This window comes from Notolepis coatsorum, assembly GCF_963971535.1.
Source record: "Notolepis coatsorum genome assembly, chromosome: 4".
Lineage (NCBI taxonomy): Eukaryota > Metazoa > Chordata > Actinopteri > Aulopiformes > Paralepididae > Notolepis > Notolepis coatsorum.
Genome location: NC_140168.1, coordinates 161,733,583 through 161,877,761, shown reverse-complemented (window position 1 = coordinate 161,877,761; position 144,179 = coordinate 161,733,583).

Below are 144,179 nucleotides of genomic sequence, written 5' to 3'. Positions count from 1 at the left end.
CTGTGGTAACCCCGCCTGGATCAGTGGACTGGAAAATGTGGAGTACCGGATTTTTTTCCTCATCCATTTTCATTGAGTCCATTCCAAAATCCCTTATGTCATCTGAAAGACGATAGGGGGAGCTTTTTTCCACATAGAATCTCCGGCGGTGCTCGTGTATACTCGGGTAGGCTCGCGTGATGCAATGATGATGATTTCAGATCGCTAAAAAAAAAAAAAAAATAATAATTCCGAGAAATCTCGTGAGTGGCTTTCAACCACATAAAAATAAACCCGAGATATCTCGTGTGTGGCAGTTAAAGAAATATCAGTTTAGGAATTGTATTCAATAGCTAGCAAATTTAGAGCGGCCATCATGTTGTAGTCATTATGATGAAGGAAAGACAGGGCTTTCAATGAGCATCGGAATTTTTAAAAACTACCCTACCCAGCTCAAGCTAGCTATACTGTACAGCAAATTACTTGTGGAAGACATTGAGAGCGTGCTGAAAATTAATGGTGTTTTGAGTAAACCTTTTAAAGCAACTCGGGGTATAAGACAGGGTTGCTCTATGTCTGGTATGCTGTATGCTTTTTCCATTGAACCTATGTTGCACAATGTTCGTGCTAACATAAATGGCCTGTTTTTACCTGATTTTAATACACATTTTATTTGATCTGCATATGCAGATGATATTGTTGTGATCATTAAAAATCAACAAGATGTGACGGTTTTGGGCAACATTGTTGAACATTTTGGAAAGATGTCAGCTGTGAAAGTGAACTGGGAAAAGAGTGAGACTGTAGCAGTTGGGAGGTGGGCGACAGGTCTTCCTCAGTTGCTAGGAGGTTTAAGCTGGAAGAGGGGGGGATTAAAGAACCTGGGGGTTTACTTAGGTGATGATCAGACGGTACAGAAAAACTGGGAAGGAGTGGTAGAAAAGGTAGAGGGGAAGTTGAACAAGTGGAGGTGGCTGTTACCCCAAATGTCTTACAGAGGGAGGGCTCTGATCATCAATAACTTGGTTGCATCAACTCTCTGGCACAAGCTAAAATGTCTGGAGCCCCCTGCTGGATTACTAGGAAAAGCGCAGTCTGTAATGGTTCCTTTTTGTCTGCAATAATTTGCATTGGGTGCCACAGAGTGTACTTTATCTGCCGAAGGAGGAGGGGGATCAGGGTTTAGTGCACCTGGAGAGTAGAAAGGCAGCTTTTAGATTGCAGCATATCCAGCGGTTTTTAATAGGAGGTGACAATGTTGTCTGGAAACATGTAATGAGTGCCATTTTAAAGAGAGTGGAAGGGGTGGGTTTGGATGCATCTCTGTTTTTAACTAACTGTAATTTTGCACATTGGTGTGGAATGCCTCCTTTTTATCAGTCTTTTTAGAGCATGGTTTTTATTTAAATGGAACAGACTGGAGCTGGAAACATCACTGTTCTGGCTGCTAGAAGAACCTTTGATTTATGGGGCCCGGCTAGACATTCAAGACAATAGTAGGCCTGGGCTTGTCCAGCGTTTGTGCTCAGTGGGGGCAGTAAAACTGAGGCATGTAGTGGATGTAGCTGGGCCAGGACTTCACAACACAGTGGCAGTGGCTTCTCTACTGGGTCTGAGGTCATCCCGTCATATCAGAGACATTTTAAATGCATGGAATGGAAAACTGAGCACAGAGGAACAAGGCATGTTACGAGAATACTCCAATGGAACAGAAAGTCCTGACGAGGGAGATCCGTTCCCTGAGTTGGGTATTGAAATTGACCAAACAGCACTGATGGGACCCATGTTGGGTTGCTTATTTGTTTTACCTACGAACCTGTATATGTTAAATGGGAAACATTTGTATAAATATTGTGTCAAAGCGTTGCATAAATCTCAATTGAGTGGAAGAACTGACACTGTGTGGAGAGAGAGACTGAGGGTACAAGATACATGGACACCAGTGTGGAGAGTGTTGTATAAGCCACCGCTAAACAAAAGGACAGGTGAAAGGGGCAGTAGCAGTTAATTGTTTTGTTGCTAAATTAAACCCCACTGTAACAATTTGTTGTCCTTTTTGTCAGGAGCCAGAAACAATCTTTCATTGTTTTTTAGAATGCAAAAGACTTGAAGGTCTGTTCGAAACATTGAATAATGTGTTTTTGAAATGTGGTGAGAGTTGGAGTGAAATAGCTTTTGTGTTTGGGGCTGGTTACAAAAAAAACAATGTAATGAAGTGGCAAATGTTGAATTTTGTTGTGGGTCAAGCCAAAATGGCCATCTATAAGACCTGAAAGATACAAATCGAGAATGGCTTAGGTGGTGAGCTGATGCCAATGTTTAAAGCATTGGTAAGAGCCAGGGTCAGAGTGGATTTTAGGTTTTATTCCCTAATGAATAATATTGATGAATTTGTGTTTCGGTGGAGTTTCAAGGAAGTTATTTGTTGTGTTGTAGATGGGCAGCTGTGTTTTAACACTGTTTTTATGTGAAATCTCATGTGGTTTTTGAGTGATAAGAACACATGTATGATGTGAGATACAATGTGTATGTATGTAACTGTATTGAGACACACCTTGTAGTGATTTTATGTAAATAAATGTTTTTCTAAAATAAAATAAAATCTCTCTCTTTCTCTCTCTCTCTGAGTATAAAGACCACAGTAGTGTGTCTGCAAGAGACTGCAATTCGAAACTGGACCCTGTAAATGTCCAAACCCAACCCCCTCCAAAGTACAGTTTCCCACCCCCCTACCCCCCCCCCACCCCACCTACCCAACCTCCTCCAATGTACAGTTTCTTCCCCCTCAAATGTATATACTCTCTTTTTGTACTCATAAACAGTACTGTATATTTGTAGATCTGGTATGTCATAAATGTCTAGATGTAACAGTACTGTCTATGTCAGACCTGGGCATTGTATGGCTCGGGCCCCCCCCCCCCCCCCCCCCCCCCCGGCCCGCGGGATGATTCTGACCGGCCCGCGAAAGATTACATGATAATATATATATATATATTTTTTTATTATTATTATTATTTTTTTTTTATATATATTTTTAATTTTTTTTTCTTTTCATGTCAACGTTCACACGCACAATATACGCTTACCTAGGATTTGACTTGATTCAACAACAAAGCAGTTGGGGCAAGCCAAAAACGGTCGAAAGTGTGGTTATTTGAAGTTTTGATTTTTTTTTTCATAACTGAGGTAGGTAGATTACATTTTTAGAGACTAAAGTACAGAAAAAAGGTACCGTTGGGTACCGGTATCGATTCACAGGTACCGGTACCGTATCGGTTCAAATGTGAACGGTACCCATCCCTACTGAACACACAACTGCAGGGCAAGGGCATTTTTGCTCATGAAATGCATAGCCATGTGAAAGCCTTCATGAAAAAGTTGCAATTAATTTCAAGGCAACTAGGCAGCAACAATCTCAAACACATGAAAACCCTGAAAGAAGTCAAACCATCAGCTCATCACCGGCACAGGTACTCATCCATGTTGGGAGCACTGCATGATGAATTTTCAAGGCGTTTTCAAGATTTCAAAAAGGTTGAGGATGAAATGCAGCTGGTTTCCTCTCCCTTTACCTGCAGTGTTGATAGTTGTTCAGCTTGAACTCATTGACCTGCAGTCTGATTCACTACTGAAAGAGCACTTTAAGTCAGCATCAATGCTAGAGTTCTACTCTGCTCTCAAGGAGGAGAACTTTCCAAACATGAGGAGACATGCTCAGAAGATGTTGGTTCTCTTTGGATCCACCTACATATGTGAACAGACATTCTCAGTCATGACGTTTACCAAGTCCAGGTACAGATCCTCTCTCACTGATGAACATCTGGCAGCTGTGCTTCGCATCTCCACCTCAGACATGCAACCTGACTTTGATGGACTTGTTAAAGCTCAACAGAGACTGGATTTCTCACACTGAATGAAAAAAAAAGAACTGAAGAACACTAAAATGTGGAAATATAACAAATGAAATGGGACACTTGATATTTTCTTTCTTTTTTCTGCACAGTTCTGAAAACATTAAATGTTTAATATAGGCATGTAAAGTAAAAAAGGCTACAAACTGGGACACTTTTCTTTACACAGTTCAGTGACATGTCTTGTTTATTTTTGCTATAAGATGATGTGATGTCTTTAGAAAGCTAAGAAAATCCTTGTTTCAATAGTATATGAAACTCAAAATGCCCTTTGTTATTAATGTTTCACATTTTGTTTATCATTTTGGAAATAAATTCTATTTGAATAAATGATATTTTTGAAAGCTAACCTCACCTTTTAATTGCCAAATAATAACATACACTCTTACCAGGGGTCAAAACGATGCCATTTACTGCTTTTTATATAGAAATAAAATGTATATTATGCATAATTGAGTTTGGAATTTTGGCCCGGCCCTCCAACATATTTTCAGTTGCTCATTCGGCCCCCTGGGAAAAATAATTGCCCACCCCTGGTCTATCTGTATGTCATATAAGTTATGATGAATTGAAAATGGGGGACCCTGATGTAAACAAGACGAAAGTGTTAGCAGGTCAGTGGTAAACAGTGTTACATAACTAACTAACTTTATTTCCAGGCAATATGATTGGATGCCAGCCATGCAGTCAGGACTCGAAGATACCGACAGTCAGCCGGAGCTGGAGCAACCCAGGCCACAAGGCCGAGGGAGAGGCAGAGGTTTGGGGAGAGTGGAAGGGAGAAGCAAGTATGTACAGCAGAATGCAGTAGGCTAATTTTGTTCAGTGTTATTGATGCAAGTGTTATGACATCTCCTTCATGGGAATGAACAAAATAAGGAAACTAACTAACTAACTGTGGAGAGTCACAGCCACGTGACCCCGCAATTGCCATCTCGTCCCCCCGTACAGACGCTATTAAGACAGTGGAAAGTGACCGACCAGGATGACAGAGGCGGTGTTGAAGTGCCACAAACAACTAGTGACACTTTTTATTATGACATCCTGTTCTCCCTGTCACTTGTAAGATATAAAGGATTAAGCATATGTTTATTATATATATCTGTTTTCAATCTAAGCATATGTTAAGAGATGACTTAAGTGTCAGTAATTATGAAGAATGTATTTGTATTCGTCCTCCTACTTGTGTAAAACTGTAAGAACTATAACTATAGACTCTAAAAACAGTAACTTGTGTAAGACTACAATATATTGTGTAGTCCTGGAGAATGGAAAGAGAAGAGGCCTCTTCTCTTACTGTTCTGTGAAGCCAGGAATGTGACCTTGACAGAGAATCGCTGCCTGCAGAGTTAACTGCAGTCCTGAGGCAGAGGGAGAACACATGTATGATGTGTATACATCTGTATTGGGTATATGTCTGTATTGTACATGTATATATATATATATATATATATATATATATATATATATATATATATATATATATATATATATATATATATATATATATATTAGAGATGGGCATAGATTAATTTTTTTAATCTAGATTAATCTATCTGCAATCCTGGATTTAATCTAGATTAATCTAGATTAAAATGACTAAAAAAAAAATAAAAAAAAATAACTGCCGAAGGCATTCAAAATATGTGTGTTCTACCCAAATAATGACCAGAAGTAAGTCCTTACTTTTTCTTTCCTCCTTATGTTTCTCAGGCAGGTGGCCCATTACACCATGAGCCCATCTCCCGTTTCCAAAATGCATTACAGACTGTTTGAAAAAGCTATTTTGCTATGATAATTGGTAATGAAATATCAAAATAATGTTCAATAAGATGTACTTGTGTTTAATAAGTTGTTTTATTCAGAAGTTAACACAAATAAATAATATTACCAGTACAGTACAGTATCTAGCACTCAATGTACAGTCCCCCCCCACCCCCACCTACCCAATCCAATGTACAGTTTCTACGTCAAATTTATATACTCTTTTTTTCTGGACTCTTTTTGTATCACAAACAGTACTGTAATTGCAAATCTGGTATGTCATAAATGTATAGATGTAGCAGTACTGTCTATCTGTATGTCATGTATGTCATATATGTTACGATGAATTGAAAATGGGGGACCCTGATGTAAACAAGACGAAAGTCTTTCTCTGGTCTGCATCCCCTTAACAATTGTATGTATTGAGCTGTACTGTACTGTACCCATTCTGCAATCTGTTAATAAAGTTTTCAATCAATCAATCAATCAATCAATCAATCAATTCAATCAATCAATTCAATCTCTCAGGAGCAAAACAGAAAGAATCATTTCAAACTTGAACTATGTGACATGGCTTGAATCAACTGCTCCAGTGGAGTTGCTCAGTGGCCAATGGTGTCAACTGTGGTTGTACTGGGCAGCTCCCAGGTGTGAATGGAACTGTGTGAATGTGAAGCAGGGCGTTCCTGAAAAAGATCATCTGTGCTCAGCGAACCTACCCTGGGTAAATAAAGGTAAAAAAAAAAAAAAAAAAAATGATTAATGCGTTAATTATATTATCGCGCGATACTAGTATATATACTAGTATGTATATATATATATATATATATATATATATATAAGTGCTGTCAAACGATTAAAATATTTAACTCAATTAATCGCATGATTGTCCATAGTTAACTCGCGATTAATCGCAAATTAATTGCATTTTTTTTTTTTTTATACCTTAAACAGATCTTTTTCAAGTTCCAAGTTTTAATACTCTTATCAACATGCGAGTCAACAAATGCTTGCTTTGTGCAGCCATTTAACACAAAAGGATGACCCTCATGCATTGCAAATTTGCATCAAATTCAAAACAGAGTGATGCACAAAATAACTTAAAAGAAAATAATAATTTAAAACAATGAATAAAGTGTGCATGAAATAATAGGGGAAAGAAAACGTTAGGAACTTGTTACATTCACACACACAAGGGCTGATTAATCACACACACCCCTCTCTCCCTCACACACACACTCTCCCAGCTCTTTTTCTCTTTTGCCCCTTCCTCATCTCTCTCACCCCCCTCTCTCTCTATATCACACACACACACACACACACACACACACACACACACACACACACACACACACACACACACACACACACACACACACACACACACACACACACACACACACACACACACACACACACACACACACACACACACACACACACACACACACTTCAGAAACAAACATAGTATCAATGAGAGCATCAATAATACACCTTTTTTTTTTAGTTAATCTTGAGTTAAAAAAATTAGTGGCATTAATAGAATCGGGAGTTAACGCGATATTAACGCGATATATTTGACAGCCTTAATATATATATATAGGCGTACAGGCTACTCCAATTGAAAGGCCGGGACCCGTGCTGAGGCAGATGGAATCCTAGGGACTTTCCCCAGCCATAAGAAATCTATTACTTTCTCAAGTTACAGTAACGGCTGGAAAAGGGAGGAGTGGTAATTTCTATGTGTTATGTGTTGATTGGCTGGTAGAATGACATCACTATGACATCACTGTATTTAGACCAATAGTAAGAGGTCTTGATATGATGCAGAACCTGTATATAAAGGCCAGCTCGCTTGATCCCAGTCAGATTTTAGACTTTTCCACTTTGAAGAGTTTTTATAGAGCCAGGCAATGTCGAGCGGTGTATGGGGCATGGCCTGGCAATTTTTCAGAGTGGAGTCCCTATGACAAAGCTCTGTTTTTTTAGATGCTCTAAATCTTTTAAAATGATAGCGACAAAGATAGTTTTTGCTATGCTAAGAGAGAGATGTTTTGTTTTATACTTATTTGAACTGGATTGGACATTTTCAAGACAGAATCTTTGTAACTTACTTTTTCTAATTAAAACAACTTTGTTGAAATACTTATTGAATTCGTGGACTGCTTTCTATCACAATGTGCGACGGCGCTGGCCTCGCCCTGCTCTCGTCTGAGGTAAATCGGTATAGCTATATTCTGGAAGCCATGCAGATTGAATCAATTGCTGGTTACTGCTTTTCAGCTAAAGTTATATAAAGGATGCGCCAGACAAGGGATATTGATCTGTATGGCCCTCAGTGGAAAGCAGTGGCAAATTAAAAGGCATCTGCGTTTTTGTGGGCATTGCTGGTGGAGCGGTTGAGGCCGCAAAATTGGATTAAGGAAAAAGAAAGTAAAGAAAACCCCCGCTCTAAATGTCTGGCAGTTTAGAGAGACATCAGCGCAGCCATACAGACTGGCATTGTCGGCTACCAAGCCAGAGCTAACAGAAGCTAACAGCCGGCTACCAAGCCAGAGCTAACTGGAAGCTAACTAGCCGGAGACTACAGGAGGCTACCTAGCCGGAGACTACAGGAGGCTACATAGCCCGAGACTACAGGAGGATACCTAGCCGGAGACTACAGGATGCTACATAGCCCGAGACTACAGGAGGCTACATAGCCCGAGTCTACAGGAGGCTACCTAGCCCGAGACTACAGGAGGCTACATAGCCGGAGTCTACAGGAGGCTACATAGCCGGAGTCTACAGGAGGCTACATAGCCAATTGGGAGCTAACAGCCGGCTAACAAGCCAGAGCTAACAAGAGCTCACAACCGGCTAACAAGCCAGAGCTAACAGAAGCTAACAACCGGCTACCAAGCCAGAGCTAACAGAAGCTAACAGCCGGCTACCAAGCCAGAGCTAACTGGAAGTGAACTGGCCCTAGCCAGACATGAGCTAACAGCCAGCTACCAAGCCAGAGCTAATAGAAGCTAACAGCCGGCTACCAAGCCAGAGCTAACTGGAAGTGAACTGGCCCTAGCCAGACAGGAGCTAACAGCCGGCTACCAAGCCAGAGCTAACTGGAAGTGAACTGGCCCTAGCCAGACAGGAGCTAAAAGCCGGCTACCAAGCCAGAGCTAACAGAAGCTAACAGCCGGCTACCAAGCCAGAGCTAACAGAAGCTAACAACCGGCTACCAAGCCAGAGCTAACAGAAGCTAACAGCCGGCTACCAAGCCAGAGCTAACTGGAAGTGAACTGGCCCTAGCCAGACATGAGCTAACAGCCAGCTACCAAGCCAGAGCTAATAGAAGCTAACAGCCGGCTACCAAGCCAGAGCTAACTGGAAGTGAACTGGCCCTAGCCAGACAGGAGCTAACAGCCGGCTACCAAGCCAGAGCTAACTGGAAGTGAACTGGCCCTAGCCAGACAGGAGCTAAAAGCCGGCTACCAAGCCAGAGCTAACAGAAGCTAACAGCCGGCTACCAAGCCAGAGCTAACAGAAGCTAACAACCGGCTACCAAGCCAGAGCTAACAGAAGCTAACAGCCGGCTACCAAGCCAGAGCTAACTGGAAGTGAACTGGCCCTAGCCAGACATGAGCTAACAGCCAGCTACCAAGCCAGAGCTAATAGAAGCTAACAGCCGGCTACCAAGCCAGAGCTAACTGGAAGTGAACTGGCCCTAGCCAGACAGGAGCTAATAGCCGGCTACCAAGCCAGAGCTAACTGGAAGTGAACTGGCCCTAGCCAGACAGGAGCTAACAACCGGCTACCAAGCCAGAGCTAACAGAAGCTAACAGCCGGCTACCAAGCCAGAGCTAACAGAAGCTAACAACCGGCTACCAAGCCAGAGCTAACAGAAGCTAACAGCCGGCTACCAAGCCAGAGCTAACTGGACGTGAACTGGCCCTAGCCAGACAGGAGCTAACAGCCGGCTACCAAGCCAGAGCTAATAGAAGCTAACAGCTGGCTACCAAGCCAGAGCTAACTGGAAGTGAACTGGCCCTAGCCAGACAGGAGCTAACAGCTGGCTACCAAGCCAGAGCTAACAGAAGCTAACAGCCGGCTACCAAACCGGAGCTAACAGCAGACGCTAGCTCATGAGAAGCTAGCCCATGAGACGCTAGCTCAACAGATGCTAGCTCAAGAGAAGCTAGCACAGAAGATGCTAGCTCAAGAGGAGCTGGCACATGAGACGCTAGCTCAAATCACTGGTTTATAGGTCTGTCAAAACGGATCGGAGGTTCTGGGGCTTAGAACATCCGTGAGTTGGGCTTTATACTAATTGAATAGGTATCAACAGCCGAAAGAATATGAACCGAAATGACTGCTGTCAGGTGCCTCTGGAGTAAAATAATGCTTACTTAGAGTTTAGAAGGCCTAGGGAGCCTTAAAGTCAAAGGCCTAGGGAGCCTTAAAGTCAAAGGCCTAGGGAGCCTTAAAGTCACTTGAACTTGAAGTAACATAATGCTTACTTAGAGTCAAAACGTACTACTTGCGACTAACAAGCCTAGGGAGCCTTAAAGTACAAGGCCTAGGGAGCCTTAAAGTCACTTAAACTTGAAGTAACATAATGCATACTTAGAGTTTAGCAGGCCTAGGGAGCCTTACAGTCACTTGAACTTGAAGTAACATAATGCTTACTTGGAGTCAAAACTGAAAACTACTTGGGACTAGCAGGCCTAGGGAGCCTTAAAGTCCAAGGCCTAGGGAGCCTTAAAGTCACTTGAACTTGAAGTAACATAATTGTTGTGAAGGGCCAGATTAAACCGAATATATATATTTATTTATATATATATATTTAATTGTATTTGTATATTCTCTAATATTCCCTGATATCCCTTGTATATTCCTTGTACAATATGCATTGAATATCCATTCTAGCCTACTGAACATCCCATAATAGTCTCCATTCTACTATTGGTCGAGACCTTGGTGCCAGGCTGCCATACCCCTCAGACCCAGTTCAAACGTACCGCTCCACATGTACGAACAAGTCCTAGTTCCGCGTAGGAATCTGGCTACCGCACCACTAATGGGACTATTTGTTCATAGTGCGTATATATACTGCGCTACTAAAGTAGGACTTTCTTTTCAGTCCAGTTTCTTACCCTCCAATAGAGTCACAGACGTAAAGCCTCCCCGCGACGCCACGTGTGGGAGTAAGGCCAAGTTCGCCTACCATCGGTATTGAGACATCGTGTATATTAATATTTGAATAGTCATATTTGGCACTATATCGTCGAGTTGGACGTAGTCTATTAAGCTAATAATAGTCTGTTAATATATAGTGCTTCGTGCAGTGAGAATACTACCGTAGTCAGTACCCCATCGTTTCGGGCAGAGAACTGGCTGCTTACCCAGGGTGGTTGACCCCACGTGAAGCTGTACCCGAGGAGCCCCAGAGCCGACGAGCGAGTGGACCTGTATACCGGATTATTCTACCGACGACAGCCCGCCTTCCCAGGCACGGATTATGCTTTGTATACTTTGATTATTCCATGGATAAAGACCCCCGACACTGCCGTGTGTTGGAACCCCCCCCCCCTGGAGAGGACGCAAGGTGAGGAGACGCTCTGCAAGACGAGGTCGCTTCACGTCTCTCCCCCGTGGACCGGAGAGAGCCGGCCCACAAAGAGTCCACCTGCTTTCATCTGTGGTCCAAGGATCGCCGGCGCATTGAACGGCACTACAGTGGGTTCACCTGGGATACCCTTGGCCGGACGAGGCAGCCGGATTCTACCCCCCCCCCCCCTCCTACTCCTGTCGGCTTACAAGCGACCGGATTAACCCCCCCTTAGTGTATCTAGTATATAATCATTAAAGTATCATTGCTGTTATTCCTTAACTATTCCAGGTCGTATATTTACCACCTGCGCCATCAGAGATTGGACATTCTCTATTGATATACCGACGAATACTCTTTGCCATAAAAGTGCATACTATTTCAATTCATAAATGTAATTAAGTGATTAAGTGCTTGCTCTACACACCATTGCTGTGTAGTAATAAACGCATACTTCGACTTCGTACATTTGTGTTGGATCCGTTTCATCTACGTGAGAGTGTTTATGATAATATATTTATGCCGTGTACTGGGTGGCCGAATATTAAGTACAAAGGTAGTGGTAGTAAGTATCATATCTAGTAATACAGTCAGGGAATTGTACCCCTCAGTTACAATTGGTCCTTCGAGCCGGAGGGTAATCAGTGTAATATTAATATAGTGTTATTAATATTGAAATGGCCTATGATGAACACTCCACGAAACGATCCTCCTAACCAACGCCCGCAGCGCGAACGACGGCTCCCTCAGTACTTAGAGGCTTACGCTGTCAGTCAACAACCTAGTCTTCTACTAACAGTAAACGCGGTAAAACTAGAAAGTAAAAGTATGTCTAACCCCAACGCCCAGACTACCCCGACCATAGAGGCCCCTACGGGCTCTAATGTAACTGACCAAGTTCACGGTGGGGACCAGTGGGAACCAGACATGACTTCACACCCCGCCAGTACTGAAGAAGTAGTCCCCGATGAGTCCCGGGAGGAATACAACGCTACCGAGAGAGAACTCGGCACGGAAGAAGACGGGGAGAGCACCGTGGAGATAGAGCTCCAAGGCTCCGCAAGGAGTACCCCGAGGGAAGGCTCCCCTATACAACCGCCTTCTCCCAGCGAGGCAGAGAGGACCCTACAGCAGGCCTTCCTCATCAGCCTGAACGCCGCTGCTGAACGCGACCGACTGCAGATCCAGCAGCGAAGCGAACACGAGCAGAGACGTCTAGAAATAAGACGCATTCAGATGGAAGAGAATGTGGCCCGAGAACGAGCCGGTGCTCAACGGGACGCAGCGCGCGACAGACAGCAGTCGCAACTAATAGAACAGCTGATCAGATGGACAACACCCTCTCCCTCCGCCAGAGGCTCCAGGAACTCGTCTAGACACACCTCCAGGGCGGCATCCCCTAGCCGAGTAAACAACCCTGAACTTGACCAACAGACGAGGTCTATACCCCCCACAGACCACCTCCCCCCACCGGTCCAAGCGAGACCTAGCAACCGGGAAGGAGCAGCATATCCTGTGGAGAGGCTAAACCAGAGACTACAAGCACTGGATGACCTAACTGAAGACGAAGAGGAAGAGGAGGAGAACCACGCCCGAAGACAGCACAGTACTCTACCGGACCAGGAGGTCCGGTACAGCCCAGGCTATACTCCCGCGGAGCTGCGCTACAGACCCCCGACTCTATACACGGGTGAGCACGACGCACGACCCGCACCGAGGAACAGCACCTGGACAAGCGGGCCATGGTACACTGCCGGTACCAGCCCATACCAAGGAGCGGGAGGAGACTCGCCTAGGAGGCCTCTCCCCCAACGCTCGCCGATGTATCCACAGTCAGCGTCATACATTGGCACGCCTATGGTACCCGACTTCACCCAAGAGAACCGGGCCCAGTATACAGAACTCCGCATGTGTCTGGAGACCATGTTGGTGGATGTATTGGATGAACGCCACAAATACGCCATCCTACTGAAGCACTTAAAGGTACCCCGCGCACATAATATAGCGCTCGCCTACGCGACTTCCACCACCCCATACACAGCAGCGCTGGTAGCATTGGACCAGAGGTATGGGCGCATATGGGATTACGTGATCCAGGAGATCCGACACATCGACCGCTTACCCCCAGCAATAGACAATCGAGCACTGGACGACCTGTCCATCAGAGTGCAGTCCCTGGTAGGGATGTTGGGAGCGCAAAGAGAGAAGGGGAGGCATGAACTTTACGCCAACTCAAATGTGGAAAGGATTCTGGAGAAGCTGCCGCCCGCTCGTCAGGAGCGCTTTAGGCGGCAGAGGGACCACAGAGACCCGAATGGCCCCGAACCGAACCTCCTCGATCTAGCAGACTTCCTGGCGAGAGAAGTCAGCAGCCTACGGCTAGATACATTCGGACGGAGCACCCCTGGCTCCAGAGAAGGAACCAGACGACTAAATGATGGAAGAAGATCGGTGACTGTGATGCACCAATCGTAGTCAGTACCGAGCAGCAGGAGCCACAGTACCCCCTCCAGAACGGAGAAGTGGAAGATAGTGTGCCCCTACTGTGAGAAAGAACACTGGCTAGCGCAATGTGACTCCTTCCCCAAGCTGAACGCGGAGGAAGCAGGTCAATGGATAAAGTCCAACAAGCGCTGTTTTCGCAGTGCGCGCTCACACATGGCAGCCGAATGCCGCCTAAAGAAAAGGTGCACCAAGTGCGATGGAGCCCATCTGGACATACTTCACGACAGTAACAGACGGCGCCCTTCACCTGCACCATCCAGCCGCAAAGCGAGCGTCATGTACATCGATCCCGCCAGCAGCAGTGGAGCCCGAGTACTCCTAAAAGTAGTGCGTGTGACACTAAGCTACCAGAATAAAGTCCTGGACACTTACGCCGTCCTCGATGACGGGTCAGAGAAGACCCTGCTACTCGCCTCCGCTGCGGCCCAGCTAGGGCTGCGGGGAAGCGAAACCCAAATGACAATTCGGACAATAAGACGAGATTTGAAGACGATAAAGGGCGAGAATGTCTCATTCTCTATCGCAGCAAGCGGCCAGCCTGAGCGACGGTACCAGATTACAGACGCTTTCACCAGCCAAGAAATAGGACTGTCGCGGTACACATACCCCGTCGCCAAGCTGATGGAGAAATATGCACATCTGCGCAAGTTACCGATCCCGCTCATAGACAATGCTATGCCGACCCTGTTGATAGGCTCCGACCATGCAGACCTCATTGTCCCGATTGACCGGGTTCATACCGGACCCCGAGGCTGTCCTGCAGCAGTCGAGACCCGTTTGGGATGGACTCTCCAAGGCCCGCTCGCCAAATCTCTCAACCGAAGTACAGCCACTAGATGTCTCCACTCCCGAGTCACAGAGGGAGAAACCGCACTCCTGCAACACGTAGAGCGGCTATGGACCTTGGAACAAATGCCCTTTAAGAACGGAAAGAAAGACATTCGCTCTAAAGATGACATTTACGCCATTCACCTCCTCGAGACAGGGACCAAGAGAGTCCCGGTCAACGGCGTGTTGAGATACGCCACGCCACTCCTGCGGCGAGAAGGAATGCCTACTTTCCACGCCAAGACAGACGCCACAGAACGGTACCTGCTGAACACGGAGCGGCGCTTAGCCAAGAAATCCGCCCAAGAGAGTGTATACCGCGCTGAGATTGAGAAGCTCATCACAGCGGGACACGTCACAAAGATGGACATCAAAGAGGCTGACCAGACCACTGAATCGTGGTACGTGCCCCACCACAAGGTCCATCACAACGGTAAAGACCGCATAGTATTTAACTGCAGCTACCAGATCGGATCCCAAAATCTAAATAAAGAGTTACTGCCCGGTCCCACACTCGGCCCCTCCCTACTCGGCGTTCTACTCCGCTTCCGCCAGGAAAAGGTGGCCATCAGCGGGGACATTAAAGGAATGTTCCTGCAGGTGAGATTAGTAGAGGCGGACAAGCCCCTGTTACGGTTCCTATGGAGAGAGAAGCCAGGAGATGAGCACCCAGCCATCTACCAATGGGAAGTCCTCCCCTTCGGAACGACGTGCAGCCCCTGCTGTGCTACATTTGCACTACAGAAACATGTAGCAGAGGACCCAGCAGCGGACGAAGAGGTCCGACACAGCGTAAAGAACAGCTTCTACGTAGACAACTGTCTACAAAGCCTTTCAACCCAAGAAGAAGCCGAGGCTCTCCTGATTAAACTCCGCGCCTCATTGATCAAAGGCGGCTTTGATCTCAGGCAGTGGGCCAGCAGCGATCCGCAAGTACTGCGCAGCCTCTCCTCCGAGGACAAGGCAGCCAGCAGCGAGACCTGGATGGCTACAATCCCGGGAGAAGCCCAGGAGATGACCCTGGGATTGGTGTGGCGATTCAAAACAGATTCGCTTCACTACAGACACAAGCCCCTGACTACGGAGCAGGGAAGGCCGGCGGCGGCGCCGACCACCAGACGGAGTGTGTACACAACACTCGCCCGACAATATGACCCGCTAGGATGTATTCTACCATACACCACCAGGGCAAAAATGATTGTACGAGCATTGTGGGACAAGGACCAGGGCTGGGACGACCCCATTCCCGCACACCTTGCATCCACCTGGAGAGAGTGGGAGATGGAGCTCCACTCACTCCCAGGCGTTAATATGCGCCGAAGCTACTTCCCACCCACGGTGAGGCCAGAGACATGTAAAATGGACTTACACGTCTTCAGTGACGCCTCAGAGGTCGCATACGGATCAGTAGCCTACTTGCGGGCCCAAGACCAGGGGGGAGAGATCTACACAGCATTTGTCCTCGCCCGCTCGAGAATAGCCCCAAGCAAGCAACAATCTATCCCACGTCTAGAGCTCTGCGCAGCCCTAGCCGGAGCGCACCTAGCCACGCTCATCCAACGTGAGCTCACCATACCGGTGTCTAGAACAATCCTGTGGTCAGATTCCACGACGGTACTCGCCTGGATCAAATCGGACTCATGCAAGTACAAAGTCTTCGTGGGAGTCAGAGTCACCGAGATTCAAGACTTAACCGAAGAGTTAACCGGAGAAACAGAGTGGCGCTACGTTGATACAAAACAGAACCCAGCTGACGTCATCACCCGGGGGATGCCCCTGGATGACCTCACCCGTCGCAATGTCTACAGTGACGGCCCCGCATTCCTAAGACTCCCGGAAGGACAGTGGCCCATGCCTATCCCGAGGGAAGCAAGTCCAGAGGAGGTGGAAAATAAGAAGTCTGTGTTCTGTGGATTGAGCACCGTAGCCTCCACCGACCCTAACATAGACGATTGCACGTCCATAGAGAGTGCACAACAAAGAACATTCCTGCGGTACCACCCAGAGTGCAAGTCCCCCGCTGATATGTCAGCAGCTAACTACGAGGAAGCAGAGTTGCTTCTACTGCAGCAAGCCCAGAGAGACTCGTTCCCCGATGAATTGGCCTGTCTACAGGGAGGAAAGCCCGTCCCATCCGACAGCAGATTAATTCACCTGGCCCCCGAGAGCGACGCTCATACCCTCATCAGAGTGGGTGGTCGCCTACGCAGAGCCCCCAATCTACCGGATGACATTAAATACCCGATCGTATTGAACAGCCGACACAAGGTCACAGAGCTGATTATAAAGAAATACGATGAGGATGTACATCACGCAGGAGCAGAAAGAGTCTTCGCGGAAATCAGACGTCGTTACTGGATCCTACAAGGAAGAGAGGCGGTACGACGCTTCCAGCGAACATGTCTAGACTGCCGCAAGTGGCGCGCGCAGCCCAGCATACCAAGGATGGCTGACCTTCCTCCATGTCGCCTCCGAATCGGTGACAAGCCATTCCACTCAACGGGTATGGACTGCTTAGGCCCGCTGCACATAAAGAAAGGAAGAGGAACCGAGAAGCGGTGGGGTATTGTATTCAAATGCATGACCACCAGAGCGATACACATCGAGCTTCTCCCGACCATGAGCACAGACTCATTCCTTATGGCCTTCCGAAGATTCACATCACGGAAAGGAAGACCGTCTACCCTATTGTCCGATCATGGGACAAACTTCAAAGGCGGCGAAAGAGAGCTGAGAGAGAGCTTCCAAGCTATGGGCCCAGAACTTAAGACCCACCTCGCTCCAGCACAGGTTGATTTCCAATTCAACCCCCCAAACGCACCCCACTTCGGTGGCACTTGGGAACGAGAAGTGCGCTCCATAAAGACAGCCCTGTACGCAGTACTTGGGGCCCAGACTGTGGCGGAAGAAGTCCTAATGACAGTCCTCACGGAGATTGAGGGAGTACTTAACTCGAAGCCCCTCGGATATGTCTCCAGTGATGTGGCGGATATCGACCCAGTTACCCCCAACACACTCCTGATGGGGCGGCTAGATCCTGCATTACCCCAGAAAATGTACCGGCCTGAAGAAGCGAACGGCCGACGAATGTGGCGGTACAGCCAAGTATTAGCCGACAAGTTTTGGAACAGTTTCCTACTGCACTACCTACCGTCTCTACAGACCCGCCAGAAGTGGGTAAAGGAGAGAAACAATTTGACAGAAGGAACAGTCGTCATGATTATTGATCAATCACTGCCCAGAGCTATGTGGCCGGCCGGCCGCGTAAGCAAAGTGATCACCGGTGCCGACGGCAAGGTCCGAGCAGCTGAAGTGCTCGTCCAGGGTCGCACTTACACCCGTCCCGTGGCGAGGCGCATAGAACTGCCTCGACTCCCAGACACAATCGATGATGACCATGACCCTACAACCCTATGACTTTGTGAAGTTGACTGACCCCTACAGCAAACCCTTATGTGTAAATAGACAACGCGATTAATCTGTCTCTGTTTAACTGATTAGGTCTGGGACCAATCAGGGGGTGGCTGTTGTGAAGGGCCAGATTAAACCGAATATATATATTTATTTATATATATATATTTAATTGTATTTGTATATTCTCTAATATTCCCTGATATCCCTTGTATATTCCTTGTACAATATGCATTGAATATCCATTCTAGCCTACTGAACATCCCATAATAGTCTCCATTCTACTATTGGTCGAGACCTTGGTGCCAGGCTGCCATACCCCTCAGACCCAGTTCAAACGTACCGCTCCACATGTACGAACAAGTCCTAGTTCCGCGTAGGAATCTGGCTACCGCACCACTAATGGGACTATTTGTTCATAGTGCGTATATATACTGCGCTACTAAAGTAGGACTTTCTTTTCAGTCCAGTTTCTTACCCTCCAATAGAGTCACAGACGTAAAGCCTCCCCACGACGCCACGTGTGGGAGTAAGGCCAAGTTCGCCTACCATCGGTATTGAGACATCGTGTATATTAATATTTGAATAGTCATATTTGGCACTATATCGTCGAGTTGGACGTAGTCTATTAAGCTAATAATAGTCTGTTAATATATAGTGCTTCGTGCGGTGAGAATACTACCGTAGTCAGTACCCCATCGTTTCGGGCAGAGAACTGGCTGCTTACCCAGGGTGGTTGACCCCACGTGAAGCTGTACCCGAGGAGCCCCAGAGCCGACGAGCGAGTGGACCTGTATACCGGATTATTCTACCGACGACAGCCCGCCTTCCCAGGCACGGATTATGCTTTGTATACTTTGATTATTCCATGGATAAAGACCCCCGACACTGCCGTGTGTTGGAACCCCCCCCCCTGGAGAGGACGCAAGGTGAGGAGACGCTCTGCAAGACGAGGTCGCTTCACGTCTCTCCCCCGTGGACCGGAGAGAGCCGGCCCACAAAGAGTCCACCTGCTTTCATCTGTGGTCCAAGGATCGCCGGCGCATTGAACGGCACTACAGTGGGTTCACCTGGGATACCCTTGGCCGGACGAGGCAGCCGGATTCTACCCCCCCCCCCCTCCTACTCCTGTCGGCTTACAAGCGACCGGATTAACCCCCCCTTAGTGTATCTAGTATATAATCATTAAAGTATCATTGCTGTTATTCCTTAACTATTCCAGGTCGTATATTTACCACCTGCGCCATCAGAGATTGGACATTCTCTATTGATATACCGACGAATACTCTTTGCCATAAATTTGCATACTATTTCAATTCATAAATGTAATTAAGTGATTAAGTGCTTGCTCTACACACCATTGCTGTGTAGTAATAAACGCATACTTCGACTTCGTACATTTGTGTTGGATCCGTTTCATCTACGTGAGAGTGTTTATGATAATATATTTATGCCGTGTACTGGGTGGCCGAATATTAAGTACAAAGGTAGTGGTAGTAAGTATCATATCTAGTAATACAGTCAGGGAATTGTACCCCTCAGTTACAATAATGCTTACTTAGTCAAAACTTAAGTAGAAAACGACTTGCGACTAGGAGGCCTAGGGAGCCTTAAAGTCCAAGGCCTAGGGAGCCTTAAAGTCCAAGGCCTAGGGAGCCTTAAAGTCAAAGGCCTAGGGAGCCTTAAAGTCACTTAAACTTGAAGTAACATAATGCTTACTGTAACTGAGGGGTACAATTCCCTGACTGTATTAAATAAGTATGGTATCATTAAACCACTACTGTCTTATGTACATTACTACTGGCCATACAGTACACAGGTATATGATATGAACACCTCCACAATGACACGGTTCCACACAAATCTTGGTTATAATAATATTTATTAGCAGCAATGATAGTATATTACAATACTTTACGTAGAGTCGCGCTTATAAGGCGAAGAATGTGCGTGAGTAAATCAATAACGTAAGTCCATTATCATATTACGCAGGAGATAATGAATACCACCTGTATCTTAGGAATTATATCTATGGTACACTAGTAGGGCAGCGGGAGATACTAGTAGGGTCCCTCCGGTTGTAGGCCAGCAGGGGGAGGAAATGTTCGAATGCAAACTCTGGATCAACGGGGAATCAATAAGCTCCAGCTACGGGAGTCGGTACATTACTCCCTTGATCGGCAGACGAAAGCAGCAGCTGTAATCCAAGTATGCGTGCAGCATAGGTGAAAGCCGGCCAGCCTCTCCCAGAGACGGGCTCGAGTGATGTTCCTCACGGGTAAATCCCACACAGTAGTGGGTGTAGACGATTCTCCTCCGCTCCAACAGCCACAGGACCAAAGCAATATAATAATAATCCAGCCGGAAAAGGGCTCTGCATTCACCGGTGTAGATTCTCCGGTGCGCGGTACTTCACATTAACTAGGTCGAACTTGACGTTATTCCACTAAGCTCTGACACTTTACTATCCTATTCGCACGCGGTCATAAGTGCTCTATTTAGACGCACGGTTGCTCACTTCACTTGGTCGTTGACTCGTGATGAAGGCTTTTACGTTTGAGGGTAACACGTTTCTAGGTTAACTTGACTTTAGGCTAAGTGCTGCTGTATCCACCTGCGACGTATTTATATGTACGGTGAATAATCTAGTACCAGCCTTATTCCTGTCTCGTATTCTTGCGCAGAACCGGGCATGTTCAGGCAAGCCTCGGCGGTGACTTTGAACTAGACATTGGGGGTATGGCAGTGGCGCCTAGTGGATTGCTATCCAATAGGAGAACGAAATATTATGGTCTGTACTAGGTAAAAGGGATATTCCGTGTATATGTACAAAGAATACACAAGGGATATCAGACGATATACAAATACTATGCAATATATATCAAGTAATAAATATATATATTCGGTTTAATCTGATCCTTCGTAACACTTACTTAGAGTCAAAACTTAAGTAGAAAATTCTACGAGTCTACAGTAGGCTAACTAGCCAGTGCTAACAGATGATAACAGCAGGCTAACGAGCCAGTGCTAACAGATGATAACGGCAAGCTAACTAGTCAGTGCTAACAGATGATGACAGCAGGCTAACGAGCCAGTGCTAACAGATGATGACAGCAGGCTAACGAGCCAGTGCTAACAGATGATGACAGCAGGCTAACGAGCCAGTGCTAACAGATGATGAAAGCAGGCTAACGAGCCAGTGCTAACAGATGATAACGGCAGGCTAACTAGCCAGTGCTAACAGATGATGACAGCAGGCTAACTAGCCATTGCTAACAGGAGCTAAATAGCAGGCTAACTAGCCATTGCTAACAGGAGCTAATAGCAGGCTAACTAGCCATTGCTAACAGGAGCTAATAGCAGGCTAACTAGCCAGTGCTAACAGGAGCATTCTTAAACGGGGGGCTGTCCCCCGGAGTCGGTGGACGATGCAGCAAGTAGCAAACAGGAGTATACTGATCCAGATCAGAACTCAGAAATGGAGGAAGACCGGGATATGTCAATCTCCAGAGCATCCTCAAGGTCCTCATCTAGGTCAAGATCTAGGGAGAGAGTTCAGTACCCAAGGGGCGAACCTCCTAGACCTCGGAACGAGAGAGCTTAAGGAGGGGGTAGGCACCCCGAACCTTAGGCTCTAACAGGCGGCGGTGGGACTGCGAAGTTCCGAGGGCACGTTAAAATATGTTCTATAGTGCTGGGGAGATACTGTATGGCCCTCGTGTCTGATGAGGTATGAATCAACATACCACCGTGGTACCGTCTAGTCGGCGTGTGTGTCGCACGTAAGTGTGGGGGCAACACGTGGTACGTGGATGACAGTCCACACCTAGCAGAGGTGCACGGGCACCTCTGTGAACAGGCAAGGCGGGTGAAAACGGTCAAAGTTTCCATACCCAAAGCAAAGTGGGGTGGGGATCAGACCGTCGGTTCTTACCTGGGTGGCCAACAACCATCGACTGGGTCACCTGCCGGTCGGATCGCATATGGCAGTAAGACCATGGTAATGGCCACCGCGTTCGGCTCAATGTACAGTCAGGCCACTATAAGCTGAAACCGAATGAGTTAGTAAGCGAGTAGTGTTTCTGTGATCAGTGTTTTTGAAAAGAAAATGGCGGGAAGCAGAAAGCTAAGGCTTGTCGGTCCAGAGGAGTCTGGATGGTAAAGCCTAGGGGTGGAAAGGGACCTAGCCTGGAACTGGGCCCTGGTAAGGGAGGTTCAAAGGGTCTAAGTGAAACTGGCCAAACAGAGACTTATCAGCAAGGGGCTTTCTCTGAAAGGCAACACCTTGGAGTCACTCTCGGGCTCGACCTGGAGCTCAGGATTGGAGGACGGCTCCGACGAAGGTGAAGGAGAATGGGCAGGCGATGAAACAGGGGATATTATGCCCGCATATCCTGTGACATGGAGACAGGGAGACATCGGCCTGGACCCAAGATACAGGGCGACGAGAGCCCAGAATGGGCCTGAAAGATAGAAAAGAAATTAGTCCTCTGTGGACTGTATCTGTGATGTCCTGCGTGACCTACGGACAGGGTCACATGACCAGGCCAACCACGCTTCAATAGAGGACTGCTGCTACAATTCTCGGGGATCCGTGGTCGCCCGAGAAGTGACAATTGAACCTACCTCAAACTACGGCAGAGATCCAAGAGGTCAGAGGGGGTGACCATAGAACTATGACATTGTGTTCTTCAGACGACAACAACTGGGTGCATTGGCCGGGAACAACAGATGCAAGTCTTCCCGCCGGATACCAAGTGGCGACGTGGCCCCTATCCTGTCGGGCCGTCCAGCCAGGGAACAACAGATGCAAGTCTTCCCGCCGGCTACCAAGCAACGACGTGGCCCCTATCCTGTCGGGCCGTCCAGCCAGGGTACCAGGGAACCAAGATGACAAAGGGGGTGTGGAGAGTCACAGCCACATGACCCCGCAATTGCCATCTCGTCCCCCCGTACAGACGCTATTAAGACAGTGGAAAGTGACCGACCAGGATGACAGAGGCGGTGTTGAAGTGCCACAAACAACTAGTGACACTTTTTATTATGACATCCTGTTCTCCCTGTCACTTGTAAGATATAAAGGATTAAGCATATGTTTATTATATATATCTGTTTTAAATCTAAGCATATGTTAAGAGATGACATAAGCGTCAGTAATTATGAAGAATGTCTTTGTATTCTTCCTCCTACTTGTGTAAAACTATAACTATAGACTCTAAAAACAATAACTTGTGTAAGACTACAATATATTGTGTAGTCCTGGAGAATGGAAAGAGAAGAGGCCTCTTCTCTTACTGTTCTGTGAAGCCAGGAATGTGACCTTGACAGAGAATCGCTGCCTGCAGAGTTAACCCTTTGCAGTCCTGCGGCAGAGGGAGAACACATGTATGATGTGTAAAAACATATCAACCAATGCTTAAATATATGTATATGGTATATGTCTGTATTGTACATGTATATATATATATATATATATCTGTATATATCTGTATATATACAGATATATATATATATATATATATATATATATATATAGGCGTACAGGCTACTCCAATTGAAAGGCCGGGACCCGTGCTGAGGCAGATGGAATCCTAGGGACTTTCCCCAGCCATAAGAAATCTATTACTTTCTCAAGTTACAGTAACGGCTGGAAAAGGGAGGAGTGGTCATTTTTATGTGTTATGTGTTGATTGGCTGGTAGAATGACATCACTATGACATCACTGTATTTAGACCAATAGTAAGAGGTCTTGATATGATGCAGAACCTGTATATAAAGGCCAGCTCGCTTGATCCCAGTCAGATTTTAGACTTTTCCACTTTGAAGAGTTTTTATAGAGCCAGGCAATGTCGAGCGGTGTATGGGGCATGGCCTGGCAATTTTTCAGATTGGAGTCCCTATGACAAAGCTCTGTTTTTTTAGATGCTCTAAATCTTTTAAAATGATAGCGACAAAGAGAGTTTTTGCTATGCTAAGAGAGAGATGTTTTGTTTTATACTTATTTTAACTGGATTGGAAATTTTCAAGACAGAATCTTTGTAACTTACTTTTTCTAATTAAAAAAACGTTGTTGAAATACTTATTGAATTCGTGGACTGCTTTCTATCACAATGTACCACAACGCTGGCCTCGCCCTGCTCTCATCTGAGGTAAATCGGTATAGCTCTATTCTGGAAGCCATGCAGATTGAATCAATTGCTGGTTACTGCTTTTCAGCTAAAGTTATATAAAGGATATAAAGTTATATAAAGGATATTGTATATATATATAATAACAGTGCCATATATATATATATATATATATATATATATATATATATATATGGCACTGTTTGTTGTTTGCGGGCACCGGTATCTCTGTGTTCGACGGGCTCCATTGGATTTGTGGGAAACTGAGAGTCTAGCCACTGCAGGGCCGGACGATCGGGCCACGGATTGATGGACCTGTCGAATAAGAGGTACTGGGGCTTGCAAATGATTATTAAGTGTTATTGCGCTAATATTACACTATTGGCAGTAGTAATACTTATTAAAAGAGTAGTAATATCATCAGGCTTTCAAATAATTAGCATTACAGGCCTTTCCTAAAAAATTATGATAATGGTGGTGACGGTGATGGTGATAATATAATTACTATTGTTGTAGGCAAAGTAATATCATCAGGCTTTCAAATGATTAGCATTAGAGGCCTTTCCTAAAAAATTATGATAATGGTGGTGACGGTGATGGTGATAATATAATTACTATTATTATAGGCAATGAGTAATATCATCAGGCTTACAAATGATTAGCATTACAGGCATTTCCTAAAAAATGATGATAATGGCGGTGATGGTGACGGTGATAATATAAATATTATTATTATAGGCAAAAGAGTTCTCCCAGACATACATTCGGTTTATTACACTTATATTTCATATCAACTGGATATAACTAACTAGTGACTATGAAGTAAGCGTGATTAGGAATAGTAATTGACCCGAGAACTTAGCGAGTTTAGCACCTCGCTGGGGGATATCGGGCAGCCACAGGGTTCTATCTCGAGTAGGTGATCTGAGATAGATAAGAGACAACCCGTCGGCTCTCAACACTAACTAACTTTATTTCCAGGCAAGATGACTTGATGCTAGCCATGCAGCCAGGACTGGAAGAGCCAGACACTGAGCCGGTGCTGGAGCAACCCAGGCCACGAGGCCGAGGGAGAAGTTCAGCAAGAGGCAGAGGTTTGGGGAGAGCGAGGGAGCCAAGACTGGAAGAGCCAGACAGTGAGCGGGAGCTGGAACAACCCAGGCCACGAGGCAGAAGGAGAGGCAGAGGTTTGGGGAGAGCGGAAGGGAGAAGCAGATATGTACAGCAGAATGCAGTAGGCAAATTTTGTTCAGTGTTATTGATGCAAGTGTTATGACATCTCCTTCATGGGAATGAACAAAATAAGGAAACTAACTAACTAATTTTATTTCCAGGCAAGATGATTTGATGCCAGCCATGCAGCCAGGACTCGAAGACACTGACAGTGAGCAGGAGCTGGAACAACCCAGGCCACGAGGCCGAGGGAGAGGTTCAGCGAGAGGCAGAGGTTTGGGGAGAGCGGAAGGGAGAACCAGGTATGTACAGCAGAATGCAGTAGGCTAATTTTGTTCAGTGTTATTGATGCAAGTGTTATGACATATCCTTCATGGGAATGAACAAAATAAGGAAACTAACTAACTTACTAACTTTATTTCCAGGCAAGATGATTTGATGCCAGCCATGCAGTCAGGACTCAAAGACACTGACAGTGAGCCGGAGCTGGAGCAACCCAGGCCACAAGGCCGAGGGAGAGGTTCAGCGAGAGGCAGAGGTTTGGGGAGAGCGAGGCAGCCCAGGCCACGAGGCCGAGGGAGAGGCAGAGGTTTGGTGAGAGCGAGAGGCCAGGTACCAGGTACGTCAACTGACGTGCCTGGAGGGAGGTGGAATGATGTCTGTGATCCAGACATCATTGCACCACAGCCGACCTTCAGACCTGCCAATCCACCAGGACCCGGGTCATACGTACAGCTGCGTACATGGCCCTGCAGCTCTTTCAGCTCTTTTTTACTGACTCCATTTTGAAGACAATACTTCAAAATACAAATGCATATGGTTCCACACACCACTCAACACCCTCTAAACCCTGGGCTGACATAAGTTTGGAGGACATGTATTCGTTCTTGTCAATGTTAATTTACATGGGTATGGTGAAGTGCTTTTCACTCACTGATTACTGGCGAGGCGGCAAGCTGTACCGCTTGCCGTTCCCCGCGACGGTAAGATCAGGTAGAAAGTTCCGCAAGATATGCAGGGCCCTTCATCTCAATAGTTTGGCAGACGATGCTGCAAACGTGCAGGCCAGAGGCACACCGGCCTTCGATCGTCTGTCCAAAATAAAACCACTATATGTTGAGATGAGGGATGCATGTAGGCGGAACTTTCACCCTGACCAGGAAATTGCCATTGAGGAGCGAATGGTAGCCTCCAGAGCCCAGATATCACTCAAACAATATATGAAGAACAAACCCGTCAAATGGGGGTATAAGTTGTTTGTGCTGGCAGACTCCACGAATGGTTATACCTGGGACTTCTTTGTATATGAGGGAAAGTTGCATGGAGGGACTGGGATGGGGCTCAGCTATGACTCGGTGATGGATCTAATCGACACACGATTGCTTGGCACCGGTTATAAGCTGTCCCACTCTGTTCCGGGACCTCCTTGCGATGATAATCTGGGCGTGTGGAACCATACGCACAACTAGGATTGGTTTCCCCAAAACCACAACAAATAGACTGGAGAAGAAGAACAAGGATCCCCGTGGCACCATTCGTTGGATCCGCAAGGACTCCCTTCTGTTTGTCCAGTGGAAGGACACAAGGGTTGTCAACATGTGCTCCACACGGCCCATGCTGGTGAGACGATCCAGAGGAAGATCCAAGGTCCAGATGGGCAGTGGGAGAGGAAGGACATCCCAGCTCCACCAGCAGTGAAGGAGTACAACCGGTACGTACTATATATTCAAGTTATATATGTGAATGCACGTTTTTAGAACTGTATATAGTCATCTTTATTTTTAGTCATATTTTATCTTATTTTATTCTTAGTCTATGCTAATAAATATAATTTCACTCTTTCTTTGCTGTAAGGTACTGAAAATACGTGACAATAATGAATCTGAATGTAATCATTTGTATGTTTGATATATTTATGTTTTGGTATACCTTTCTCAACGGTGTGTTTTTTCTGTCCACACAGGTGTATGGGTGGAGTCGACCTTTCAGATGCCCTCATCGTGTATTATAAGGTCCTCCACAAGACCCGAAAGTGGTACAAGACCTTTTTTTTTCACTTCATGGATATTGCCATAGTGAACGCCTTCCTCCTCCACAATAACCTGGAAATAGGTCGAGGAGTTGTGCCGATGCACCAGAAGGCGTTCAGGGAGACACTCGCCATGTAGCTGGCAGAGGTGGGGTCTCTTGCCACCCCCATGCCTGGGCCTGCTGTACCTGCTAAAACCGGCGATCACTGGTCGATCTACATCTCTGAGAGCACAACAACAGGGCGACTGAGGTGCAGGCACTGTCATGGCAAGACAGCTCAAAAGTGTGAATCATGTAATTTGCCTTTGTGCTACGTGCTAAAGCGCAACTGCCATCGTGCCTGGCATATTGCGCGACGCGAGGAATAGACCAAAGTTCACTGATATATATATATTTTTTTTTACATTTAGTAATTTAGCTGATGCTTTTATCCAAAGCGACATACCCGTTTTGTACAACAAGACAGCAGGAAGGGTACAACTCTATCAGCCGAGTAACAATATTCATCAAAGTGTTGAGTGCTACAATGTAGGTTAGTATATTAGGACAAGAAAGTAAGGTTAGTTAGGGTTAGATTTTTATTAAATCTTTTTATTTCAGATAATGATTGAAGAAGTGTGTCTTTAGCTCGGATAGGATTAGGTTACCTCAAGCTGTAGTAGCTGATGAAGTATATTCCCAAGCTAAAACGGTTCTGCTCTGTACCAGAACCCGGCGCTGATCTGCTCTGCGTTGTGTTTCAAAACTTTACAGCCCTGGGATATACTTATTACGCTCGGCGGTGCAGGCAGGAGAAATCAGGAGGAGAAGAGGGTTATTTCAAACGGAGTGGTTTATTAAATCCACAAAGTTATACAAAAAAGTATCTGTTTCAATTAAAAGTAAAGAATGCTATAATATTGAGGTACCGAAAGCCCTATGCCGCTTGCCCTCAATATTAGACTAATAAAGTAGATTAAAGAATGATAGTTGTTGATGTGTCTTTGTTCTCTGCTGATAACAAAGAGGATTCTGTTTTTCCCTCCAAAAGTTCTTTTGTCCTTTGTTGTCCTGCTGCCGCTCCTCTGTGTAGATGGGTGGGTTCCTCCTGGTGAGTTGGGTTCAGAGTGTCCCCCTCTCGTCACCACACCCAGATCTTATAGCCAAGGCCTAGCTTCCCTGTGTGATGACATCATCAGCTGTGGTTGTCCAATCACAGCCTCTCTATGTTTGAATGCAAACAGGGGCTGTCCTTACACAGACAACTATATACTTTCATTTGTTTAAGTCAAGGAGCACCCACCATCTAACAACCTACCTAATACATTGCATTTATTCATTTCATAATATCTATATTTGAATTACCATTCATTACATGAACCCAGAGATATCATACTTAAAACACATTTCTTATCATCAAGCCTATTTTCACTTTAAGTGAAAACTAATCTTATTCTGTAGGGGACTTAAGTTTATACTCTAGTGTTCATTTAATAATATGCTTTTATACAGTTTCATTAATCATATGATTTTACACAGTTTAATATGACTTCAGAATTATTATCCCAATGTAAACAGGCCTAATTATATTTCATATCAAACTAATCTAAATGGGTTACCAGACCTTTGAAGATGTACTTAGTTTTTAGCAGACCAGGTGGCCACATATGTGTCTCCTACTAGGAGACACATGTGTTTAGCTAGGGCTTCCTGTCCTTTGTTCTTACAACCCCCTAAGGGGAAGTAGGTTACCTTCCTGATTAGCCACCGAACCCGTTTAACAACCGCTATATTGTTACTTCAGCTGCCACTATATGCAAATGACCTAGCACAAGGTCTCGGTAAACACACACACTCTATGAACTATATTTGATTGCCAATTGTTCCACTTTGACTGTTTCTATAAGACTATTACACATTAGTTTGATTTGAACTCCCGTTATGATGATCTATGTTCAAAATATACCACAGTTTCCACACTCGGATAGTTTATCTATCCTTAATTATGTCAAACATAGATCCTAACTTCTACACACTACTATCTGGATAATACTTAAGACATTTTAAATCATACTTGGATAAAATACATATGGTTTGCCATACTCAGATCCTAAAATTCAACCGTACATAATTTTTTCTAAATCTCCTTCTTATGTATATTTATACAATATAACACCTTTATTAGCAGTCCATTTTGGTTATTTGTGCCCCGTGTACAGTCTTTAACAAGCTGTTTCGTACCAAGATCAATTTCCATTGGTTTCAACTGTGATTTGTCAAATTCTGACTTAGAACAATGAGGAGGGGGGTCAATGATTTCTAAATCGACCTGGCCTCCTCCTTATTTCTCAGAGCTGGTGCAGTTCACGACTGCTGAATGCTACCACCCACTCTGGGAGGTGGAATTAGAAAGCAAATTGCCTTTCTATCACACCCCGTCTTCTGTCGAGACCGCATGTCTCGTGTTGAACTCTATAGGGGTAGGACCCCCTGCTGTATTTCTCTGTTGCTGTCACAGCTGTGAGGAGGTCGTCGCTGGCTGCTCAACCCCCGTTGACCCTCGGATTTGTGGAAGAGGTTTGCTTCTCTCCCCCTCCGCCTGGTCGTTGATAGGGGCGATAGCAGCTCCCCCCTTTCGCTTGTTGACCCCCTGGTCAATGGTTAAGGCCTTGCAGCCCATCTGTTGACAGCCGGAGTTGTTGCTGAGGCCTAGCCGCCTGTCTCCTCGTTGATTGCCTGTCGTTTGGTTCCTCTCGTTCCCCTCTGAAGCCTCAAGACCCGGTCACTGCGTTGGCCGGAACTCTCCAGGCCTGAGAGGTAGGCTTCTCCTGGTTCTTCTCTGTGGCCTGCAGTATTGTGATTCCCCATGGACCTCTGGGTAGACACTAGCCAGTGTCTGGTTCCCCAGTACTGATGGAATCCTTGGGTCTGCTTCGTACCACACTCTGATGCATGTCGGTTCCCCAATCTCCCATTTGTATCCTGTAGTGAATATAGATATCGCTTCGGGACAGTGCAGGTCACTTCTACCACAACAATTGATTGAGAATCCATACTTTTCCTCCCTCAGACTCTCTTTACTGGTCTGAGTTTTGACAACTTTCTTTTCCAAATCATATTTCTATATATTTTATGGCTTCTTGATCGTTTAATATTCAAAATTCAGAAAAATTCACATGGCTCTCTTTATATCAAAACAGTATAACCCCACCACCCTTCGATGCGGAATGACATTCAAACATCGTTACCTTCGTCCCTGGACAGCTGCACCCCGGCCCGGACAGTCAGCACTGACACATCCACTCTCCCAGTAGTCCTAGGTGTATGGCAACAAATCACAGTCCGCCTTAAACACACACCTTCCACACTTTCCGCCAGCCTTCACCAAGCCAACGGAGTCCCCCACAAGCCAATCATCAATTTCACATGTTCACACCCTACACAAAGACTAATTTGGCCAATAGCGACCAAACCTATTGAGCTTATCAAAGTACAGAGAATCATGCTTCCCAACACTTTCACCAATCACGACACCCCCAGCTCCTAGAACCGGGTGTTTAATGGGCGGAGAACAAAAATCCATGAACCAGCTCATGTCCATTCACTTTGTTCCCAGTCCATTTTATAGACATATACTACCCCGTCCTGATGTGTCGAGATCACTCCCAGCTTGCCAGGTACCCTAAGAAAAAATATATAGAAAGAAAAGAAACAGAAAACAAAACATACAAAGAAAAACCATACCAAACCAATAAATGAAAAAATTAACTAAACTTGTGAGCTTTTCTTTTTTCTTTTTAACTCATTTTTAACCTATTACCTAGAGGCTTATGCACCCCCGTATTAACTAAGAAACAAAAAAGGGAAAATCAAATGAATAAACAAAATGAACGCTCCCGGCCTAAGTCAGGAATTGCCCGTAACACACAAGAAGAGAATTTCTACAAAAAATAAAAATAAACACCTATACCGATTACTCATCTGTTAATATCCGTCTATCAATACTATAAAAAAAAACTAGAAACAACTATGGGTCTTTTTAATTTCTTAATCATGCAGTCCACCCTTTGACCAATCTGAATATTGACCAAGCATGGATAATTTACCGACCACTAGCTTCCGCAGTGTCACATCATCACACTGTCTAATATTGAATACCTAATATTAACTGTTTAACATAATTAGATTTTCTTGTTAGTCTGATTAGTTCATGCATTTGTCAGTTAATTATACATCCATTTTTAGTAACTTCCATTCATAATCTAATCACCTAACCCCTCTATTTATTTTTTATTCTATTTTTATTCTAATCTAATCCGGAGCATATTTTATTATTCAATCTATTCCATCTTTACCCTAATCAGTTGCATATATTCTTATTCTGCCGGTGGCCTCTGCAGACATGACCTTTGAAAATGACCTTCCAGTCCACAGATCCAGCAAACCTGTCTGTGTCCCCTGGGTTGTGGGACCCGGTGGGTCGCCCGCCTGTGATCGGATGGCCCTGGGGACATCGGGCCCAGAGCATGTCCTTGCTGTCCGCCATGGTTCCCTTGAGCCTGTCCTGGGGAGAAAGCCACGTACCTATTTGGTTCAGTCACAGTTCCTTGAGCCTGGTGTTGAGAGGGGCCCGCTACCTGTCCAGACGACGAAGCACACGGCATTGCTCGGTCACGGTTGCCTAACACCGACGCCCGAAACATGATCTCAATAGCTGTCGCTTCTAGTAGCGCAGTCTTTCTTGCCAGTTCTTGTTCCAATCTCTGAGTCTCGTGTGCGGCTAATTCCGACGCCCGAAGCAAGACCCCAATCGCTGTATTATCTATCAGTACATACTTTCTCGCCCATTCTTGCTCCACTCTCCGCGTCTCGTGTGCGGCTTGACCGATCTCCAGCTGTGTCTTCATCAGATCGCGATGAACTGCCTCGTGTTGAAAGAATGCTGTTACAAACGCCCTCTTTTGTCTATAGGACAACGCCTCTTCCCCCAACTCAGCGCTGGCGGTCTGACTTCCCAATACTGGGTCCCGCCTCTCATCTTGGCTCTGGTGCTGAGGGGGTCCTAGACAGGGGGAGCTTACTGGCTGTGGGCCCCGTACTTGATACCGACCTTGGTTTTTCCCACGCCCACTTCCTCTGTTCTCCCCTCGAGGGCCTCCTGTCGTGGATAGATAGCTCTACTCACATTCCCGAGAAATGTGTCCGAGCTTCCCGCAGGTCCAACACACAACCCAGATAGCAAAAGGTGTTAATTCAATGTTAATTTATGGTCAAAATGCTTGATTTTTGGTTAAGGTCGACGATTGATGGTGAATCACCCATTAACCGATGAAGCAATTGACTAATGTTGAAAACATGTCATTGAATCAATATTGTTTTGTGGTTGCATTTTAATGATTGAAATGCCAATATCTAATAAATGTTCAATCAACGTATGCTGCTCAACGTATGCTGTCGTCATTGTCTCATCACCCAGACTGCACTGCACTTGTGCCCCGCCTCCCAGAATGCACCTGTGCGGCAGCTTCCTGGCAGCTAGCTACCTCATGTCTCTCTGCATAGTTAAGACTGGTGAGTACTGCATGGCAATAATGTCGATTATGTTGTATGTTGTATGTTGTATGTATGCTTTCGATTGCAAACGCCAGTGGAGTAGTGCCGTGTTCGTTTTTACATGGTAGAGAATATTATATTAACCGTTATGCATGCCTGCTAGCTGAAGCTAATTTAGCTAGTAGCGTTAGCAGTTAGCTATAATGTTTCTTGATTTTGGTGTTTAGTGATATCCACCTGTTGCATATAAGAATATAAGAGGCCAGGTATCAACGTTAGCTCCCGGAACGATAGCCAGTTAGTTAGCACCAGCCAGGTATCAACGTTAGCTCCCGGAACGATAGCCAGTTAGCCAGCACCAGCCAGGTATCAACGTTAGCTCCCGGCTAACTGGCTATCGTTCCGGGAGCTAACGTTGATACCTGGCTGGTGGTAACTAACTGGCTATCGTTCCGGGAGCTAACGTTGATACCTGGCTGGTGCTGGCTAACTGGCTATCGTTCCGGGAGCTAACGTTGATACCTGGCTGGTGCTGGCTAACTGGCTATCGTTCCGGGAGCTAACGTTGATACCTGGCTGGTGCTGGCTAACTGGCTATCGTTCTGAGAGCTAACGTTGATACCTGGCTGGTGCTAACTAACTGGAGCCTGCGCCGGTCTGTCTGTCGAAGACCGAGGGAACCGCATCAGGCTTCAGCTGATTAGTGGTCTTCTGGACAAACCTTCCACCCCCAACAACATAATCCGAGGCAATGAAGTGTTCGCTGGAGATCTTCATTCCCTGTCCAACAGGCTGATCGCACCGCCTGAGTGCAGCTAACAGTAGCTACTGTCTGTAACTGTGATGCATTTTCTGTTGCAGTCCAATGTTCACCAAAACACACACCCACACACTTATAATTTGTTCCTCAACGTTATATAGACAGGTCATGTTTTGTAAACTAACGTTATGTTTAGAATGGAATGAATACATGGGTCGGGAAAGATAGTTAGCTCAAAGCTAATCCGGCCTGTTTAACCACTAGCTTCTGTTAGCTAATGCTGGCTGAGCAAGGAAACTAACAGTAAACGTTTTTACATGAAATACAGCCCAAAAACCCTGCTGACAAACGTTTGCTTATTAAATACATTCTATACTATAATAATACAAACGTTTCATTGCCTCTCTGTGACGACAAAGTTGTTTAAATAAGGGGAGAAAAGTAGCTAAAACCAATGTATTTGGATGGGACAGGAAGTGCCATTGGCAACCGGAAGTCAGCCGGAAATGGCTACTTTGAGATTGTGCAAGTGGAGAATTATACCTTTTTTTGTAGGCTAACGTCAGTAACGTTTCAAAATGTGGCTTATGCTGTATTCTTTAACAGGATACACTGGCACAATCAGTTAGCTTAGCATTGCTGCTACCATTATGCTTGCTTGCTAAAAAGTCATGGTAAACCAACAACATGGCAGGGTGCAGGCATACAGGCCGGGCCTGTCTCTCTCCCTCCCTCCCTCATGTGTTTGTGCTTAAAACAGTGAATGATGGGGGAGCTCCAGTAGCTCACCACGTACCGCGAGTGCTATTTCAGCGCCGTGGACAACCGTGCTCGTCACGGATCTGGGGCTGAGCGTGTTCGAATCCCGGACGGCAGCCGTGCCTTTCCCAGAGTGTCTTCCCCCCCATCTGAACCCTTTCAGCCTGCTTCTGTCGGTCGAACTTGACCAAGTATGAATGCGATGAAAAAGCGATAAACGCTAAAAGAACCAGCTGACTGGTCAAAGTTTAAAAAAAAAAACAGTGAATGATGACCGCATGTTCTCAGAGCATTTTCAGAGCACTGTTAAACTGTTAAATGGTCATTTTAAAACTAATATAAGAAATTAATGTATAGTGGTATATTTATGAGGGGAAAGCATATTTGCAACAACTTTTAACATTTATACAGGTAGGTTATTGATAACTAATTCTGTTATGAGTGTCATATTACAGTGACATTCATACAGTATCCTTTGATTTCACATAATTTAATTATTATTTCACAATAAAATGCTGTAATCAAAATCCTCTGTAATATCACATCAGATTTTGTAATCTCACAATAACATAGCAATATTTCACATTTAATTATTATTTCACAATAATAGTAATCAAAATCGAAAGACCATTTGCATATTATTGGTATCTAGGGACATCTATGGACCTCAGGGAATGTATTCACATTGTCAGAAATATTGTGTCTATTGCTTATTTTTATAATGTGATTTTTTCTGTGGCTTATCTAAATACTAATTTGATGCTATGACTATGTTTATATCGCTATATGCTTCATCTCCCCTTTAAGCTTAGGCACTCTTTAGAAGTTGGTTAAGGTTAGAGTTTGTCTTAGAGCATGGCGATAGAACGCCAGGTAGTTTGCAGGCTGTTTGGCGTGCCACTGGTCCTGCTAATGTTGAATGAATGAATGAAAACTTTATTTAACAGATTGCAGAAGGGAAGGGGTACAATACAGTATGGCTCAATACACACAATTGTTAAGGGGATGCAGACCAGAGAAAGACGTTTTTGTCTCGTTTACATCAGGGTCCCCCTTTTTCAATTCATAGTGACATTTATGACATACACATGATGACATTTATGGCATAGGGAGGGACATACATGACATACAGATAGTATATAGTTAGACGTTTGGTTATATGCATGGTATTTTCTAATGAACAATATAACAATAATATAATAATGAACTCTCTTGATATTGATCAAAATGTAGAATTATGCAAGTGTTTCACCCTGCACATTGCAATGCAGCACATTAATCAGGACCCTCCCCCCTTTTTTCTTTCTTTTTCCAGAATCACGTACCAGTTTCAAGAAGCCGCACGTTGCAGCAATTGAAGCAAAGACCTGTTCTAGCCAAGTAAATACCACAATTTATGTACCATTACATTGACTATATAGTTAGACGTTTGGTTATATGCATGGTATTTTCTAATGAACAATATAACAATAATATAATAATGGACTCTCTTGATATTGATCAAAATGTAGAATTATGCAAGTGTTTCACCCTGCACATTGCAATGCAGCACATTAATCAGGACCCTCCCCCCTTTTTTCTTTCTTTTTCCAGAATCACGTACCAGTTTCAAGAAGCCGCACGTTGCAGCAATTGAAGCAAAGACCTGTTCTAGCCAAGTAAATACCACAATTTATGTACCATTACATTGACTATATAGTTAGACGTTTGGTTATATGCATGGTATTTTCTAATGAACAATATAACAATAATATAATAATGGACTCTCTTGATATTGATCAAAATGTAGAATTATGCAAGCGTTTCACCCTGCACATTGCAATGCAGCACATTAATCAGGACCCTCCCCCCTTTTTTCTTTCTTTTTCCAGAATCACGTACCAGTTTCAAGAAGCCGCACGTTGCAGCAATTGAAGCAAAGACCTGTTCTAGCCAAGTAAATACCACAATTTATGTACCATTACATTGACTATATAGTTAGACGTTTGGTTATATGCATGGTATTTTCTAATGAACAATATAACAATAATATAATAATGGACTCTCTTGATATTGATCAAAATGTAGAATTATGCAAGTGTTTCACCCTGCACATTGCAATGCAGCACATTAATCAGGACCCTCCCCCCTTTTTTCTTTCTTTTTCCAGAATCACGTACCAGTTTCAAGAAGCCGCACGTTGCAGCAATTGAAGCAAAGACCTGTTCTAGCCAAGTAAATACCACAATTTATGTACCATTACATTGACTATATAGTTAGACGTTTGGTTATATGCATGGTATTTTCTAATGAACAATATAACAATAATATAATAATGGACTCTCTTGATATTGATCAAAATGTAGAATTATGCAAGCGTTTCACCCTGCACATTGCAATGCAGCACATTAATCAGGACCTCCCCCCTTTTTTCTTTCTTTTTCCAGAATCACGTACCAGTTTCAAGAAGCCGCACGTTGCAGCAATTGAAGCAAAGACCTGTTCTAGCCAAGTAAATACCACAATTTATGTACCATTACATTGACTACAGCACCTCATCACTATGTCATCTTATTCTCGGGCTAAAAGACGTAGAGTCAACAAATTACTGAGAGAGACAGAGCAGGCTATCCTCACTGATTATAAGTTAATTGTTGCTGCTAATTCAAGGACAAACCATCACTCTTTAGAGAACTACAACACCCCATCTGGTGTTTCACAGCGTAGACAGATGGCCGGCGATGACGGGCAGCTTATGAAAGGCAAGTCTATTGGACATGGTGTAATTCCTCGTGTGATTTGCTGCTTATTTTTATTTCTCACTTAATGATTTTAACTCTTCTTCTGAAGACCTTACCATCCAGAAGATGAATTCAATGCTTGCTGAATTACTTGTCGTGGTGAAGGATCTATCCAGAGATGTGCAGTTCATCAAGACCGAGTTGGCTGAGGGCAACATATCTGGTGGGACCAGGGGACACGGGGTGGCCACCACAACCACTATGCTCCCCTTCCAGCTGCCAATCGCCAGTGAACAAGACTTCAATGAGGCAGAATCATTACTGATGGAGCAATCAGTCGGTCAAAAGATGGTAATTTATTGAACTGCATTCATTTATCAAATGTAGATCGTTTCAGTGTGGTCTTGTTCAGGGGAAAAATGTGTTTAGCACTTTCTAGTTCAAAACGTGTTAGAGCTTGTATATCTGCTATTTATGAAACGTTTTGAAATTGTTCAAATATACCGTTTACATATGGACAGGAGGGTTAATGTGGTTAAACCTAATGACTGGCATGGGCTGGAATATCAGTGCATGCATAAAGTGTGTGTATAAACAAGTTGGTTGCTCTGTGTTCATAAAATAAACGTTATGCTGTTTCTAACGCAGGGCCTTCATTTTCTTCTCTCTGATTTAGATTTCTCGCCTGGCTTTGGTAGGAGGCACCAATTCAGAGAACCTGATCAGACTGATGTTGAAAACTGCTATGACCAATGCCCTGGCCAGTGGGTTCAACTGGGCTGGAAAGAAAGACAAGCGTTGTTCAGAAAGCAAGAAGCCATTCAAGCACACCACACTACAAGCCTGCATGTTTGGTGAGCTTCCTCCCCTGCAAACTACTTCATATGTTAAGTTTAGGTAGTGAGGTGGTGATGCTGGTGATGCTGGTGATTCAGAATATAATTATGCTGTTGCAAAAACTTTAAAAAAAAGTGTTATGTTGGAATAAAGTGATGAAAGTGCAACCTATAAGAAATGGACAACGTAATTGGTGAGCTTTAGAGGTGCATGGATACACATTGTATTGCCTAGATGGTGTCAGGCTAGGCGATTGCTTAATTCTCTTTCCTGTCCAGTCTAACTGGATGCTGACTGTAGCTTGTTACTGTAGACCTACAGAGTGAGTAATTGAGTGATTAAAAAAAATCACACTCGTGTGAAGTGAGGGGTGCTCTTATCATCGTACATCATCTCACCCACCTGTCTTCCTCACTTTTTTATTTTTGTGTCTATCAGCTGCTGCTCGACAGTTTGACCCCAAGCTGACCGACCAGGACTACAGCGAAACTGTCAAGAAGTGGCTTCGTTATGCGCCAGACCGGGAGGGAGGCATCTCAAGGAACCGAAGTGACCCAAACTTAAGTCAAGCGAACCAGAGTCAAACTTAGGGTACCCCAGCACAGCACACACTGTTTCCCTGGTTCATACAGTACAAGGAATTACCCTCATGGACACTGTTCTTCCATGGACGGCATCTACTTGAATGACTTGCTGCTTCAGCCTGTTCTTGGAACCGAAGTGACCCAAACTTAATTGTCAAGCGAACCAGAGTCAAACTTGGGGTACCCCAGCACACTGTTTCCCTGGTTAATACAGTACAAGGAATTACCCTCATGGACACTGTTCTTCCATGGACGGCATCTACTTGAATGACTTGCTGCTTCAGCCTGTTCTTGCAGTGTTTATTTTTTCTATTTTTTATTTTAACCTTTATTTACCCAGGGTAGGTTCGCTGAGCACGGATGCTCTTTTTCAGCTACGCCCTGCTTCACATTCACAGAGTTCCATTCACACCTGGGAGCTGCCCAGGCCTAACAAAATTAATAGTTGGTTTCAGGTTGCCGACCGACCCTGCCGATTTAGGTGCGACCCAATATATTTTATGAGTTTTTAGAAAAAATTATAAAAAAAAAAGAAAATAATTTTTTTTTTTTTTTTAATAAAGTTTCATCGAAATCTTAGTCAAACATTTAGTATTATGGATATTAAACATGCTGGCAGAGTACATGCATCCATGTTGTTGTGAACATTTTAATTAAATAAAGAAATTCCCTATCCATAGTCGCCGTGGGAAAGAATAAAATAAAAAAATAAAATAAAATAAATTCCCTACCTACCCATGGCCAAACTGACAACCAACCTGAAACCAACTATTAATTTTGTTAGGCCCCAGTACAACCACAGTCTGACACTGTTGGCCACTGAGCAACTCCACTGGAGCAGTTCGGGGTTTAGTGCCTTGCTCAAGGGCACTTCAGCGGTTGGTGTTAAGGGTATGGGAGAGAGTTATATGGGAGAGAGTTATAGAAACATTAGGGGTGTAACGGTACACAAAATCCACGGTTCGGTACGTACCTCGGTTTTGAAGACACGGTTCGGTATTATTTTCGGTACAGTGGGGGGGGGGGGGGGGAATCCAAAAAAAATTGCTTTTCATTTATCTATTTATTTAACTGTATTAAACAATATAAAACGAATTGGCCATAATTGACTGAGCAAACTAATGCTTACTGCTGTAACCTACTAATAACACTTAAGTAAATCTGAAGATTATTATATAGCAGATGCCTTGGAGGATAAGTCGTGGACAACTGTAGATCATCTAAGCTCCACTGTGTTTAAATTCAAATCCTCTGCCATTGTTATTTAACCCTTGTGTCTGAAAACTAAAGTATTATACTCTTATTAGGGGACTAAATTGAAAAACTCCATAAAAAGATTATGTTGAAATAATTTCCCACTTTCTTTTCCATAAATATTTTATTCAACTTCAGCCCTGATCATAACCATTTTTTATATTATTTTTGTAATGAAATACTCCCACTTTTCTGAAAAGAGTTGTTAAATATGACAAAAAAAAGAATATGTGGTGGTTATGATCGGGCTGAAGTGGAATAAACAATTTATGAAGAGTAAAAAAAAAATACAAGATAATTAAAAGATTATGCCACATATTATGTTGGCTACAAACATAATCACTGCAAAGTTATCAAACAAATACGAATCTGATCAGACACAAGGGTTAAGTTGTTGTTCCCTTTCTAATTTCCTCAAACATCTAGTCTAGTTAATGTGATCAATATTATTTGACAATTGATGCTTTTTGTTGGACATTTCAGTCAGTGAGCTCATACTTTGAGCTCATAAATTTATAGTTAAAATGATTGAGACAACGCAATCTTGTCTTCGTTGTGCATGAATGCGTGTGCTCACCACACACAATATGTGTGTCACTATTCTGGCAGTGGCTATATATGTATTGTTAATGAAAGCCTGTTATAAGGTCTGTTTTTTTTTGTGTAAAAGGTATGGTCACTGGAAGTATGATATGAGACCCTAGAAAAAAATAAATTTTCATATTAAAGCCATGTTGTCATTTTTGTTCACACATTTTTGGAAATATGGTCATATAAGAATTTTATTATTATTTATTTAACAATAGTGTGTTTAACAGCAGGAAAAAAACATGTAATGTTATGATGTATACATATCAGCAGCAATATTTTAATGTAAAATGTACATTAATCAGTATTGATTCCTTAACTTTACAAGTTACAAGTAGATGTACAAGTTACAAATGTACAAGTAGAGTACCATTTAGATTATGGTTGAATAAACATTGATGTTTAACATTGATTCAATATAAAATCAACTAAAATGTGCATGTAGATTACCATTTAGATTATGGTTGAATAAACATTGATGTCTAACATTGATTCAATATAAAATCAACTAAAATGTGCATGTAGATTACCATTTAGATGATGGTTGAATCAACATTGATATAGTATCAGATATGGTTGACACCTAACGTTGATTCAACATGTAAGTCATAGACAACGATCTGTATAATTTCGATGTCAGGCTTCAACATAGATTCAATATTTCTGCCGAACCCTATTTCAACGTTGATTCACTCATTTTTTGCTATCTGGGAAGTGACTGTGCTCTGGATCTCTTCGCACTCCCTCTTTTGTACTGATAGGGGGGGTGGAGGAAATCTGGGCACGGGACACAGGTGGGCTGTAGAAACTGTTCATGTACTATCCCATACCTGTTGTCGGTCTCTATTCTCGCCGCACGGCCAGCATCAACTCCCTGGGACTGCTGTAACAACAACGCTCTCCTCAGTTGCTTTCGTTGCCCCTTGGTTAACTGGCAGTCTCCCGCAACGGACACTTCAGCGTGGATCGGCTCAGGTAATCCAGTTGTCTCTGGGTCGCTTGCTGCAACGACTCCCTGTGGCGGAGTTAAAGACATTATTTCCAGTCCCTCCGTCACACTGGACTCCGGAGGGGAGTCGATCACATTCAAGTCAATCAGGTTAACATCACTGTTCAATTCGGTCAATGTAATGTCTGCAGAGGTTATCGGCATTATCCCACTACTGGCCGGACTGTTGGCCATTTTTATATTGCTTCTATTTATTACACTATGGCTTAACTGCCCTAGACTATATGTCCAGTTTTGGTTACCCTATTTTTGCTCCTAATTGCTCCTATCAGAGTTAGTGAATCCGCTCTATATTACTCATTCACACGTACCTCTCATACACTCAAATTCCACCGTTTAGAAAGCAAGTTTCTCTGTATTCAAACTATTTTGACCAAACTTGAGTTAATTTCACTCACACTGGTATATTGGTGCAAACAGGAATTGATAACTCGCTGTGTGATACTATACCCCCGACTTTCAACAGTCCCTTTGATTTCCCTGTCTGGAGTTCGAAATTTGTCAGCACTGGCCGTCCGTCCTGGAGCAGCTGTGAAGAGAGAAGAAAAAGCATATACTTAATTATCAGTGACATTTCCCGTTCACAATCCATCATTTATCTTTAAGCATGGAATGTCGGGCATCTCCTATACTAAAATCACTTGAGAGCATTTGTGCAATTTTCGTTTTGAATTATCAATGACATAGCCTTAATCGTTTTTCAGTTGTCTCCATTGGAAAACTAGATCTCTCAATCCCGTTGTCATGATCCTTCTTCACACAACTCTGGGGAACCTTATTTTGCATCAGCCTTTTCCCTTCTGTTGGTCAATCAGAAATTTGTTATTTACAGCCTATCATTTCTAAACATCTGTGCTGGACATGGTAATTTAGGTGAATAAACTCACTTTAACTCTAATAATTTAGGTGACTAAAAGCACTTTAACTCCTATTGTTCTTTGCAAATGACTATGTGTATATTTAATCCTTATCTTCACTTTGTGTAACTATATTTACTTCTGTCCGTGAAAGCCTAAAAATTTATTCCGCTCATATTACATTTTACATATCAGTAACATACATATTTCACACACAATTCTGCACACAATTACTACATACCCCCGTAACACCTAACCACTTAGGTGTTAAAACGCGCTTCTCACGAGAATAGAAATCAATTTCCAGTGCCTTATGCCACTGAAGTCCCGCGCATTTGGAACAGCGTCATACAACCTGTTCAATAAATCACAGGTGCCGACACCACCCCCACATCGAAATCTCCGCAGACCAACGACATCATCACTGGTCAACCTAACTTGTAGCCCACGGTGTCCCCCTCCAGCTTGCAAGACCTGGAGCGCGACACCCCGGGCTCCTCACTCAAGGATATCCAAAGTTCATATCACCCTCAACCACTGCTGCTCACACACACCACCTCCGACACCAATCAACCACCGTAACCACCGTCACCCAAATACCCACACACAATATAACCCAATGCGCGCAGTGTGGCAGCAAGCCTTTGACGAGTGCACGCATAGCGCATCCCCGCCAACGCGCGGTGGCAGGCAACGAGCCCACCCCCGCCAGCCAATACCACCACCAGCACCAGAAATTACCCTAACAATAACAACAAAACTGAATATTGAACAACAACAAGGCCTCAAACAAGCCCATATCCTACAGTAAACAGCAATAAACCATAAATCTAGCACCACACCGCGTTTGAAACCTACTACAGAACAACCATAAACAATATACAAGACTAAACCATGAGAGAAAGAGAGAGCGTTTCGGGGGGGCCGAGGGGGGAAGAAAAAATGGAAGAGAGGGGGTGTGGGAACGAGAGCCCTCGTTCATATAACACCACCATCACAATATAGCCTGTGCCCATAACCATGCGGGGAGGGAGCGAGAGGGAGAGAGCGAGAGAGAGAGAGAGAGAGGGGGGGGGGTAAGAGAGAGAGAAAGAGAGGGGGGGGGTAAGAGAGAGAGGGGGGGGGTGAGAGAAGGAAGGAGAGAGAGGGAGCGAGAGAGAAGGGGGGGGGGTGAGAGAGAGAGAGGGGGGGTGAGAAAGGGAAGGAGAGAGAGGGAGCGAAAGAGAAGGGGGGGTGAGAGAGGGAAGGAGAGAGAGGGAGCGAAAGAGAAGGGGGGGGGGGGGTGAGAGAGAGAGAGGGGGGGGGTGAGAGAGGGAAGGAGAGAGAGAAAGCAAGAGAGAGGGAGAGAGAGGGGGGGGGGTAAGAGAGAGAGAGAGAGGGGGGGAGGTGAGAGGGAGAGGGAGAGGGAGGGAGGAGAGAGAGAGAGAGAGAAAGAGGGGGGGGAGAGGGAATGGACGAGGGGGAGGGGGGCCAAGGCCCCACAATCCACCACCAGATTAAAGCAAATCTAACCTTTTTATTACACTAACCTCTAAATGAAAACGTTCTGTGTGCAGAACTCAAAAACAGTTTCAAAAGGAAACCCACCATGTCCCCTGCTGCCCCCTACCATATTCCTAAATAAACTCCACCTTCCCCTCAACAATGGATGCCCCGGCGCCCCTACCAAGATGGCCGCCTCAACGCGAGACATCCCGAGAGTCCCGTCATGCTATGACGTCAGCACAGTTAGCTTAGCATATTAGCTTCGTTAGCTTCAACCCAGCGTGCGCAGGTCGCCAGTCCGCGCACTCCTATGACGTCACAACCGGCGACCGCTTTAGCCGTTAGCGCGGCTAGGTAGCATTAGCTTAGCTTCTCCCATGATACCATAAAAACGTTCCCCAACGACCCATCGTCCCGTTTCGCCGCACGGGCCGAAACCTCGCAATGTTAACACAACACCACATTCCCCACAACAGAACCCTAATCCCCTCAAAACGCCAGTGTAGTGATTTAAACAAAAATATAATAACATAACAACCTATAGGCCCTCACAAAACCCTAGCTTGACCCCGCCGCCTTCACTACCGGTGTGCTCAGAACGACTTCCGGGTCCCCGCTACATACTATCCCGTTCACCTAAAACATTAAACAACTACTTTATCCGCGTCGAATATGAAAATTTTAAAGTGCTTAACACATCCCCGTAATCCCAAGACACTATCGATCGACCTTATACATTCGAACCTACGCCTATTTGTCACCAGCATCCTCCAGTCGCCCCCCGGCTAATACAGTAGCCAACCGCCGCTGCGTTCCACCGGCCCTCGAAAAACCGGCGTTATCATCACATATCCCCACGGCTATCTGGTGACTTAAATTACATAATAATACAACAATAACCTCATACGTACCATCAATCACACCTAACCATAGCCATTCTCCAAACATTCAATCATACTGCCACTCCTAACCACAAAATCAAAATACAAACATCCATTCAGACATACATACTATTGTCCCTCGAACGTTGCGCGGCAGTTCTCACATTCCGTTTCACTTTATTCAATAACTTCCGCGCGACTATTAAAAACGAGACCAAGTGTAATTGTACACATTACTATACTGAATGTTTAAGTTTACAACAGCTTTGTAATCGAATCCCCACTAAGTACCTAATCAGTCTCTCAACCGAAATGTTTCTAAGCACATCGTTCGCCTCTTATCACAGCGCACGTAATCAATTAATATGCCGGCGTGTTTAATATATTAAATAGGAACGCCTCAGGCAAATCGGGTTTCTTTAATTCGCAGACTCACCCTGCAAACAACCCTACGCCTCGATCTGCTCGAATACGTCCTAAAAACGAACATATTTCTTCATTTAATTCGGCCGATAGCCTCCGCAGATACCATGTCCCGTCTTCACGCTCAGCCAGAAAACCATATTACTGCAGCCCCCTAAACACACCAGCCCCGCTTACATTAATCTTTCCGTGATATTCCTGTAACCGCACAACAAGTTCCCTGATTCATGCTGATCCCCTTCGTCTTTACTATACCTGATTTACATGATCCAAATAGCGACAGAGCCACCGTACGCCCGCCTCTGTGAAACACACTCGCCCCGGCCGATTTGAGTACGCGGCTATCGAGATCAGAACAGTATCACGTCCTCGGCGTACACACATGGCTCTCCCACTGCTCAGACACGCAAAAATTACCAACATCATAGCGCCCGTCTCCTGAGAAAATGTTCTAGGGTTCCCATAACTCAGGACGCGCTCCTGTCGAACGCCAAATCAGATTTACCGAGCCTTATGATCAGTAAAGCCTTTCATCTGTCGCCATCCGACGCTTTGACCACCCCATAAATCAGATAGTTGTGCCTCCACTATACGTCTTCATATTACAGTAACATGAGGCTTTATCTTTACTTCATATACTCCTATATGAGGCATTAACTTTTCCCACCCCTCGTTGTTTGAACTGAGCTGCCAATCCTCCGTCATCACTCACCCTTCTTGATCCGCTGATGAGGTCGATGGTTGAGGGGAAAAAAATTCTCTTTCCTACGGCAGCCGCTTGTTCACGAGTCCAGGCACCAAAATGAAGTATATTCCCAAGCTAAAACGGTTCTGCTCTGTACCAGAACCCGGCGCTGATCTGCTCTGCGTTGTGTTTCAAAACTTTACAGCCCTGGGATATACTTATTACGCTCGGCGGTGCAGGCAGGAGAAATCAGGAGGAGAAGAGGGTTATTTCAAACGGAGTGGTTTATTAAATCCACAAAGTTATACAAAAAATTATCTGTTTCAATTAAAAGTAAAGAATGCTATAATATTGAGGTACCGAAAGCCCTATGCCGCTTCCCCTCAATATTAGACTAATAAAGTAGATTAAAGAATGATAGTTGTTGATGTGTCTTTGTTCTCTGCTGATAACAAAGAGGAGTCTGTTTTTCCCTCCAAAAGTTCTTTTGTCCTTTGTTGTCCTGCTGCCGCTCCTCTGTGTAGATGGGTGGGTTCCTCCTGGTGAGTTGGGTTCAGAGTGTCCCCCTCTCGTCACCACACCCAGATCTTATAGCCAAGGCCTAGCGTCCCTGTGTGATGACATCATCAGCTGTGGTTGTCCAATCACAGCCTCTCTACGTTTGAATGCAAACAGGGGCTGTCCTTACACAGACAACTATATACTTTCATTTGTTTAAGTCAAGGAGCACCCACCATCTAACAACCTACCTAATACATTGCATTTATTCATTTCATAATATCTATATTTGAATTACCATTCATTACATGAACCCAGAGATATCATACTTAAAACACATTTCTTATCATCAAGCCTATTTTCACTTTAAGTGAAAACTAATCTTATTCTGTAGGGGACTTAAGTTTATACTCTAGTGTTCATTTAATAATATGCTTTTATACAGTTTCATTAATCATATGATTTTACACAGTTTAATATGACTTCAGAATTATTATCCCAATGTAAACAGGCCTAATTATATTTCATATCAAACTAATCTAAATGGGTTACCAGACCTTTGAAGATGTACTTAGTTTTTAGCAGACCAGGTGGCCACATATGTGTCTCCTACTAGGAGACACATGTGTTTAGCTAGGGCTTCCTGTCCTTTGTTCTTACAACCCCCTAAGGGGAAGTAGGTTACCTTCCTGATTAGCCACCGAACCCGTTTAACAACCGCTATATTGTTACTTCAGCTGCCACTATATGCAAATGACCTAGCACAAGGTCTCGGTAAACACACACACTCTATGAACTATATTTGATTGCCAATTGTTCCACTTTGACTGTTTCTATAAGACTATTACACATTAGTTTGATTTGAACTCCCGTTATGATGATCTATGTTCAAAATATACCACACTGACTCCCATTTAGCATTTTTTTATTCGATTTAGATTATTGGACTATTATATTATATATTGCATATATTTAGCATTTTAGCATTTCATTTTTTTTAGATTATATGTTATATGGGAAAATATAACTGATAGGGCATACATTTTCTTATCTTACACATGTTTTTCTAATTTTGTAATTTTGTAATTGTACATATTGTATGCTATGTTCAATAAAAAACTCTTTCTCTCAAGTTCAAGTTCAAGTTTTGTTTTATTTGCCATACAAGGTACAGTGAAATGATTGGTTCTGTATGAGCCTCCTGAGATTGTGCTTCATTTACACAAAAAAAAAATTTAAAACATTAAATAAATATTTTGTGTATTATCATTTTTTTAATTTGTGTAACCTTTCATTAAAGCCTGATATTTTGACTGTACGTTGAAGCGTTCAAGAGTTATAGCGTTTGGAGACATAGAGTGCGGGGGACCTTGACCTCTGAGCCACACACCTGTTTTTACACCTTTTTTTATTCACGGTTTTTCATACACCTGTTTTTTACACACTTGTTTTATACACCTACTTTTATCGCATCACACTCTTATTGATATTGATATATATGATTTAATTGAATTTTATCATGTGCTTATTTTTAATTCATGATGCAGACATAACGTGAAACAACTGAATGAGAACTGTCAATGTCTGTATACTGTGTGAGCTACGAGATACCCTGAATTTCCCCAAGGGGATTAATAAAGTATCCATCCATCCATCCATCCATCCATCCATCCATCCATCCATCCATCCATCCATCCATCCATCCATCCATCCATCCATCCATCCATCCATCCATCCATCCATCCATCCATCCATCCATCCATCCATCCATCCATCCATCCATCCATCCATCCATCTACGTGGCCATTTGGAGTCTCCAAGCGGCCATTTGGAGTGTCCAAGCGGCCATTTTGGAAAAACGCATAGACATACCATTATAAAAGGTTTAATAAAACACTAATTTCCTGTGGTATTGTTATCAACTTTGGACCTGTACTGGATAAGGCTTTAGGCTATGGACCCATTGTGGTTTCCATGTCATACCTATCAGCTGGAACCTGTAAGAGGCCTCTGTTTGCAAGATAATTCAAATGGGAGTCAAATAAAACGTAAAAACTTAACTCAACTTAACTTAATTTTAAAATTTTTAAATCACTCAGAGTGATTATTCCTGTTGTGGATGAAAATTCAGAATGTTTCCTTTCAAAAGAAACATGCATGTGCTATAAGTATGAAGTATAATAAATTGCAGATTACTTTGGGTATGCAATTTTCAGGCGTTTTCTGAAAAATGTGCCCATCAATTAAGTGGTTAATGCTAACGACAGGTTATGTATATAACCTAGTTATATGAGTACTGGCTAAGCGTCCCGCTCTTAAGCCATTCCGAGATATACCTCATCTCATGTACCTACTGTACACCATCAACGAAAAACAAATACACCCATCACCTGCCGGGCTCCGCCCCTATAGAGGCGTACTCTATAAGACATTAGGCATGGTCACCAAACACTCTTCCTCGCAAAAAACCTGTTTCCAGGAAAAGATTCCTCAAGGGAACTCAGGGCCGCTTAAGAGCGGGACCATTAGCCAGTACTCATATAACTAGGTTATATACATAACCTGTTGTTATATAGCGTACTTGGCCATCGCGTCCCGCTCTTAAGCCATTCCGAGATATGGGGTAGAGCGGATGCGAGGCCCGACAGATGCACCCCCTGAGGACCCGTAAGCCCACATCAAGGGGTTGGGGAGTCCCGTCACCCCATCCTTCCTAATGAAGGGGGGGTGCAGTCAACTCCACCCGAGTGCGAGCAATAGGGAACTAGAACCCCTTGAACACACAGCACAGGCAGAACCACGTGTGACCCAACACACTGTGGCCCATACCCAAACACCCCTGCTACCCTACCAAGGACGGGAAGCAGGAGAGGCCACAGACCCCAGAACCGCCTGGGAGACAGAACCCCCGGTCATGTCCATGAGGTAAAACCTTACAAAGGGGCCCGGGGAGGACCACGAAGCTGCAGCACAGATGTCCTCCACCGAGGCCCCACCCAGCAGAGCGGCAGAGGCTGCCACCCCCCAGGGGGATCCAGCCCGGCCAACGTGTAGCAGAGGGCAATGCCCTCGCACAACCAATGGGACAGGCGCTGTTTCGATAGTGCCTTACCGGCACGAGGTCCTGAGTACGGCTGAGGTAAATTCCCAAAGCACGGACCGGACATGACAGCGTGAGGAGGCGGATGAAACGCCTGAACCACAATATCCCTGGAGCGGAAGGAACTCCGGATATTTTTAGGCACAAAGGCAGCATTAGGCCGCAGAGTGGCACCGCAATCGGAATGAAAAGACAGGCACTCTGGACGTACCGAAAGAGCACAGAGCTCACCCACGCGTTTAGCGGAGGTGACGGCCAGCAAGAACGCGGTCTTGAACGACAGTCGTCCCAACGGCGCTTGCTCAAGAGGCTCAAACGGGGCCAAGGACAACCGACCGAGGACCAATTGAAGATCCCAACTCGGAGCCAAAGAGCGTTGCACCGGCTTAACGCGTCGAGCGCCAAGCAGGAAACGCTTCACAAGAGGGTGGCTGAACAAGACATCCCCCTCAAATCCCTCATGATAGGAGGATATAGCTGCTGCATATACCCTCACCGTCGAAGCCGACAGTCTAGCAAAGAGAGACTGGAGGTAACCAAGGACAGCATCCAGGGGGCAGGAGACTGGGTCCCGGCCCCACGCCTTACACCACTCTTGGAACATAAGCCATCTGCCCGCGTAAAGCACGACAGTGGAGGGAGCATGCGCACACCGGATGGTATCAACCACAGAAGGGTCCATCTTCTCCAGACTTACCCTCCCACCAGCCACACCATCAGACGTTGGCCCAACACCGGGTACTGAAACAGCGACCCGTGTTGCTGAGAGAGGGCCGTCGCCGACCAAGGAATAACCCAAGGTGGAGCGACCAGTAGCTGGATCAAGACCGGGAACCACACTGCCGTGCCCTGGTCCGGCGCGACCAGGATCACCGTCCTGCGCTCCCTCCGTATCCGCTCCAACAGCTGACTCAACAGCTGTACAGGAGGAAAGGCGTACAGAAGACCGGGCGGCCATGGAAAGATCGAGAAGGCATCCACCCCCAAGGGGGGACGATCTGCCCGACTGACCGAGAACCACAAGGGGCACTTGCGAGAACGTCGGCTCGCAAACAGATCCACGAGGCCTCCCCGAAGCAATCCCAGATATGTCTGACTATATCGTGGCGGAGTTCCCACTCGTCGTAACGAGGACCGCCCCGAGACATCATATCTGCGCCCACATTCTCTACACCAGGGATGTGGAGTGCCCTCACACTGCGCAGCCTGCGGGATGCCCATAGCCAAAGTTCGACCGCCACCCGGTGCAGGCGGATGGAACGAGTCCCACCCTGCCTGTTGATATACGCCGCTGCCGTCATGCTGTCCGTTCTGACCAGAACGTGCTCGCCTACCACCAAGTGGTCGAACCGTTTGAGGACCAGGAGGACCGCCTTCAATTCCAACACATTGATGTGCGGGGTAGACGGGCCAGCATGGACCTTCGTCCAGCTGCCCCCCACTGCGTTGGTTCGACACGTCCCTCCCCAACCCGTGAGAGAGGCGTCGGTAAAGACCGTGATGTGTGAGCGCCTGCTGCCCATGGGGACCCCAATGGTGAGGATACACAGCCTCCTCCAATGGGCGAGATCTCCCCATATTGACAACGGAACCGTCAACCGTTTCCATTTGTCCCTCACCGGATCTATTCCCATAGAGAAGAACCACCTCTGTATCCTCCTCATAAAGAGGAGGTTCAAGAGGAACCACCGTGTGAGCAGATGCCATCATACCGAGCAGGCGCATCACTTGCAGCGCCGTCACTGTCCCTCCGAGAGGGTTACAATCATGGGCCTTGACCTCAGTGTCAAGCCCAAGTACTCCACCTGTTGACTGGGAAGAGGTGTACTGTACTCTTCTTCCAGTTCACAGCAAAACCCAGCCTGGTGAGAAATTCCACCACCAGCCTGGTATGAGACCTGGCAACCTCCTCCGACCGGCTGAGGAGCAGAATGTCGTCGAGATAGAACAGAACCCGTATTCCCCGACGACGTAGAGGCTCCAGCACAGTCGCTACGCACTTGGTGAATGTGCGGGGAGCCAGAGAATAGCCGAACGGCAACCTCTGGTACTCGTACGCTACGCCCTGAAACAGGCACCGCAGGAACTTTCTGTGAGGAGGGAAAATCGGGATGTGAAAATACGCATCCTTCAGGTCTATGGAGGTGAACCAGTCTCCCCTTCTGACAGCAAGCAGCAGGAGTTTGACGGTCAACATCCTGAACGGTCTCGCTACAATCATACGATTGAACGCGTACAGATCCAGTATAGGTCTGACCCCCCCCTTTTTCTTGGGCACCAGAAAATAACGGGAGTAGACGCCTGACATCGCGTCCTCTCTCGGGACCACGACTACGGCCTGCTTCGCCAACAGAGATTGGATCTCGTCGGCCTGGGCTGTCACTGCTTCCGACCCTGACAATAGGGTCGGCACCAAACCTGAGAACGGAGGGTGGGGTTGTGCGAACTGCAAAACAAGCCCCCGCCTCAACGTTCTCTCTATCCACCCCTCCAAACGGCATTCTTGTCGCCATACGTGAATAATCCCACAGCGCACCCGCTGTCAACTGACGCTGGGCCGCAAGGAACAGTAGATAGTTGGCCCGGTCCCTCCCGCTGTGCGATGCACCCAAGGGGGGACCCCGACAGAAAGGGCCGGTTTGATATGGGAGAAGCTACCATCAAACTGGTTGACACACACCCCCCCCCTGAACACCCCTCTAGTGCATGCTGAGGAGTTGTTCTACAGCTAGACACGCAAGGCGTGAGGACCCCATGGGCTCCTACACGCCGTAGCCCTGCAGTAATATTGCTATCACCCAAATCACGCGCGCCTCTTCTTTGCAGACCACTGCCGCTCTCACGGGAGTGGGAGGCATCAGCGTGACACCCCGCCTGGCGAAGGCGAGGCCGGGGTAACCCTTGCTGTGCCTTCAACTGAAGAGGCCTCAAGTCCCCCTGCTGACCACTGTAACTAGTGGCAGCCGTAACACCAGGCTCACCCATCACACAACGTGTGGTGCAGGAGCCACACGACAGCACAACATTCTCACGGACAGACCCAGGTTCAGCCATCAACTGGGTGTCAGCCCCTGTCCCCATGAGAAGTGAAAAGTGGGGCCGCATGCGCTTCAAAGAAGGTTCGCGGCCCGCAGCCAAAGGAAAACGATCAGAGCCCCTCTTCCGTTGGTGACGGAGAGAGGATTGAACGGGGAGCAGGCTGCTCGCGGCAGAATGACGACGGCTTGTTTGATCCAAGCCGAATTCACCCAAAATGGCCGATCCCTCGGACGCCAAGGCTGTCGGCCTTGTGGATCCCTGTTGACTCTCCGCCCAGGGTACCACTGGCGGGGGAAACATGGCCGCCTGTCGAGAGCCTCGCCACAGTCGTTGACGAGACCGTGCTCCAACCTCTGGCTGCACAGCATGAGGCGGTGTGGGATCCAGATCAACAACCGACTGCGCCTCCACAGAACGACCAACAAGTCCTTCTGTGGAAAAAGGAGTCGTGAGGAGAGAAAACCTATCCTCTTCCCCAAGAGGAGAGTGCTCCAACCAGACATGCCTAACAAAAAACGTTGATAGCATCCTAATCCTCCCCGCAGTTATAGCTTGCGACTGAGTCAAGTTCTCTATAACACCACAAACATGCAACATGTTTATAATGTCGGCTGGACCATAGCCCTACTACCCGACGCCAATGTGGATAGGAAAATAGCCAGCTGAGCCATAACACTGGCCGCCGCTACAAACCATCCTGCAGCAGTATACCACTCATCCGTCCATACTGCCACCCTCCGACCCGATTCGCTCTCAAGCATCGGCCGGGTGGGACATCGTTCATCCCCGCCGGGGCACAGGATCAAAGCTACCTGGCTACTTAGCCACGGTACACCCGGCCTGCACCCTGTTGTTAGCCCTTTTACCCGTAAAAAAGGTAAATAAGACTCAGCGAAACCCCCCACATTAGCAACCGACTGACCTTCATCAATGAACCGGGCAAGAGGAGGGAAAAGCGGCAACGTCCCGCGGCGGGGAATATTAGAACAACGACCCATTTCAGCATTAGCATTAGCATTAGCAGTAGCATTAGTAGCATTAGTGTTAGCAGCATGCTCCAGGATAGCCAGGAAAACGTCCACTGCAGTGGAACGTTCACCAAGCCACCCCGCCCCTGGCGCCGAAACACACTCCACAGCATTACTAACACCAACATCAATGCCTGATGACACAGGGCCTACCTGTGTACAAGCCGGCTCGATAGCCAAACCTTGCACGCTGCTCCTTGATCTGCTGCCACCAGACGAGGAAACATCAGCATAGGCCCGACGTGTCGCTGAAACATGCCCCGAAGATTCCAGGGGTAAGCAAACCTCCGGTAAACATTCAACATTACGCAATTTCTCTAATCTTTTCATAGCACTAGTTACATAGGGCGCTTGCGACCGCTATGATGGAAACGAAATAGAGGAAGAGTGTTTGGTGACCATGCCTAATGTCTTATAGAGTACGCCTCTATAGGGGCGGAGCCCGGCAGGTGATGGGTGTATTTGTTTTTTGTTGATGGTGTACAGTAGGTACATGAGATGAGGTATATCTCGGAATGGCTTAAGAGCGGGACGCGATGGCCAAGTACGCTATATAACAGCAATACAACATGACAGTACAAAGACAGTACAGACTAAATTAAATAAAGTAAACACTTAAAAATAAGAAAAATAAATAACCGTGAGATTGGGTCCCTCCTCCAAAGCATTCCCACCTACACAAATATACCTACATATTCCTACCTCTATATATATATATACCCATACTACACACATACACGTATGTATATTGCCCTCCATCCTGTCTCGAAGCAGTGTGTCCCAAGCCTACCTAAGATGGCTATTAATTAACCTCCACCTCCTCTCAAAGAGAGGCATCTTCAGCTGTAGCTGGGCTGTCAGGTGTTCCATTGTATATGTTTAACCTTCTGTACCCATTGAGCGATTGTGGGGGGCTCAGGTTTCATCCAATTAATAGTAATATTTTTTTTTTCAATCATCAATAAGATATGTAGTGTAGTTAGGGTGACCAGATGCAAAAAGTCCAAAAGTGGGACAACAGTAAGATTTTGGTGGGACAAAGTGGGACAACAGTAAGATTTTGGTGGGACAAAGTGGGACAGATAGATAATGTAATTTTTTTTATTAGAATAACTGCCATGGTCTTCACTGAATAGATTTAAATCAAAGGTTAAAGGTTAAATCAAAATAAATACAAATTAAATACCACCTAACATCTGTTTTAAATATTCAAATGTCATCACTTGACAGGAATGTCTTGTGTTTGATATTCCCTGTTAACACAGAACTAGGGAAAACAGTGTAGTATAATACAAAAATAATAATACAAATAAATTGTGTTTCTATATTAGAATAACTGTCATGGTCTTCACCGAATAGATTTAAATCAAAGGTTAAAGGTTACCACAGTCGGCTGACCTGTATGAATGGGAGTGTTGTACTGTGTGATAGACACTTGTTATCTCAGCTGCAGTGACCTTGTCCGTCTGGCTATCATTGTTTGGTTTAAAAAGAAACGTATGTTTCTTTTTGGTGAGCCACTTTCAAGAGAGACTCATGTCCACTGTGGCGCTTCAAGTCGTATTCTCCTCCATGCGCAATTGAAAATGAACTATGACACAAAACACAGAAAGCCTGCTGCGGATTGCCTGCCATCTGCCTCACCCAGTCATGTGTCGTTTGCCAGTCTTGGTTGTAACTGCAGGTCCGTTTCTTTTTACTGCTTTCCATCTTGAACTAGTTTGCTTGTAATGTTGTTGTGTTTTTTTTGACCAATCAGATTTGCGATATGAGGTAGCGTCACAACTCAGTCTCAGTCACGTCACAAGCAGGCAAGCAGCGCGCTAAAGTACTATAACCAATCAGAGCAATGTGTGTGGACAAGAGGCGGGTTGCTACGTTTACTGTCTGTAGGGAGGGGCTTTTAGACACATGTTTTTTTTGGCTTCGAAAAGAGGGACATCCTCTCAATATGAGGGACGCGGGACATTTGGTCAAATGGTGGGACAGTACAACCAAAAGGGGGACACCTGGTCACCCTAAGTGTAGTACTGATCCGTGTCCAACACGTTCACACTGTATTTCTAAGAAGTTCTACTTTCTAATGTAGCATTTCTCAGTCTTCTGTCTCAGTAAAGAACAGACAACTGTCTTGTTTTTCTCGGGACCAGTGAGCGGACATGTTGCCACCCTCAGGGACTGCCAGTGGAGGAATCGTTCAAATTTAGCAAAGGGCCTGGAGGACCGATAAATTGCTGTTATGTTCCACCGCTCCGTTTCGAAAAGCCTCTTTGAAGCAGCATTTTGTTTTGCTGATAAAAAGGTTAGGGAACTTCTTGTCAGTTCCTGTCAGTTTATTGATATATATATATATTAGTACTGTCAATCGATTAAAATATTTAACTCGATTAATCGCATGATTGTCCATAGTTAACTTGCGATTAATCACAAATTAATTGCATTTTTTTTCCTACCTTAAACGGATATTTTTCAAGTTCCAAGTTTTAATACTCTTATCAACATGCAAGTCAACAAATGCTTGCTTTATGCAGCCATTAACACAAAAGGATGACCCTCATGCATTGCAAATTTGCATCAAATTCAAAACAGAGTGATGCACAAAATAACTTAAAAGAAAATAATAATTTAAAACAATGAATAAAGTGTGCATGAAATAATAGGGGCAAGAAAACATTAGGAACTTGTTACATTCACCCACACAAGGGCTAAGTAATCACACACCCAACCCTCTCTCTCACACACACACTCTCCCAGCTCTCTTTCTCTCTTGCCCCTTCCTCATCTCTCTCACCCCCCTCTCTCTCTATATCTCACACACACACACACACACACACACACACACACACACACACACACACACACACACACACACACACACACACACACACACACACACACACACACGCACGCACGCACGCACACACGCGCGCACGCACGCACGCACACATGCAGACACACACACACACACACACACACACACACACACACACACACACACACACACACACACACACACACACACACACACACACACACACACACACACACACACACACACACACTTCAGAAACAAACATAGTATCAATGAGAGCATCAATAATACACCTGAGTGAAGTCTAGTAAAAAAAATAAAAGTATTTTTTTTTTTTTTTTATTTAATGTTAATTGTGAGTTAAAATAAATAGTGGCGTTAATAGAATCGGGCGATAACGCGTTAATACTGCGTTAACTTTGACAGTATTAATATATATATGATATAAAATTGTGCAAAGCATGCAACTTGGTTGTCGCACTTTTATTTCAATTTTTTTCAAGTTGTTCATTAAAAGTTATGCTTTTTCACTTAAGGTAAACATGCTTCTATGCTTCTCACCCTTCCACCCAGGGCTGCATTAAAACCACCATGGACCCTCTGGGCTATGTTTCCTTTTGGGGCCCTCTCCTATAAATCCAACCTGTCACCCCACCAACAATCCCAACCCCGTCAATTAGATGACCTGTGCAACTATTGGATTTTTGTGTTTTGCTACTCCCTGTCATGTAAGTTTTTTCAATACTCAACATTGACTCAAATATGAATATTTTAAATGTTGTCTCATGTGTTCATATCTTTATTTATACTTACAATACCAGTGATTATTATGCCTCTCTGCCAGAGAAGACCAACCCACCTTATCATAGACGACACAGTGGTGAGTGCCACAGCTATCACCAGTAATAAATCTGAGACCAGAATGATAGATCATGTCCAGACGTTTAAGAGTGGAAGGAGTAGTATTTCTATAAATGGCATCCTCATAATCCAACACTGATGGGAAAACTGCTTCAACAATCCTTTTTCTACTGAAGATATGGGAAGTTGGCTCTATTTATATAGAAGAAGCAATTTTTTTTGAATGCAGTTAGCTGACGAAATCATCTATATGGCATTTAAACAAACTTCTCATCAAGCCAGATACCAAAGTCCTTATATTCAGCAACTCTCTCAATGTTGGATCCATTTCTAGTGGATACCATCATAATCAACATTCTTGTAAACAGCAGGAACTTTGTTTTATCAGCATTAAGTACCAGTTTGAGATTAATGAGAGCATAAAAGGAGAGCTGCAGGTTCTCAATGTATGACCCGCAGAATCAGCAATACAATGCACAATAGTGCCATCAGCATAAAGGTGAACTTGACAACCACTCAGTGAAGATACAATAGCATTAATATGAATAGTAAAAAGGACTGGACCTAGAGTTGAACCTTGTGGGACACCCTTTGATATAGACAAGACATCGACACACGGACATCTCTCAAGTAAGTAACCGTGAAACAATCACAGGCCTTTCCATTTAAACATTTACATTTACATTACATGTACATCCAGATCCACTGTATCAAATGTTTTGGACAGATCCACAAAAAGAGCAGCACAGTGTTTCTTGTTGTTCAAAGCAGATACTATATTATTTGTAACTAATTGTTGTAATTGTTGAAATAGTGCTGTGAGCTCTGAAACCAGATTGATACCAACTTAAAGGAACACGCCAACATTTTGGGAAATTAGCTTACCGCATTCTGCAGAGAAAGACAAGAAGATAGATACCAGTTTCCTCTCTGTGCGTTCAGTAGAAAGCTACAGTATCTGGCTGCATGTTAGCCTAGCTTATGATTGGTTGTTTCCTTTTCAATGGATTCCAGTGGTAACATTTTGATTGGCTGTGTACAGTGGTCGAAGGGGGTTAAACTTAACTGTTTTGACTGTGTATGATTTTGCCGTAACTAGTCTACAACATCCGACCATTGTCTTAAAAGGCTTTTACAGTGACTTCTGAGCCACAGTTAATTTTAGAGTTTGCTTTTTTTCTTCTTCTAAACAGCCCAGTCGCAGGTTTGCATCTACAGTCTCTCCCATGCTTTTGATTCGGTTGTGGAGTTGCGGCTTTCTGCACTCCCCGCCCTGTTCTGTAACAGAAATATGGAGAAAGTCAACAGGTTCCACACTTGCAATCTTGAACTCCACTTGCTCTCAAAATGTAGTGATTGTGAATCAGTCCCCAGACCCCAAGCCCCCCTTTAAAGTCTATTAGCCTCTCTAAACATATTGACATAATTGAGCATGGCAATATACGATTGAAAACAAGTGTATTGCATATTAATAGACATAAAATATTGACATACAGTGTTTAGCTGCATCTCAATTGATTGAAAACCTTTATTTATCCCAGAGGAGAGATTCATGTCCATCACAGCATCAACAGCCATTTAAAACAATTAATACAATACATACAATTAATTAATATGTGTTAAAAACAAATATGGACGTAATAAGTAGGGTTAAAAAAAATTGCTAAAATAGAGTTAAAGTGGTAAAAAAAAATAGTCTATTCAGTTTGTTATTACAGTCCACAAATCAGATCCCCAAGTCTGCAGCAGTCAGCCTGTCCTGGCCCTGCCTGGTTGTGGAGCCTGATTGCCACCGGCACAAAGGACTGCCCGAAGCGCATTGTGGTATGTCGGGGGGGGGGGGGATAAATCTGTGGCTAAACATGCTCCGCATTGCTCATCATGGAGGGTGTGGCAGGGGTTCTCATGGATAGCATACAGCTTTGCAAATGGTTAGAGTCCCAGCTTTCCAATGGTGTATGGAACCTGTATGTGGCACCTACTGCTGACTTTGACCTTGGAACCACATTGAAAAGGTCTTAGGGCGGTTAATGACCCCCTTTGATGAGCCTTTGCTCATGGAAGATAAGATTTACAGGCTATTAAGAAAATTCATATTCACCTATGCCTCCATACCCCCTAGACTAGAGGGAGCTCAGCACACCTAAACTTCAAACTCTTGGACGCACTGGATAAACATCATATCTATGTCATATCTAAACATATCTTTAAATGTCCATATTTAAACATATCTAAACATCATATCTACACATCTATAAACATGCTATTCAAAAACATTGAGGGTTGGACCCTCATTTCCAATGATGCAGAGATTACATTGGGCAGAAATAATTAGAATTATTGGGTTATTCCACAGGTTCGGGGCACAAAATCTAAACGTCATATCTGAAGTCCCCCTTTATTTAGACTAGTTAAAAAATGACAGAGAGAGAATAGGGAGGCACATTATGTCACTCCTTATAAGGAAAGTTTGATTGATTGTAACCACGCCCCGTTTGAGATGATGTATGACCCCTAAGTCCCGCCCCCTTCTCTGATTGGTCGATGATTCAAGGAGGCGGGACTTCCGGTTTTGAGGGAGGGACATCCGGTTCAGGAGGGGGAGGGACATCTGGTTACGGAAGGGGAGGAGATTTCAGAATTTTTTCAAAATAAAAGTTTAAATTTTTTTTCAAAAGTAAAAGTTCTTCAAAATAAAAGATTCAAACGTTTTTTTTTATTTTCAGATTGTGTGTATTCCAAGGTTTTCAGATTAAACATTTCACAATATCTTCAGAAGGTATTTTGTGTGTGTGTGTATCTTCAGAATATAGTTTCACAACAATCTTAAGAATAAATGTGTGTGGTTTAAGTTACAGAATTAAGAATAAAATACATTTTGTGTATTCCAAATTCCAAATGTAAAATACAATGTATTATTCTTCAGAAAGTGCTTTATTCCAAGTGGTGAGTGTGTATTTCTTAAGAATGTGTGTTTTCTTGCAAGTGGTTGCTCAATAGCCTGTCAAACTGAATATCTCTCTGTCAGTTTGCTGTTTCTTTAAGCAGAAAGAATTATCCCTCTCAGTAGACTGTCTCCACTCTGTAGGGTGAAATGACATTCAGAAACATTAGAGTGGTTCTGACACTGTCACGATTCTGAAAATTGACACCCCCTTCGCTGTCATAGAAAACGGGAGAATGACGATAGCGAATGGGATGGCTCAAAACTGCCATATGCAGCTTCTGTCAAAGCAGATTTATGACCCTCCAACTTCCCCCTTTCTGCAGAGGCGTGTGTGTCTGGGTGTGTGTGTGTGTGTGGGTGATTAGGCCCCTAGGTGTTAATGCTCACTGATGGAGAAAAGGCCATCAGTTTTAGGGGGAGGGCATGCCCTGTTAGAGTTAGAGCAAAACTCTGACATCTTTTTTCAGGCATCATTCAATGACAAATACAAGTGGCTTTGTATTTTTGTAACATGAAGGTATTGTAGAACGTTATAGCCATAACATAATTTGAGTTCACACAATGGAATGGTTCACATAACATAATTCGTATAAAAGAAAAGGAGCCTACAAATGTATGATGAATATTGTTTATCGCTGTAACATAATCTGACCATTGAAGCGCAAATATCATCTGATAGTTTAAGAGAGAGTAAGGGTTTTGGATCGAGGTCCTAACTAGAATAACTGATAGACTAGCACTGGCCTCTCACAACTCTGTTTCCCCGGAGTCAGTGAGAGAAAAAAGGTGATATAGATAATGGTCATTTCTTATCTATCATAGAACTTATGGAGCATTATGAGCACAATTTAAACCAGGTACTAAAAAATTAACGGATTAGATTCCAATTCCACTATAACCTCTATCCTACTCGCAGTGGTTATGGCTAATAAAACGTTCTATTATTCTAACCTGTATGGGCTGTTGTAGCGTGGCTGGTGTCCTGGTGGGAGGGATGTCGGTCTGATGTGAGCCTGGACGCGATGCTGACCGGGGGGTTGCCAGCGGTGGCAGGGGCAGGGTGGGGAACATACAGCCGAAAGGGTCTCCCCTACGCCAATGTGTGTATGTGTGTGTGTGTTATGATTGATTGATTGAAAACGTTATTAACAGATTGCAGAATGGGTACAATACAGTAGAGCTCAATACACACAATGTTAAGGGGATACAGACCAGAGAAAGACTTTCGTCTTGTTTGCATCAGGGTCCCCCATTCTCAATTCATCAGGACATATATGACATACATGACATACAGATAGACAGTACTGCTACAACCATACATTTATCACATACCAGATTTACAAATACAGCATTGTTTGTGATACAAAAAGAGTCCAGAAAAGAGAGTATATACATTTGACGTAAAAACTGTACGTGTATGTGTGTCCAAGCTGTTTCAGCTGTTTTAGCTGTTTCAAAAGGGTATTTCATGTGTTTTTTTTTTACACCACTAATATTAGAACTGGAGGTTATACTATAATACAATCTCACTAAGCTTTACGTTTTGAGTTGAAGATTTGTAGCTTGGTCCTGAGTTGTTTTTTACATACCAGATATTCTGTAGCAGGTTGAATGTGAATAAAACACATTGAAAGCCTGGTCAAGAGGCTAAAAGTGAGGTTGGGTTTCTTTTTCAGAAACAAATCATGCTTTTTCTTTGAATGGCAATGATGCACATAGAAATATAAACATATCAAAACATGAAACTGGGTGATACACATAAAATAGACGTTTTACACAATGCGGTTTGATAAAAAGTGCTTAAACATAACAGTATTTTTTAGAGGGGTAGTACTGTCAAGCCCCAAAGATATCTCTCCTGTTCTAAGATACATTATACAACTCATTTCTGAATTACAGAATTACAGAACGGGGTCTAGTTAAAAATGTTTTTTTCAGGTACACTAAATAATAAGAAAGCCCCTGAGTACTACTTTTGCTCTCAATATTTCGACCTGCATTACAAACTATAGTATACACACAGCATGAAATATTCAATCAAGACAAAGATGACTGTTCTAGGGTAAATAAAATGTAATTCCATACAAGGGTCAGACAGATCTCTACGAGTGAGAGGATAATGCTAATTTGTCAGGGGGCTGACATGTATCACCCGCAGCCCCCATCACACCTCAGTCCTTTGTAAGACAAACAGTTTTGGTGCTGCAATTACACAAAGATTAGAGTCGTTTTAGTGTTTCCATTTTATCAGGATGTAGGTGAATACAAATCTATAATCTATATAATAATAATAAGTTGTATTTGTATACCAAAGGTCATGCAAGAATTGGAACTCAAAAAGGTTTCACAGCAGTAAAACAGACTTAGCCATAACATATGCAAAGATAATTTGCACAAAAGAGTAAGACAGTAAGTGCACAAATAAAATCAGCATTAAATAGTCAAGATAAGGTCTAGAACATTCAAATATATTATTTTTGTATTTACTATAGACAATTTGTATTTATATCTTTGTTATATGAAAACAAGGATGGACCAGATTTAGCAGAAGCTAATTTCCATATGTAGTCTATACAGAGAACATGATAAGCATATATCCTTTTATTGACCCCTCTTTCATATCTTAAAAGGCCTTATTGTTTAAGGTTTGAGTGTCAATGATACACATAAAATATAAGCATATCAAATCATGAAACTGGCCGATACACTTAAAATAGACATATCAACCTAGTTTTTAGCTGTTTTCACAATACAGGGTGATAATAAAAGGGTAAAATAATTTTTTTATAAAAAGTGCTTCAACACAACACTGTTTTAGAAGTTTAGCACGATGAGTTGCCTTATATCGTTCAGTTACACACGATAGGAAATATTCAAACAGCTCAAAGATGATAATTCTAAGGTAAATTAAAATCTAACTCACTCACCATAGTTAGTGTATAGTATGGCTAACATGTATGAAAGTAACATAAAGCCGTTATTAGAGTTGTTGATACAATATTATAATTCATAATAATTTTGCAGAAAAAAGCTAAATACAGAGTATTACCGGCGAGGTTGTGTGCTCCTTGTCCCGATGATTGAAGGAAATTCACTTTAAGAACCATTTAGCATGAAACATCTTAAAACAAAGATGTATTTTATACATTATAATAACCATGAAAATAATGCAATGTTAGGTTTTACCGTGATTATAGTGTTCACAGATAGGAATGTATCCAGGATACATTCAGTAACATCAGTAACCCTGAACAGACTTGTGAAGTCAGAGATAGGAATGTATCATTCACATTCAATTATCCAAATGTACTCTGTTTGAGTCAAATTTACTCTGTGAAATATATTGTGTAGCAAAAAACAATTCATATTGTTTCAGTGATGGCCTGGCTGATAGGTCTATTGTCGACATGTCTGATTTCTACATGAAAGATTTGCTTCATTCACACAATAAATATGCTGTTTGTGTAAAAATTATGTATAATATCCGGACTGATTCACTGTATAGTGAATCCAGGGGTATAGTGGATCGATTATATTTTGTATGAAGCACCTTAAAACAATGAGGCATTTCATTTATAATATCAAAACATGTCTTATGTTCTATAAGATATTCTTATATAGAATGATGTAAAAAGAGTTCTACTAATATATTTCACTTTAAAAACGTGTACAGAAAGATAAATATCCGACCCCCGGAGCCCCGTCGGAGTGTATACAGGTTCTGTACAGTATACCATATGGAAATCCCATATGGTCTAGCGGTAAGGATGCCCTGGTTTCAACACGGAGGCGCGGGTTCGACTCCTGCTATGGGAATAACACCTTTTTCTATACATAGCAAATGTGTTGGTATGTTTTATTGTAACTGTTTGGTTGTTTTTAGTGCAAAACTGTTGCATCATCTAAGAAGGGTCCGAGGTGCATTTTCGTCCTATCGATAGTTTTTTACATACCTTTGCAAGGATATGTATGAGTTGCATTCATTTATTTTAAATTTGGTGGACTGTATGGTTTGTATGGTACTGTATAAGTATGGTTTATTTATGATTTATTGTGATACTTCTTCTTGACTTGTTTAAATAAGATGTGTTTAACCCGAGGGGTCATTAATGTATGTATTGTAGGACCTTACAAATATGATTTGATCCTAACAAATGTTACAAATGTTTTCATGCATTACATTTAACAGACAGTGGTGACATTTCGAAGTCTTAAAGGGATCACATTCACATAGCTGAACTTAGAATCATTCAAAACAATTATTACACTTTTGAGGTAGAAAAAAGCACAGTTGTGTATATTATAATTTTTTTTATTAAAGAATATTGCAGATCATGCTGTAACCTTTTTTATAAGGTGATTCATATCTAAAGTTATTTATGATTTTTCAGCTTAAAAGCCGTAACATCCACTATTACGGTGTATAAACATAACAGGTGTGCTCTGTTAAAATGACCATTCATATGATCTAAAATAGTAACTAAGCCGTTTTCAGATAGAAGACTTTCATCCTCTGAGAGTGTCTCTATCATATATTGCCAATTATTTAACAAGCCTTTCTCTCGCACCAGCTTCAACATATTTTCAAAAAGCCTTAAGCGCAGGCTATTGACATTCCCGGTTACAGTGTACAAGTGGGCATCGTTGACTTTATTAGCTATAGCATGCTTTAAAAGCAATGCGATATCATAGTTTATAGAGCTCGTAATACAGCTGGTAGTCCTACTGAAGAAATTCCCCATTTCCTATGCTACGATCCTGATACTTTAAACAACAGTTGATACTTCAAAGTTTCTGTCAAGGACTGTGACTGTCAAAAAGATTGTGTGGGTGTGTATGTCTAGGTGGATGTATTTCTGTATGGGGGTGGGGGCGAAGCTGCGGACGGGTCTATATGACGCTATATAGGCGGTCAGGGTTGGATAAAAACCTATATATTTAGAGTTCCCTCTTAGAGAGACCCTAGAAAGAAAAATGGCGAGCAGTCTAGCTACATCTACTATATGCACGTCAGCCCGAGTAGCACATTTTAAGGCCGAGTTACTTGCACCATCCAAATATGAATGGTCATTTTAACAGAGCCACCTGTTATGTTTATACACCGTAATAGTGGGTGTTACAGCTTTTAAGCTGAAAAATCATAAGTGTTTAGAAACTTTAGATATTAATCACATTATTGATGTTATGCACGCTTATATTATTGATAAAAAAGGTTACAACATGATCTGCAATATTCTTTAATAAAAAAAATTATAATATACACAACTGCGCTTCTTTCTACCTCAAAAGTGTAATAATTGTTTTGAATGATTCTAAGTTCAGCTATGTGAATGTGATCCCTTTAAGACTTCAAAATGTCACCACTGTCTGTTAAATGTAATGCATGAAAACATTTTTAACATTTATTAGGATCAAATCATATTTGTAAGGTCCTACAATACATACATTAATGACCCCTCGGGTTAAACACATCTTATTTAAACAGGTCAAGAAGAAGTATCACAATAAATCATAAATAAACCATAAAATACCATAAAGTCCACCAAATTTATACCAGATTTACAAATACAGCATTGTTTGTGATACAAAAAGAGTCCAGAAAAGAGAGTATATACATTTGACGTAAAAACTGTACGTGTATGTGTGTCCAAGCTGTTTCAGCTGTTTTAGCTGTTTCAAAAGGGTATTTCATGTGTTTTTTTTTTACACCACTAATATTAGAACTGGAGGTTATACTATAATACAATCTCACTAAGCTTTACGTTTTGAGTTGAAGATTTGTAGCTTGGTCCTGAGTTGTTTTTTACATACCAGATATTCTGTAGCAGGTTGAATGTGAATAAAACACATTGAAAGCCTGGTCAAGAGGCTAAAAGTGAGGTTGGGTTTCTTTTTCAGAAACAAATCATGCTTTTTCTTTGAATGGCAATGATGCACATAGAAATATAAACATATCAAAACATGAAACTGGGTGATACACATAAAATAGACGTTTTACACAATGCGGTTTGATAAAAAGTGCTTAAACATAACAGTATTTTTTAGAGGGGTAGTACTGTCAAGCCCCAAAGATATCTCTCCTGTTCTAAGATACATTATACAACTCATTTCTGAATTACAGAATTACAGAACGGGGTCTAGTTAAAAATGTTTTTTTCAGGTACACTAAATAATAAGAAAGCCCCTGAGTACTACTTTTGCTCTCAATATTTCGACCTGCATTACAAACTATAGTATACACACAGCATGAAATATTCAATCAAGACAAAGATGACTGTTCTAGGGTAAATAAAATGTAATTCCATACAAGGGTCAGACAGATCTCTACGAGTGAGAGGATAATGCTAATTTGTCAGGGGGCTGACATGTATCACCCGCAGCCCCCATCACACCTCAGTCCTTTGTAAGACAAACAGTTTTGGTGCTGCAATTACACAAAGATTAGAGTCGTTTTAGTGTTTCCATTTTATCAGGATGTAGGTGAATACAAATCTATAATCTATATAATAATAATAAGTTGTATTTGTATACCAAAGGTCATGCAAGAATTGGAACTCAAAAAGGTTTCACAGCAGTAAAACAGACTTAGCCATAACATATGCAAAGATAATTTGCACAAAAGAGTAAGACAGTAAGTGCACAAATAAAATCAGCATTAAATAGTCAAGATAAGGTCTAGAACATTCAAATATATTATTTTTGTATTTACTATAGACAATTTGTATTTATATCTTTGTTATATGAAAACAAGGATGGACCAGATTTAGCAGAAGCTAATTTCCATATGTAGTCTATACAGAGAACATGATAAGCATATATCCTTTTATTGACCCCTCTTTCATATCTTAAAAGGCCTTATTGTTTAAGGTTTGAGTGTCAATGATACACATAAAATATAAGCATATCAAATCATGAAACTGGCCGATACACTTAAAATAGACATATCAACCTAGTTTTTAGCTGTTTTCACAATACAGGGTGATAATAAAAGGGTAAAATAATTTTTTTATAAAAAGTGCTTCAACACAACACTGTTTTAGAAGTTTAGCACGATGAGTTGCCTTATATCGTTCAGTTACACACGATAGGAAATATTCAAACAGCTCAAAGATGATAATTCTAAGGTAAATTAAAATCTAACTCACTCACCATAGTTAGTGTATAGTATGGCTAACATGTATGAAAGTAACATAAAGCCGTTATTAGAGTTGTTGATACAATATTATAATTCATAATAATTTTGCAGAAAAAAGCTAAATACAGAGTATTACCGGCGAGGTTGTGTGCTCCTTGTCCCGATGATTGAAGGAAATTCACTTTAAGAACCATTTAGCATGAAACATCTTAAAACAAAGATGTATTTTATACATTATAATAACCATGAAAATAATGCAATGTTAGGTTTTACCGTGATTATAGTGTTCACAGATAGGAATGTATCCAGGATACATTCAGTAACATCAGTAACCCTGAACAGACTTGTGAAGTCAGAGATAGGAATGTATCATTCACATTCAATTATCCAAATGTACTCTGTTTGAGTCAAATTTACTCTGTGAAATATATTGTGTAGCAAAAAACAATTCATATTGTTTCAGTGATGGCCTGGCTGATAGGTATATTGTCGACATGTCTGATTTCTACATGAAAGATTTGCTTCATTCACACAATAAATATGCTGTTTGTGTAAAAATTATGTATAATATCCGGACTGATTCACTGTATAGTGAATCCAGGGGTATAGTGGATCGATTATATTTTGTATGAAGCACCTTAAAACAATGAGGCATTTCATTTATAATATCAAAACATGTCTTATGTTCTATAAGATATTCTTATATAGAATGATGTAAAAAGAGTTCTACTAATATATTTCACTTTAAAAACGTGTACAGAAAGATAAATATCCGACCCCCGGAGCCCCGTCGGAGTGTATACAGGTTCTGTACAGTATACCATATGGAAATCCCATATGGTCTAGCGGTAAGGATGCCCTGGTTTCAACACGGAGGCGCGGGTTCGACTCCTGCTATGGGAATAACACCTTTTTCTATACATAGCAAATGTGTTGGTATGTTTTATTGTAACTGTTTGGTTGTTTTTAGTGCAAAACTGTTGCATCATCTAAGAAGGGTCCGAGGTGCATTTTCGTCCTATCGATAGTTTTTTACATACCTTTGCAAGGATATGTATGAGTTGCATTCATTTATTTTAAATTTGGTGGACTGTATGGTTTGTATGGTACTGTATAAGTATGGTTTATTTATGATTTATTGTGATACTTCTTCTTGACTTGTTTAAATAAGATGTGTTTAACCCGAGGGGTCATTAATGTATGTATTGTAGGACCTTACAAATATGATTTGATCCTAACAAATGTTAAAAATGTTTTCATGCATTACATTTAACAGACAGTGGTGACATTTCGAAGTCTTAAAGGGATCACATTCACATAGCTGAACTTAGAATCATTCAAAACAATTATTACACTTTTGAGGTAGAAAGAAGCACAGTTGTGTATATTATAATTTTTTTTATTAAAGAATATTGCAGATCATGCTGTAACCTTTTTTATAAGGTGATTCATATCTAAAGTTATTTATGATTTTTCAGCTTAAAAGCCGTAACATCCACTATTACGGTGTATAAACATAACAGGTGTGCTCTGTTAAAATGACCATTCATATGATCTAAAATAGTAACTAAGCCGTTTTCAGATAGAAGACTTTCATCCTCTGAGAGTGTCTCTATCATATATTGCCAATTATTTAACAAGCCTTTCTCTCGCACCAGCTTCAACATATTTTCAAAAAGCCTTAAGCGCAGGCTATTGACATTCCCGGTTACAGTGTACAAGTGGGCATCGTTGACTTTATTAGCTATAGCATGCTTTAAAAGCAATGCGATATCATAGTTTATAGAGCTCGTAATACAGCTGGTAGTCCTACTGAAGAAATTCCCCATTTCCTATGCTACGATCCTGATACTTTAAACAACAGTTGATACTTCAAAGTTTCTGTCAAGGACTGTGACTGTCAAAAAGATTGTGTGGGTGTGTATGTCTAGGTGGATGTATTTCTGTATGGGGGTGGGGGCGAAGCTGCGGACGGGTCTATATGACGCTATATAGGCGGTCAGGGTTGGATAAAAACCTATATATTTAGAGTTCCCTCTTAGAGAGACCCTAGAAAGAAAAATGGCGAGCAGTCTAGCTACATCTACTATATGCACGTCAGCCCGAGTAGCACATTTTAAGGCCGAGTTACTTGCACCATCCAAATATGAATGGTCATTTTAACAGAGCCACCTGTTATGTTTATACACCGTAATAGTGGATGTTACAGCTTTTAAGCTGAAAAATCATAAGTGTTTAGAAACTTTAGATATTAATCACATTATTGATGTTATGCACGCTTATATTATTGATAAAAAAGGTTACAACATGATCTGCAATATTCTTTAATAAAAAAAATTATAATATACACAACTGCGCTTCTTTCTACCTCAAAAGTGTAATAATTGTTTTGAATGATTCTAAGTTCAGCTATGTGAATGTGATCCCTTTAAGACTTCAAAATGTCACCACTGTCTGTTAAATGTAATGCATGAAAACATTTTTAACATTTATTAGGATCAAATCATATTTGTAAGGTCCTACAATACATACATTAATGACCCCTCGGGTTAAACACATCTTATTTAAACAGGTCAAGAAGAAGTATCACAATAAATCATAAATAAACCATAAAATACCATAAAGTCCACCAAATTTAACAAATGCAACACAGTCATACATATCCTTGCAAAGGTATGTAAAAAACTATCGATAGGACGGAAATGCACCTCGGACCCCTCTTAGATGATGCAACAGTCTTGCACTAAAAACAACCAAACAGTTACAATAAAACATACCAACACATTTGCTATGTATAGAAAAAGGTGTTATTCTCATAGCAGGAGTCGAACCCGCGCCTCCCTGTTGAAACCAGGGCATCCTTACCGCTAGACCATATGGGATTTGCATATGGTATACTGTACAGAACCTGTATACACTTGAAGTAGTAAAGGCTTCTGTTCTGGTTCTGATATGATCAGAACCGACTGGACCGTCCTCTGCGTTGTGAATGGTTCCCCTAAAAACCTTTGTACTACCAATAAGACCAAATGATCTTGTTTCACGACCAGTGGAGCAGCAGGAGAAATGGAGGAGAAGAATGTGTACTGGCAGCTGTTTAATAAAAGTTCAGAGTGTATACAAATTACAATTAAAGAAAAGATTCAAGGTACCGGAGCCCTATGCCGCTCGTCCTTACTAAGAAAACAGATTAAATAATGATAGTTTGATAAGTTGTTGATGGGCTTTGTTCTCTGGCTGATGAACAAAGAAGTCTATTCTCCCTCCAAAATGTTCTTTGTCTGTTCCGTCTCCTTGGCTGCGTCGTCTCCTGTGTGAAAAGGTGAGGTGTTGTCCTTGTGGTCCCGTGTCAGAGTGTTCCTCCCACCGTCACAACACCCCCTCTTATATCAAAAGCCTGGAGTCTCTCGTGATGTCACCAGAGTGACATCACCAGATGTGTTCCTCCAATCCCAGGCCGGTACAGAGTATTTGAAAACGGAGGAGGGCCCACCCTCTTATTTCCCTTGTTTTTCAACCAAAGAACATCCACCGTCTAACTAACATAATACTTTGGTTATTGATCTCACAATATATATATTCGAATTGCAATTGATTACATAAACACAGAGATATCATAATTGAACACTTTAGCTTGATGTTTCATGAGTATCACAGTCTGTTCCCATTAAGCCTAGTTTCAAAATGAGTCAAACTAGTCTTACTATGCAGGGGATTAAGTCTCCAACACAATCTTTCTGGCTTTCATTGAATAGCTACATGATGCCTAATCATTCTTTTAACTTACATCAATATCTCTTTTATACAGTTTAGTATGCAACACATTTAAGTATTTTCCAATGTAGATTCAAACGTGGCCTAATTTCAAACTCTGTGATTTCATATCATTTAATTCAGAATTGTTACCACAATATAACAGGCATTTGCAGTTATTTCACATTGAGGGTAAACCTCCTAACTCAGTAAGACACCTTTAAGTTATTTTAACTCAACTTTAAACGGTCTTACTTATTTCTTTAACCTCTTTATTATTTTCTATGTGGGACTAGGAGACCAAATGGTGGTCTCATGTGTTTATTACTTATTACTTACTAGGATACCAAATGGTGGTCTCATGTGTTTAACTAAGGCTTATCTGAACTCCTTCCTGTCCCCCACCCTGACGAACCCAGGTGGCTCTTTTGTTCTAGAACCCCTGAAGGGCTTATTCAAACAGTTCTTTATCGTTTACAGCCGGCTGTTGAGTGGCCCGACACCCAACCTTTTGTGAGGGTTCTTGCGTTAGTAAATAACCCTATCTATTTTAGTGAGACAGGGCAAAAGGGCAGAGTAATTTAATCACCATAAGAATGTATTTGGTTGACTGACTAGTGCAGCTGTTTTCTCTAAATATAACACATTAGTTTGATTTGAACACCAGTTTCAGGCAACATGTCTCTATCTATGGTTACAAAATACTACTGCAGTCCACACTTGGATAGAGTAACTATCCTTAATTAGCTAGTATTATATGTTAACCATAGATCCCAACTTCTACGTATTGCTTTCCACTATCTGGATATAAATAACACATTTTAAATCATATTACATACAGCATCCCACACTTGGATTCTAAAAATCAAAACAACATTCTTTTTCTACATTCTTTCCTATGTATAAGCTCAAACATCTTTATTTGCAGTCCATTTTCATTATTGTGTGCAGTGTGCAGTCTTTGACACTCTCTTTCGTACCAGGATCAATTTCCACTGGTTTCAAGTGGAGGTTTGTCAAATTCTGACCTGGAGCAGTGAGAAGGGGGAGGGGGTCAATGTTTTCTGGATTGACCTGGCCGCCCTCCTCATTTCTCAGAGCTGGTGAAGTTCAAGACTGCTGAATGCTACAACCAACTCTGGGGGGTAGAATCAGAAAGCCAGTTGCCTTTCGATCCCACCCCGTCTACTGTCGAGACCTCGTGCCTCGTGCTGTTACTCGAATAGGGGTATGACCCCCTGCTGTATTGCCAGTTCAGTTGAACCAAGCGCTCTTCCCTCGGGTGTCAGTTGCGTCGATCTTAGGTGGGGTGATTAGATCTCCCCTCTGGCGCTGTCACGGCTGTGAGGAGGTTGTTGTTGTTGTCTCCCGCAGTCGTCGCTGGCTCAACCCCCGTTGACCCTCGGATTAGTGGAAGAGGTTTGATTCTCTGCACCCTCCGCTTGGTCGTTGATAGGGGCGATAGCGGCTCCACCTCTTCGCTTGATGACACCCTGGTCAATTGCTAAGGCCTTGCAGCCTGTCTGTTGACCGCCGGAGTTGATGATGAGGCCTAGCAGCCTGTCTCCTCGTAGATTGCCTGTCGTTTGGCCTCTCTCGTTCCCCTCCGAAGCCTCCAGACCCGGTCACTGCGTTGGCCGGAACTCTCAACGCTTGAGAGTTAGGCTTCTCCTGGATCTCTTGGTACCCGCAGTGTTGTGATTCCCCATGGACCTCTGGGTAGACACTAGCCAGTGTCCTGGATCACCAGTACCAATGGAGTCGTTGGTCTTCCTCGTACCACACTCGGATGACTGCTGGTTCCCCAATCTCCCATTCGTATCCTGCAGTGAATATATATCGCTTCGGTGGACAGTGCAGGTTACTTCTACCACAACAATTGATTGAGAATCCATATTTTTCCTCCCTCAGACACTCTTTACTGGTCTGAGTTTTGACAACTTTCTTTTCCAAATCATTTATCTATATATTTCATGGCTTCTAGATCGTTAATTTTCAAATTTCAGAAAAATTCACATGGCTCTCATTATATTATGCTGTCAAAACAGTATAACCCACCACTCTTTGATGTGGAATAAAATTCTGAACAACATACCTTCGTCCTTGGACAGCTGCCTCCGGGCCCGGACAGCCAGTACTGACACGACCTCTCACCCAGTAGTCCTACACGTACGGCAACAAATCACAGTCCGCCTTAACCACACATCTTCCACATGCTCCGCCAGCCTCTACTAAGCCGTCAGAGTCCCCCACAAGCCAATTATCAATTGCACATGTCCACACCCTACACCAAGACTATTTGGCCAATGGCGACCAAAACCTACTAAGCTTATCAATGTACAGAGAATCATGTTTCCCAACACTTTCACCAATCACAACACACCCCCAGATCCTAGATCCGGATTTTTAATGGGCGGAGAACAAAAATCCATGAACCAGCTCATGTCCATCCACTTTGTTCTCAGTCCATTATATAGACATATGTGACCACGCCCAGCGTGCGCGCCTACAACTCGGCGACCCAGGTTCCTGACGAGAAGAGAAAGTATTTTTTATTTTATTTTTTTTTTCATTTCCGTTTTTTTTTTTTTATATATATACTTACAGTTCGAGGGTTGAAGAACATATTTAGTATAACAGCGAACATATATAATAACTCTAATTGTGTTTAAATTGTGTTTAAAAATGGCTCCTTGAGACACTCTGAATCGTCTCTCACGAAGTACTAGGGGCAGTTCCCTCGGGCTGTCCTATTTTTGCATGTGAAAGGCTGCTGTTAATGTGAGGTACGCCCCCACACTGTCTGGTGTTTATAATTCACAGCACCTGTAGCCCACAACACTTGTTTGCTGCTTAGATAACATCGACATGGCCGCACAAAGATTATCAGTTGCTCTTAATAGAGGAAGAGATGGAATGAGTATAGACTCCTCGGCGTTAATGAGTGACCACATCACTGATTACATGACTGACAGCGACGACGGTGGTGACCGACCAGATCTATCATCTGACGACGAGGAGACCGAGGGGCCAGGCGTCATTGTGCCAGATCCAATCGAACCTACCGACGATGGTGAAACAGAGGAAGACGGAGACATTTGCGTTGAAACTGTAGCATTGGGCTTTTCAGCTGAATCGACCATGCAATCAGTTGAAAAGATGTCTGGTTTAATGGTGGAGGGCGAAATAGAAGAGGAACTCAGAAAGATAAACGCTTTCCACTGCAAGTGCCAGGCGCGCCGAAAGGAAAATTCAGAACGATCTGCCCTGTCTTGTTAAAAAAAACTGTCGGTTGAGCTAATTTACCAAAACCGATTGGACACCGCGTCGTTGACACCAAGAGAAAGGGACATGTGTCTGTTGTCCATTGTTGGAACATGCCAAAATGTTTCAGAGAAGACGCAAAGTACAAAGAGAGTGAACGCTGTCCGTGTGGCTTCGAGGACAACATACAGATTTCACGACGTTGTTGTCTGTCGTCCAACGCTCTGTTTCATTTATGGGTAAGTGTCTTTATGCTTGTATATTGTATTGGACGTAGATGTATTGTATTGGACGTATATGTATGTTTAGCAATAGCAATAAATCGGTTTAAATAGGTGTTAAAGTCTAGAGATAGTCGTCGAATCCTATTCTACCCTGCGAGGGCGTCCATTTTGGATATTCTGGGTAGTGTAGTTTTTGTGCGGCCATTTTGTAATACACATCGCTAGGATAGGGATTCTTAAAAACTACACCTGAATGTAAACAAGAGTGATTGATTGATTGATTGAAAAGTTTATTAACAGATTGCAGAATGGGTACAGTACAGTACAGCTCAATACATACAATTGTTAAGGGGATGCAGACCAGAGAAAGACTTTCATCTTGTTTACATCAGGGTCCCCCATTTTCAATTCATCATAACATAATATATGACATACATGACATACAGATACAGTGTGTCCAATGTGTGTATTTCATTCATTAATTCTCTTCCCTATTGTTAACATTTTTGTTTAGGATCAGCGATGCGCTTCTCAAAAGCCTTTTCAAACACTACAAGACAGATGGCCTCACACCGCGGGAGAGGAAGAAACAGCCGAGAAATCACAAGCGTTTTTTGTCTCTTTTTGACGTAAAAAGGGTTGTGAAATTTCTGATCAACTTTGCTGTCCTCCATGCGATTGTGTTGCCTGGCCGTCATGCTGGTCACAAGGATTTCACTGCAAAGTTACTGCCAACCAATCTGACCAAAGCTTCCCTGTGGCGCCTTTACAGCAGTATAGAAGGTATGTCACAAAACCACCCCTTGCTCTCTCTCTTTCTCTCTCACACACACACATGGTTCCCACTTTTTCTTATTCTACCAATCTAACAAAAACACTTGTCTTTTCAGGATTTCGTGTTGTTGGTCAGAGATCCTTCCTTCGGTTGTGGAAAGCACTCCTTCCGCAGATAATGATCACAAAACCCAGGACAGATCTGTGTTCTCAATGCTACTCCAACAATCACCAATTACAGCAAGCCGCGGGAAGGCCAGAGAAGTTGCAGGTGGAGAAACTCCAGGTGTGTACAGTCTACTTTCACTACTACACTACAGACTGTTTTTTACCACCATCTATTCCCCTGTACCCCCGTCCATAGTGGCTTGTTTACAGTATTTACCCAAACATAGCAACGTCCGATGACGACATAGATAGCAAGCATTTTACTGTTCATATCTCAGCCGCAGGGAGCTGTTGTTGTTGTCGTTGAGCTGAGCTCTCGTCAAAATCAATGGCGGACAAAAGCGGAAGTAAAAAACGCATAGCGCTCGCCGATTGGTGCAAGCGGTGTGATGTAATTGGCAGACTCGACTGTCAATCAAAATTATTCTGTTGCCGGCTGAATGATTGAATGCAGAATGGGTACAATACAGTACAGCTCAATACAACAACAGTGGACTGGAGGATGAAGACCAGAAAAATACTTTCGCCTTTTTTACATAAGGGTCCTCCATTTTCAATTCATCAAAACATTTAGAGACATACAAATATACAGTAGTTTCATAAAAATGCTAAAATGCTATTGATTGATTGATTTAAAACTTTATTAACATATTGCAGAATGGGTACAGTACAGCTCAATACATACAATTGTTAAGGGGATGCAGACCAGAGAAAGACTTTCGTCTTGTTTACATCAGGGTCCCCCATTTTCAATTAATCATATTTCATATCTAAATCATATAATATCTCATTGCTAAATATATGCAATATATAATCTAATAATCCAATAATCTAAATCTAATATATAATATAAAAATGCTAAATGCATGGGTATTTTATTTTGTCTTTAATGTTAGCTTGCAAACTCGAATACTGTCTTGGTAAGCCTCATAATGAATTGTTTGGGGAAAAAAAGAAAAACATCGTGATGTGTATCGTGTATCGCCGAAAGGTCAGAAAATATCGTGATATCATATTTAGGCCATATCGCCCAGCCCTAGCTTCAACACACATGACATTAGGATAACCTGAGGATAACTGAGCACTGCCACCTCATTAGCCGTGTGTGTGTGTGTGTGTGTGTGTGTGTGTGTGTGTGTGTGTGTGTGTGTGTGTGTGTGTGTGTGTGTGTGTGTGTGCGTGTGTGTGTGTGTGTGTGTGTGTGTGTGTGTGTGTGTATTGAGCCGTACTGTGTTGTACCCATTCTGCAATCTGTTAAATAACGTTTTCATTCATTCATGCATTCATCCAGGTGCAGTTAAAACATCTGGCCCTTGTTGACAGAGAACGCAAGCTGTTGCAGGAGATGACTGCTGCCACAAAGAGCACATGCGCCGCGAACATGGATCTGTCGCTAGGCCCCTCCCCACCTGCAAGCAGAGATATCACGATGCACTACAGCTTTGATTACGCACAGCAGGTGAATATCCAATATAATGTTGCTTTTTGTTGTTAAAGGAAAACTTACAGGAACGTTTGAGTTGTATTTGGAGTGTATTTAGATGAGATGAGAGTGGGAGGAGAGAGGAGAGAGAAAATAGGAGAAGAGAGGAGAGAATAGGAAAAGAGAGGAGAATAGAGAGAGAGAGAAGCACTTTGAGCTGCAATTCTTGGAATGAAGGTGCTATACAAATACGGTTTATTATTGTTATTATAGTTTATTCAGTTTTAATGTAAAAATAGTTCCTTATAGTTTTAGCAGTATTTTTTCATGAATCACTCGCCAAACATAAAAAATACTTGCATTTGGCTAGTAAAGTGGCCTAATTTCCTCCCCTGTTCCCTTATTTCAATGTCTTTTTTCTTTTTCTTCTTTCTCTGTCAGGTTCATTTTCCATCTCACCCTTTTCAAGTGGGTCCCATCTTTTTTCAAACACCGCGCAAATGTGGCCTGTTCGGTGTCCACTGTGAAGGGCTGACGAAGCAGGTGAATTACCTAATTGATGAAGGGATGTCAACTGGTAAAGGCAGCAATGCCGTTATCAGCTATGTGGATCATTTCTTCACCAACTATGGAGTTGGAGAAAAATCAGTGGACCTGCACTGCGACAATTGCTCCGGGCAAAATAAAAACAATTATGTCTTGTGGTATTTTGCGTGGCGTACTATTCACAAACTTCACCTGCAGCTTGCGCTCCACTTCCTAATTGCAGGCCACACTAAGTTTGGCCCCGACTGGTGCTTCGGTTTGATAAAGCAGGTCTACAGGAAGACTGCGGTCGACACCCTGGCATGCATCGTAGACATCGTCAGGAAAAGCTCTGCAGTGAAAGGAGTCAATATCCCCCAACTTGTCGGTCGCGAAGATGGCACAGTGTATGTTCCAAGCTACGACTGGCAACAACATCTCGGAGGCTTCTTCAAAAGATTCCCACAAATAAAGAAATACCAGCACTTCAGCTTCGATGCCAACAGTCCTGGCATGGTGACGGCGAAATTACACCGTGACGATACAGAGCCATTCACGTTTCAGCTGTTGAAAGACCCAAAACGCTACCCAACCATCTCTGGTTTTCCTGTCCTCCCCCCACCTGGTCTAGACAATGACCGACAGGAATATCTTTATAAGGAGATAAGACAATACTGTTCTGATGACGCAAAAGACATTACATGCCCACTCCCAACATCTAGAGCACCTCAGAACAAGAAGACTGTACGATGTTAGACACATGGATGTAGAGCACACACACACACACACACACACACACACTGTACTAGCAGTCACTTTAACATGAACACACACACACACTCATGCTGCACACGCTCACGATGTAAGGTCACTTTAAAAAAATTAAACAAGAACAGGAGTGGTTCTTGTAGAGTAAAAGCTTTTGTAAAACTCATGTACATATACCTGATATGTCTTATTCTTATTACTTGTATTATTGCACAATGTCGCATTCTCATCCTATTGGATTCTTATTATTGCATTCTTGACTTGACTTGATAGTATAGTAGTACTAGTATAGCATAGGGACATAGAAGAATTGTATTGTTGTGTACCGGTACATGTACATTATATTTTTATTATTATTACTATTGTTTTATTGCACAATCGTAGCGGGCATGGCCAACCGCATTTCACTGTATGCCCTGGTATGTATGCAATGAATAAAAAAAAAATTCACTTTAAACTAAATGGAAAGGTCACTTTAAAGGAAAGAACCGATGTGGTTCTTGTATAGTTTAGATTATTGTAGTATAGCATAATGACAGAGTTGAAACTGTATTAGCATGTCTATTTTTATCATGCACATCTTATACCTTCTTATTACCTGTTTATGTATTTTATTATTAGTATTATTGCACAATCGATGCGGGCATGACCACCCGCATTTCACTGTATGCCCTGGTATGTATGTGACTAATAAACCTCTTGAATTGATTTGATATTGTCTGCTGATTTTCATCCAGTTGTCAAATGAAAGGTGGTAACAAAGATAATGATAATGATAATAATGAGGCTTGTGTCTATCACTCCGCTGGCCAGTTCTACCAACTATGCATTAAAATTCCCTGCGGTCAACATTATTTCTCCCTATTTTGGTTGTAATTGTGTAATGATAGATGTATAACCTGAACACTGTACATATCTGTTTTCAGGAAACACTGGGCTATACAAAGAATATGCTGTGATGTCACATGAATGTATAAATATATGGCCATGCATTTAATCTCTCTCTTTTTTATAAAATCATTATAGCCAACATGCAATATATCCCATTGAATGGTACAATGGGACAGACATTTGTTTTATACAGCTATAACCTGCATTCTTTCAAAATATATCATTAATCAATAAAACAGATATTGGAATACATAAATAAAGGTTTTCAATTCAATAACTGAAATATACATTATTCAGACTAGTAGTTATATTACTACTACAATAGAAAATGTTTGATTTTGTATCTGATCTGTCAGCATGGCTGTCACAGCACTTAATTATGTTAATACTATTCAGGGGAGAGGTGTGGCTGGGAGGTATTGTTTACGCCCAGCAGAATCCTGGCAAAAGGTGTAAAATCTTTAAGAGCTGTTTTCTCTGCTTAGGTCTCTGGGGAAAAAAGACTGCTACAAGATTTAAAATTAGCACATCACAATAATAACATTCTCAGATTTCAAAGTATGACACATCATTTGAAAGCTTACATTCTGTACTTTCACAATCTGGAAAAATCTGGAAAATGAAAAAATAGACATGTAGGCTATAGCACTGGTCGCGGTCACATATACTACCCAGTCCTGCTGTGTCGAGATCACTCCCAGCCTGTCAGGTTCCCTAAGAAAAAATATAGAAAAAGAAACAAAAACAAAGAAAAACATGCCCAAAACAATAATTGAAAACAACAAACAAAACTTGTGAGCATTTCTTTTTTAACTCACTCTCAGAAACAAACTTAACCTATTATCTAGGGGCGTATCCACCCCCGTATAAACTAAGAAACAAAAATGGAAAAATCAAATGAATAAACAAAATGAACGCTTCCGGCCTAAGTCAGGAATTGCTCGTAACACACTAGGAAAGAAAAAATCTGCAGAAATAAAAATAAACACCTATATCTATTACTCATGATTGTTGATGTCCATCTATCAATATCATAAAAACCTAGGAACAACTATGGGTCTTTTTAATTTCTTATGGTGCAGTCCACCCTTTGACCAATCTGAATGTTGATCAAACATGGATAATCTACTGACCACTAGCTGCCGCAGTGCCACCTCATTTCACTGTCTAATATTGTATACCTAATATTAACTATTTACCATTTGATTTGATGTTCTTGTTAGTCCGATTAGTACACGCATCCTTCAGTTACTCCATCACGCCATATTACTCACACATCCATTTTAGTAACTTCCACTCATAACCTAATCACCTAACCCCTCTATTTATTTTTTATTATATTTTTATTCTAATCAGTAGCATATATTTTTATTCAATTTATTCCATTTTTATTCTAATCAGTTGTATATATTTTTTATTCAATTTATTCTATTTTTATTCTAATCAGTTGTATATATTTTTTATTCTGCCGGCGGCCTCTGCAGACATGACCTATGAAAATTACCTATCAGTCCACAGATCCAGCAAACCTGTCCTTGTTCCCTCGGTTGTGGGACCCTGTGGGCCGCCCGCCTGTAATCGGATGGCCCTGGGGTCATCGGGCCCAGAGTATGTCCTTGCTGTCTGCCATTACCGCCATGGCTCTCACCTCTGACAGTCCCTTTCTGGTCTCGCCCCCCTTGAGCCTGTTCTGGGGAGAAAGCCACGTACCTATTTTGTTCAGCCACAGTTCTTTGAGCCTGTTGTTGGGAGGGGCCCGCTATCTGTCCGGGCAACGGGGCACAAGGCAGTGCTTGATCACGGCGGCCTAACTCCGACGCCCGAAGCATGATCTCAATAGCTGTACCATCTAGCAGTACAGTCTTTCTCGCCAGTTCTTGTTCCAGTCTCTGCGTCTCGTGTGCGGCTTGACCGATCTCCAGCTGTGTCTTCATCAGATCTCGATGAACTGCCTCGTGCCGTTCGAACGCTGCTATAAACGCTCTTGTTTGTCGTCTGTAGGTCGGCGCCCCTTCCCCCATCTCAGCGATGGCGGTCTGACTTCCCATCGTTGGGCCCCGCCTCTCATCTTGGCTCTGGTGCTGAGGGGGTCCTGGACAGGGGGAGCTTGTGGGCTGTGGGCATTGTTCTTGATACCGACCTTGGTTTTGCCCATACCCACCTCCTCTGTTCCCCCATCGAGGGCCTCCTGTTGTGGATAGATAGTCCCGCTCACAGTCTCTAGAAATATTGACTGTGCTTTGGATCCATTCGCACCCCCTCTTTTGTTTCCACCTCGTCCCCGTGACTGCCAAGGTTTTCCCCTTGACTTTCGTTGTTGTTCTGGCGCAGGACCCCCCTGTGTTGGAGTTAAAGACATTATTTCCAGTCCCTCCGTCACACTGGTCTCAAGAGGGGAGTCAATCACATTCAAATCAATCAAGTTAACGTCACTGTTCAATTCGGTCAATGAAACGTCTGCAGAGGTTATCGGCATTCCCCCCCCATTGGCCTGACTACTGTTGGCCATTTTTATATTGCTTCTATTTATTATACTATGACTTAATGAACTAGACTATTTGTCCAGTTTTGGTTACCCTATTTTTGCTTCTAATTGCTCCTATCAAAGTTAGTGACTCTGCTCTATATCAATCATTCACACGTGCTCTCATACACTCAAAATCCACCGTTTGGAAAGCAAGTTTCTCTGTATTTAAACTATTTTTACAAACTTGAGTTAATATCACTCACACTGTCAGAGTTATTGGTGCAAACAGGAATTGACAAAACGCTTTGTGTGATACTATACCCCGACTTTCAACAGTCAATTTGATCCCCCGTTTGGAGTTTTGGAATTGTCAGCACTGCCTCTGTCCGCCCTGGAGCAGCTGTGAAGAGAGGAAGAAAAAGCATACACTTTATTATCAGTGGCATTTCCCTTTCACAATCCATCATTTATCTTTAAGCATGGAATGTCGGGCATCTTCTATACTAATATCACTTTAGAGAGCGTTTGTGCAATTTCTTTTGAATTTTTAACGACACAGCCTTAATTGTTTTCTGTTGTCTCCATCGGAAAACTGGATCTCCCAATCCCGTTGTCATGCTCCTTCTTCAGACAACTCTGGGGAACCCTATTTCGCATCAGCCTTATTCCTTCTGTTGATCAATCAGAAATTTGTTATTCACAGCCTATCATTTCTAAACATTTGTGCTGGATATGGTAATTTAGGTGAATAAAATCACTTTAACTCGTATTGCTCTGCAAATGACTATGTGTCTCTCTTTAATTCTAACCTTTCCTTCTATGTGTAGCTTTATTTATTTCTATCTGAGAACGCCTAAAAATGTATTCCGCTCACATCACATTTTACATATCAGTAATACCCATATTTCACACATAATTTTGCACACAATTACTACACATTCCCCCGCAACACCTAATCTCTAGGTGTTAGACCCACTTCTCACGAGAAAAGAAATTCATTTTCAGTGACTCATGTCACCGAATTCTCATGGCTTGGAACAGTGTCGCACAACCTGTTTATTAAACCACAGGCGCAGACACCACCCCCATTTTGAAATCCCTGCAGACCAATGACATCTCACTGGTCTGCCGACTTGTAGCCCACGGCGTCCCCCCAGTTTGCAACCTGGAACGCAAAACCCCAGGCTTCCTACTCAAGGATATCCAAAGTCCATACAACTCTCAACCACTGCTGCACACACACAGCCGCTTCCGACTCAAATTAACCACCGCAACCACCTCCACCTAAATATCCACACATAATATGACTCAATGCGCGCAGCGTGGCAGCGAGCTTTGACGAGTGCACGCATAGCGCATCCCCGTTAATGCGCGGAGGCAGCGAGCCCCGGCGAGCCGTCTACCACCCACGCCACGACGTCCGCAGTCCCCGCACCCCCATTAAAATGAAAAGAAAAATGACACGTCTCGTCCATCTACCAACACCGCCATCGCAGGTGCAGCCGAGCAGAGTGACCCCTCACTTATTGGAGAGTCCCTAACCTGTCCTCAAAGCATGCTCCGACTGGCCCACCATCATGAACGCAACATCCAAACCACTGGCACAGAGACCTGGTGAGAGCCAGAGAGTATGGCCCACCGCTTGCTGCTACAACATCATCGCCCTGACGCCGGCCAATACCACTACCAGCACTAGAAACCCCCAAAAACGAACAATAAACTGCATTTGAAACCTACAGAGAATAACAATAAACAATAAACAAGTCCAAATAGGAGAGAAAGAGAGAGCGAGTTGGGGGGCCTAGGGGGGAAGAGAAAATGGAAGAGAGGTGGAGGAGGGATAACTTTAAGAGAGATTCCTCGTCCATATAACACCTCATTGGCCGAAACTACACTAAATACAATATAGCCTGTGCCACATAAATGGCCACCCCACTCGTCAAATGACCCCACTCTTAAAGAATGACCTCCCAACCAGGACGGGAGCATCAAACTGTCCCATAGAGAGAAAGAGAGAGTGGGAGAGAGATTGAGGGGGGGGAGGGGAGAGAGAAATAGGGAGAGATATGGGGAGTGAGGGGGAGGGAGAGAGAGAGGAAGAGAGAGTGACAGGTGGGGAGCGAGGGGAAGGGAGGGCGGAGGGGAGAGAGGGAGAGGGTGAGGGAGGGAAAGACAGGTGGGGTGAGAGGGGAAAGGAGAGCGGAGGGGAGAGAGGCCCACCTAACCATAAAGGTGGTTCCCTCACACGCTCTAACCCACAAGCCCCAGCAAATACACACTCATATAGCGAGAGAGAGTGGTGGGGGGGCGAGGGGGGAATAGAGAATGGAAGAGAGGTGGAGGAGGACAGGGAGAGAGAGAGAAAAGATAGAGAGAGGGGGGGTGTGGAGAGGGAGAGAGAGGGAGGGAGAGAGGGAGAGGAGGGGGGGTGTGGAGAGAAAGAGGGAAAGAGGGAGAGAGGGGGGGGGGTTAGGGAGAGAGAGGGAGAGGAGGGGGGGTGTGGAGGGAGATGGAGAGAGAGAGGGAGAGAGAGAGAGAGGGAGAGAGAGAGAGAGGAGGGGGGGTGTGGAGAGAAAGAGGGAAAGAGGGAGAGAGGGGGGGGGGTTAGGGAGAGAAGAGAGAGAAATGGAGAGAGAGGGAGAGGAGGGGGGGTGTGGAGGGAGATGAAGAGAGAGAGGGAGAGAGAGAGAGGGAGAGAGAGAGAGAGGAGGGGGGGTGTGGAGAGAAAGAGGGAAAGAGGGAGAGAGGGGGGGGGGTTAGGGAGAGAAGAGAGAGAAAAGAGAGAGAGGGAGAGGAGGGGGGGTGTTGAGGGAGATGGAGAGAGGGAGAGAGAGAGAGAGGGGGAGAGAGAGAGAGAGGAGGGGGGGTGTGGAGAGAAAGAGGGAAAGAGGGAGAGAGGGGGGGGGGTTAGGGAGAGAAGAGAGAGAAAAGAGAGAGAGGGAGAGGAGGGGGGGTGTAGAGGGAGATGGAGAGAGGGAGAGAGAGGGGGGGGGGTTCTAAAAGAGGGACATATTTTCAACCATTCTTTCAATGTAACACAGCCACACACAACATAACTGCACCAGCCAAACGCTTCCTGTATCTGCTTAGGACGGGAGTCTAAATATGCCTCCACCGCCCCCTAGCGCAGTTCCAACCTCATCGCTTTGAAAATAAGAATCCCTTATAATCATTACCCCTTGCCCCGTCTAAAATGGCTACCACGGCGCTCCACCTAAAATGGCCGCGCATCACGAGACTTCCCAAGGATCTCGTCATGCTATGTCATTAGCACAGGTAGCTTAGCATAATAGCTTCGTTAGCTTTAGCCCAGCGCAGGTAGCCAGCCCGTCCACCGCTCCACGCACCCCTATGACGTCACAACCGGCGACCGCTTAGCAACATTAGCTCCTTTAGCGCGGCTAATTAGCATTAGCTTAGCTTCACCCACGACACCATAATAACGTTCCCCAACGGCCCATTGTCCCGTTTCGCCGCGCGGGCCGACACCTCGCAACGTTAACGCAACACCACTCCCCCCTACAACAGAACTTTAATCCTCTCAAAACGCCAGTGTACAGATTTAATCAGAAAAATAAAAACATTACATCACACAGGTCCTCTCAAAACACTAGCTTGACCCCACCGCCCTCGTTTCCGCAGTGCCCAGGACGACTTCCGGGTCAAACTTTCACTCCATTCGATCCCTTAATACATCAAACAATTACTTTATCCGCGTCGAATTTGAAAATTTTAAAGTGCTTTACACATCCCCGTAGTCCCATGATACTACCGATCGACTATATACACTCGAAACTACGCCGCCTCGTCACTAGTATCCCCCGGTCGTCCCCTAGGCTAATGTAGCAGCTAACTGCTGCTGTGTTCCAACGGCCCTCGAAAAACCGGCGTTCAATACTACATTTCCCCATGGCTGTTGGTCATTAAAATTTCATAATAATATAACAATAAGCTCTTACGTTTCGTCAATCATTCCTAACCCTAGCCATCATTCAAACATACATAATATTGCCACACCTAACCACAAATAAAAAAACACAAACATCCATTCAGATTTACATACTATTGCCATTGTTACCAGAACGTCCGTGCGGCCATTTTAAAAAATGCACATTTCGTTTTACTTTATTCACTAACTTCTGCGCGACTATTAAAAACGAGATCAAGTGCAATCGTTCACTTTAACTATACTGAATGTTTAAGATTACAACCAGTCTTTCAACCGAATTGCTACCAAGTACTATACCAGTCTTTCAACCGAATTGCTACCAAGTACTATTGTTCGCCGGTTATCACGGCGGACGTGTCTCGTAATATGTTCCGGAGTATCACGCACTAAAAAAGTATCTCCCTCGACTTTGGGGCTTCTGTAATCCACAACCTCAATTTGTAGACAACCCCCTCGCCGTCTTGATCTATTCGAAATACACCCTAATGCGGGCATAATCTTCATTTAGTTCGGTCGATATTAAATGCAGAGAGCACGATTCGTCGAATTGAAACAGAAACGGCTGTCTCTGCATTAACATGTTACAACCTACGTATATTTCCAGCTAGGACCTAACGCCTCATATTACGCCATGGCTCGCTTATTCCGTGTGATCCATAACAAGCCCCCTGAACCATATCGATCGCCTTCCCGCACTTACATCTTCTGATTTACATGATCCAAACAATGTTGAATTAGTGTATTAAAGACCCTATGTCCCGCCGATGGATCAGCCCCCCGCCGTTTGCCGTTTGAGTTACGGTTCCAGGCCAGACTCCGCTTCATCCCGCCAGCATAGACACACAATTCACCCATTGTCCCGACACGTAAAAAAATTACCAACTTCGCTGCGTCCGGTTCTGAGTTAAATTATTAGGTCTCCATTCCCCAGAATACGCCCTGTCGAATCTTGCCAACAACAGTTTACCGAGTCCACGATTCAATGGACTTTCCAACTCGATGTAGTCCGACGCCTCGACCCGCACTATGATTACAGTAGTTATGCCCCCCCCCCAATGCCTCACATATCTAATACTATATGAGGTAATATTCTCGGTCAACCCCTGGTTCGAACTGAGCGACCCCATATTCCGCCATTACACTCACCTATTTTTCCAGTGTTGTTGTCGGATTGAAGGTCGCCGCTGGTTCCCGGATGGTCGACGGCACCAAATAAATTGAAGTAGTAAAGGCTTCTGTTCTGGTTCTGATAAGATCAGAACCGGGCTGGATCGTCCTCTGCGTTGTGTATGGTTCCCCTAAAAACCTTTGTACTACCAATAAGACCAAATGGTCTTGTTTCACGACCAGCGGAGCAGCAGGAGAAATGGAGGACAAGAATGTGTACTGGCAGCTGTTTAATAAAAGTTCAGAGTGTATACAAATTACAATTAAAGAAAAGATTCAAGGTACCGGAGCCCTATGCCGCTCGTCCTTACTAAGAAAACAGATTAAATAATGATAGTTTGATAAGTTGTTGATGGGCTTTGTTCTCTGGCTGATGAACAAAGAAGTCTATTCTCCCTCCAAAATGTTCTTTGTCTGTTCCGTCTCCTCTGCCGCATCGTCTCCTGTGTGAAAAGGTGAGGTGTTGTCCTTGTGGTCCCGTGTCAGAGTGTTCCTCCCACCGTCACAACACCCCCTCTTATATCAAAAGCCTGGAGTCTCTCGTGACATCACCAGATGTGTTCCTCCAATCCCAGGCCGGCACAGAGTATTTGAAAACGGAGGAGGGCCCACCCTCTTATTTCCCTTGTTTTTCAACCAAAGAACATCCACCGTCTAACTAACTAATAATACTTTGGTTATTGATCTCACAATATATATATATTCGAATTGCAATTGATTACATAAACACAGAGATATCATAATTGAACACTTTAGCTTGATGTTTCATGAGTATCACAGTCTGTTCCCATTAAGCCTAGTTTCAACCTGAGTCAAACTAGTCTTACTATGCAGGGGATTAAGTCTCCAACACAATCTTTCTGGCTTTCATTGAATAGCTACATGAGGCCTAATCATTCTTTTAACTTACATCAATATCTCTTTTATTCAGTTTAGTATGCAACACATTTAAGTATTTTCCAATGTAGATTCAAACGTGGCCTAATTTCAAACTCTGTGATTCCCGTCATATTTCATATCATTTAATTCAGAATTGTTACCACAATATAACAGGCATTTGCAGTTATTTCACATTGAGGGTAAACCTCCTAACTCAGTAAGACACCTTTAAGTTATTTTAACTCAACTTTAAACGGTCTTACTTATTTCTTTAACCTCTTTATTCTTTTCTATGTGGGACTAGGAGACCAAATGGTGGTCTCATGTGTTTATTACTTATTACTTACTAGGAGACCAAATGGTGGTCTCATGTGTTTAACTAAGGCTTATCTGAACTCCTTCCTGTCCCCCACCCTGACGAACCCAGGTGGCTCTTTTGTTCTAGAACCCCCGAAGGGCTTATTCAAACAGTTCTTTATCGTTTACAGCCGGCTGTTGAGTGGCCCGACACCCAACCTTTTGTGAGGGTTCTTGCGTTAGTAAATAACCCTATCTATTTTAGTGAGACAGGGCAAAAGGGCAGAGTAATTTAATCACCAGAAGAATGTATTTGGTTGACTGACTAGTGCAGCTGTTTTCTCTAAATATAACACATTAGTTTGATTTGAACACCAGTTTCAGGCAACATGTCTCTATCTATGGTTACAAAATACTACTGCACACTCCGACGGGGCTCCGGGGGTCGGATATTTATCTTTCTGTACACGTTTTTAAAGTGAAATATATTAGTAGAACTCTTTTTACATCATTCTATATAAGAATATCTTATAGAACATAAGACATGTTTTGATATTATAAATGAAATGCCTCATTGTTTTAACACTTTAAGTGCCGAAAACGTGTTTAGGCGTCTTTCCTAGCCATGCTCAAGTTGCCTAGGACGCCGTAACTCGTCTTTGATATCAATATTTCAAAAATCTGTGATCGGAATCATATTTCCCCTCTGCAGCCTTCACACACAGTTCTGAGCTCCTCTCAATCCTCTAGCGGTTCAAGAGCGCCATCTGGTGGCCGATCGGCAGAAGCGCCAAACAGGAAGTCATGTGGATGAAGTGGTGATCACCCATATTACTTCCGGCAACTCTCTATAGCTCCCGCGACTCCATCTTGAAACACTCGATAATAGATCGCTCGCCCTAACTCAATAAACAACGTTATTTGGACGTATATACTATTATACAACCTGGAAATGGACCGGGTATTTCAACATCCCATAATGGAAAACTGTCTACCCCACGCTGATCGCCCAACGGCCTGCGGAGACTGGGGTGAGTTTTAGCGTGTAGTATTACCGTGTTCGACACTAACTGCTATGATGAACATTTGACCCACATTAGATGAATGGTATAACGTTGCCCACAGAATTACAAACGATCCCCCGCCCATCCGGTCATCATCAGATGATACGTAGAAACTTCTAGAAGCACGTCCATTTGAAATTTTTCATCTGGCACCGATCGCTACCAAACTGTATTTGATCATCAATATAATGCATTTGGGGCTATAAATCATGTTCTGGAGAAAGCTGCAGAAAGAGATGAAAACATACTTATACTTTAGATCATATTTTAGTATGAATATGTGAATGAAAAAGTTTAACGTTCATACACCCTGAACAATACATATAGGACATTGAATGGGCCCTAATAATGGCAATCTAGCAATAGAATTTAAAAAGTTATAGCACTGCAAAGAAGGGGAACTTCTCCATAGACAAATAGAGCTGGCAAGGGATGGTATATCATGAATTTAACCTTCGGCAGTTAAAGTGTTAAGGTGCTTCATACAAAATATAATCGATCCACTATACCCCTGGATTCACTATACAGTGAATCAGTCCGGATATTATACATAATTTTTACACAAACAGCATATTTATTGTGTGAATGAAGCAAATCTTTCATGTAGAAATAAGACATGTCGACAATAGACCTATCAGCCAGGCCATCACTGAAACAATATGAATTGTTTTTTGCTACACAATACATTTCACAGAGTAAATTTGACTCAAACAGAGTACATTTGGATAATTGAATGTGAATGATACATTCCTATCTCTGACTTCACAAGTCTGTTCAGGGTTACTGATGTTACTGAATGTATCCTGGATACATTCCTATCTGTGAACACTATAATCACGGTAAAACCTAACATTGCATTATTTTCATGGTTATAATGTATAAAATACATCTTTATTTTAAGATGTTTCATGCTAAATGGTTCTTAAAGTGAATTTCCTTCAATCATCGGGACAAGGAGCACACAACCTCGCCGGTAATACTCTGTATTTAGCTTTTTTCTGCAAAATTATTATGAATTATAATATTGTATCAACAACTCTAATAACGGCTTTATGTTACTTTCATACATGTTAGCCATACTATACACTAACTATGGTGAGTGAGTTAGATTTTAATTTACCTTAGAATTATCATCTTTGAGCTGTTTGAATATTTCCTATCGTGTGTAACTGAACAATGTAAGGCAACTCATCGTGCTAAACTTCTAAAACAGTGTTGTGTTGAAGCACTTTTTATAAAAAAATTATTTTACCCTTTTATTATCACCCCGTATTGTGAAAACAGCTAAAAACTAGGTTGATATGTCTATTTTAAGTGAATCGGCCAGTTTCATGATTTGATATGCTTATATTTTATGTGTATCATTGACACTCAAACCTTAAACAATAAGGCCTTTTAAGATATGAAAGAGGGGTCAATAAAAGGATATATGCTTATCATGTTCTCTGTATAGACTACATATGGAAATTAGCTTCTGCTAAATCTGGTGCATCCATGTTTTCATATAACAAAGATATAAATACAAATTGTCTATAGTAAATACAAAAATAATATATTTGAATGTTCTAGACCTTATCTAGACCTGCTGATTTTATTTGTGCACTTACTGTCTTACTCTTTTGTGCAAATTATCTTTGCATACGTTAAGGCTAAGTCTGTTTTACTGCTGTGATTCTTGCATGACCTTTGGTATACAAATACAACTTATTATTATTATATAGATTATAGATTTGTATTCACCTACATCCTGATAAAATGGAAACACTAAAACGACTCTAATCTTTGTGTAATTGCAGCACCAAAACTGTTTGTCTTACAAAGGACTGAGGTGTGATGGGGGCTGCGGGTGATACATGTCAGCCCCCTGACAAATTAGCATTATCCTCTCACTCGTAGAGATCTGTCTGACCCTTGTATGGAATTACATTTTATTTACCCTAGAACTGTCATCTTTGTCTTGATTGAATATTTCATGCTGTGTGTATACTATAGTTTGTAATGCAGGTCGAAATATTGAGAGCAAAAGTAGTACTCAGGGGCTTTCTTATTATTTAGTGTACCTGAAAAAAACATTTTTAACTAGACCCTGTTCTGTAATTCTGTAATTCAGAAATGAGTTGTATAATGTATCTTAGAACAGGAGAGATATCTTTGGGGCTTGACAGTACTACCCTTCTAAAAAATACTGTTATTGTAACTGAGGGGTACAATTCCCTGACTGTATTACTAGATATGATACTTACTACCACTACCTTTGTACTTAATATTCGGCCACCCAGTACACGGCATAAATATATTATCATGAACACTCTCACGTAGATGAAACGGATCCAACACAAATGTACGAATTAGAAACAGGTCTTTATTTCCTACACAGCGATGGTGTGTAGAATAAGCACTTAATCACTTAATTACATTTATGAATTGAAATAGTATGCACTTTTATGGCAAGGAGTATTCGTCGGTATATCAATAGATAATGTCCAATCTCTGAAGGCGCAGGTGGTAAATATACGACCTGGAATAGTTAAGGAATAACAGCAATGATACTTTAATGATTATAGGCTGGATACACTAGAGGGGGTTAATCCGGTCGCTTGTAAGCCGACAGGAGTAGGAGGGGGGGGGGGGGTAGAATCCAGCTGCCTCGTCCGGCCAAGGGTATCCCAGGTGAACCCACTGTAGTGCCGTTCAATGCGCCGGCGATCCTTGGACCACAGATGAAAGCAGGTGGACTCTTTGTGGGCCGGCTCTCTCCGGTCCACGGGGGAGAGATGTGGAGAGACCTCGTCTTGCAGAGCGTCTCCTCACCTTGCGTCCTCTCCAGGGGGGGGGGTTCCAACACACGGTAGTGTCGGGGGTCTTTATCCATAGAATAATCAAAGTATCCAAAGCATAATCCGTGCCTGGGAAGGCGGGCTGTCGTCGGTAGAATAATCCGGTATACAGGTCCACTCGCTCGTCGGCTCTGGGGCTCCTCGGGTGCAGCTTCACATAGGGTCAACCACCCTGGGTAAGCAGCCAGTTCTCTGCCCGAAACAATGGGGTACTGACTACGGTAGTATTCTCACCGCACGAAGCACTATATATTAACAGACTATTATTAGCTTAATAGACTACGTCCAACTCGACGATATAGTGCCAAATATGACTATTCAAATATTAATATACACGATGTCTCAATACCGATGGTAGGCCGAACTTGGCCTTACTCCCACACGTGGCATCGCGGGGAGGCTTTACGTCTGTGACTCTATTGGAGGGTAAGAAACTGGACTGAAAAGAAAGTCCTACTTTAGTAGCGCAGTATATATACGCACTATGAACAAATAGTCCCATTAGTGGTGCGGTAGCCAAATTCCTACGCGGAACTAGGACTTGTTCGTACATGTCGAGCGGTACGTTTGAACTGGGTCTGAGGGGTATGGCAGCCTGGCACCAAGGTCTCGACCAATAGTAGAATGGAGACTATTATGGGATGTTCAGTAGGCTAGAATGGATATTCAATGCATATTGTACAAGGAATATACAAGGGATATCAGGGAATATTAGAGAATATACAAATACAATTAAATATATATATATAAATAAATATATATATTCGGTTTAATCTGGCCCTTCACAACAGCCACCCCCTGAATAGGTCCCAGACCTAATCAGTTAAACGGAGACAGATTAATCGCGTTGTCTATTTACACATAAGGGTTTGCTGTAGGGGTCAGTCAACTTCACAAAGTCATAGGGTTGTAGGGTCATGGTCATCATCGATTGTGTCTGGGAGTCGAGGCAGTTCTATGAGCCTTGCCACGGGACGGGTGTAAGTGCGACCCTGGACGAGCACTTCAGCTGCTCGGACCTTGCCGTCGGCACCGGTGATCACTTTGCTTACGCGGCCTGCCGGCCACATAGCTCTGGGCAGTGATTGATCAATAACCATGACGACTGTTCCTTCTGTCAAATTGTCTCTCTCCTTTACCCACTTCTGGCGTGTCTGTAGAGACGGTAGGTAGTGCAGTAGGAAACTGTTCCAAAACTTGTCGGCTAATACTTGGCTGTACCTCCACATTCGTCGGCCGTTCGCTTCTTCAGGCCGGTACATTGTCTGGGGTAATGTGGGATCTAGCCGCCCCATCAGGAGTGTGTTGGGGGTAACTGGGTCGATATCCGCCACATCACTGGAGACATATCCGAGGGGCTTCGAGTTAAGTACTCCCTCAATCTCCGTGAGGACTGTCATTAGGACTTCTTCCGCCACAGTCTGGGCCCCAAGTACTGCGTACAGGGCTGTCTTTATGGAGCGCACTTCTCGTTCCCAAGTGCCACCGAAGTGGGGTGCGTTTGGGGGGTTGAATTGGAAATCAACCTGTGCTGGAGCGAGGTGGGTCTTAAGTTCTGGGCCCATAGCTTGGAAGCTCTCTCTCAGCTCTCTTTCGCCGCCTTTAAAGTTTGTCCCATGATCGGACAATAGGGTAGACGGTCTTCCTTTCCGTGATATGAATCTACGGAAGGCCATAAGGAATGAGTCTGTGCTCATGGTCGGGAGAAGCTCGATGTGTATCGCTCTGGTGGTCATGCATTTGAATACAATACCCCACCGCTTCTCGGTTCCTCTTCCTTTCTTTATGTGCAGCGGGCCAAAGCAGTCCATACCCGTTGAGTGGAATGGCTTGTCACCGATTCGGAGGCGACATGGAGGAAGGTCAGCCATCCTTGGTATGCTGGGCTGCGCGCGCCACTTGCGGCAGTCTAGACATGTTCGTTGGAAGCGTCGTACCGCCTCTCTTCCTTGTAGGATCCAGTAACGACGTCTGATTTCCGCGAAGACTCTTTCTGCTCCTGCGTGATGTACATCCTCATCGTATTTCTTTATAATCAGCTCTGTGACCTTGTGTCGGCTGTTCAATACGATCGGGTATTTAATGTCATCCGGTAGATTGGGGGCTCTGCGTAGGCGACCACCCACTCTGATGAGGGTGTGAGCGTCGCTCTCGGGGGCCAGGTGAATTAATCTGCTGTCGGATGGGACGGGCTTTCCTCCCTGTAGACAGGCCAATTCATCGGGGAACGAGTCTCTCTGGGCTCGCTGCAGTAGAAGCAATTCTGCTTCCTCGTAGTTAGCTGCTGACATATCAGCGGGGGACTTGCACTCCGGGTGGTACCGCAGGAATGTTCTTTGTTGTGCACTCTCTATGGACGTGCAATCGTTTATGTTAGGGTCGGTGGAGGCTACGGTGCTCAATCCACAGAACACAGACTTCTTAATTTCCACCTCCTCTGGACTTGCTTCCCTCGGGATAGGCATGGGCCACTGTCCTTCCGGGAGTCTTAGGAATGCGGGGCCGTCACTGTAGACATTGCGACGGGTGAGGTCATCCAGGGGCATCCCCCGGGTGATGACGTCAGCTGGGTTCTGTTTTGTATCAACGTAGCGCCACTCTGTTTCTCCGGTTAACTCTTCGGTTAAGTCTTGAATCTCGGTGACTCTGACTCCCACGAAGACTTTGTACTTGCATGAGTCCGATTTGATCCAGGCGAGTACCGTCGTGGAATCTGACCACAGGATTCTTCTAGACACCGGTATGGTGAGCTCACGTTGGATGAGCGTGGCTAGGTGCGCTCCGGCTAGGGCTGCGCAGAGCTCTAGACGTGGGATAGATTGTTGCTTGCGTGGGGCTATTCTCGAGCGGGCGAGGACAAATGCTGTGTGGATCTCTCCCCCTTGGTCTTGGGCCCGCAAGTAGGCTACTGATTCGTATGCGACCTCTGAGGCGTCACTGAAGACGTGTAAGTCCATTTTACATGTCTCTGGCCTCACCGTGGGTGGGAAGTAGCTTCGGCGCATATTAACGCCTGGGAGTGAGTGGAGCTCCATCTCCCACTCTCTCCAGGTGGATGCAAGGTGTGCGGGAATGGGGTCGTCCCAGCCCTGGTCCTTGTCCCACAATGCTCGTACAATCATTTTTGCCCTGGTGGTGTACGGTAGAATACATCCTAGCGGGTCATATTGTCGGGCGAGTGTTGTGTACACACTCCGTCTGGTGGTCGGCGCCGCCGCCGGCCTTCCCTGCTCCGTAGTCAGGGGCTTGTGTCTGTAGTGAAGCGAATCTGTTTTGAATCGCCACACCAATCCCAGGGTCATCTCCTGGGCTTCTCCCGGGATTGTAGCCATCCAGGTCTCGCTGCTGGCTGCCTTGTCCTCGGAGGAGAGGCTGCGCAGTACTTGCGGATCGCTGCTGGCCCACTGCCTGAGATCAAAGCCGCCTTTGATCAATGAGGCGCGGAGTTTAATCAGGAGAGCCTCGGCTTCTTCCTGGGTTGAAAGGCTTTGTAGACAGTTGTCTACGTAGAAGCTGTTCTTTACGCTGTGTCGGACCTCTTCGTCCGCTGCTGGGTCCTCTGCTACATGTTTCTGTAGTGCAAATGTCGCACAGCAGGGGCTGCACGTCGTTCCGAAGGGGAGGACTTCCCATTGGTAGATGGCTGGGTGCTCATCTCCTGGCTTCTCTCTCCATAGGAACCGTAACAGGGGCTTGTCCGCCTCTACTAATCTCACCTGCAGGAACATTCCTTTAATGTCCCCGCTGATGGCCACCTTTTCCTGGCGGAAGCGGAGTAGAACGCCGAGTAGGGAGGGGCTGAGTGTGGGACCGGGCAGTAACTCTTTATTCAGATTTTGGGATCCGATCTGGTAGCTGCAGTTAAATACTATGCGGTCTTTACCGTTGTGATGGACCTTGTGGTGGGGCACGTACCACGATTCAGTGGTCTGGTCAGCCTCTTTAATGTCCATCTTTGTGACGTGTCCCGCTGTGATGAGCTTCTCAATCTCAGCGCGGTATACACTCTCTTGGGCGGGGTTCTTGGCTAAGCGCCGCTCCGTGTTCAGCAGGTACCGTTCTATGGCGTCTGTCTTGGCGTGGAAAGTAGGCATTCCTTCTCGCCGCAGGAGTGGCGTGGCGTATCTCAACACGCCGTTGACCGGGACTCTCTTGGTCCCTGTCTCGAGGAGGTGAATGGCGTAAATGTCATCTTTAGAGCGAATGTCTTTCTTTCCATTCTTAAAGGGCATTTGTTCCAAGCTCCATAGCCGCTCTACGTGTTGCAGGAGTGCGGTTTCTCCCTCTGTGACTCGGGAGTGGAGACATCTAGTGGCTGTACTTCGGTTGAGAGATTTGGCGAGCGGGCCTTGGAGAGTCCATCCCAAACGGGTCTCGACTGCTGCAGGACAGCCTCGGGGTCCGGTATGAACCCGGTCTATCGGGACAATGAGGTCTGCATGGTCGGAGCCTATCAACAGGGTCGGCATAGCATTGTCTATGAGCGGGATCGGTAACTTGCGCAGATGTGCATATTTCTCCATCAGCTTGGCGACGGGGTATGTGTACCGCGACAGTCCTATTTCTTGGCTGGTGAAAGCGTCTGCAATCTGGTACCGTCGCTCAGGCTGGCCGCTTGCTGCGATAGAGAATGAGACATTCTCGCCCTTTATCGTCTTCAAATCTCGTCTTATTGTCCGAATTGTCATTTGGGTTTCGCTTCCCCGCAGCCCTAGCTGGGCCGCAGCGGAGGCGAGCAGCAGGGTCTTCTCTGACCCGTCATCGAGGACGGCGTAAGTGTCCAGGACTTTATTCTGGTAGCTTAGTGTCACACGCACTACTTTTAGGAGTACTCGGGCTCCACTGCTACTGGCGGGATCGATGTACATGACGCTCGCTTTGCGGCTGGATGGTGCAGGTGAAGGGCGCCGTCTGTTACTGTCGTGAAGTATGTCCAGATGGGCTCCATCGCACTTGGTGCACCTTTTCTTTAAGCGGCATTCGGCTGCCATGTGTGAGCGCGCACAGCGAAAACAGCGCTTGTTGGACTTTATCCATTGACCTGCTTCCTCCGCGTTCAGCTTGGGGAAGGAGTCACATTGCGCTAGCCAGTGTTCTTTCTCACAGTAGGGGCACACTATCTTCCACTTCTCCGTTCTGGAGGGGGTACTGTGGCTCCTGCTGCTCGGTACTGACTCCGATTGGTGCATCACAGTCACCGATCTTCTTCCATCATTTAGTCGTCTGGTTCCTTCTCTGGAGCCAGGGGTGCTCCGTCCGAATGTATCTAGCCGTAGGCTGCTGACTTCTCTCGCCAGGAAGTCTGCTAGATCGAGGAGGTTCGGTTCGGGGCCATTCGGGTCTCTGTGGTCCCTCTGCCGCCTAAAGCGCTCCTGACGAGCGGGCGGCAGCTTCTCCAGGATCCTTTCCACATTTGAGTTGGCGTAAAGTTCATACTTCCCCTTCTCTCTTTGCGCTCCCAACATCCCTACCAGGGACTGCACTCTGATGGACAGGTCGTCCAGTGCTCGATTGTCTATTGCTGGGGGTAAGCGGTCGATGTGTCGGATCTCCTGGATCACGTAATCCCATATGCGCCCATACCTCTGGTCCAATGCTACCAGCGCTGCTGTGTATGGGGTGGTGGAAGTCGCGTAGGCGAGCGCTATATTATGTGCGCGGGGCACCTTTAAGTGCTGCAGTAGGATGGCGTATTTGTGGCGTTCATCCAATACATCCACCAACATGGTCTCCAGACACATGCGGAGTTCTGTATACTGGGCCCGGTTCTCTTGGGTGAAGTCGGGTACCATAGGCGTGCCAATGTATGACGCTGACTGTGGATACATCGGCGAGCGTTGGGGGAGAGGCCTCCTAGGCGAGTCTCCTCCCGCTCCTTGGTATGGGCTGGTACCGGCAGTGTACCATGGCCCGCTTGTCCAGGTGCTGTTCCTCGGTGCGGGTCGTGCGTCGTGCTCACCCGTGTATAGAGTCGGGGGTCTGTAGCGCAGCTCCGCGGGAGTATAGCCTGGGCTGTACCGGACCTCCTGGTCCGGTAGAGTACTGTGCTGTCTTCGGGCGCGGTTCTCCTCCTCTTCCTCTTCGTCTTCAGTTAGGTCATCCAGTGCTTGTAGTCTCTGGTTTAGCCTCTCCACAGGATATGCTGCTCCTTCCCAGTTGCTAGGTCTCGCTTGGACCGGTGGGGGGAGGTGGTCTGTGGGGGGTATAGACCTCGTCTGTTGGTCAAGTTCAGGGTTGTTTACTCGGCTAGGGGATGCCGCCCTGGAGGTGTGTCTAGACGAGTTCCTGGAGCCTCTGGCGGAGGGAGAGGGTGTTGTCCGTCTGATCAGCTGTTCTATTAGTTGCGCTTGCTGTCTGTCGCGCTCTGCGTCCCGTAGAGCACCAGCAGCTGCTCGCTGGCTGTCTGCTCGGTCTCGGGCCACATTCTCTTCCATCTGAATGCGTCTTATTTCCAGGCGTATGTGCTCTTCTTCGCTCCGTTGCTGTAGCTGCAATCGATCGCGTTCACCCTGGAGTCTATCGCGTTCAGTAGAGGCTTTCAGGCTGACGAGGAATGCCTGCTGTAGGGTCCTCTCTGCCTCGCTGGGAGAAGGCGGTTGTATAGGGGAGCCTTCCCTCGGGGTACTCCTTGCGGAGCCTTGGAGCTCTATCTCCACGGTGCTTTCCCCGTCTTCTTCCGTGCCGAGTTCTCTCTCGGTAGCGTTGTATTCCTCCCGGGACTCATCGGGGACTACTTCTTCAGTACTGGCGGGGTGTGAAGTCATGTCTGGTTCCCACTGGTCCCCACCGTGAACTTGGTCAGTTACATTAGAGCCCGTAGGGGCCTCTATGGTCGGGGTAGTCTGGGCGTTGGGGTTAGACATACTTTTACTTTCTAGTTTTACCGCGTTTACTGTTAGTAGAAGACTAGGTTGTTGACTGACAGCGTAAGCCTCTAAGTACTGAGGGAGCCGTCGTTCGCGCTGCGGGCGTTGGTTAGGAGGATCGTTTCGTGGAGTGTTCATCATAGGCCATTTCAATATTAATAACACTATATTAATATTACACTAATTACCATCCGGCTCGAAGGACCAATTGTAACTGAGGGGTACAATTCCCTGACTGTATTACTAGATATGATACTTACTACCACTACCTTTGTACTTAATATTCGGCCACCCAGTACACGGCATAAATATATTATCATGAACACTCTCACGTAGATGAAACGGATCCAACACAAATGTACGAATTAGAAACAGGTCTTTATTTCCTACACAGCGATGGTGTGTAGAATAAGCACTTAATCACTTAATTACATTTATGAATTGAAATAGTATGCACTTTTATGGCAAGGAGTATTCGTCGGTATATCAATAGATAATGTCCAATCTCTGAAGGCGCAGGTGGTAAATATACGACCTGGAATAGTTAAGGAATAACAGCAATGATACTTTAATGATTATAGGCTGGATACACTAGAGGGGGTTAATCCGGTCGCTTGTAAGCCGACAGGAGTAGGAGGGGGGGGGGGGGTAGAATCCAGCTGCCTCGTCCGGCCAAGGGTATCCCAGGTGAACCCACTGTAGTGCCGTTCAATGCGCCGGCGATCCTTGGACCACAGATGAAAGCAGGTGGACTCTTTGTGGGCCGGCTCTCTCCGGTCCACGGGGGAGAGATGTGGAGAGACCTCGTCTTGCAGAGCGTCTCCTCACCTTGCGTCCTCTCCAGGGGGGGGGGTTCCAACACACGGTAGTGTCGGGGGTCTTTATCCATAGAATAATCAAAGTATCCAAAGCATAATCCGTGCCTGGGAAGGCGGGCTGTCGTCGGTAGAATAATCCGGTATACAGGTCCACTCGCTCGTCGGCTCTGGGGCTCCTCGGGTGCAGCTTCACATAGGGTCAACCACCCTGGGTAAGCAGCCAGTTCTCTGCCCGAAACAATGGGGTACTGACTACGGTAGTATTCTCACCGCACGAAGCACTATATATTAACAGACTATTATTAGCTTAATAGACTACGTCCAACTCGACGATATAGTGCCAAATATGACTATTCAAATATTAATATACACGATGTCTCAATACCGATGGTAGGCCGAACTTGGCCTTACTCCCACACGTGGCATCGCGGGGAGGCTTTACGTCTGTGACTCTATTGGAGGGTAAGAAACTGGACTGAAAAGAAAGTCCTACTTTAGTAGCGCAGTATATATACGCACTATGAACAAATAGTCCCATTAGTGGTGCGGTAGCCAAATTCCTACGCGGAACTAGGACTTGTTCGTACATGTCGAGCGGTACGTTTGAACTGGGTCTGAGGGGTATGGCAGCCTGGCACCAAGGTCTCGACCAATAGTAGAATGGAGACTATTATGGGATGTTCAGTAGGCTAGAATGGATATTCAATGCATATTGTACAAGGAATATACAAGGGATATCAGGGAATATTAGAGAATATACAAATACAATTAAATATATATATATAAATAAATATATATATTCGGTTTAATCTGGCCCTTCACAACAGTTATGTTTAAGCACTTTTTATCAAACCGCATTGTGTAAAACGTCTATTTTATGTGTATCACCCAGTTTCATGTTTTGATATGTTTATATTTCTAGGTGCATCATTGACATTCAAAGAAAAAGCACGATTTGTTTCTGAAAAAGAAACCCAACCTCACTTTTAGCCTCTTGACCAGGCTTTCAATGTGTTTTATTCACATTCAGCCTGCTACAGAATATCTGGTAGGTAAAAAACAACTCAGGACCAAGCTACAAATCTTCAACTCAAAACGTAAAGCTTAGTGAGATTGTATTATAGTATAACCTCCAGTTCTAATATTAGTGGTGTAAAAAAAAAAAGACACATGAAATACCCTTTTGAAACAGCTAAAACAGCTGAAACAGCTTGGACACACACACACACCCTTTTGAAACAGTTAAAAACAGTTAAAAACAGTTAAAAACAGCTGAAACAACTTGGACACACACACACACACACGTACAGTTTTTACGTCAAATGTATATACTCTCCTTTCTGGACTCTTTTTGTATCACAAACTATGCTGTATTTGTAAATCTGGTATGTCATAAATGTATGGTTGTAGCAGTACTGTCTATCTGTATGTCATGTATGTCATATATGTCCTGATGAATTGAGAATGGGGGACCCTGATGCAAACAAGACAAAAGTCTTTCTCTGGTCTGTATCCCCTTAACATTGTGTGTATTGAGCTCTACTGTATTGTACCCATTCTGCAATCTGTTAATACCGTTTTCAATCAATCAATCAAAACACACACACACATACACACATTGGCGTAGGGGAGACCCTTTCGGCTGTAAGTTCCCCACCCTGCCCCTGCCACCGCTGGCAACCCCCCGGTCAGCACCGCGTCCAGGCTGACATCAGACCGACATCCCTCCCCCCAGGACACCAGCCACGCTACAACAGCCCATACAGGTTAGAATAATAGAACGTTTTATTAGCCATAACCACTGCGAGTAGGATAGAGGTTATAGTGGAATTGGAATCTAATCTGTTAATTGTTTAGTACCTGGTTTAAATTGTGCTCATAACGCTCCATAAGTTCTATGATAGATAAGAAATGACCTTTATCTATATCACCTTTTTCTCTCACTGACTCCGGGGAAACAGAGTTGTGAGAGGCCAGTGCTAGTCTATCAGTTATTCTAGTTAGGACCTCGATCCAAAACCCTTACTCTCTCTTAAACTATCAGATGATATTTGCGCTTCAATGGTCAGATTATGTTACAGCGATAAACAATATTCATCATAAATTTGTAGGCTCCTTTTCTTTTATACAGAATTATGTTATGTGAACCATTCCATTGTGTGAACTCAAATTATGTTATGGCTATAACGTTCTACAATACCTTCATGTTACAAAAATACAAAGCCACTTGTATTTGTCATTGAATGATGCCTGAAAAAAGATGTCAGAGTTTTGCTCTAACTCTAACAGGGCCCTATGCATGCCCTCCCCCTAAAACTGATGGCCTTTTCTCCATCAGTGAGCGTTAACACCTAGGGGCCATACACCCACACACACACACACACACACAGACACACACGCCTCTGCAGAAAGGGGGAAGTCTGAGGGTCATAAATCTGCTTTGACAGAAGCTGCATATAGCAGTTTTGAGCCATCCCATTCGCTATCGTCATTCTCCCGCCTTCTCTGACAGCGATGGGGGTGTCACTTTTCAGAATCGTGACAGTGTCAGAACCACTCTAATGTTTCTGAATGTCATTTCACCCTACAGAGTGGAGACAGTCTACTGAGTGGGAGAATTCTTTCTGCTTAAAGAAACAGCAAACTGACCGAGAGATATTCAGTTTGACAGAGAGGCTATTGAGCAACCACTTGCAAGAAAACACACATTCTTAAGAAACACACACTCACCACTTGGAATAAAGCACTTTCTGAAGAATAATACATTGTATTTTACATTTGGCATTTGGAATACACAAAATGTATTTTATTCTTAATTCTGTAACTTAAACCACACACATTTATTCTTAAGATTGCTGTGAAACTATATTCTAAAGATACACACACACACAAAATACCTTCTGAAGATATTGTGAAATGTTTAATCTGAAAACCTTGGAATACACACAATCTGAAAAAATAAATAAATAATTGAATCTTTTATTTTGAAGAACTTAAAAAATTTAAACTTTTATTTTGATTTTTTTTTGAAAACTCCTCCCCTTCCGTAACCAGATGTCCCTCCCCCTCCTAAACCGGATGTCCCCCGCCTCTTGTTACCTGTCGGCCAGGGTTAACCCATTTTGAACCTGAAACACCTTAAATGCTTTGTATAGCCTGTATATACGCGCAGCTGTGTTTCCCGGATTCAATGGGTTAAGGGAGCAACCTTTCTGTTTTTTGGGGTGGTTGTCTCCCCGGTATGCCGATAGCGGAGTCAACTCTCTGGTAGGGCCCTGGTTCGGCCCCGGCTCCACAAGAGGATGCCCCCGCATGTTTTGTGACGTCTGCCAATTGTGTCAAACTCTTTTCTCTAAACCCGACCCCGCGGGATTACTGGCAGGGCCAGGGTTCGTGGCGGGGTTGGGTTATGGACCCCGACCCCACAAGGTTATGACCCCATGGGATTGTGACATTGCACGGCATGCCAAACACCCTCCCCCCCGCTCGGCGGGTGGATCGTCGGGGTACTGTTTTTTCAGTCAGCCCCTCTAGGCGCTCCTGTGTAGTTCACAGTCCTCCGGGCGCAGGTCGAGCTTTGCTCTTGTTACCTGTCGGCCTGGGTCCCCGGTATGCCAGTTGAACTTCTCTGCTCACATCGCAGCGACGACCAGAACCTGCCGATTCCTCCTGAGCAACGTCAGAAGGATACGCCCCTTCCTGACAAAAGAAGCCACCCAACTCCTCGTCCAATCAACAGTCATCTCCCGCCTCGACTACTGCAATGCACTGCTCGCTGGCCTCCCGGCCACTGCCACTAAGCCTCTTCAACTCATTCAGAACGCAGCGGCCCGCCTGATCTCAAACCTACCGAAGTCGGCCCATGTCACCCCACTTCTTAGGGACCTGCACTGGCTCCCCATTGCTGCACGAATCCGCTTCAAGGCCCTCGACCTAGCATACCGTGCGGCAAAGGGAACCGCTCCCGCCTACCTCCGGTCAATGGTCTCTAACTACACACCCTCAAGACCCCTACGCTCTGCATCTTCTGGCCGCCTCAGACCTACTCCTATCCAAGCTCCGGGAGGGTCATCAAAGAGAAGTCGCCTATTCTCAGTCCTTGCCCCACAATGGTGGAATGAACTACCCACCCCAGTTAGGACAGCCGAATCACGTCCAATCTTTCGCCGTCGACTAAATACGCACTTCTTCAACCATTATCTGAATAATAAAAAAAAAAAAAAAAAACAATAAAAAAAAATCTAACCCTAACTAACCGTACTGTCATGCACTTGTCCTAATAAACTAACCTACACTGTAGCACTCAACACTTTGATGAACATTGTTGCTCAGCTGATAGAGTTGTGCCCTTCCTGATGGCTTGTCGTACAGAACTTGTAAGTCGCTTTGGATAAAAGCGTCAGCTAAATGACTAAATGTAAATGTAAATGTATGCCAGCTGACCCCACAGGATTATGGGGGAGAGCTCTTCAGAGAGCTTCAGAGCCTCTTCCTCAGGGGGTCCTCGCGGCGTGCCAGGCGGAGAAGGGCCTTCACCTGTTGTGCCCTGTCTGATGCGCTGGCGGTGTAAAGAGTGGTGTCATGAGTGGAGAGGTCTCGATGCCACAGCCTCGTTGACCTCACCAGGTCCCCTTTGTCAGGTCCTGGGCCCTCATTTATCAACAATGCGTAGAAAGTGTTCTATTTTTGTTCTTAAGCGCAGAATTTAGAATGTGTGTACGCACAGAAAAATCAGGATTTATCACACGTGCGTACACAGGTTCTACGCACACTCCGTGTTGATAAATACCATTTGTTCTACGCTCCGCGCTTGTGCACGATTTTAAGCATTTGCATAGAACCGCCCGTAATTAACCATATACGGTAATGGAACACCCCCATGAAATGTGGAAAAGTGGACTAAGCCGAGCAAAGCGTGTTATGGGAGAAATACGCAACAGGCTGACAGACAGACATGTACACGTACGGTGATGTCGGATATGATATCTATTAACCATTGCTGCCTGGGCAGCGCAAACACTAATAAAGACCATGCTGGAATATGACTGCCTTTTCCCGTTTCATTCGATTAATACCCAGGGATTAAAGTTCTCCTCAATTGTATTCCAAATCGCAATGGATTTTCCGTAAATGTTCTACCTGCATTATGATTTGTAGAGGCATACAATCTATTTTGATGTCGGTATTAGGTAGCCTATATAAACAATAATACGAGAGCATATACAAGAACAATGAATCTCACTGCCATGTATGATGTAGCCTACGCCATGTGTAGCCTGCCTATATGTGATCAATACAAACTTGAACTTGAATTCCATCATCATATTTATATGTTGTGTCTGTCCACTATGTTTGTTACTTTGTTATTTCCCCCCCTATCTATGTAAAGCGACCTGGGGTCTCTTGAAAGGCGCTATATAAAATGAAGCTATTATTATTATTATTATTATTATTATTATTATTATTATTATTATTATTATTATTATTATTATTATTATTATTATTATTATTATTATTATTATTATTATTATTATTATTATTATTATTATTATTATTATTATTATTATTATTATTATTATTATTATTATTATTATCACGTCTGTGCGGGAACTCACAAATAGACTGTTAGTCTCAGTGAAGTTTCAACGGAGGTCATCTATTCTAACCAACAAATTGAAGTATAAAGCATTTGTTGTGACCAATCTTATTTGGAAACATGACACACAAAATAATAGTATTTAGCTTTTTGTTTGAAACAATATTTAATCGCGTTTGGAGGTGGGTGTTCTGCGTCTGCGTCTGCCCCCCCCATGCCAAACAAGCAGGCCAACCTTTTGTTCGCGCGTGAGCCCGCTATAATTACACTACTGTCGCTATTTTACAATGAACTATAATGAATTACGGTTCATACAGAACATGCGCCAGTGTTGGAAGTAATGCATGGAAGCTTATTTCCGCGTTGCAATATTAATATTCTACCGCCGGGGGCGCCAGGTACGCATGGTCAGAGCTGTGTGTAAATATACGCACAAAGTCAAGCACACGTTCAAATTGATAAGTCACACACTTTGCTTAGAAATGATCGTACGCACGGGTTACGCACATATCTGTGCGTACGCACCATTGATAAATGAGGGCCCTGGCTCCTGGACTCGGCGGTAAGCTTGCCTTGAGTGGTCCATGGGGCTGGGACCTCCTCCACGCCCCGCTGCTAAGGCTTCGCCTGCAGGTCAGGGTTCGGAACCCCGACCCACGGGACGCCTCGGTGCGGCATCAGGGTTTAACGACCCGACCCCACGAGGTGTGGGAGCAGTAACACAGGCTTATGGTTTGTGTACGTTTCCCTGGTAGCAAGCAGGATGCGCGGTGGGGTAGACGCGGGGCCTCCCGTCCCGCGGTCTACTCACCTTGTGCGTCTTTTGGGTGCTTCCCCCTTTTTTCGCACAGTCAGTGTGAAATGTTGACCAAGTCTTTACGTCTAAGTTTCATGATTAGCACAACAGGCAGCGGGAAAGAACAACCTGAAGGACTTATACCTAACTACCAAAAAGCTCACAGGCAAATTCAGACACACACAGGCACACATCAAAAACCCACAGGGCGTACTCCTCACAACCAAGGAAGAACAGTTGAACAGATGGACTGAACACTTCAGAGATCTGCTCAACAGGCAGCCTCCTCAACTGGAAGCAGATATCCCACCAGCCCCAAATCTGTTGGAGATAAACTGCAACCCCCCCACCAAGACAGAAATCAGAAAAGCCATTAAGGCCTTAAGAGGAGGGAAAGCAGAGGGACCAGACGGGATCCCAGCAGAAGCTCTTAAGGCTGACATTGAAACCTCCACCAGCATGCTCCACCACCTCATGCAAACCATCTGGGAGAAAGAAAATGTCCCATCTGACTGGAAAGATGGCCACATCCTGAAAATCCCCAAGAAAGGAGACCTCAGGGAATGTAAAAATTACAGAGGAATAATGCTCCTTTCAACACCGGGGAAGGTGCTCAACCACATCCTGCTGGAAAGGCTCCAGAAGTGGGTCAGTGAGAAACTGAGGGAAAACCAGGCTGGCTTCAGGAACAACCGATCCTGTGGAGACCAAATCGCCACCCTTAGGATTATCATTGAACAGTCTATTGAATGGAACACTTCTGTCTATGTGAATTTCATAGATTTTGAGAAAGCCTTTGACAGCGTGGATAGGGAAATGCTGTGGAAACTGATGGCCCACTATGGGATCCCAGCAAAGATCATCAACATCGTAAGGAACACCTACCAAGGGATGAGATGTCAAGTCCTCCATGAAGGATGTATATCGGAAGCTTTCGAGGTCCTGACTGGTGTGCGGCAGGGGTGCCTGCTCTCACCCTTTCTTTTCCTCCTCTGCATAGACTGGGTGATGAAAGAAACAACCAGCAACAGAAAAACCGGCATACAATGGAGCTTGACAGAGCAGCTGGAAGATCTGGATTTCGCTGATGACCTGGCACTACAGGCTCACACAGATCAACAGATGCAGGAAAAATCGGGAAAACTGGAAGAAACTGCTGCTCTGCTCGGGCTCAAAATAAACTCATCCAAAACCAAAGTAATGCGTATCAACAGCAAGAACAACACACCCATAACCATGGAACAAAACCCATTAGAGGATGTAAACAGCTTCACTTACCTTGGAACCATAATTTTTTGTGGAAGGGGGTACGGAAGACGATGTCCAAGCCAGGATTGGAAAGGCAAGGACATCATTCAACATGCTAAACATTATCTGGAAGGCAAAAAACCTGTCACTCAAGACCAAGCTACAGATCTTCAACTCAAATGTAAAGACCACTCTACTATATGGCTCAGAATCCTGGAAAGCCACCACCACTATACTCAACAAGCTACAGACCTTCACCAACCAGTGCCTCAGACGCCTCCTGGGAATATACTGGCCCAATACCATCTCTAACGCCAACCTGTGGGAACTCACCAAACAGGACACAATAGAAATTCAAATCCGGAGGAGGAAGTGGAAGTGGATAGGTCACACACTCAGAAGAAATCAATCAATCACAAAGCGGGCACTGACATGGAACCCACAGGGCAGGAGGAAGAGAGGCAGACCGAAAACCACCTGGAGAAGAACCACAGAACAGGAGATGAAGAAAGAAGGGCTGTCCTGGCAAGATCTGGAGCAGAGGGCACAAGACCGAAGAGGATGGAGGAGCTTCGTCGATGGCCTATGTTCCTTTGGGAATTTAAAGGCCTAAGTAAGTAAGTAAGTTCATGATGTGAAATGTTGACCAAGTCTTTAAGTCTAAGTTTCATGATGGAAAAGCTGGATCCATAGCCTGAAGTCTTATGTAGTACAGGTCCAAATTTTATAAAAATCAGTTCAGAAATGGGTCTTTGGGAGAGATCCGGGTAAACCGTGTGCCAAAAAAAAGCTCTCCAGAATTTTATTTCCTCGTCCACGGCATTCATTCTCAAGTGTGATTGACTTCTCGTTTTTGCTCGTCAACTTTCACCTAGATCCCTTATTCTCACCCCCCACGTTGGGTATCATTGGAAAGCTACACTCATTGGCTACAACGCTGACCAATCATTTTCGCTATCAGTGGATGATTGGCAGTTCTGGAGCCTCGGGAGTCCGGGGTGGTCATTTGATGCGTGCATGTAAAAAGACACTCACCTGACATATCATCATGTAACTCGAGAACCGAGGCACAGATTTGGTTTAGTTAATCAAACGGCAACAAATAGATCTTTAATTCGTTCATTTATATGTTCAGCGAAAAATGCAGCCCGAGGCGCTAGATGCTCGCAAAGTGCCGTGACGTTGTGCGTTCCGCCGGGGCACGTCGCCCCGAAATACGGGACGTTACTTAAGAGGATGGCAGATTTCTGAAAATATTTCAACTTGAGAGAATGCTGTTTGCGCCACCTAGAGCAAAGCTGCATCTGTTTATCTCAGTTCACATCTTTCAACTGACTTTACATGTTACATTCATGCTGCCTCTAAATTTTTAGTTTTTAGTTGTATTTGACTTAACAGTAAGAGATGAACACATGATAAAGTCTCACTGTCCACTTTGGCTTGAAGTCAATGAGACATCAACAACTCAACAGCAGCATCCTGAATCTTACTGCAGTAACACTCATTTAGATGTATGTATTCTTCACCCATTCTGGGTTCCTAGTAGCCCCCCCCCCCCCCCCCCCCCCCGCTATGGGGAGCTGATAAGGATGGAATTTTATACTTTATTTGACAACAGATCATCAGCCTTTGCACTTTATTGTCTTGTCTCGTTGTATCACTGTTTTGTCCTGTTTTGCAAAAATCTGTGAAAAAAAGTACATGCACTGTAAATGCCGTATCACATGTGTTTTTTTGTAAAACATAATGGCGATTAAAAGTTACTTGAATCTGAATCTGAATCTGAATCTATAATGTGCCAATACAAAGTTGTAAAATTATAGGAGCTGTTGGTCTAAAATTAAGGGCTCTATAAACGTTTCCAGCATGGGATTCAAAGCGTGTAAATTACCCTCACGCTGGGGCCCAGTCACGTTAAAACATACTGGCTTAGGCGAACTGTTACAACCTCAGCCGGAGCCTCTCTCTCACCTGCCTGGCTGCAGGCCTCCACGCCCTTATATGGGCAGCTTCCTGTCCCTTCTTCCACACGCTGTCTCCATGGAGCAACCTACACACATGAGGCTCATCAGATCATCACCAGACCTGGATATGAGAACTGCGTTCCTGCCACTCCTCGTCCGAGTGTTGCTTCACCTGCCTGGGTATGAGGACTAGAACCTGTTGCTTACGCTGTCTCTATTTTTGCCTTGTCCTAACCCTGTTTTTCTGTGTGTAGGATCACTCACCCTCCAGTCTTCGCTCCATCCCCAGACACCTCCATCTCCCGGGCCTTTCTTTGTGGAGTTTGCATGTTCTCCCCGTGCTCGCAAGGGTCCCCCCCCCCCCCCGATAAGAGAAACCCAATGGAAAAACATGCAAAAACAACAGATCGCTAACGATGTCGTGTCCGTGACAAAGACGGGCAGGAGTACTTGGATGGTCCCCGGGCGTGGCTCACGCCACAGCCCTCGTCTGCTCCCGGCTGCCCTTGGGGGGAAGGACGACGGGATTGGTTCAGAGCAGAGGAGTATCGCATCGGCGATCCTACAGACAATGCATGCATGTGTGTTCCGGTGTGTGTGTGCCGCTAACATTGAGTGTTGTTGCATGCCAATTAAAGACCTCTGCGACAGGTCCTGCATTATTATTATTATTATTATTATTATTATTATTATTATTATTATTATTATTATTATTATTATTATTATTATTATTATTATTATTATTATTATTATTATTATTATTATTATTATTATTATTATTATTATTATTATTATTATTATTCTCCTCTCCTCTTGTGTTCTGCTCTTGGGTTCAAGATCTGATGCTACCCTAACAGGAACAACACCCATAATTACAATATGTTATTTCCATGGCCAATGATACTGGCTTATTAAAGGGGAACAACACCCACATCCAGAATTACATGATGTTATTTCCATGGCCAAGGACAGTTCAGTCCAAATTTCTTTTTTGAAAATATATTTGTACTCCATAAACATTCATCAATCAGTGTGTGTGTGTATATATACACACACACTGTACTATATGGGATGGGTCAAACGCAGAGAGGAACATTTCTTCAGCTACCCAAAAAGAAAGGAAAAGATTGCATGTGTGTGCCGCCCATCGCATGTGTGTGTGTCACTGAATGACAACATTGTCATTGTGTGCAATGAATAAAGACTTCTTCAAAGTCCAGTTTAATCTTAATCTTTAAATGAAAGACAATAGAGGTTGAGTACTTTATTATCTAAAGATGGTAAGTTAGAGTGTTGTGTTCATTCATAATTAGACAGTAGATGTTGAGTACTTATTATCTAAAGATGCTAAGTTAGAGCGTTGTGTTCATTCATGGTTAGTTAGACAGTAGATGTTGAGTACTTTATTATCTAAAGATGATTGTTAGAGTGTTGTGTTCATTCATAGTTAAATACAGTAGAGGTTGAGTACTTCATTATCTAAAGATGGTACAGTAAGTTAGTGTTGTGTTAATTCATAGTTAAAGATAGTAGAGTTTGAGTACTGTATCCTCAACAGTGTTGTTTTCATTCATAGTTTCTGTATCTGTACATGGGGAGCAGATGCAGTTATATCTCATTACTGGCTATCGCGTCTCGCTCAGCCAATGAGATAACCTCTTATCTCCACGCACCTAGCGTGCACGCGAAAACAAACAAATGCACCCACTTGCACATGACCAAGCCACTCCCATGCGTCTCCCTATATGACGCCGGAAATGGTCACGCTCACCCTTCCTCATTTAGTTTCCAAACGCAGAAGTAGCAGTGCACTTTGTGAACTGGTTGTTATGAAACGTAGGGAGAAATTACACAATGTTGGGTATTCGCCAGAAGTTCACCAGCCCCCGGAACCTTCTCGGCACATCCTAACAGCGCAGCGGTCCTGTCCTGGGTTTTCCTCGGCTCGTGACAGCGGACCGAGGGACGTTGCGCGACGGTTAGCGGTTGAGCTAAGTCGTGCACAGGTAGGGCCTGCGCTATCAGGCATTGATACTAGCATGGGTAATACTGCTCGTTGTCTCGTGAGGCGACCGAGTGATGTATTGGCGCGAGGGCGGGATATTTGGGAAAACATGACTCTTTTCCAAGTATCCTAGCGCGCAGCTAATGCTAATGCTACAATGTTGGGGCGCCGTTCCCATGTACCCCGCCGAGGGCTGTCTTTACTGTCTTCCCTCCTCTTAACCATTCATGCTGATGGTCAATCGGTGTCTAGTGTTGGGGGTTTAACGGGGACTTGTTTACCCTTTACCTGGGTGGATGGGCTGAGGCTCAGGGCAGGTGTGCTTTTTGTGAATCTATTCATTTAAAATGGGGGTCCCTGATGTGGACAGGACTAACGTTTTCTCTGGTCTGCATCCCCTTAACAATTGTGTGTATTGGGCTAGCCCATTCTGCAATATGTTAATAGAGTTTTCATTCATTCATTCATTCATTCATTCATTTATCCCTTCATGGGTGCACACCGCAGTGGAGGTTGTTACATGACTACTAGTGAGGCAGTGCTTCACTAGTAGTAGACTTTGGTCTGCAGCCGCCACTGGTGTTCCGTGCTTAGTGAAGCAGGTGGCATCAGTCCTTTGCCCTGACATGGTGGAACGGTGTCCCGCCCGGCCGACGTCATTAGCGTGGACTGATGAAGCCTATACCGCCGCGGTACAGAATTTAGCAGCGACTGGCAACATTGCTCAATTGGCTGTTTTTCTGTCAAAAATGTTGTCGGGTGGTGGGGCCTTAGGGCCAGCCAACGTCAAAACCATTGCGCGAGGTTTTGAGGTTATTCAGCTTTTGACCTAGCCGCAAGCTATAACCGCAGGGAGGGCTAGGATGCTGTCAACGGTTGTTCACAGGCATCTTGGTTGGAGCAATCTCCCCTTGAGGAGGGTGAGAGGTCTCCTCCTCAGGGCTCCCCTCTCCGCGGGTGGGCCTTGGTCTGTCCATAGAGGCGCGGGCAGTATTTGACTTGGGCTCCATGCTGCCCCACACCGCGCAGCCAGAGGTGAGAGCACGGCCTCCTCAGCGGCCATGTTTCCCCCGCCTAAGATACCCTGGACACAAAGAAAACAGGTGATCACAAGGCCGACAGCCTCGGCGGCTCGAGGGATCGGCTACATTAGATGAGCACGCTCTAAAAAAAACGTTGCCGTCTAGCTGTGTCTAGCACGCTCTCCGGTTACTCCCCCCGCTACGCTATGGGACACAGGGCTCTGATTTGTTCCCTTTGGCTGCGGGCCACGTGCTTCCAGTGAGTGTTGTATCTGTTGACGGAGCAGGGTTCCCTGTATCTAAAAAAGGTTGTCAGAGGGGGAACTCTAGGCCCAGGAGGTCGCAGCGTGGGTTCCCCCAGCCCCGCCCTCGCCAGGCCGGGTATCACGTTAGTGCCTCCCCCGGCCGGAAGACCGGCGGTGGTCAGTCAGGCATGCGTGGTTTGGGTGGTAGTAATATCACTACAGGGCTACGGTGTGTAGAGACCCACCCTATCGGGCAGTGTGAGGACCACACACCATGCATGTCCAGCTGCAGAGCAGGCTGTCCTCAGCGAGCTAAGCTGGAAAGATGCTCAGCGGGGGAGCCTATGTCACCTGGGGTGATGGCCACTCCCCCCGTATCAGACCGCTCCTTCTGTCGGGGTCCCCCCCTTGGGTGCGGTTGCCTCGTTGGTAGAGTCAGGGTGCGATATCCCAGCTCCACGAGACACCCTGCTCGCGCGGTTGGCGAGACCAGGGTTGACAACGCACAGCGGGAGGGACCGGCCCACCTATCTATGATTCCTAGCAGACCAGCGGCAGTTGGCAGTGGGGGCGCTTTGGAATTTGACCACGTATGGCTGCAGTGGTAGCCATATGTCGGTGTGGATGGAGAGAACGCGAGGGCGGCGCTTGTGTTACAGTTTACACACCCCCGCCCTCCGTTTTTGGGTTTGGTACAGACTCTATTATCAGCGTTCGCGGCAGTGACAGCCCTGGCCAAGGAGATTCGTTTTCTGGCGGCGAAGCAGGCCGTCGTCCCATGGGAGGACATGATGAGCCAGAACAGCTGGGGTCTCTGCATCATCGGGTGATACGAATTTTATTCTACCCTGGACGACGTTCTGGTCCTCGGCCAGTCAGAGAATATCGCCAGGTCTCATACCAGGCAGGTGGTGGGATTCCTCACCAGCCTGGGTTTTGCTGTAGACTGGAAGTAGAGTACTCCTCTTCCCAGTCAACGGGTGGAGTACTTGGGCTTATTCTAAGCTCAAGGTCTATGTGGGCATCCCTCTCAGAGCGGCGGCGAGTGGGTGTTCTCGATGCGCTCGGGAGGTTCCGTCCTATGACGGTTACGGCGCTGTCCGTGATGCGCCTGCTCGGTATTATGGCATCTGCTCACTCTGTGGTCCATCTTGGCCTCCTCTTCATGAGGAGGATGCAGAGGTGGTTTTCCATTATGGAAATAGACCCGGTGAGAGACAAGTGGAAGCGGCTGAAGGTTCCCATGTCAGTACTGGGGGACCTCGCCCTCTGGGGAGGGCCTGGGGCCGTCACCAGCGGGGTCCCCATGGGCAGCAGGCTGTCACACGTCATGGTCTTCACCGACGCCTCCCTCACGGGATGGGGGGGGGGGGGACGTGTCGGGCCAACGCAGTAGGGGGCAGCTGGCAAGACCATGCTGCCCGGTCTGCACTACATTCAATGTGTTGGAATTGAAGGCAGTCCTTCTGGTCCTCAAACGGCTCGGCCACCTTGTAGTGGGCAAGCATGTTTTGGTCAGGACGGACAACACGATGTCAGCGGCGTATATCGACAGACGGGGAGGAGTATGCTCCCCCCGTCTGCACTGGGCGGCGGTCGAGTTCTGGCTATGGGCGTTTCTCAATCTGCAGGCAGGGACAATGTGGGTGCAGATGTGATGTCGCAGGGCGGTCCTCACCCTGATGAGTGGAGACTACGTCCAGACATAGTCAGACAGATCTGGGACTGATTCCGTGGCTGCCCGGGATTCTGTAAACATTCCCCCCATACACCTGATAGGTCAGCTGTTGGGGCAGGTACGTCAGGAGCGCGGGACTTTGATCCTGGTCGTGCCGGGCCTGGGTTCAGCTGTGTGGTTCCCGGCCCTGATTCAGCTCTTGGTGGCCCCGCTGTGGCCTGTCACCGCGGGCCCTCTCTCAGGCATGCGGAACTCTGTTCTGCCTCCTGTTCTGGGGCAGCCTCTAGGCTTGGCTGCTGAAAGAGTGAATCTGGTGGGGATGCGTCTTGACTCTTCTGTGGTTAACGCCATCCGGAACGTGCGCGCTCCGTCCACTACCGCGGCTTACGCTGGGAAGTGGCGTATGGTCGAACATTGTTCAGCCACCCTCTCGTGAAATGTTTCCTGCTTGGCGCTCGGCGTCTCAAGCCTGTGGAACGTTCTCTGTCTCCGAGTTGGGACCTCCAACTGGTCCTGGGCCGGTTGTCGGAGGCCCCGTTTGAGCCTCTTGAGCAGGTGCCATTGGATCGGCTGTCCTTTAAGACCGCGTTCCTTTTGGCCATCACCTCCGCTAAGCACGTGGGTGAGCTGTGTGCTCTCTCGGTGCGGCCTGAGTACCTGTCTATTCGGGCCGATAGCGGTGCGACTCTGAGGCCTGATCCAGTCTTCGTGCCAAAGAATATCCGGAGCTCTTTTTGCTCCAGGGATATTGTAGTTCAGGTGTTTCATCCGCCTCCTCACGCTAGTGGTTTGGAGGCGAGCCTTCACCTGTCGTGTCCTGTCCGTGCACTGAGGGTTTACCTTAGTCGCACACAGGATATCAGGGCTTCCGATCAACTGTTTTGTTACGGTGGCCCTCACACGGGTAAGGCGCTATCCAAGCAGCGCCTGTCACATTGGTTGTGCGAGGGCATTGCCCTTTGCTACACGTTGGCTGGACAGGTCCCCCCCGGGGGCGTCAGGGCGCACTCCACGCGTGGGGTGGCGGCCTCTGCTGCCCTGTTAGGGGGGGCCTCGGTGGAGGACATCTGTGCTGCGGCCTCCTGGTCCTCCCTGGGTCCTTTTGTTAAGTTTTACCTCATGGACATGACTGGGGGTTCTGTCTCCCAGGCGGTTCTGAGGTCTGGGACCTCTCCTGCATCCCGCCATCAGGTGGGCTAGCAGGGGTGTGTTGGTGTGGACCACGGGGTGCTGTGCATTCAGGGGTACCTGGTTCCCCCTTTTTCGCACTTTGGTGGAGTTGACTGCCTCCCCCCGTTAGGACGGGCGGGTGGACGGAACTCCCCTCCTCCCTGGCTGGGGCTTGCGGGCCCTCAGGGGGTGCACTTGTCGGGCCACACGTCCGCTCTGCCCCTTATCTCATTGGCAGAGCGAGACGCGATAGCCAGTAATGAGATATAACGAAAGTTTATAAGGGCATTTTATCAGATATTTGACCGATCTGCAATCTAAATCCTTACCAATCAATTTCTTCACTAATGTGTTTGTAAAGGTGTGTAGTAAGATGTATTAAAAAGTTGAAGTTCAAATCCTGTATGTTTTTTCGTAACAACTACTCAAAGTTGAGGTACCGAATACCGATTTTCGAACAATCTAAAATGTTCAGTTTGGCCTTGGGTAACTTGTGAGGGGTCAAACTATGGGGTTTTCATGATTCTGAGTTGATTGCAATCATTTATTTTTCACTAAAATCATTCCTTTGTGGAAAAATGGCTATGCCCACCTTTCCCGCTCGGCCCCCCACCCCCCACAATGCCTTTCCACTGCTAGCATAGATTTTTTTTGATTACTTTACTATTTGCCCTTTTAGGACTTCTTCTTCTTCTTCTTCTTCTTCTTCTTCTTCTTCTTCTTCTTCTTCTTCTTCTTCTTCTTCTTCTTCTTCATCTTCTTCTTCTTCTTCTTCTTCTTCTTCTTCTTCTTCTTCTTCTTCTTCTTCTTCTTCTTCTTCTTCTTCTTCTTCTTCTTCTTCTTCTTCTTCTTCTTCTTCTTCTTCTTCTTCTTCTTCTTCTTCTTCTTCTTCTTCTTCTTCTTCTTCTTCTTCTTCTTCTTATTATTATTATTGTTGGTTGGCATTCAGAGTGAGGACGTTTAGAGTTAACATGCTGAAGCCATTTGCAACCTTCATTTGATCATGGACAGACTGCTTTTTACGCCTGATATGTAAGTATTATCTAAATTTTTTACTTGAAATATTTCATGTCACTACTTTGGTAATGAAATGTAACATACTGTACAAGTTGTCAACTTTGCTTACTTGTTAGCTGTGTAACAGTAGGCACAATAATATGGTTAGCTAGCTAACGTTAAATCCATGATGTATTACTCCATGATTAGTTGTCAACTTTTCTTACTTGTTAGCTATGTAACATTAGGCGCAACAACATGGTTATCTAGCTAACGTGAAATCCATGATGTATTACTCCATGATTGTATCCAACTACCATGATGTATTACACACCTCAAACTGAATCTTATGATCATTTTATTTTCTTGAATGCTAGCTTTCTGGCCCATTAGGTTACAGTGGTGTATTGTCTCTGACAGGATCTTTTGTGTTTAACGTTACTGTGAAGCAGATCTTCTATTTTCCTTTGCAATAATATCTATTACAATGTTAATCATCTACTGTACATGATATTGTCTTTAATGTCACAAAATAATGATATTATGACTGAATAATACAATGTTTATTCTACTTTGTAGGACATATTAGTCTAGCTGCAGTATGGATGGACTCGACTCCACCTTTGCTAAATTGTTTCATCTGTGAAAGCCCGGAGACACCAGCTCAGAGGCTGATACAGCCAACTCCTAAAGGCTACCCTACTTTTTTGGAACAAGCACAAGTAGTTAAAAATGCTAAGATTTTGGAGCGTTTGAAGGAGGCTCAGAACATAGGAATACTCAGGTACCACAAAAAGTGTAAAGATGATTTATACAACAGATTTGTTGAAGTCACCAAGAACTCAGGCCAAACATTAAAGGCAGAGAAAGAGTCAGCAAATAAGAAGAGAAGATGCACTTGCTCTGACTTCAGTGCAGCTTCTGCATGCAGTTCTACAAGTTCATGGTCCATTCAGCTTCTGTACAAGAATGTATGCATTCTTTGCAACCAACCTGCACAGACCTACAAAACTTTCAGAGGAAGCTAGAAAGAGATACAGAGTGCCAGATAATTTGACTGCCGATAGACTGAAGTCAAGCTTGCGGAAGACAGCACAGAGTCACAGGGATGACTGGGGCACTGAAGTTGTTGGACGTCTGGAAGGGATCAATGACCTTGTGGCAGAAGAAACCCTGTACCATTTGCGCTGCAAAACTCTTTTTGAGACAGGTGGCCATTACTCCAAGACTGAAGATAGAGGACAAAGGAAGAAATTGATGAGGAACGAGAGGCTGTTTTTGTTGAATTCTGTGATTGGTTAGACTCAGAACGCGAGCATGGGGTGATGACTCTTGACCAAGTCCACAAAAAGCTACAGCAGTTTGATCTGTCACCAGATAAGAGCATCTCTTCTTCAAAGTATTGGCTAAAGAAGAAACTCCAAGATAAATTCCATGACACCTTGTATTTCACATCACAGGAGAGAAGGGCAGATGTGCTCTGCCTCAAAGATGACACAGACAACATTCTGTGAGAGCATCATGCTAATCTTGAGCATGGAGATGAGAAGACTCAGATCATAAAGACTGCACTAAAGTTTGTATGCAACGACATCGCCATGGTCGATCTAGACCCAAAGTCATACCCCACAGCACACAGTATGACTGACATCCTGTCATAGTCACGGCGAGAGCCTTCCTCACCCCTCATCCTCTCACACCCTTGTATGGGCAGCATCCGACCCCAGGATTCCCATGCTGCCAGTGGGACACTAATTGACACCGCTGTGATGGATTCCATCGTCAGTGAACTACTACTTCAGCCCACGGATCCTGCTCTACCCTCGTCAGTGTTAACCTAACTTCCTAGGTACGACAACGAACCCTAGCCTTGCTACTCTATCCTTGTTGAAATACCTTGTCCTAATCTTGTTCTCTCTGTGCCCAGGACCACCGCTCTGGTACACCTCCCACCTGGACACCCTGTGCTGCACAATGAGTGCACCTGCTCTCGTCCATTGCACATTCCTGTACCTGTTGCACATTCTGATGTTGTAAACCTGTCTGCTTGGGGGTAAACATTAAAGCCAACCTAAAACGCTCCATTCTCTCTCCTCCTGTGTTCTGCTATTGGGCTCCGCCAACCCCTGCCCTAACACATCCAGAGTCAGATGTTCCTGAGGCCAATAGTGAAGACAGACGAAAGAGTAGCCATTTGGGGGCAGAACTTCATAAAGGCCTGTCGGCCTCGATCAGGAGTTTTGCCATAGATGGGGCTTGCCATACAACTTGATCATAGATTTGGGTCAAAATGGATTCTCAACAAGTTACACCAGCTGGGATACACAGAGTCATATTCCGAGACACAAAACTACAAACACTGCTTCCTTAATGACAGGAATGGAGATGGAATCCAAGATACTTCTGATACTCTTTATACCATTGTGGAAGAAACTGATGAGCAGATCGATGATGAGGTTGCGGTTGACCTTGAGGATCTATAATTTACGATAGCCAGTGGAAGTGAAACTAGCCATCACAATCGGGTGGTCATGGAGGTTGGGGAAACAACCAATGTATTCACTCAGTTTGTCGGAGACAATATAGATTTAAGAATTGTCTCTATTCAGGGAAACATTCCTTTCCATTCAGTGGGTTGGATCAAAGTCACCTCTCCGGCACAATATTTGCCAGATCCCCAGACGACAGCAGCTGTGAGTGAAGTTGAAGGCACTTGACAGAGCTAAGATCCTGAGAGGAGCTGAAGTGAGGATTCTTCCATTCACCAACAGAACAAGGACAGGGATAAACACCATCACATTTCTTCCCATTACTGAGCTCGCCTCTTCTGTGACACAAGACCAGCTACTCCTCACTCCGGGCGATACACTCTGGTCAGCAGAGTATGTCTCTAAACCCCAGTGACTATGGATGGACATTAGGTGTACATGGCTATGAGCCAGTCCCAACACTAGACCCCATGGCTCCTGAGGAGCTACTGCAGTTCACAAGCTGCAACTGTAACAGAGATTGCAGCAACCGGCGGTGCAGCTGCAAGAGGAATGGCGTTAAGTGCATCTCAGCATGTGGAGTCTGTAAAGGAATTTCATGCAAGAATTGTGGTCATGATGGTGGTGAGTCTGGAGAAGACTCAGAGATTGACTCCTGAAGTGATCAGCACTTGTAACTACTTGTAACTACAAATAAAGCTACTTTCGAATTTAAATATAAGAGTGGGCGTGGCCTTTTTTCAACCAAGGAATGATTTTAATGAAAAATAAATTATTGCAATCAACTCAGAATCATGAAAACCCCCTAGTTTGACCCCTCACAAGTTACCCAAGGCCAAACAGAACATTTTAGATTTTTCGAAAATCGGTATTCGGTACCTCGACTTTGAGCAGTTGTTACGAAAAAACATACAGGATTTGAACTTCAACTTTTTAATACATCTTACTACACACCTTTACAAACACATTAGTGAAGAAATTGATTGGTAAGGATTTAGTTTGCAGATTTCCATATATTTCCCTTACTAATATGAATACTGGCTGAGCGTCTCGCTCTTAGCGCCCTGAGGTCCCTTGGATGTTTTTCCGCTTATGGAAATCGATCTGGGAAGGTGAGCGTGACCATTTCCGGCGTCATATAGGGAGACGCATGGGAGTGGCTTGGTCACGTGCAAGTGGGTGCATTTGTTTGTTTCGCGTGCACGCAAAGGTGTGTGGAGATAAGAGGTTACCTCATTGGCAGAGCGAGATGCTCAGCCAGTATTCATATAACTAGGTTATGAAATAATAACCTTTCGATATAAGGTTAAGAGTTTTAACATTTGTGGTAAGCGACATTAGAATGGATTTGGATAAATTAATCAATTACCCTAAATATTGATATATGTTACGTCCCCAGGCCTGGCCCTTGCTGGGCCGGGCATGAGAATGACAGTGGACAGTTCCCTCCTCCTGACATTGGTTCCCTACCTCCCTCTGGTGACCTAAGCCCGATGGTGCAGTTGGCCATCTTATGTTGGTTTCAAGTAATTTAATTGCTTTCTAATTATTTGTTATCCTGGGCCATCCCTGTCTGTGTTTGATGTCGTCCCCCTGTCTGGTTGTTGTGTCTGTCATTGCCTTTGTGTCTAGTTGTGTTTATGGTGTCAATGCTTTTTGTGTATAGGTTGTGTTTGTGATTCTGTGTTTTGGCCTGGCCCTGCCAGGTGTTGATCGTTGTTAATTAGTGTTGGTATTTGGGTGTCTGTTTGTCATCACTTCCTCGTGGCGTCATTGTCTCCCGTACCCTCATTGTACCCTCACCTACTTCGTGCCTCCCCTTGCCTTGTTTCATGTTCGTCTGTGCTGTAAGTTGTTATATATCCCGTTTTCGTTCATCTTTGTTTTTTCCGTCCCCTCAGTGTTGTTTTGTATAATTTTGTTAGTAAACTTATTTTGATTTCCACGTATCCTGCCGTCTCTGCCTCCTCTCTTCCCTCTGCAATTGCGTTCTCACCCTCTCAGCACCCCTAATCCTAACAGAATGACGCCACCACCAAAGAACGCAGCAGAAGGCGTGGCCGATACCATGAGGATCATCCGGAGCCTGATGGACGGTGACATACAGAATTACTCACCGGCCAAGTGGGTGTTCTGGTTCCGGATGATCGACCGGGTCGCCATGGAGAGCCTGATAGACGAGCCAGCGATGCGGGACATAGCCGACCAGGTCACTGCTTTCATGGAGGGGTGTAGGTCGAGGGCTAATACAGCTAGCCTGCAGAAAAGTGTCAGGTTCACGGTCAGCCTAGAGCCCCTCACCGCCGTTGAGGCTGCTCAGATGTCCATTGCTGACCAGATGTCTTTAGCTGGCACAGCCCCATCAGTTAGCTTCGCTCCTTTAGTTAACCAGACGTCTCCAGCTAGCACAGCTCCGCCCGTTAGCATCGCTCCTATAGCTAACCAGGCGTCTCCAGCTAGCACAGCTCCGTCCGTTAGCGTCGCTCCTATAGCTAACCAGGAGTCCCCAGCTAGCACAGCTCCGCCCGTTAGCATCGCTCCTATAGCTAACCAGGCGTCCCCAGCTAGCACAGCTCCGTCCGTTAGCATCGCTCCTATAGCTAACCAGGAGTCCCCATCTAGCACAGCTCCGCCCGTTAACATCGTTCCTATAGCTAACCAGGCGTCTCCAGCTAGCACAGCTCCGTCCATTAGCATTTTGTAGAGGACATTCATAGCTGTCAGCCAGCGTTGAAATTTCTCCGATCTACACTTCCTGTCACATACTATGGTGGTTCAAAGTTCAGCGTTCTGAATGAATCATATCAATAATTGTTATGATTCGCGATAATAAGCCACAAAAAGTAACGTTTTTGACAAATATTGAAACACAGTCAGTTTCTCCTCACTATTGTTAGCATGTAGGAACAATTAGATCTGAAATTAGTTTCAAAACAGTTACACTGTGGGGGAAATATAAAAGTACAGTCGATTACAGTATATATCAGTATCTGTTATTATGCATGCCTGGTGATACTAAATCCAAATTGAACTCGGGCATTTGAAAGATACTATGTATATATATATATAAATGTGCGAATTGGCTATAATAAGGTAATGTATAAGCATATATTCTATATTCTATAATAATATTTCAAATTGCATTGGACCGGATGGGAGAATTCAGTACTGTATATACAGAACCTTCGGTTTTATCATCTTCCCTTTATTAATTTCCTTCGATTTTTTGTACACATGATCTCAAGAGGGTACTGAACGAGGTCAGTGGTAGTTTTTTAAGTTTGGTCATTATTATCATGGTGTTATTCACTGTAAAAAATGCAAAGAAAAATCATAATTCATATTTTCCTTTGTTTCATCACAATTTAAGCAAGCCTAGTAATAGACACAATGTTTCTGACACTGTGAATTCACTGAGGTCCATAGATGTACCTAGATACCAACAATATGCAAATAGCCCTTGTAAAAGTGGAGCAATATTCCATTTACCTAGGTATACATTTTATGCAGATTTTCAGACTTGCGCATATAATTTACAGTCTGAATTCAATAACGATAAGAGTATGTAACTAGAGCATTCTAAAAGGATCTTTCCCACTCTTGAGTAATATAGAAATTAAAGGAGACTTCTGTTCTCTATCGAAAGAGCCAACTGTAAGAGAATATTCAATTGCTTTCAGTAACAATAGACCAGCATAATCCCATAGTGCGACCAATACCTCAGGGGGAATGCCATCTAACCCCGGCAAATTGCAGAAGCAGTTTCTTTCAACTCCTTGATAGTAATAGAAGTGTCCAAGAGTTCTGCTTGGGCTAGATTCAGATTCCTTTATTGTCACGTATTTCAGTACCTTACAGCAAAGAAAGAGTGGAATTTAATTTGTTGTGGTTCCTCGACCATAGTAGCTTCCAATAATATAAATATAATAAGATAAGAATAAGAATAAAATAAGATAAAATATGACTAAAATAAAGATGACTATATACAGTTCTAAAAAGTGTGCAGTGCAGATAACAGAATGTAGATATTATACTATATGACATTTTTATAACAAAATGGCTATGTACAGTTCCAAAAAAAGTATGTTGTGTGATGTGCAATGAGCAATGTACAAATTTTTAGCAGTCTTCCAGAGAGAGTTGGAAGATACAGTGGTTTTTAAAAATGAGTCTCCAGCTATGCAGAGGTGTCAGATGTGTAACATTTTGTATAAAGATTCTCAAATATTTAATTTATAACATTCAGCTTCAACATTTCAACATTCAAAACTGATTGAGTTTTGAGTCTAGAGGTCTACTAGGCCTCTCATGAAGTATCATAATAAAGCAGAACATTCTGCCTTTGCACCTACATCCTGATATTCTGCTTAAAAAGAGCTCAGAACCTTGGCTCTTGTTGCACTCTGGTTAGTTCCGTCGATGTTGGTGAGTAATGAGCTGCTCTCCCCCAAAGCCAGAAACCAGAGAAGTAAGACTGTAGTGGTCTCAGTTCTTGTACATATGGAAATGTAGAAAATTTACATATGAACTCAGAACATTCCCCTGGGTGCTCTTAGTGTCATATTTATCATCTTTCCCAATTCATTGTCTATGGAGTAGCTTCAGACTTTATAATTGGTGACATCAGACATTTGAGTGTTATCAGTTTCTAGATCTGGGAGAGAGTTGTGCATATTGGGTCTCATTCTCCAACATTTCCCAAAGACTTCTCTTAGGGCAACCATCTTGAGACAGACTAAGATAGATTCGCCAACAAGTTCACTCTGATTCACCAACGTGTGGGGAAGCTGTCTTAAGTGGCTCAAACGATCCCAGCTGGGATACCGGCAATGAGGAATATCACTCATTGACAAAACATGAACACGCGTTCCCGTCTAGGTCATTTGCATCAGACACGCCTTCCGAGAGCTCCTTATAAAGACAGGCTCTGTGCCATGTGCAAATGAAATCGCAAAAAGTCAAGAGTTGGACACACCTGCCAGCTCATTATAATGCAGCCGTGTGAAAATGGTGGCCGATATAGGTAGCAGAAGCGCTTTGCGACCGATCAAAATGAGATTAGATTAATGTATTGTCATTACAGCTCGTGGCCACCTGCCGCAGCGCGCACGCACACACACACACACACACACGCAGTACTGTATAGTCTACGTGCGTAATGAATGGACGCAGTAGGCTTATATTATTCTAATGACTTGTTTTATTAGGAGATCACAGATACTGCGCTGCCTATAGTAGTACAGTCCACCAGTCCGCTGCCCGACTCTGGCGGCCTTAATATGTGTACTGTACTTACTTACTTACTGTATAGGGCAGAGCATATATAGTATCTACTAAATCCTAATGAAACAAGTAATTAGAATAATATAAGCTGTCACATTCTTTAAATTGACCTTGACGAGAGGGTTTTAGCAATCAAATATTTATTACAGAGTGAATATTCAATATTACAGAGTATTTACACAAACAGCTGAGAGTGAACACAGGTTCTACTTAGCTTTTTTGGCTCAGCAGGAGTGTGTCCAGCTTCTTCCATCACATAGACATTTATACTTTTCTGGTTGGCGTTCTAAGCGAATGAGGTGGCTCTCTTCCAAATGAGCAGGGCTTAACACACGACTTAACAAGGTAACAGTTGAAATAGCAAGGATCTAGAATTACAGTCCGTCTCCCTGGTGGTTCAGAAGGACAGGCAGGGGTCATGGTGACACATAGCCTTTGCTTGTTATTTTGATGGTACACACATGTGTAGATATTTGTCTATACATTCTTAGAATAGATAAATGGATTGATTCATAGATATTATACATAATGCAGATCCTGATATTTGTTCCTCTGGTCAGAAAAAAATCAGTCCTTGGGCCTGTGGGCCTGTGACTTTTAGCAACAGATGCACTGACCTTCCGGTCACAAATAGATCTTGACCACTTCAGTAGCTACAGACAGGCTGAGATGTATACAGGCTGAGATTTACATGAAGACATGATAATAAAAGACATGGATAAATGTATCTAGGGACATGAATAAATGGATCTTAGCCCACAATAATGTTAATTCATTAGACACGTAGGCTATACGCAGATAGCAAAACATTTGTGAATCAACGTTGAAATAGGGTTAGGCAGAAATATTGAATCTATGTTGAAGCCTGACATCGAAATGATACAAATCGTTGTCTATGACTTACATTTTGAATCAACGTTAGGTGTCAACCATAACTGATACTATATCAATGTTGATTCAACCATCATCTAAATGGTAATCTACATGCACATTTTAGTTGATTTTATATTGAATCAATGTTAGACATCAATGTTTATTCAACCATAATCTAAATGGTACTCTACTTGTACATTTGTAACTTGTACATCTAATTGTAACTTGTAAAGTTAAGGAATCAATACTGATTAATGTACATTTTACATTAAAATATTGCTGCTGATATGTATACATCATAACATTACATGTTTTTTTCCTGCTGTTAAACACACTATTGTTAAATAAATAATAATACAATTCTTATATGACCATATTTCCAAAAATGTGTGAACAAAAATGACAACATGGCTTTAATATGAAAATAATTTTTTTTCTTTCAAGAGGGTCTCATCATACTTCCAGTGACCAGTTAACCTTTTACACAAACATTAAATAACAGACCTTATAACAGACCTTTCATTAACAATACTATATATAGCCACTGCCAGAATAGTGACACACGTATTGTGTGTGGTGAGCACACGCATTCATGCACAACGAAGACAAGATTGCGTTGTCTCAATCATTTTAACTATAAATTTATGAGCTCAAAGTATGAGCTCACTGACTGAAATGTCCAACAAAAAGCATCAATTGTCAAATAATATTGATCACATTAACTAGACTAGATGTTTTTGAGGAAATTAGAAAGGGAACAACAACTTAACCCTTGTGTCTGATCAGATTCGTATTTGTTTGATAACTTTGCAGTGATTATGTTTGTAGCCAACATAATATGTGGCATAATCTTTTAATTATCTTGTATTTTTTTTTTACTCTTCATAAATTGTTTATTCAACTTCAGCCCGATCATAACCACCACATATTGTTTTTTTTGTCATATTTAACAACTCTTTTCAGAAAACTGGGAGTATTTTATTACAAAAATAATATAAAAAATGGTTATGATCAGGGCTGAAGTTGAATAAAATATTTATGGAAAAGAAAGTGGGAAATTATTTCAACATAATCTTTTTATGGAGTTTTTCAATTTAGTCCCCTAATAAGAGTATAATACTTTAGTTTTCAGACACAAGGGTTAAATAACAATGGCAGAGGATTTGAATTTAAACACAGTGGAGCTTAGATGATCTACAGTTGTCCACGACTTATCCTCCAAGGCATCTGCTATATAATAATCTTCAGATTTACTTAAGTGTTATTAGTAGGTTACAGCAGTAAGCATTAGTTTGCTCAGTCAATTATGGCCAATTCGTTTTATATTGTTTAATACAGTTAAATAAATAGATAAATGAAAAGCAATTTTTCATTTATCCCCACTGTACCAAAAATAATACCGAACCGTGACTTCAAAACCGAGGTACGTGCCGAACCGTGGATTTTGTGTACCGTTACACCCCTAATGTTTCTATAACTCTCTCCCATATAACTCTCTCCCATACCCTTAACACCAACCGCTGAAGTGCCCTTGAGCAAGGCACTAAACCCCCAACTGCTCCAGTGGAGTTGCTCAGTGGCCAACAGTGTCAGACTGTGGTTGTACTGGGCAGCTCCCAGGTGTGAATGGAACTCTGTGAATGTGAAGCAGGGCGTAGCTGAAAAAGAGCATCCGTGCTCAGCGAACCTACCCTGGGTAAATAAAGGTTAAAATAAAAAATTTAAAAAATAAACACTGCAAGAACAGGCTGAAGCAGCAAGTCATTCAAGTAGATGCCGTCCATGGAAGAACAGTGTCCATGAGGGTAATTCCTTGTACTGTATGAACCAGGGAAACAGTGTGTGCTGGGGTACCCTAAGTTTGACTCTGGTTCGCTTGACAATTAAGTTTGGGTCACTTCGGTTCCAAGAACAGGCTGAAGCAGCAAGTCATTCAAGTAGATGCCGTCCATGGAAGAACAGCGTCCATGAGGGTAATTCCTTGTACTGTATGAACCAGGGAAACAGTGTGTGCTGGGGTACCCTAAGTTTGACTCTGGTTCACTTGACAATTAAGTTTGGGTCACATCGGTTCCAAGAACAGGCTGAAGCAGCAAGTCATTCAAGTAGATGCTGTCCATGGAAGAACAGTGTCCATGAGGGTAATTCCTTGTACTGTATGAACCAGGGAAACAGTGTGTGCTGGGGTACCCAAAGTTTGACTCTGGTTCGCTTGACTTAAGTTTGGGTCACTTCGGTTCCTTGAGATGCCTCCCTCCCGGTCTGGCGCATAACGAAGCCACTTCTTGACAGTTTCGCTGTAGTCCTGGTCGGTCAGCTTGGGGTCAAACTGTCGAGCAGCAGCTGATAGATACAAAAATAAAAAAGTGAGGAAGAGAGGTGAGATGATGTACGATGATAAGAGCACCCCTCACTTCACACAAGTGCGATTTTTTTTAATCACTCAATTACTCACTCTGTAGGTCTACAGTAACAAGCTACAGTCAGCATCCAGTTAGACTGGACAGGAAAGAGAAGCAATCGCCTAGCCTGACACCATCTAGGCAATACAATGTGTATCCATACACCTCTAAAGCTCACCAATTACGTTGTCCATTTCTTATAGGTTGCACTTTCATCACTTTATTCCAACATAACACTTTTTTTTTAAGTTTTTGCAACAGCATAATTATATTCTGAATCACCAGCATCACCAGCATCACCACCTCACTACCTAAACTTAACCTATGAAGTAGTTTGCAGGGGAGGAAGCTCACCAAACATGCAGGCTTGTAGTGTGGTGTGCTTGAATGGCTTCTTGCTTTCTGAACAACGCTTGTCTTTCTTTCCAGCCCAGTTGAACCCACTGGCCAGGGCGTTGGTCATAGCAGTTTTCAACATCAGTCTGATCAGGTTCTCTGAATTGGTGCCTCCTACCAAAGCCAGGCGAGAAATCTAAATCAGAGAGAAGAAAATGAAGGCCCTGCGTTAGAAACAGCATAACATTTATTTTATGAACACAGAGCAACCAACTTGTTTATACACACACGTTATGCATGCACTGATATTCCAGCCCATGCCAGTCATTAGGTTTAACCACATTAACCCTCCTGTCCATATGTAAACGGTATATTTGAACAATTTCAAAACGTTTCATAAATAGCAGATACACAAGCTCTAACACGTTTTGAACTAGAAAGTGCTAAACACATTTTTCCCCTGAACAAGACCACACTGAAACGATCTACATTTGATAAATTAATGCAGTTCAATAAATTACCATCTTTTGACGGACTGATTGCTCCATCAGTAATGATTCTGCCTCATTGAAGTCTTGTTCACTGGCGATTGGCAGCTGGAAGGGGAGCATAGTGGTTGTGGTGGCCACCCCGTGTCCCCTGGTCCCACCAGATATGTTGCCCTCAGCCAACTCGGTCTTGATGAACTGCACATCTCTGGACAGATCCTTCACCACGACAAGTAATTCAGCAAGCATTGAATTCATCTTCTGGATGGTAAGGTCTTCAGAAGAAGAGTTAAAATCATTAAGTGAGAAATAAAAATAAGCAGCAAATCACACGAGGAATTACACCATGTCCAATAGACTTGCCTTTCATAAGCTGCCCGTCATCGCCGGCCATCTGTCTACGCTGTGAAACACCAGATGGGGTGTTGTGCCCTGAGCTGTATCCTGACATCGCTTTAGAAACAAAATCATAGTTATATATTTCACTATAGTTTGACTGCATTGGATCAAACTGGTGGTAGTTCCCTCTAAAATGGCATACCATTTTGTGCATGTTGTGAGAGACCAGGGGGACTGTTGTATTGCCCCGAGCTGCATCCCGACATCCCTGTAGAAACAAATCATTATATTTAAAAATAAATACAAAATCTGACTTGTCAGTCAAACTAACATACATGTCATAATCACTAACACCGGTTCCTGACAGGCAGCAAGCGAGCGAACTGGAGACGAAATCGCACACGACACTGTCCTGATATGACGCAGCGCGTGTCCGAGTGTGTGTTACCTGGATTCTCGACCAATAAAAAGTGTTTAGGGGCGGGACTCGGCCGCGTAATCGCTCAACTAGAGACACAGCGAGCGAATATTTGAGGGGTGAACGACATCGCTGCTCAGTTCACTGTCGCTCGCGGCAGGTCAGGATAGTCTGATTGAAACGAATACATTTTAATCACTTTTTCTCGCTCGCTCGCGTCGCTCTATGTCAGGAAGGGGTGTAAGGAGTTGTATCCCCGTCTCTCAAAACACTGTTACTGAAAGAGTACAGTATCATACCACTACTTGCACTTTGTCGATCTTGCAGCTGCTGGACATGTGAGGCCTGCTGGAGCTGGTGGTACTGTACAATATCAAATCCTGGCATCTCGGCTGAAACACAGTAGGAAATACACAAAGTTATTAGCAAATGACGCTATTGTAATCCCCCATGTGAGAAAATGTTTGATTTCCATTCAGCTGATTTCACGTGCACTGCCAAATACTACTTTAATAAAAATATCAAAGACAATGCGAGACAATACAGATATTTTAAACATGCCAGAATATTATGTTATGAGACTGCTTGATAACTCACCATTATGTTGAGTTAGCGATTGCCGGTAGTTGCTAGTAACCAGATCTACAAAGGGGAAATGTAAAATAAGTTGCAACTCAAACATGGTGGAAATTGTGCTCAATATAAAAGCATTATGTAAAACTACAAATTTTTATTGTGACATTGCTTGCAAGTTGTGAATGCTTTGAATTTTTGTAGTGGGCTGGCATGCACATTGTAAACATGTATTCTGTTGCATGCATGATGCCAGCGACCTGCCAGCAAGCTCCTCACAAGAACACAGATATGGGTTAACTTACTGTTATTTGGATCAGGAGTCTGCAACGAATCTAAATAGCTGTAGATCATGCCACCATCCAAAGAATCTAAAAAAGGTAAGCCAGGGTGAGAATTGAAGATGCTACAAATCATGTTTAAACAGTCATCTAGTTGGCATTTTAACATTCATAGCAACATACCATTCATTGTAGGCTCTTGGCCTAGTGGCCACACAACTGGAGGCTTGCCGGATCTTAGCGCCTTACGAGACCGGCTCGATTTTGGAGTCTGTCCTACAACATATTTTAGTTGGCATGTTATTCACAATGTATATATTTTGGGCCAACTATAGAATAACTGCAAGAAATGCAGAAGTCCAATCAAATTAAAATGCTCAATTTGTCGGTACATGGTCAGACTAATTTGTTTAACTGTTTATTATTATTATTATTATTATTATTATTATTATTATTATTATTATTATTATTATTATTATTATTATTATTATTATTATTATTATTATTATTATTATTATTATTATTATTATTATTATTATTATTATTATTATTATTATTATTATTATTATTATTATTATTATTATTAACTGTAGCAGTGATCATTTCCAAAGTGCCTATATAAAATAAATGCATTGTATCAATACCTGGGAAACCCACATCAGGTGCTTTGGCAAAACGTTTTCTTTTGGCGTCGCCACTCGAGTGGTCATCAGAGTCCGAGTGCACATACTGCTGATTTGGCCTAAAAAAAATTATATATATACACACATGTAATAAATGTAGTTATGATACTACGTTTATTAGTCAAGGCTAAAGTCTGAATACATAGGCCCTCAGACCACTGTGTGTTATCCTTTTAGCACTACTTGCAACTACAACAGCAGTGCAATTATTTACAACACCCTAGGGAGAGTTGTCCCTTTAACAAAGTGAACACTGTACCTGGATGCCTATAACTGTTCCGCAACTGTAAGTTACTTCCGGGGTAGGCCTGATTGGCCCCGACAGGCACGTGACGCGCAACTTTCTCTGCCGCGCGGCACGCTCCGCGGAGCGGAGCGGCAGAGCTTGCGGAATTATGTAACCGTCCTAATCCGCCATGACTTTCATTCGGCGCTTCAGCTCACCTGGCAGAGCACCGATCCTGCGATCCTGCGGTCCAATGTCAGACTTTGCAATCAAAAGTTAGGGGGCTAATAACCCTTGCCATAATTTCAGTGCGCCCCTAACTTTTGATTGCAAGGTCTGACATTGACCCCCTTTTCAGTAGTTGACCTAGAGCCCACCAAGGTCATGCATATCAAGTTTGGTCAATGTCAGACCTTGCAATACACTGTAAGGCACTGTAAGGCTACTGTCCTCCCCCACTTCCAGTGATGAAGCTAAGCTATGCTAACGGAGCGTCTATTCCCAAAGCTAAAATGCACGCACAGAGACAAAAAAGGTATGCATCTTCTTGTCTAACTCCAGGGAAGATGTTAAATAAGCTAATTTAAAAAAAAAGTGGAGTTATCCTTTAAGTTTAGGCGCTGTTAAGGAGCTGGTTAAGGTTAGAGTTTGTGTTAGAGAATGGCAATAGACAGCCTATTTCCGCGCGACAGCTCTCAGCAGCCTCGTTGCGCGTCCTGAGTTTGCCGCGTCACGTGCCTGTCGGGGCCAATCAGGCCTACCCCGGAAGTAACTTACAGTTGCGGAACGGGTACAGGCTACCTGGATCTTCTTTTCTGGCGGAGATCTCCTTCGTCCTCAGATTCAATTTCAGAGGTTGGACACATAGTTGAGGTGTACTTGGTCTCTCGTTTTTTGGCCTCATCATGGGTCTCTGGAAAGAGCAGAGAGAAAATGACAATTAACATATCTGCAGTCCAGTGTTTAACGAAAAAATATATGTACCTCTTATCATATGTGCATCGTCACAATTTGCATCCTCACTTTTTGTGTATGTGTTGCACGAATTACTCACCACACGTAGTAAGCTCACCTACATCCTTATAGGTGATCCATTTATCATCTGGTTGCAGTCCATCTCGAAGGGCTTTTGTGAGCTTTATGTGTTTAGGGGGCCATAACACAGTCTGGTCTTTAGCATTAAACCAGCTCTCTAGAACTACTGCTGTCCCACCATTTGGGAACTGTACAACTGACCACAGCACCACCTCACCATTCATCTTCAAAGGGCTGAAATGAGAATTTACGGTACTCATAATGATCTCTCCTTACAAGCCATTCCCATACCGTCCTACAAAGCCAAAGTGCACTACACACATTGCATTTTTGAAGCATTTAAAGGAAAACTCCAACATTTTGTGAAATTAGCTTATTTGACATCTTCCCTGGAGTTATAAGAAGATACATACCTTTTTCGTCTCTCTGCATGCATTGGGCTTAGGGAACGCCTGGACCGTTAGCCTAGCTTAACTTCATCACTGGAAGTGGGGCAGACATCTAACCTAGTTCACTACAGTCAGGAAATATACTCCAAATACAATCAAAATACAACTCCCAAACGTTCCCGTAAACATGTTGTGACCTGTGTATTTACCACGTCTCCCAGTCACACAAGTCACACAAGTCTCCCAGTCACACAAGTCACACAAGTCTCCAAGTCACACAAGTCTCCAAGTCACACAAGTCACACAAGTCACACAAGTCCAAGTCTCCAAGTCACACGAGTCACACAAGTCTCCAAGTCACATGAGTCACACAAGTCTCCAAGTCACACAAGTCACACAAGTCCAAGTCACACAAGTCACACAAGTCTCCAAGTCACACAAGTCTCCCAGTCACACAAGTCTCCAAGTCACATGAGTCACACAAGTCTCCAAGTCACACAAGTCTCCAAGTCACACAAGTCACACAAGTCCAAGTCTCCAAGTCACACGAGTCACACAAGTCTCCAAGTCACACAAGTCTCCAAGTCACACAAGTCACACAAGTCCAAGTCTCCAAGTCACATGAGTCACACAAGTCTCCAAGTCACACAAGTCACACAAGTCCAAGTCACACGAGTCACACGAGTCACACAAGTCTCCAAGTCACACGAGTCACACAAGTCTCCAAGTCACATGAGTCACACAAGTCTCCAAGTCACACAAGTCTCCAAGTCACACAAGTCACACAAGTCTCCCAGTCACACAAGTCTCCCAGTCACACAAGTCTCCAAGTCACACGAGTCACACAAGTATCCAAGTCACACAAGTCTCCAAGGCACACAAGTCACACAAGTCACACAAGTCCAAGTCTCCAAGTCACACGAGTCACACAAGTCTCCAAGTCACATGAGTCACACAAGTCTCCAAGTCACACAAGTCTCCAAGTCACACAAGTCACACAAGTCACACAAGTCCAAGTCACACGAGTCACACAAGTCACACAAGTCTCCAAGTCACACGAGTCACACAAGTCTCCAAGTCACACAAGTCACACAAGTCACACAAGTCCAAGTCACACAAGTCACACGAGTCACACAAGTCTCCAAGTCACACGAGTCACACAAGTATCCAAGTCACATGAGTCACACAAGTCTCCAAGTCACACAAGTCTCCAAGTCACACAAGTCACACAAGTCTCCCAGTCACACAAGTCTCCCAGTCACACAAGTCTCCAAGTCACACGAGTCACACAAGTCTCCAAGTCACACAAGTCTCCAAGTCACACAAGTCACACAAGTCACACAAGTCTCCAAGTCACACAAGTCACACAAGTCTCCAAGTCACACAAGTCTCCCAGTCACACGAGACTCATGTGACTGGGAGACTCGTGTGACTTGTGTGACTGGGAGACGGGGTAAACACACAGGTCACAACATGTTTACAGGAACGTTTGGGAGTTGTATTTGGAGTATATTTCCTGACTGTAGTGAACTAGGCTAGATATCTGCCCCACTTCCAGTGATGAAGTTAAGCTAGGCTAACGGTCCAGGCGTTCCCTAAGCCCAAAGCATGCAGAGAGACGAAAAAGGTATGTATCTTCTTGTCCAACTCCAGGGAAGATGTTAAATAAGCTAATTTCACAAAATGTTGGAGTTTTCCTTTAAGCGTTTCAATTGGCCAGCCAAACATGTTATCTGTGTACATGTAATATTGTACTAATTGTGTATTTATTAATGAGGTAAGTTATGCCCCGAAATCCGACGTTAGAGTCAGTGTGTCAATATAGTTACTGCACTTTAGCTTTGTAGGGCAGTATGGTTATGCTGTTAAAGGGGAACTATTTTACTATTTCTTTCACTATTTGGGCACTTTTACACAATTCCTGTGAGTCTATGGAACACTTCTGTAATATATATATTTTTTTTATTCATTGTTTTGTATTTCTAATCAAGTCCTCAAAAACAGCATTTTTCTACCTCAAGATCTCGAGCTGTTTTGAGCCTGGGCTCCTAAACCACTGCGCAGCGTCGTCTTCGCCTGAACATTAACATGCAGCGGTGTCTTTCTGACATCACATATCAGCACATTTTCAAATGACTCAGTTCAGTGAGGGTGAATATTGTGAGAGGAGAATTGGAAGAATGCGCCAATATGAGAATTTTGAGACATAGATCATATTAATATAAGTTCACATAGCTAGGAAACAATGCTAAACACTCAAAAAGGCCATTTATAAGATAGTTCCCCTTTAAATGAAGTAGTGGTATTGCAATGGCACCATCTCCGTCTGGAGAGAGAAGACATTTGCGCTTGATATAGCCAAGTTTACCTATCCCTATATCTTCTTGCAAGCCACTGACCTTGTATGTACCAATGTATGATGATTCACAGGGATACATGTAGTATGGCTGTTTGTGTCTGTACTTTCTGTAAATTATATATACCTCTTCCTCTGATTTAAGAATATTCTCTACTAATGCAAATCCATCTCCAACCTCAATACAATTGTCTCCTTTCTTTGTGGACAAAGTAAACCGATGACTGGAGACCTTCCTGTACTGTTGTGAAGAAGTAAACTGTGGGGGGACAGGCCCATCAGTGTGAATATTACGCAAAATTGGATCATCTGTGGGACATGGGGATCCAACATGTGGAATTTCAGACAACCTTTTCACTACCTGTTGTAGAGGCTGATGTGGCTTGTGTAGAAGATGCTTAATTTGTCCAAGATAGTTCTCAAAAGGGAATCCTGAGATATTATCTAGAGTGCCAAACTTCCTATATTCCTCAGCCAAATGAATAAGCTGGTGTACATTGTACACAATTTCACCTCTTCCATAAACTGTCCCAAAGTGTTCAACAAAAGAACCCATCAACTTGTGCGCAAAGGCCAACATTTCCTCAGAAATACTAGGGGACAGCAACAAGTACATTCCAACAGAAAACAACATGAAGTTGTCATACAGCTCACTGGGGAGGGAATCCTTCAAAACAACAGGACCCCAATACAACATGAAGGATCGCAACTCAGTAGCTTTCCAGCGATCTAACTCTGACAGTTCCCTTGGTTTACGGTTAAATTCACAAGGCATGTAGGGACGTAGCTTTAGCAGTTTACCTGAAATGGCTTGTACAGTTTTGGAAGGGACCCTTGTTGCCAAATTCTTCCCCTTTAACCATATATTAAGCAGTTTCCTTGTAACTCCGAGACAACAGAGATGCATATAATCAGTTGGAAACATAGAAACCATCTTAACTAAACCTGTTAAAGGGCTTGTCCCATTGTGATGTGCCTCATCAACCATGTCTGAGAAACTGGAGTCTGTCCTAAGTCTGACTTTTGTTTCAGGATATGTCATTTTATTTCTCCATACACCCTCCTGAAAACACTTGTCACAACCAGAATAGCCATTAAATGCCTTGGTCTGCTTAATATAAGCTCTAGCCGGGGCATCACAAATGAAAGAAGAAATCTGTACATCAAATTGCTTGTCATTATAAATAATGCCATTAGACAGTACATTCTGAAGATCTTTGACAAACTGCTCTAGGTACTCAAAAACACTCTTTGGCTTGCTTAGACCACAAAAAATGCCAACAACAAATGGGGACTTTGTGTAGTCACATTTGATACTTCCAAGTATGGGCCAAAACTGAAGTTTAGAACTTTTGAATAAAGGTAAACCATCTATGTTAAACTGTAAATTAAGAGTTGTCAGAGTTGCCGGTAAAATCAAACATGCCAACCGTGAAAGCACCCCTTTGACTAAACCAAAATGATAGTATTCTCCCCCTTCAATCTTAGTGGTAGGCACATGTTTTTGTGTTCCTAGCAATGTTCTTCCATCTTTAGGAAGGGTGGGGTGAAACATCTTCAAAATGGACAGCAAAGATGATAGTGCAACCAGAGAGACTGAATAGGATGTTGCCCAATATTTTAAACTTGTCATGAGGAAATCTTCATTATGCTCATCACTGTCAAAGACATGTTCAGGTTCAATTTCGTCATCCCCAGCTATACTTTCAAAATGTGCATTTGACTCACCTGGTGAGTCAATATTTTCACTTTGATCACTGATAGTTAGTGGTCTGTTTAGTGGCAAGTCTGAAGTTGATAAATCTAGTGGCAAGTCTGATCTAGTTGTTAAATCTAGTGGCAAGTCTGTCTTTGGTAAATCTAGCAGGTACTCAGTAGAGGCTGTGACAGGATCTGTGTTCTCTAAAGAGTGATGGTTTGTCCTTGAATTAGCAGCAACAATTAACTTATAATCAGTGAGGATAGCCTGCTCTGTCTCTCTCACTAATTTGTTGACTCTACGTCTTTTAGCCCGAGAATAAGAAGACATAGTGATGAGGTGCTGTAGTCAATGTAATGGTACATACATTGTGCTATTTACTTGGCTAGAACAGGTCTTTGCTTCAATTGCTGCAACGTGCGGCTTCTTGAAACTGGTACGTGATTCTGGAAAAAGAAAGAAAAAAGGGGGGAGGGTCCTGATTAATGTGCTGCATTGCAATGTGCAGGGTGAAACGCTTGCATAATTCTACATTTTGATCAATATCAAGAGAGTCCATTATTATATTATTGTTATATTGTTCATTAGAAAATACCATGCATATAACCAAACGTCTAACTATATAGTCAATGTAATGGTACATAAATTGTGGTATTTACTTGGCTAGAACAGGTCTTTGCTTCAATTGCTGCAACATGCAGCTTCTTGAAACTGGTACGTGATTCTGGAAAAAGAAAGAAAAAAGGGGGGAGGGTCCTGATTAATGTGCTGCATTGCAATGTGCAGGGTGAAACGCTTGCTTAATTCTACATTTTGATCAATATCAAGAGAGTTCATTATTATATTATTGTTATATTGTTCATTAGAAAATACCATGCATATAACCAAACGTCGAACTATATACTATCTGTATGTCATGTATATCCCTCCCTATGCCATAAATGTCATCATGTGTATGTCATAAATGTCACTATGAATTGAAAATGGGGGACCCTGATGTAAACGAGACAAAAACGTCTTTCTCTGGTCTGCATCCCCTGAAGTTTAGAACTTTTGAATAAAGGTAAACCATCTATATTAAACTGTAAATTAAGAGTTGTCAGAGTTGCCGGTGTATTGAGCCATACTGTATTGTACCCCTTCTGCAATCTGTTAAATAAAGTTTTCATTCATTCATTCAACATTAGCAGGACCAGTGGCACGCCAAACAGCCTGCAAACTACCTGGCATTCTATCGCCATGCTCTAAGACAAACTCTAACCTTAACCAACTTAGAAAGAGTGCCTAAACTTAAAGGGGAGATGAAGCATATAGCGATATAAACATAGTCATAGCATCAAATTAGTATTTAGATAAGCCACAGAAAAAAATCACGTTATAAAAATAAGCAGTTTCTAAGAAAAAACTATTTGTTATGTGAAGAGCTTTATCAAAATGGGCGCCGCCATTTTGTTTGGTGACATCACCGTTGCGGTGCATTTAGCTAGCTGGCTACCTAGCCGCAGCCGGGATTCAAAGCCAACTAGCCGGCTAACCCAGCTCGCTAAATACTGCATGTAGCTAGCAGAACTGTAAAATTAGTTTGAACAGCCAGGAGCAATACAAAAAGAAACACGCAGTCCCGTTGTCTGGTAGGCAACGTTACATTTACGGATCCACGTGTTTACTAGGCCAGCTAGCGCGTGCTTCCTTGACTACTTCCTGTTCACCCAATAAGCATGCTTTTGATTGGCTGAGTCGCACAACGTCATTCAGTACCAACGCACGCAATTGGAGCATGCAATTTCTGTTCGTTTGGCGCTAGAATAATTACATCGAAATAATAAATAACTGGTCTTAAACAACCGTACGATTCCACTTGCACACTCTCCAGAGTTATATTAAGTACACGCTAACGAATATTCATGAATATTTTAGTGCTGTCAGGCGATTAAAAAAATTAATCTAATTAATTACAGGATTTGTAATTAATTAATCTAATTAATCGCATTTTAATCGCATTACCATTTTATGCCTCATATTCTATATTCTATAATCATATTTCAAATTGCATGTGTCCAGATGGCAGAATTCAGTACTGTATCTACAAAACCTTCTGTTTAATGATCTTCCATCTATTAATTTGCTTAGATTTTTCAGGTCTGGTCAATTTGAGCATGGTGTTATTCACAGTCAAAGATAAAAAAAAATTATTGATATTCTCATTTGGTTCATTACAATTTACTCAAAATAAAATGTTCATTCAATCAATCACCGCGCAGATTGATTGATTGATTGAATGAAAATGTTATTAACAGATTGCAGAATGGGTACAATACAGTATGGCTCAATACACACAATTGTTAAGGGAATGCAGACCAGAGAAAGACTTTCGTCTTGTTTACATCAGGGTCCCCCATTTTCAATTCATAATGAATTGTAAGTAAGGGTGCAACTTGCACCGTGCAATCCATTCTTTGTGGATCTAGCCCACAGTATTTCTGACACTGGGAATACATTCCCTGAGATTCATAGATGTCCCTATACAAGAACATGCAAATGGACCATATTAAAAAAAAATCTGTAAATGTGTATTCTACATGCTTATGGAATGAATGAGATACAAAAGAAATATTATAAAAAAAAAAAAAAAAAACTTTTTTTTGTAATTAATTTTGAGTTAATTTTCATAACGCGATTATTTGCTGTGTAATTAATTAATCTAATTAACGCGATAAACTGACAGCCCTAGAATATTTATCTTAGTTGACGTATATATATATATTTACCTACCAAACTGCAGCATAAGCACATGCACAACGCCGTCAAGAGTACACCGGTCACACCCACAATAACGTTATTTTTCACAGAACACAGTTAAGATAAAAGTAATATAGCCAAAACTTACTGTAAAGCACTCAGTAGAATCAAATCCGGGGGATCCAGACGTTGCTGTTCTGTTGCCAGTTCACAATGAGAGAGTGCTGCATTAGATAGTGGAAGCTAGGATATGTGGCTGGGACGTACCATATCTGTTTAAATAGGGGGGGGGGATTCGGATCGGTCCAACTTAATGACGACAAACAGCATACGTTGAACAGCATACGTTGATTCAACATTTATTAGATATTGGCATTTCAATCATTAAAATGCAACCACAAAACAATATTGATTCAATGACATGTTTTCAACATTGGTCAATTGCTTCATCGGTTAATGGGTGATCCACCATCAATCGTCGACCTTAACCAAAAATCAAGCATTTTGACCATAAATCAACATTGAATTAACACCTTTTGCTATCTGGGTACAGTGTGCGTGTGTGTGGTGCAACAAGACTTATGGAATATGAATGCAGTCTATTTCCACGCGATTAGCTTTAGTTCTTATTTATTTATCCACTGTAATTTGCAGTGTTGGTGTAGTAGGCTACATAGTGCATTTCAATATCTGTTTAATTGATTAATGATATGTTTGAAAGAATGGTTATAGCTATATAAAACAAATGTATGTCCCATTGTACCAATCAATGGGATATATTGCATGTTGGCTATAACCTGCATTATTTCAAATGTATAATTAATCAATAAAACAGATATTTAACAAATAAGAAATACAAATGCCACAGAAGGCATTAAATAATTATTATTTTCAATCATTTCACAATAATTGCATAATTGTGTTTCAATATCTGAGTAATTAAGTAATTATAAATTTGTCCAAAATAGCTGTGATCAGATGAATCCATATTATTAATTTTTCCGACATCAAATGCATAATTTTTTATCATACAAATATTTTCATATTTATTTAGGAGGCCTGTAGAGTTGACATGAAGGAATCACTATGATTCCTCCCAAAGAAAGCGAACACAGAGCACACCAGTCTGTCAAGTTAAATCTGCTCCTCAGCGTTCCTAAATCCTGCTCTCAGTCAGGCCCTAAGAGCAAATCTTTTGTCTCAAGTCCATTGGTGAATGATACCCATTGGTCACTAATATCTTAGACGGTCTTAGACCTTATAAATAACATGAATTAGTGAGTGCAGGATAGTACAGAACATTACAGTACAATACAGGACAGGAATTCTGAAATTGGCTGTAGTTTCTGGAATCCTACCCCTATTTGCTGTTTACCAAATTATGTTGTCAGTCAGTCGTTTCTTAGCAAAAATCCATTCTGTTCCTCGCGCTACACAGGAAAAACTGGGGAGTCATTTTCCCAGAGTAATTATTACAGAGTTATTATTTTCCTCTCAAGTAGTCATATTTACTCCATTTGGGGCATAATCATTGCCTGTGGCCAATAGAGTGAGAGTAAAGTTCCAGAAGAGTTTCTATTGGAGTAATACAGCATTGGTCACGCCTACTATCCATATAATTTCCAAAGGTGACGACGCCATCTTTCTCTCTCTGCAAGTCGTCGCAAGCTCAGGTATAGCAGCAAGAGCGCAATACAGTGATATTTTCCTTCTCTTGGATCAAGTTGGATGCCAAATACCAGGTAAGATTATTATTATTATTTGTTAATTTATTAAACAGCAATGTGTGTAACTAATTTGCAACATTACAGCTATAGCCACAGAGTCATCTATCACGATGTTAGCATGTTAGCTGCTACGTTTGCACGCACGCTATTAAATAAACGTTTTACAGTTTTATGGACAATAACTTAAGAACAGGTACGTCGGTGCAACACGAGTATTCAATTATCAACAGTATTGCTATCAGGGACAGTGCACATTAATCAACATGTCGGTTTTCATGTAAAATGTATATGAGCTAGTGTTAGCCAGAAGCTAATTTTCACCTGCATGCGGCTATACCTGTATAGGCCTGAGACCATACCTGTAGACCATGCCTGTAGGCTGTTGTTAAAAGTAGTGATATAACTATATCCATACAAAAACTGACGTATTAATTACATACAAGACAAGTAGACATAGTACAGGAGATGGAACAATTATATGTTACATGTCAACTGAGTCAATTTGAGCCCAAGACGTGAGTAAAGTTTTACTCAGTTTGAGTAAAATGTACTCAGTTTGAGTAAAATGTACTCAGCGAAATTTACTGTAGATGGTGCTTTTGTAATATTTTCTAATTGTAACACTCCTCATAATGCATGAGTTGTTGTGCCCTATATCATCTTAGTAACTGTTATTATTTATTTGCCATCAGATGCAGGCTGTACGTGTTAAACACATTGACCGGCAGAAATTCATCTGTTTTGAGGGCCAATTGACCTTCACAACTTTTTTGGAGTGTGGTGAGTGAAACATTTTGCACAGCGTGCCGTTGGTTCTCAAAATGGCGTCCGCCTTGATAGTTAGGAACCAAATGGACCCTTATTGTTCTGTAACTCGGACGGTGTACAAATGGACCCCAACCAGTGGAGGCTGCTGACCAAATTTTTAGGTGAAGCACAAATTATTATATTATATTATATATTAAATTATATTTTTTAAACATCCCCAACGCTGCAACACCCCCATTCCTCCCAGGTGTCAGGCTCCTCATTCGCTTCCATTCATTTTGGGGACCATGTTTAAATATCATACTTCTAAAGTATAAACAAACTATATTGCTGTGACGATTTCAATAACACAGACCATTCTTAGAGTCAAAGGTATGCAAAACTGTACATTGGAATATCTAACATGTATTTACCACCTTCCTCTGCACAAGGCCACAGATGGGTTTTATGTAACACAAGGACAATGAATGAATGAATGAATGGATGAATGAATGAATGAATGAATGAATGAATGAATGAATGAATGAATGAATGAATGAATGAATGAATGAATGATGAATGAAAACTTTATTTAACAGATTGCAGAATGGGTACAATACAGTACGGCTCAATACACACAATTGTTAAGGGGATGCAGACCAGAGAAAGACTTTCGTCTTGTTTACATCAATTCAGTGCCACATACACACAGTCCTCATATCCCTCCTAGTTACACACAGTCATCATTATCCCTCCCATACAATACGCACAACACAACAGACTAACTCGTCTTGCTCAATACTTGTTTATGAGTTTTAAGAGACAGCACTGTAATCTTTCTCAACCAAAGCTCTACTAGTTAACAAAGATCTCCACCTTGCTATCTGAAACACTGACACCATTATCAACCTAATAATATCAACCTGATAATATTGAAACATTATCAATATAACGTTAGCTACCAACTTTAGCAGGGCTCCTAATAACACAAGATACATTTCACTATGAATTGAAAATGGGGGACCCTGATGTAAACAAGACGAAAGTCTTTATCTGGTCTGCATCTCCTTAATAATTATGTGTATTGAGCCGTACTGTATATTGTACCCATTCTGCAATCTGTTAAATAAAGTTTTCATTCATTCATGCCTTTTGAAAAGTGACATGGTCGATGTAGGATTTATGATGCGGTTTCAATTCGGTTACAGTAACGTTACACAAACTGACATTCTAAAGCCAAGAAGACACGACTTACCCATATCGTTGAATAGTGCAGCTTCTCCATGTGACAAGTCCGACTCGAGCCGCGTGCATTAATCCCATGGAAAATGTAAACAATAGTGCATCGCGAGCCAGCTTGTTGCATCAAATTGATGTTTGGCTTTTGTCTCCCGAGTGACGTTAGAACTACTACACTTCGGCTGCGTCCAGGCTAAGCACTGCAGGCTTTCGTTTTACAATGACTGAGATAAAAAAAATATATATCATCAAACGATGCACAATGGAGAGGCATTGTTGTTATTGATATCATCTTCATCAATGTCATCAGCCCTGTTTAGACATTCACAAGACTTGCGTAACGACAAGTTATCTTCCTGAGATAAACATTATTTTGAAAACAAGCTCGCTGCAGAGCCACAGTACGGCACAAGAGAAACCATTATCTGATTGGGCCACAAGGCTGTCAATCATGCTAGCTGCAGAGCCACAGAACAGCCAAAGAGAAACCATTAGCTGATTGGTGGATTGAATGATTGACAGCCTTGTTATCCATTCAATGGCAAGAGTTTAACTGCACAGACCGTGCTTAGATGAAGTTAATAGCCTATTTTGATTCGCTGTTATTTATTATTTATTAACAATGGGTCACACCTGTGAAGTTTTCTTCACAAATAATTACTGCAGGCAATACTGCAGTGCAGGCCTGCTCAGAGCTGTCAATTTTGGCCATTTTTGAAGAAAGAAAAATTCACTGGCATTTTTTTTACAGCGGAAAACATTTATAATATAAAAATAATAATAATAATAAAAAAAAAATATATATATAGGTATATGTAAATTAATAATAATTATGAATTATGAGTGAATTTGTATTTCACGTGTTGTCATAGAGAAACCTCCACTGACCCCAACGTCCATTGTACACCGTCAAGGGTTAAATTAACATTGATTTTACAATATAAATTGGGGTCCCAAAGATAGAAATGCCATTAAATGGGTGCCCTTGGAATTAAAATGGTTGAGAATCACTGCTAGAGCCGTACAAATATTGTCTTATGGGGGTCCATGGCACATCTTTTCAAATGGGGGTCTGTGGGCTAATTGTCAATTTGGGGGGTCCTTGACATGAAATGTTTGAGAACCACTGCCCTATGCAACAACATACTGGGTATCAGTTTAGGCTTTCCCTGCATGTTAATTTAAGCTGTAGGCCTACAGTACAAAGCACAATCCATTTTATTTAGGATAGAGTGAACCAATCAATGTCTTACACCGCTTCCTGACAGGCAGCGACGCGAGCGAGCGTAATTGCGAAAATGATTAAAATGTATTCGTTTCAATCAGACTATCCTGACCTGCCGCGAGCGACAGCGAACTGAGCGGCGATGTCGTTCCCCCCTCAAATATTCGCTCGCTGTGTCTCTAGTTGAGCGATTACGCGGCCGAGTCACGCCCCTAAACACTTTTTATTGGTCAAGAATCGCTGGCTGCTTTGCCCCCGTGTGCTTCCAGGTAACACACACACAGACACACCCGGACACGCGGCGCCTCATATCAGGACAGTGTTGCGCACGATTTCGTCTCCAGTTCGCTCGCTCGCTGCCTGTCAGGAACCGGTGTTAAGTATGTCAATTAAGGCTGTCAATCTTCCTCATATGATCAAATTTTCAGTGGCTATTTTAAATTCCAATTTTTATGACATTTTAATTAATACAAATTAAATAAATTGCACAACAGATTTATCAATAAGCTTGTGCAATCTTGTTTTGTCTATAGTTGCCAAGAAATTTGAAATTCCTAGTACCTTGGACTTAAAGGTCTATGATGACTCAATCACTGAAGTCGACGATGAGGCGTTTCAGTTTCTTCTAAAGAAACCAGACCTGGGTGTGTTGGAGATTTGTTCA